This window comes from Lissotriton helveticus, chromosome 1_1 (assembly GCF_964261635.1).
Source record: "Lissotriton helveticus chromosome 1_1, aLisHel1.1, whole genome shotgun sequence".
Lineage (NCBI taxonomy): Eukaryota > Metazoa > Chordata > Amphibia > Caudata > Salamandridae > Lissotriton > Lissotriton helveticus.
In genome coordinates, this window is record NC_136057.1 from 48,128,001 (window position 1) to 48,272,179 (window position 144,179).

A 144,179-nucleotide genomic window follows, 5' to 3' on the forward strand; every position below is an offset into this window, starting at 1 on the left:
GGTATCCCAAAATGTGCGGAGAATCTGGTCAGAAATTGTATGGTGTGTTTGAAGCACAATCCCGGTAGGGGAACCCCAACCCCAGCTGGTCATTTTGCACCTCCAACGTATCCGTTCGAGGTCTTGCAACTCGATTTCATTCACATGGAGAGGGCAATAACCTGAAATATGTCCTTGTTGTCGTTTGCGCCTTCTCCAGGTGGGTAGAAGCGTACCCCCTTAAGAACAACACTGCATTGTCAACTGCCAAAGCCCTTGTCAAGGAATTCTTCCCTAGATTTGGCATGCCTAGAATTGTCTGGAGTGATAATGGAAGTGAATTCGTGGGACGAGTGATGAAGAGAGTGTGTGAGTGTCTAGACATCCACCAGAAGTTCCATGCTGCAAATCATCCCCAATCGGAAGGATTGGTAGAGTGCTATAATGGCACGTTAAAATTGAAACTGGCCAAGATCCAAGCCAGCACAGGTCTCAAGTGGCCAGACGCCCTGCCTTTAGCACTCCTGTCTACCAGGATGATTGTCCATTCCAGATTAGGACTTAGCCCACACGAGATCGTGTTCGGACGCCCAGCAAATATATGGGGAGTACCGAGACCCAGGAGGCTCAGTGAGATAGAGTACCCTGCACTGTTTGACTATTTGCACGAACTGACAACTAAACTGCATGCTTTACATCAACAGGTCCACAGCTCCTCTCCACCGGCATCTGACGATCCAAGCCACGTCATCAAACCCGGCTCCTGGATCCTGATTCGGAATTTCAGACGAACCAAGAACGAGGAGCCTCGCTGGACCGGACCTTTCCAGGTTTTGCTGTCCACCTGCTCTGCAGTACGTGTCCTCGGGAAGAAACACTGGGTGCACGGCGCCCATTGCAAAAGGGTCCCGCTCCCCCTTCCATATGACCGATGGGTCCGGCAAGGAGTCGCTGACTCCGAAACTGAGTTTACACCTCGTTTTGTCCCCTTCAGCGATGCCCGATTAAAAGGAACTGGTACCGACAAAGAGAGCGATTGTATTTTGCAAGGATCTGTGCCTCCGTCGATGCAGTTGGACACTACAGAACCTGAAACATTGTTTGAAGATCACACCGTGCCTGGAAAGGAACGATATAATCTGAGGTCAAGACCAAGGAACTGACATAACCGAATTTGTGCGATTTTCCCCCTTTTTCCCCATGAACTATTTTTGATTTCACAGCTCTCTCGCCCAGGGAACTAGCTCATTTTTGATTTTCGAACCGCCATCCGGTTCTGCTGCTAGGGCCGCGGTTGAAGTCTGAGGAGTGCAGCCTGGGACGCCTAGGTCAACGGTTCTGGTCAGTCTGAGGGAATTACCCCGGACTGGACAGAGCGCACATCTTGGCAGAAGCAACCTCCCACCGCGGGCAGCAACCAGAGGATGGAGTTTCCAGGGGTTGAGAGACCTGCTAGACACATGACCTTTGGAAAGAAAATATGTACTGTAATGGCAAAAAGGCGAACTCTAGTGTTAAGCATCTCAATGTTGTGTAGTATAATAATGTTTTTAACTGGCTATGCTCTGTCCATTTTTCAAGTTCCATTCATACACAACACACAGCTCGCACCTCCTCCTACTGTTCCCGCACACTCCTTTCACCCTCTACCTGAACACGAGTCTGCCAGAAGACTAGAATTCGTAAATAACTCCTTTATCCAGCTCCTACACCAGCACCAGTCTATAATGAACACATCGAATTGTTGGATATGCGGACTCATGCCACACACTACAGATAAGGGCATCCCTTACTTTGTCCTGCCATTTAGTTATTTCGGTTCTCTGTGGGCTTTCCAGACCATGTTCCTGTTTTCCCTTGAACCATACGTTCGAGGGGAGAACTCAAACAATAAGGCACTAGTGGCAGGGATCCTAAATATGAGTAGAGATATTGACACGGGTAGAGCAACTCCCAAAGATGAGTTTACCCCATACAGCAGGTGGAACATCACCAAGTATGGGATTTCCTTAAGTGAGAGCCAGAAATCAAAGAAATCCTCCCCAGTCTGGATAGTGCCCCACCGAGGTCACTTATGTCTGCAAGGTATTGGCAGGGATCCCAAAGCACAGTTGGGGAAGAGCATATGCACGGAGACGTATGTGTTTGCCTCCCGATCTTCCCCTCCATTCTTGGCGGCTAAAGGCACCTATTTCATCTGCCATGACAAAGCCTACACATGGTTGCCCCCTGACTTCTCGGGCACATGTTTTATCTCGTTTCTGCTGCCACCCACCTACACGGCCGGGGCAGATTACCATCGGAACAGGACAGTTAGGGGTGTCGTGAGTCAAGACGGCACTGCGGGTCAGGAGTTTGGAGACTTCGCAAAGGGTTTTCTGCCATTTTGGGGGCCCATGGTAAACAGCAGGAACATTCGACAATTGACGAGCATAGTTGAATCCGCCGTGACTGAAACGGCCGGTGCCCTTAGCAACTTGACAGCTGAGCTTCAGTCGGATCGACTTATGACCCTTCAGAACAGGGTTGCCCTAGATGTCATACTTGCAGACCGTGGTGGTGTATGTAGAGTGATCCAATCTAGTTGCTGCATTTTCATCCCCGATAATGCTCCGACGGTATACCAGGCCATCTCCAAATTACACAAAATCTCTGACTCCCTTCACATGGAGAAAGGAGACTGGTCTCTGCTAGGGTGGTTCTGGGAACTGATCTCTGCCTGGGGATGGAAAACTCTGATCTTCATCGGGATGATCTTAGCCGTTCTGTTTATGTTCTGCCTGTTTGTGCAGTGCGTTCCTGCAATATGTGGCCTCTGCACCACTTCATGTGTAAGAAAGCCTGTGTCAAGGGACGAATTGAGCAACAGAATGATGCTACAGCAGCATCTCCATGAATTCATCAATACAGATTTGGACTCAGATTAGCGTGAGTTATTGCCTAATATGAGGGCAAAAGGAGGTCTGTGGTACTGCAAATCCGGACCCTGCTGTTTCACAGATATCGAGGTCCAACACTCGTGTCGCAAAATATCGTCGTACCATGACGAATTTGGTATCTACGGACCGGTAATGATTAGGACATTATCCCTATGCATTTGCGTCATGATTGAGTGATGCTAACACCCTTAAATCGTAGTTTCCGTCCCGAACCCTCAGACTCCATTTTGTAAACGGCATCCATCTTATGACTTGCCCTCATATAAGTCAATTGATTAAAGCCGAGCTTGATCTAAAAGGACACGTCCGCCATGGCTGACTTTCCCATGACCTGGCTGAAGCTGTCTCCACTGCCTCCAGCCAAGCCTGTTTGGGCAGCTCCTCGCCCAGTGGCCGAGCAAGATATCATCAAGGCACATCATGTCATAAACCATCCACTACATACAGACCCTGTTTTCCATACACATACACCTGTCCATGATTCTTGTTTATGACCCGTTTTATGATGGGAGGGTGCCCGACCTTATTGGTGTTTCATCGATATCTGATGGGAGTTCTGGATCTGGCGGTGTAATCCATCACAAACTGGACATCTAAAATATGTGCTGACCAGCATGACTTCGCTCTTTGTATTATTGTAGAAATATTTGTATAGCCATATCATAAACTCAAGAATTCTTGCCTGCAGCTGTTATTTATGTATATAAGGAGAAGGCTGGTTCTGTAAAAACGAACAGTCTCCTGAGAACTTACGGCCCGTGTTGTCGTACTTCTAGGACGCATGTTACTTGGTTGCAGCCAATAAAACTCGATCACTGACTTCAACTAGAAGACTCTGTGTTTCTGTAAGTCCAGAACAGGGAGAACTCAGAGGTCTTCGGGTGTGGTCCCCTGGCACCACCGGGTCTCTAAAAACCCGGCACCTCAGTGGGGGGTGAGGGTTTGTTTGCAATGTGAAGTTATTTCCTAAATGTAAAACAGCTTGTGCGAGGTGTGCTGACACTGTAGGAATTGCTACCCCCCCCTTGTTGGGGGCTTGGATTGATATATTCAACAAGAAACTCAATAAACATACTTTAAAAAAATGTTAATAAAAAAGAATTCAAAAAACAAAAAACAGCAGCAAGGGAGTTGGGCAAGAAAAGAATGGAATCTCCTGAGTGTGAAAGATTTTTCTGAACTGTACAGCCATTTCTGATATTTCAGGAATTGCCTTAAATAAATGGAAGCTCCAAACTACCTGCTTGTGGAACGGTGGAGGATGAGTGGAGTCTGCAACCTGCTGTGATACTTTGACAACTGAACAAGCTATTAACAATGTTCTCTACAATTTGTTTCCTCTGTGTGCGGCAGTGCAAGATCTCTGTGCGCTGCAGCCAAGGCTATGTGTGCCAAGGAACTGCCCACGCATGCGAGTGCAGCTGCAAAGACCTGTGGCAAACACTATTCTAAGCATTTATTTACGATGAGAGTGAAAAATACCCATTTCCACACATGCGGCTCCACGTAGCAGGGTCTTGCGACAGGGCTGCATTGTAGATTCATACACAGTGACATGAATTGTTCACACAGGTACGTACACTCCAGGTTTACCAAAAGACAGGGCTCTGAAGGTCGTGCCATTATATGATTTTACTGAACGTTCTCAATTGGAATACTGTTCATTCGACTTTCCCAACATCAGTATGTACAGAGAGTTTGAATGCACGTGTATGTGTGGAGGAGCTGAAAAGATGTGTAAACACTTTGATCTTGGCCCTTCGGTGAGGCTACAGACATCATGCGGTACCATTCTCAGCCGTGACAGTACTTCAATGGACTGAAATTGGTGCATAGCCAAAGCAGCGTAACTAAGAATCCTTTGAAAGGTGCAGCTGGAAACATGCAAACAAGAATCCTGTTCTTCACTGAGAACCCTACCAGTATTTGGGCGCCTCTGAGTTTTCTTTTACTACATCCGGACATAACAACAATAGACCAATGCCTAAACAAGCCAGACTTATTGGCTTTGTCAATGCTTGTTACCTGTATCAAATAGATGAGTAACAACGATTTTGTTCTGATAACAATAACTGAAAAGTTCTGCCATTCACACCACATTCATCTGCAGTCTCTCACTCTGTTAGAGGCACCTTGACCCCTTTTTTCCCCACATCTTTTTTAAATCCTTCATATCACGAGCATCGTCTCTTTCCTCCTCTTCAGCACCATCCTTTCATCTGATTTACTGCAACATTCCCCCACACAAACACCACCGCCTGCAGTAAGCACTGCATTTTGTTACCCAGTGGCACTGTTGTGTAACTCCTCCAAACACGTTCCCACAGGTACAATTTGCACACGTGTGACCATCACTCTCTGTGGTGTGTGGAGAGGACAAAGAGTGGAGGTGTGTGCAGTCTGTACAGCAAAAGGAGCCACTGACGGGAACTGTGAGAAGCCGACACTGCACTCTGCCTCAAATCCAGAGCGGCCAATCACATCCCATCATAATCACACACCCACAATTTCTACTCAATAACACACCTGGATGCAGCACAGTTTACAGTATACACTGCACAAGTGCCATGTGTTGCATACTAAACTACTACACAACATTTGGAAACACAAATCTTCTTAGGTAAAGCAGGGTGAAATAACGTGTCACACATCCAGTGCATTTTGTTTTTGGTGGACTGGTAATGCTGAGTGGCAGCACAGTGAACATGAAATGCAAAGTGCTACAGAAAGAAAGTACTTGTAGCTACTAAACAAAAAGGTTTAGGTGATCCTCTAAACCAAAACGTTTGTTGAGCCTCAGTTACAATTTACACACATACACCATTGTTCCTGTGTCGTAGTAAGCATGTAAGGTAGCGCAGATGGTTAACGCATCCACGCCGGACATCTGCAGCACGCAGAGCACAGGCCACTTGTACAAAGCATTTTTGCAGTCGGAAACGTCCAACCGCAAAAATGCTTTAACAAATGTACCAAATACAAGTTGTGATTCGGTAACACGCTACCTACTCGTAATTAGTGTTTGTGATTTGGTATTTAAAAGGGGCGTGTTTACGGCATTTCTTCCAATTACTGAATCTGAATGGGCTGTATGAATGTTTTGCGACCAAATTAAGGTCAAATTTTACTGACTCCCTTAAGGAGGTGGAAACCCATTTGCAAATAGGTTGGGGTCCTTTGAAGAATGGAAATAAAAATATTTTTAAGTGCAGGCATCTGTCCCACGGACCCCAATGTCTACTCTTAAAAATGTTAACAATAAAGTTTATTTTTTTCTTTTTAAATGCATCCCATTATCCTTTAAGGAAAATAAGCTGCATTAAAAAAATTAAAAAAACAGACTGCTTTATTAAAAATCAATCATAGACATGGTGGTCTGCTGACCTCAGCAGGCTGCCATCTCTGTGATGGCTGTGATTCCTAATGGGTCTCAAATTGCGACCTACCACACTAAAATGCATGAGGTAGGTCTATTTGTCACTCAATAGCAATCGCTAATGAAACTCAAGAGTTTCATACATTAGGAATTCCAATTTCCAAATTGCGACTCAGAGAGAATCACAATTAGGAAATCGGTGCCCCTGATGCTAGAACATCCTGCCCTGCCCTAAGTCTTGTTTTATTTTGCATTCTTCGAATGAGGAAAGCAAAAAAGGGCTGGGATGAAAAAAAGAAATTAAAAAACAGTCTGGACACAGTACTCACTCCTTAAAAGAAGTGAATCAAGTTATACCTGGCGGCACTCATAGATACGGGCTGCTTGGTGGGTTCACTGCTTTCCAGTTGGTTGCGGTAGCACTCTTCACTACCGAAGCCTGAGGGCGGTAGAGCTTACAGAGCGACTCAAAAATAAATGTGCGCCCTATAGGAGGGGATCTTAAATGCACAGAATGCTGACTCGAACCCATTGCAATGCAAGATACAGCAGGATTTATTTAGGAAAAGATGTCTACATACATTTGGAATAAACACAGTTCAACTACTAGCTCCTAAACATATGTGGTAAAAGGTATGATGGGAAGGGAAAAGAGCCCACGTTTCTTTCTGCAGCTCCAACGGTATTCACGCACCACAAAGAGCGAGCAGCACCTGGGCTGAAGATGGAAGCAAGTCCGTTCCGAGAGGCGAGTACCTCTGTGCGCTGCAGAGGGGTACGGTCTTTGATTTGTTGGGACTTTGGCATCTGTGAATAGGGGGCTGTGCTGAGAGCCCTAGCTGTGAGCTCAAAGTTGTTGTGACGTGTAAGTAGTAGTTTAGTGTGTGTTTTGTAAGACGGCGTGATAGCGTTGCCGCTGTGCCCTCATGTAATGCATGAGAGAGGTGTTAATGAATCCTATATTCGGTTGGTACAATAGAATCAACTAGCAGTGAGAAATGCTCAGCACATTTATAAAGAAATAACACGAGGATGCGATTGGTTACCGATCATAGTCTCTTTACATTCTTGTACTGCTGCTCACAATCACGCTTCACAGGTGACCAGAGCTGCAATTACAGAGCCCAGGTCTAGGTCGAGAAAATGACACATCTTAATGATGCTGCCTCACTGGGGGCACATATGCCTTAGCATGCTTGCGGAAGGGTCAGAAATGACTTCTCTAAATAAGTTTAGCTCAGGCATACCATTATGCACGTGCTTGCCTTTGAACACTTTTAGCTGGGACTTAAACATCAGTATGCCGCACATTATGCCCTTAAATACCGAACAATGCTAATTAGTGCTTAGCCTTTTAAAATAAATTAATCTGCAAGGCGCGGATCACGCCCAGAGAGGCACAGCTGCCTGTAAAGTCCTGCAGCCTCTCTCAGAAACTAGTGCAGCAAACAGCATGCGAAGAAGAAAGATGCTGCACAACTTGTGACCCTCGGCAACCCGATAAACTGTGGTTTAAGAGGCACGCTGCTCGTTCTCCCCTCTTCCACCGTGGTATGTTGCTAGGCCCAAGATCTGCTCTCTGTGCTCCTTCACGAAAGAGATCTTTTTTCCACGCTGCTCGCTTTATAAAAGCAAGAGCTGCAAATGATGCCTCAGTGATGTGTGAAGTTTATGCGCTTTGCAACGGAGTTTGTGCACTCGTGGTTATTACACTAAATGCACGTACCCTACAGGGAACACTGGCCATTAGGCATTTTTTACTATAAGCCCTCGCTAAGTTACAACATTCCAGTAAATCTTACTTTGGGGTAAGCAGGACATAAGATTGTTACAGTGAAAATGGATCTATCTTGTTTGTATTAATGGTGTTGTAGAAAAGTTCGTTTTGAGTGAAGTTCCTGGCATAAACTGTGCAGTGATAGGGTTCAATTTAGTGGGTATTATTTCGTGCCGTTGCATATGTGTCTTTCGAGTAAAACTCTTCTCACACCCAGTGCAGCGATGAGGCCTCTCACTGGAGTGTAAACTTCGGAGCCGTAGAAGATGTGCCTTACCAGAAAAGCTCTTCTCACACACAGTCCAGTGATAAGGCTTCTTTCCTGTGTGTGCACTTTGATGCCGTACATGGCCTTTCTTTCTGAGAATAGCGCTTGGACGACAATTTGCAGTGATAAGGTTTCTCTCCTGTGTGTTTGGTGTTACGAGACTTGACTTTTGAGTTAAGCTCTTCTCGCACACAGTGCAGTGAAAAAGCTTCTCTCATGTGTGTACGCTTTGATGCCGTACAAGGGATCCCTTATAAGCAAAGCGCTGGGAACACTCAGTGCAGTGATAAAGCTTCTCTCCTGTGTGTACGATTTGATGCCGTACAAGGGATCCCTTATCAGCAAAGCGCTTGGAACACAGAGTGCAGTGATAAGGCCGCTCTCCTGTGTGTGCTCTTTGATGTAGTACAAGGGTTGCCTTCTGAGAAAAGGTTTTGGAACACACAGTGCAGTGATGAGGTCTCTCTCCGGTGTGTGTTCTTTGATGCAGTACAAGGGTCGACTTACGGGAAAAGCTCTTTGAACACACAGTGCAATGATGAAGTCTCTCTCCTGTGTGTACACTTTGATGCCGTACGAGGTCTCCCTTTTGAGAAAAGTGCTTTGAACACACAGTGCAATGATAAGGTCTCTCTCCGGTATGTATTAGTTGGTGCTTTAGTAGATTTGCCTTTTGATTGAAGCTCTTCTCACATATGGTGCAGTGAAAAGGTCTCTCTCCGGTGTGTATTAGTTGGTGCTTTAGTAGAGTTGTCTTTTGATTGAAACTCTTCTCACACATGGTGCAGTGATAAGGCTTTTCTCCTGTGTGTATGTGTTGATGATCATGAAGAATTTTCTTTCGAGTGGAGCTCTTGGCACATACAGTGCAGTGATAAGGCCTCTCTCCAGTGTGTACGCTTTGATGAGGCCTCTCTCCTGTGTGTACGCTTTGATGAGGCCTCTCTCCTGTGTGTACGCTTTCATGAGGTTTCTCTCCTGTGTGTACGCTTTGATGAGGCCTCTCTCCTGTGTGTACGCTTTGATGAGGCCTCTCTCCTGTGTGTACGCTTTCATGAGGTTTCTCTCCTATGTGTACGCTTTGATGAGGGCTCTCTCCTGTGGGTACGCTTTGATGAGGCCTCTCTCCTGTGTGTACACTTTGATGAGGCCTCTCTCCTGTGTGTACGCTTTGATGCCGTACAAGGCCTTTCTTATTAGCAAAGCGCTTGGAACACACTGTGCAGTGAAACGGCCGCTCTCCAGTGTGTGTTCTTTGATGCTGTAAAAAAGTTGCCTTTGAGTGAAACACTTTTTACACGTTTCGCAGGGATATGGCCTGAGGCTGGTGTGTCCTTTTTTGTGCCTCACAAGAAGTGTCTCATTGATAAATCCTTTCTCACACACATTACAAGCAAAGCTTCTCTCCCTCACTTGCATTCCGCGCCGTTTTTTTAAGTAGATATTTTCAGTAAAATTTATCTTGCCTCCGGAACCTTTATGGCTTTCTTTCCCATTCATACTTTCTAGATGTGATTGTTGTACTGCAAAATAGAAAAATAATTGAAAATCACATGAAGAAAATATTTCTTGAAAAAGCTGCATTGTTATAATATGGAGAAGTGAACAGTTACAATTCAGGGAAAAATCGTATGTTCTAAGAAAAAGAGTCACACTTCCCTTTGAGACACAAATGGAGGCTAGTCCTCCTACACAAAGTGTGTTTACCTAGTCCTGCAGCAGGAGCATGCTGGGAAATCAAGTGATTCACAAGAACCACTGTTGGGCATGGGGTTTCTGGTTGGCTAGGGTAGGCACGTAAGCCAGGTAGAATCCACCACTCTAGTCAGGGTAAGCCACAAACACACCTGAGATAATCTGCGCTCACCCTCTGGTAGCTTGGCACGAAGCAGTCAGGCTAGTTTAAAGAAGAAATGTGCAGAGCATTTGTGAAACACGCTAGTGCAGCAACACAGTGAGTAAACCACAAAAGGGAATCGACGCAGGATTATGTAAAAATAAATTATATATTGTACATCAAACAAGACCAAAATGACTTAAATCACACCGTTAATGCAAATAATGCAGGTTTGACAGAGAAAAACACAAATTACTATGAAAACATACGTCACAGCGCACCTACGCTCCTATTACACTTCATATGGTAACTGTAGTGAACGTGGTTGAAGTGATTGCATTTAGAAACCAAACGTACGGCGCAGGAGCACCTACTAAAAGCTAAACAGTAATTTAGCTTGAGTCTTCCAGCAGTTCTCCTCTATGGACGGCCCTGCACCATTCTTGCGGTCATCTCCAGAGCAGAGACAATGCTGAACAAGAAATGCCCCTCACGCTCTGGCGAGTCCGGAGCCCGCCGGGGCCGCTTGAATCGCGTCTCTTTGCCCAAGGGAAACCAAGCCACCTGTGAAGGAGAGTGGGGCGGCTTTACCACTCTTCTGGACCCAACCCGCCTCACAGTACCTTTGTGGGTGCAGGGTCACTGTCCTCAGGGCATCTGTAACTTGCTAACAATGTTGTCATGTCTCGGGAGAGGGACCCGACATTGAGACCTTCGGGCAGTATACACGTTAAAACCCGAGGGCGAGGCTGGCTGGAATGAGCCTCAGAATGCTGGCCCGCCGCATGTTACAGAACAACGTGTCATCGAAAGGCCTGCCTTGAAGGCTTTGTGCAGCTCCTATAGCTCTGCAGCCTTAGACGCTGGACTGTACCACCTCAGAGCACTACAAGTCTTCATGGGGCTGTTCCTCGAGTCTCACGACCAGAGGGGCCACACTAGTTTGTTCTTGGTGGCATCTGACTGTGGTGATATCTTGCCTAACTCCGGGGGTGAGGTTCACAATACAATTCAGCTGCAGTTCAAGGATGTGTTTGTTTCTCTGGTAATGCCTCCAGGTGAAACAACGCTGTTCTCACTAGTGAGGAATACAGGCATTTTTACCACTGTTGACAATTTCTCAACTTCCTTTTTAAGGAGATTTAAACCGATATAGCTCGAGAATATATGGACGGCGTCAGCACTATACAAGCCACATCTAGGGCAGTGTGTGCTTGTTCCGCTCATCCATTTAGCCATTCTATCCGGGGTGTAATATAGTCCAAAACATGTTTTATAAAATTGCGCTTGCACTTTGGTGAACATGAGAATTGAGCATCTGTAATCCCCACTTTCTCTTGCCGTTTCAGTGACGCTTTTGTCATATCATCTGGAAGATAATCTGTTATTTGTGAATAGATCCCTCCAATCTTGTCTTTTTTCTTTTCGTGAATCAAGGTCTCGACTAGTTCATTGCTTCTGAGGCCCACCCGTTCCCCACTTTATGTATCAGAAAATCTCTCATTTGCAAATATTTAAAAAAACCTTGCCAGGCTAAATCAAATTTATTCTTTACCACTTCGAATGACAGAATCCCAGCAGGAGAGACAAGACACCCAATTTGAATAACCCCTGCCTCGAGCCATCTATTCATGTAGTTATCCCTAAAGATTTCTGGAAGGCTTGAATTATTACCTAAGGGAGAGTAGAAGGACCATCTTCCTAGCCCAATTAGTTTTTTAACAATTTTCCATACTTTTAAGCTGCTAAGGAGTGCTTTAAATTTTTCTTTCTTGTGGTAACTATCGGATTGATGCTTCCAAAGGTACCCTCTGTTTTCATACCCAATAAGTAGTTGAAAGATAGAAGGCATGCGGTGCCGTGTTTCCTCAGGTTCTCAGGTGTTCTGCAGCAATTCGCTACTATATAGTAGTACAGCCGCCCAATAATACGCTTTCAGGTTTGGGAGGGCAAGTCCTCCTCTATCCTTCGGTAGTGTGAGAAATTTCGCTGCCCGCCTGGGTTGTGAATAGGCCCAGATAAAATTTAGAAAGATTCGTTCAAGAGTTTTAAGCCAAGCGGGTAAGAATTTCAAGCATCCTAAATAAATATAAGATTTTAGGAAAGAAAATCATTTTAATAACATTAGATCTACCAATAAGGGAAAGATGTAGATTATTTAATCGTTGCAATTCCTTTTGAATAATTGGTATCAAGGGTTTCATGTCAACCAGTTTGTCTAAGTCTGCGGTAATATTAATTCCCAGATAGGTAGCTTGGTCCATAACTCTGGGATCCCCCATGGTGCTATTTTTGTTCAGGACAATCTGCGTTTTCCCCTGGTTAAGGGCATACCCGGATACTAGGCCAAACAGGCACGCCTCTTCCTCAATGATCCTTATGGCATTGCTATGTCATCTGCATAGGCCAATGATTTTGTGACAAAATTTGAGAGATTATGGGTTGAATTCTCCCATTCCCTTCTAACCTACGAATAAAAGGGTCAATATAAATGGCAAAAAGCAATGGTGAACAAGGGCAGCCTTGCCGAGTTCCCCGTGAGATGTTCAATTCCTTAGTTAGGTAACCATAACTGAGGCCCTAGGGTTCAACGGTGCCTGGGCACAGCAGGGGATTCCCTGAAGGGCCTGGCTTATGTTTCTTTATTTTTTATTTTAAAGGGTTCCCGGACACTTTCTTGGGGTTCTCGGACCCTTGCAAACTTGTGTATCCTTATTGGACATCGATAGGGTTTCAGACCGAGCAGCAGGTCTCCCAACATCACAAATGTCCACCAGGGTACAAGGCCAATAACTGTGCCTGCTCAGACACCTGCCTAAGGTTTGCGGACCTCAACGGTCATGATGTGGAATCCAACCTCTGTTCAAAATCAGCAATTTCTTTCTACATTTTAACATTAGGCAGCCCCTGTGCCAGGGAGAGACAGGATGGCACCACAGCTCTTTATGGCTTCTTTAGTATTTTTACAGGATGCGGGGAACAAGTCTCGTCATCATGTAATGGTTCAAGATGCAGCCAGCCAATCAGGGAGCTTCAGGTCCGTAGACCCAACTTTGGGTTCACGTATCCGGAATGGATGGGCGAACAAGCTCCCTCATCCAATCGGATCCAATATATTTTTACATTTGGGTCCGTGAGTGCAGATGCACGGACCATTCGTCGGCTAAAGGTCCAGCTAGCTCTATCTTAAATGACTAGTGGCTTAATTTGAGGACCACAAAAAAACACTGCATGAAACTAGCCATGCCAATCCCAAATAGTTTTGTGCAGATTCATTGAACTGTGCCAAAGTTATTATATGTGTATAGATATAATTATATCACATGGGATTCTGTAATCCCTGTATTAATGGCAGTCTCTAATTTCTTCATAATCAGGAATTTGTGATGCACCAAGTCAGTGATTATGAAAAAAAAGACATCAGAACTCTGCTTTTATATGTTACTAGCAGCCCGCCCCAGCGTTGCCTGGGGCAGAAAGGGGCTGGGGCAGTACACCCGCTCCCGCCCGACCCCCTCCTGCACCGACTCCCTCCTGCCCGAACTCACTCGCGCCCCCCTCCCGCCCCGACTCACTCGCGCCCCCCTCCCGCCCGACTCACTCGCGCTCCGACATTTGCATCACACAGTCTCACTTTCCCTTTCTTTACCTGTGCCGCCGCTCCTCACTGCACAGTCGCTCGTCACTGCACCGCCCTCCTCCTTCGTCATCACGCACGTCGTGTAGCGGCCAGCGCTATGTCCCGGCCGGCGCTACTTTCAGGGGACTACTTTGTTTACAAACTTAATTTTTTTTAATTTACTTTTTTTATATTATTTATATAGCCTATGTCCATCTACACACCCTGACATTTTCATAGTTGTATCGGGTGTGTAGATTGGTGCTGTGGTTCCCGAGTTTACCTGGCCAAAAGGTGCAAGTTCTCTCTTTATAATAGTAGTATAGATGACAGTCGAGTTCTGAGGGCACAATGCCTGCTGCCAGCGCCAGCAGCTGATGTGAAAAGAAGGTATTTCCAGTTCCTCAGCCTGGAATGGGGACGAACAAGGAACAACAAGAGCTACTGGCCTATTTGTCTCATGCAGAGTCCCATTACCAGGCCTGTTTCTGTACAGTCCTGTGTGGAAAAGAGGAGGAGAATGCAGGGAAACATCTGCACCCTGTGTACTCGTACTCTGGGGGTCAGTATCGCTCAGTGGGTTCCATCCAAACCCTAATCCTCCCCTCAGAGACTTTCTAAAATCTCCAATACGCATTTTGAAGAGGTTACATGTGTTAGTTGCACTCCGAGAGTCCAATTATAGTAAAACACATACCTGGGGTAGCTTCGAACAGCAATAAATGTGATTTTGTATTTCCTCTCTCCATTGAGTCTTCATCTGCAGTATTTGTATCCAGTCCTAGGAATGATTGAGACACACACTGACCCCGCTCATCAGGACAGAGCAGTTCTGCCTTGCAGTTCTGATGTTGATGCTGTGATTCAGGGTGCAGTGGTTCGAGTATGTAGTTCTGATCTGAACCCTCTGCATCAGTACAGGGAGGTTCTAGCTTGTACTTTTGATCTGAACCATGTGCATCTGCACAGGTCTGCTCGAGCTCGTCGTTCTGATCTGGTTTCTGTGATTCAGGAAGCACTGACTCTAGCTCTCGGTCCTGTGCCACAGTGTGCAGTGTTTCTAGCTTGTACTTCTGATCTGAACCAAGTGCATCAATACAGGCCGGTTCTAGATTATCATTTTGATCTGGTTCCTGTGCTTCAGGCCGCATAGATTCTAGCTCGTAGTTCACGTTTGGATCCTGCACATAAGGAAGTTCCTGCTTCAAGCATAGGTGTTGCTGTCGGCATTGGGTTTGTTGTGACCCCAACTCATCAAAGGACAACAGCCCAGACTCTAAGTGTTCGTCTGATGACATCCCATCAGGTGTCACGGGTTGTAGGCACTGGTTCTCCTGAGGATCTTGGAAATCAGAACACATCAATTCTTCCTCCAAGGGATCATCATGTCCATTCCCATCTGGTAGTGCAGGTTGTACACAGAGCTTTTCCTGTGGTTCGTGTCCTTCAGGAAATAGCGGGTGTGGGCAGAGGTTCTGTTGCTGCTCCCAGCTTTTTGGTTCTTGCTTCAGGGGTTCATCTGGTTCCCTCTTTTCTGGGAAGGCTGACTGTACTCTCTGGTCTTGCTCTGGTGCCTGGCCTGTCTGAGGGCACCTGGATAAAGGACAATCCTGCTGTACTCCATTTCTATCTGGAAAACCAGGTTGCATGCACTGGTCTTGCATCAACTCGTGTACATCTGGAAACCAAGGTTGCAAGCACTGGTCCTCCCTTGGGTCACATCGATGTAGCCACATTGGCTGTAGACAAAGGTTTGGCTCCTCTGGACGCCCTTGAACATTGGTTGGAGAGGAGAGCGTACAGTCCTGCTTTGGTGCATGCCCATCAGAGAACACTGTCTGAAGACACAAGCTCTGTTCACCTAGACTATCAGGTTGAGGTGTCGCAGGAGACCGACTAACAGCACAATCTCTAACGCTCGCTGGACAGATCACCTCCAAAGACACTCCAGCATTATCTAGGAAGCCTTGATCCTTTTCTATCCAGATTTTCTTAATCAGCCCAGCGACTCTAGAAGGTACGTCCTCCACAGTATTCATCAAGTTCTCCAGTTTGGCTTCCAACTCCTCCAGCATGGATAGAAGGATAATGTGCGGCAGGTTCTCCAAAAGCGGTTCCAGCTCATTGTCCCTCTGAGTATCTTTTCGAGATCTTGAAGCTGAGATGTCATGAAGAGGTAAAGATGGGACTGTGGCTCTTACGGATTCACGTGAACACTGCGCTGTCACTTTCTTTCCTGGAGCCCGTCTTCTCCCCATTCTGGTACTTTGATTTCCAAGTCTCAAGTGTCTGCAGAGAGAAGGAAAAGAGAAAAGACAACACGTTATCACAGGACAGTTCGGTCAAAATACTCCTTCCTCTCTCACCAACCCCAGTGTGATTAGAGAACATCGCTCATTTCTTAACACGCTGAAGAGGAATACTTGTGGCCCTGGCATCGTTTGTGGGAAACCGGCGAAATGATTGTTGTTGAGATTTGGGGTTTGCGACCCAGCCAAGGCCCGCCCCTGAAAGTGGTTTGGGGTTCTGCGCGAACATTTAGCTGTAGGTTTACACATATATAGAAGTTTAGATGGACAAGGTAGGGGAAGAGAAATAAAGAGAAAGTTATGCGATTTTCACAAATGGGATGGATAAAATCCTGAGATCAGTGCTTTGAATTTCGCTGCTGCAGCAGGATTGCCCATGGTCAAAAGGGGATTTATTTGTTATTACAAATATTCAGAAACTAAAGCTACACGTTCAAGTGCTATGTGCATAAGTCTTTTTATTGTAATATTATGCACTAGTCCACTAAACTTAGAAAACGTAACCCATAACAGGATTTCCTGCAATAGGAGTAACAAGCTGACTGAACAGCCACATAAAACCTTTTTGCAAGAAAAAATATAGACTCAATCACAAAAAGAAATATATTTATCAATGTCTGTTCAAGCTTCTTTGATAGTATTTGGCTGGTGGACTCTAGTCAGCTTGGGCTTTTAGATGCTTCTGCCGGCCCTGGGTTCTGAAGGCTTAACACGATTAAATATTTTTGGGCATCACACAGACTTCAATGACCCTAAAAGCAGTAATAAATTAAAATGTATTCCAAATAGGGAGCCCCAAATATGTGTTGCCCGGGCCCCACAAATCATTAGTATATCAATGAACTCGAAGTCGGCTTCATATGCTAGTTATGAATAAAAAAACACCTTACTTTATGGAACAAAGTCCGGATAACAAAGGGTTCAATGTACAGAACTGTGGACAAAGGTGCTTAATAAAGACATGTATTCTGAGAGAAGAAACTAATATTGTTCTGTAAAAATATGCTTTTGTTTCCTCCTAGCATACCTCTCAATCATTGCAGAGACAACCTCCCACTGAATACAAACATCAAAGAACAAGGTCTGAGCAGGTATTGGTGAAAATGAGTAACAACTCCAAACGGACCCATTCTGGACAAATGTCTGACGTTACAACGCATACATTTACAACGCATGCACTTACAATGCAGTTTTTAGATCGCAACATCCACTACAACGCATTTGATTATATCGCATGACACTACATCGCATTTTAAAAACTACCTTTACATCGCATTCCATTACATCGCATACTACCTTTACAACGCATACCATTACAACGCATACCATTACATTGCAGTTAAGGTACGTATTGGATAGTATGGGGATACAAGTTACTATTCTAACTCCTGGGGGTGCAACAGTAGGGTAAGTGTTGGATAGTGTAGGGGTAAAAATTACTATTCTAACTCCAATGGTATGCGTTGTAATGGTATGCGTTGTAATGCCTGCGTAGTAGTGAATTGCAATGTAGTATCACGCGTTGTAATGCCTGCATTGTAGTGTCATGCCTTGTAAAGGATGTTGCGATGTAATGCCTACGTTGTAAGTGTAGTGCAACGTAATGGTTGCGTTGTAAAGGTTGTTTCCCATTTTCCAGATATAAAGGAGTTAAGACTACACACTAAGGCCACACTAAATCTTTGATGTATTATAACAAGGTCACAAAGTGACCCCCTTGCACAGTACACCTCAAGTCCTGAATTTCACCAAGGATACATAGAATTCTGGCACATGTAGCTTGGATCTAAACACTGTTAATATGGGTGTTTAAATTTCATAATGCAACGTTCTTTAAAGAGCCATGACTAAATGAAAGGATTCATATATAACAGTGGGCCAGGTAGTCTCACAATTATTAAACATTACACATACACCTGCAGGCTGCATCCCCTGATGATAGTGTGAGACCTGTAGGCAACGGTGGTCAGGAGAGCACAATCCTACAATGTAAATATATATTGGACTAATACAGTGTAGAGTCCAGACAACAACAAATCCAAATGATGTCAGTAATTCCAAATAGGATGCAGGACAAATAGTTAAGTAGAGTTCATATTTTGTTTCATCTTTTCCTTTATTAATTTCTTAAAAGTGATTATCCAATTGATAAAACGACAGCCGACACGTGTTTCGTCCGTACTCTGAATTAGTACAAGGACTTTTTCAAGGCTAATGGGGTAAGGTATTACGTCATGTGCATTGTCAAATCACGTGGAAAATATAGTCAACTCGATGCTCCTGAATGCATGAGTAATCACAGTCCGAGTGGCCCGATTAGATAGGTTGAAAAGTATGCTGCTGGATGAATATCAAAATGGGGATTCTTAAACATCAGTTCAGTAGTTAGCTAAGTTTAGTCCACAGTCGGGCAAGAGGATTGAGTGGATAAAAAGTAGACTGCCGCACACGTCCTGGTCAAAGCATTCCAAGTAGCGGCGGTAACACCAATATTAGGTTACAATGTAGTTAAACGGTGTAATATAACACCAACGTGCTACAAAACACCTCGAAGTTGCATGAGGCGTAATGTGTACTCCGGCACCACTTGGTAATGGCACTCCGTTTACATTTACATTTACATTTACATTTACATTTACATCCGTAGTGTGAGACCTGCAGGCTGCATCCCCTGATGATGGTGTGAGGTCAGTACACCTGCAGGCTGCATCCCCTGATGATGGTGTGAGGTCAGTACACCTGCAGGCTGCATCCCCTGATGATGGTGTGAAGTCAGTACACCTGCCCCTGCACCCCCTGATGATGGTGTGAGGTAAGTACACCAGCAGGCTGCATCCCCTGATGATGGTGTGATGTCAGTACACCTGCCCCCTGCATCCCCTGATGATGGTTTGAGGTCAGTGCACCTCAGGCTGCACCCCCTGATGATAGTGTGAGGCTAGTACACCTGCCCCCTGCACACCTTGATGATGGTGTGAGGTCAGTACACCTGCCCCCTCTTCCCTGATGGTGTGAGGTCATTACACCTACCCCCTGCACCCCCTGATGATGGTGTGAGGCCAGTACACCTGCCCCCTGCACCCCCTGATGACGGTGTGAGTACACCTGCCCCCTGCACCCCCTGATGATGGTGTGAGGTCAGTACACCTGCCCTTCAAATGATTGTGTGAGGTCAGTACACCTGCCCTTGCACCCCCTGGTGATGGTGTGAGTCCAGTACGCCTGCCCCCTGCATCCCCTGATGATGATGTGAGGTCAGAACACCTGCAGGCTGCATCCCCTGATGATGGCTTTGCAATCTCCTGAGGCACAGCCGGGAGCAGCAGTAAGATCGAGCATTTTTCATTGTTTAAAACTTCTGATAATACTCCCTCTGAGGCGGAAAGCCGGAGGTTAGCATGCTGCATCAAAAAAATTGTATTTTAACTCTGTCACCACTATTTTTCACTTACTGTTGTTTTTAATTTCGGTAACTGACCACGAAGCTCCCCTGAGCAGAAGCGCTGCAGTCAAGCGCTCAGCCTGCCCTCCTAGACCCTCCAAAACACAGCGAGCCCACGCTGCCTGAGAGGAAAACGCCCACACCGCCAGCGCGGTCGAAGGCGAAGCCACGCCCACTGCGAGGCCACGCCCACCGGACTACTTAAACGCTCCCGAGAGCGCAACACCCACTTCTGATTATACTCCCTCTGAGGCGGAAAGCCGGAGGTTAGCACGCTGCATCAAAAAATTGTATTTTAACTCTGTCACCACTATTTTTCACTTACTGTTGTTTTTAATTTCGGTAACTGACCACGAAGCTCCCCTGAGCAGAAGCGCTGCAGTCAAGCGCTCACCCTGCCCTCCTAGACCCTCCAAAACACAGCGAGCCCACGCTGCCTGAGAGGAAAACGCCCACACCGCCAGCGCGGTCGAAGGCGTAGCCACGCCCACTGCGAGGCCACGCCCACCGGACTACTTAAACGCTCCCGAGAGCGCAACACCCACTTCTGATTATACTCCCTCTGAGGCGGAAAGCCGGAGGTTAGCACGCTGCATCAAAAAATTGTATTTTAACTCTGTCACCACTATTTTTCACTTACTGTTGTTTTTAATTTCGGTAACTGACCACGAAGCTCCCCTGAGCAGAAGCGCTGCAGTCAAGCGCTCAGCCTGCCCTCCTAGACCCTCCAAAACACAGCGAGCCCACGCTGCCTGAGAGGAAAACGCCCACACCGCCAGCGCGGTCGAAGGCGAAGCCACGCCCACTGCGAGGCCACGCCCACCGGACTACTTAAACGCTCCCGAGAGCGCAACACCCACTTCTGATTATACTCCCTCTGAGGCGGAAAGCCGGAGGTTAGCACGCTGCATCAAAAAATTGTATTTTAACTCTGTCACCACTATTTTTCACTTACTGTTGTTTTTAATTTCGGTAACTGACCACGAAGCTCCCCTGAGCAGAAGCGCTGCAGTCAAGCGCTCACCCTGCCCTCCTAGACCCTCCAAAACACAGCGAGCCCACGCTGCCTGAGAGGAAAACGCCCACACCGCCAGCGCGGTCGAAGGCGTAGCCACGCCCACTGCGAGGCCACGCCCACCGGACTACTTAAACGCTCCCGAGAGCGCAACACCCACTTCTGATTATACTCCCTCTGAGGCGGAAAGCCGGAGGTTAGCACGCTGCATCAAAAAATTGTATTTTAACTCTGTCACCACTATTTTTCACTTACTGTTGTTTTTAATTTCGGTAACTGACCACGAAGCTCCCCTGAGCAGAAGCGCTGCAGTCAAGCGCTCAGCCTGCCCTCCTAGACCCTCCAAAACACAGCGAGCCCACGCTGCCTGAGAGGAAAACGCCCACACCGCCAGCGCGGTCGAAGGCGAAGCCACGCCCACTGCGAGGCCACGCCCTTAACATCTACTACAAATGTGTCGGCCATTCCAGCGCAGCGGACGAGCGCAGCGGGAGCGCCGTTTGCGCGCCGAAGGCGCGCCTAAGGCAAGCCCGTCTGCGCCCGTCCGCGCACGACCGGGCCTAGGGCCAGACTATATGCCTGTCCCAGCCGCCTCTAAGGTAAGCTATTCCCGCAGAGAGCTCCTCAGCCTTAGACCCACTAAAAACAGCTCATGCCTGGCACTACACGACCCCACTGTCCCTTTTCGCCGCTGTGACAAATGCAAACCAGGCAATCTCTCCCTTCCAAAACCCCCCGTCCCTCCCCCTGTCCTTAAAATCTCGACCCTTAACTGCAGATCACTTCCCAAACATGCCCTGCTTATCAACCATCTTATTGTCGACCTTAAACTGGACATACTTTTCCTCACAGAAACCTGGATTACGGAGCATTCCAACGCTGACGTCATCCTAGCTCTCCCCCCGGGCTTCCTCATCATGTCTCAACCCCGTCCCCTAGGTAGAGGAGGTGGATTAGCCATTATCCACAGGGACCACTTTATCTGTCGATCCAAAGACTGCGCGATCCAAGACTCAGAGAGCTGCCTCTTCACGATTCAGCTGTCTTCGACGAACTCCCTGTCAGGCCTTCTGGTGTATCGGCCGCCCGGCCACTCTGGCCCCTTCACAGCCGCCCTCCTGGAAACCGTTTCCTCCGCGGCACACCTGACACCTAACTTCCTTATAACAGGCGACCTAAACATCCATCTCGAGGATCCCCTTGACACTGGGGCAACCGACTTTATTGACGACCTAGCGGCCTTGGGTCTGCTTCTCGCCAACTCTGAACCAACTCACACGAAAGGGCACCTTCTCGACCCGGTGTTTTCCAACATCCCTTCCCTCCTTTTCATTAACTCTCAACCCCTCCCGTGGACGGACCACTTTCTAGTCACGACCCATCTCCCTGGAGCTTTCAAAAAGCCTCAAAAACCCCCCACCTTCACCAGAGACAGAGCGTGGGCCAGACTCTCGGTGGAGGATTGGTCCACAGCCCTGGACGCTTCGACCCCCAGTCTTTCTGAGGACCCCTCCACCGCCGACTCCCAAGTCAGAGACTGGATATCCTCCACTCTCGATAATCTTATCCCCATAAAAAATCGGGAGATCAAAAACAGGATAAAAGGCCAGGCCCCCTGGTATACTCCTGACCTCAGGGATCTACGCAAAGAGTGCAAAAAGGCCGAGAGGCAGTGGAGAAAGGACTGGCTCCACAGTAACAAAGACCTCTACAATAGTGCAGTTAGACGCTACAAATCAGCTCTCAAACTTGCTAAGGCAGGATTCTATGACAACAGAATACAAAACGCCACCAATTCCACAAAAGAAGCGTACCTGATTGTCAAAGAACTCCTCAACATTCCATCAGCACCCACCGTTTCCCATGCCCCCCCAGACAGAAGTAATGACTTTGCCTCCTTCTTCGACTCTAAAATCTCGCGAATATTGGACTCTCTCCCCAGCATCACCCCCCACATCTCCACTGATACTGAGGTCTGTATCAACAGCCCACGGCTGTCCTCCTTTAGAGCAACCTCCCTCATTGAGGTCTCCGCCACGTTAGCCAAAATGAAAAGCGGCTCTCCTCTTGACCCAGCCCCGGCCAGACTATTAAAAGCTGCCGCCCCCAGCATAGCCTCCACCATCAGGGATCTCATTAACATCTCCTTGCGCCAAGGCACAGTGCCGCCCAACTTGAAAAATGCGGTTGTCAAAGCCCTGCTAAAGAAACCCCATCTGAATCCTGACAATATGTCTAACTATAGACCCATATCACTCCTTCCCTGCATCAGCAAGATGGCGGAGAAACTAGTTAATTCCCAACTCTCCCAATTCCTTGAGACCAACAAAATCCTGCGCCCATCTCAAACTGGCTTTAGGCCCGGCCAGGGCACGGACACAGCCCTCCTCTCCGTCATTGAGGAATCAAGGCGCATTCTGGATTCAGGAGGATCAGTGGCAGTGATCCTCCTGGACCTCAGTGCCGCCTTTGACACGGTGGATCACCGTGTCCTTCTACATCGCCTGGCCAGGGCAGGAATTGTGGGCTCAGCACACGCCTGGATTAACTCCTTCCTATCAGGCCGTTCATTTCAGGTGTGGGACGGCAACTCTCGCTCAGACCCTTTTCCACTCACATGTGGAGTCCCGCAGGGGTCCTCGCTTAGTCCCACCCTGTTTAATGTTTACATGGCCCCCCTGGAAGACGTTGTGACCCCCTATGGGATCAAAATTGTCAACTACGCTGACGACACCCAACTTGTCGTCTCCCTCTCCCAGCTGGACAAACACCCAGACAGCCTGCGGAACTGCCTCCAAGACATCTACTCCTGGATGTGCGAATCTTCCCTAAAATTGAACGGTTCTAAAACCGAAATTATGCTCCTGGGCAACAAATGGTCATCAATCCCCGCTTCGGTGTGGCCGGACACCTTTGGTGAGATACCCACTCCAAAGTCAGAAGTCAAAACGCTAGGCGTTTGGCTGGAACCAAGCCTCACCATGAAGACCCAGGCAACCAAGACCGCTGGATCATGCTTTGGCCTCCTGCGGTCAACCCGAAAAATTCTCCCTCTCCTTCCTCCAATATCCAGGAAACTGCTGGTTCAAGGGCTCATCCTAGCCAGACTCGACTATAGCAACGCCGTCTACCTCGGTGCACCGGAGTTTACCTTAGCCAAACTCCAACGGGCACAAAACGCCGCGGCAAGGATTATAATGGACCTCCCCCCCAGAGCCTCTGCCAAATCAGCCCTCAAGGCCCTGCACTGGCTCCCTGTCCGCCAACGAGTTGAGTTTAAGGCAATGTGCACCAGTCACAAACTCATTAATGGTGCCGGCCCTGCCGCCCTGAAAGACCTTGTCGCCCCCTACAAAGCCCCTAGGGCACTGCGCTCGGACGACGAGCATTTGGCCATCGTCCCTAAATTTAAGAAGGCTCGGACCGGTGGCCGTCGCTTTTCGGTCAAAGCCTCCTCAGGCTGGAACGCACTGCCTCGCCACTTGCGTCTGGAACCCTGCCACGCCCTCTTCCGGAAAAAACTAAAAACTTTCTTATTCCCCAAATAATCCTCCGGTCCCCCCTCCTCTTGGGATATCACAGCTCTATAGCGCGGGGATGCCTCCGGGTCACCAGGCGCTTTATAAATTTATAAATAAATAAATAAATAAATAAATGGTGTGAGGTCAGTACACCCGCAGGCTGCATCCCCTGATGATGGTGTGAGGCCAGTACACCTGCAGGCTGCCTCCCCTGATGATGGTGTGAGGTCAGAACACCTGCCCCCTGCACCCCCTGATGATGGTGTGAGGTCAGTACACCTGCCCCCTGCACCCCCTGATGATGATGGTGTGAGGCCAGTACACCTGCCCTCCCCGATGATGGTGTGAGGTCAGTACACCTGCAGGCTGTATTCACACCTCTTAGGTTGCACGATGGTTGTGAGAGGCCTAACTTACCCCTGATGTGTCTACGATTGAAACTGAAGGTAACAGCAGCCTCCTCCTTCCACTGGACAGACAGTCAGACCGATCCTCAGAGCTCCTCCTTCCCCTGGACAGACAGACCCTCAGGGCTCCTCCTTCCACTGGACAGACAGACCCTCAGGGCTCCTCCTTCCACTGGACAGACCCTCAGGGCTCCTCCTTCCACTGGACAGACCCTCAGGGCTCCTCCTTCCACTGGACAGACAGGTCCTCAGGGCTCCTCCCCCTGGACAGACAGACAGACAGATCCTCAGGGCTCCTCCTTCCACTGGACAGACAGACAAACAGACCCTCAGGGCTCCTCCTTCCTCTGGACAGACAGACAGACAGACCCTCAGGGGCTCCTCTCCTCTGCAGGAGGCCGGGGCTCGCTGCTGGTGCTGACTCTGCCCCCCGTGACCCAGACACTATCACACTCACAAGCCTGAGGAGAGCTCGGCAACATCTGGTACTGACGCTGACTCTGCCGACCCGGAAGCAGACTTTACTGAAAGGGCGGGGGGCGGGGCTTATGCTATCCTGAAAGGAGGCTTCATGCTGCCCCCGGTGACCCAAACACTACACTGTTCGCCTCTCAGGCCCGAGGAGAGCTCCATCGGCTTCGCTGCTTCTGCCCCGGGTGACCCGGAAGTGAAACTGTTCACAACATTGAAAGAGAAGAGACCCTGAGAGAGGAGAGAGGGTGAGAGAGAGGGGGGACACAGAGGAGGGAAGGGGAGGGGGGGAGGGGAGACACAGAGGAGGGAGGGGGAGGGGGACACAGAGGAGAGGGGACAGAGGAGGGAGGGGGAGGAGGAGGGGCAAAGGGTGAGACTGAGGAGGGAGAGAGGAGGGGGGAGCGAGGGGGAGAGGAGGGTGGGAGAGGAGGGTGGAAGGGAGGGGGAGGGAGGATAGAAGGGGGAGGGGGAGAGGAGGGATTGTAGTGGTTGCATGTTTCTTTAATGAGCAATGGAATTATACTATGTAATAGAACTTTATTGAAGGGTGTTCTGGGATTGTAGAATGTCATGATTCAATTTACTGTTACCTGTATGATCTGCTGCATGCACTTTTATCTCCTGAACTACGAGTCAAATAAATACGTTGTACCAATTCCTGGATGTCATATTATTGATGAAGAGGTCACTACAGATTGGCAACGAGATGGGCACAACTTGTAATCAACCTCCACTACGATTTCTTCTATTTTGAAAATTCACCGTTTCATCTACGTGTTCACTCTCAACTCTAATCGTGAGTAATTCAAAGAATTGTGAATTTTGAAGCACCCTTGACCCTTGAGACTTTATTTTCCTAATTCGTTGGTGGATAATTACAATGTTGTAGCTCCAACGTTATCGTTTTGATCTTCTGAACTCAATTTGAAGCCCTCGCGTGTATTTCTACAATTAACTGTTTTGAAAGAGGAGAGGTGGAAGAACTACAGCATACTTTGATGAAAGCCTCATCATTTTGGGGAAATATTTCCTGGCTTTACTTTCCAGCGTGCGATTCGGCTTATTAGCGTTGTGCGTTTTTTAAAAAAAAAAAAGCATTTAACGCTTACCGAGTGCCGCGTTCTCACCCTCGCTCTTCACAGCTTCATGCGCGCAGCAACGTCATTTTGGACAATTGAATCCTACTCGCGCATCCATCCATCGCATCAAAGCGCGCCTACGTGTGTTTCTTCAACGTCGCAAACGTCATCACGCTCTTCACCGCCATCTTGTGGTTACTAGGACAACAAAACCACGGAAACGAAGAGCGCTTTCTCCAGTCTTCAAGTGGGTATTCATGACTATCTTTTATTCAATTTTCAAGCGCTTTCCACAGCAATCAAATTGGATAGCACATTTTTCATGAAGCATATCATTAAGTTTAAAAAGTGCATGCAGCGTGAAATTTATTCTTGAAGTCCATTCTTTTCGTTCGCTTTTTAGATTAAAAGAGAACAATTATATTTCCAGTACTTCCACAAATACTCCATTCTTTTATTTTATTTTTGCATTCTTGAGGACAATTGTGTGTATTTTCAGCTTGTCAGCAAATATTTCTCGACATACTTTTTACGCTTTCAGTAACATTAATCTTGACAATCTTCAAGTTACTGAACTTACAGTTTAATGAACTCGACGCTGACAACTATTTACAAGAATATTCATACAATTTCTTGGAGTAATATTGTGCACGCTGATGCACACAGCTTTTACTTCTTAATCTGGCAATTCTCATAATTACACCAGTGAACTACTTGTTTCGACTTCAAGTTTGGAATTACAACACGTCAGCTAGCCGGTCAACATCATCTCACATCTCGCTTTCCAACGCGATAGCATCATCACGATTAAATCTACAGTTGTTGACTATCTTAAAAAAAAAAAAAAAGAATAAATTCTGCAGGTCTTTGAAGGGTTATATGTTCCACTACTCACGTTGTGGAAATATCAAGAAAGGCAGAAGCACTGATGGAAACAAGTCATTTTTACGTGTAACAGAAATTTCGTGAAGCATCAGTTTAATATTGGACCACCGTGTATGTATGTATTACTAACCCAATTTGTTTTGCAGGTTGTACTTAAAAGAGTTATATGTTCCACTACTTGCGTTGTGGAAATTTCAGGAAAGGCAGAAGCACTGACGGGAACAAGTCATTTTTACTTGTAACAGTAATTTCTTGAAGCATCAGTCTGATATTAGGCCACTTTGTAACTCGTGTTTGAAAGAAGTTTTTTTTTTTATGAAGATATAATTAGTATCCCTTTTACATGAAGACATTTTTCAGTTAGTGGTTGCTTTCATTTTTCAACGAATACAAGAATTGTTTGGTATCTGCGGTTTCCCTTTATATGAAAATATTATTCACGAAGTGGTTTGTTCGAATTTAATTGGAACCATTATTCACGTAGTGATTTATTCAAATTTATTTGACAATATTATTCACGAAGTGGTTTATTCAAATTTATATGAACACATTATTAACTAAGTGTTTTTTTTTTTCGAATTTCAATTGTTGTTTCACGAAGATATCACGCATGAAGTGGTATTTCAAATAATTGTCTAGATATTGTGTTAGACATCAGTTGCGGAAAAGTCATTTCTAATAACTAACCACTTTTCTTTCAGGTTTTCGTTTTCTGTAAAACGATCAATAATGTCTCTGACAGCAAATGGATCAAAAACGGTTACCACCAGGAACAAAAATTCAGAATTAGACAGGGTTCCATGGAAAGGTTATAATGCAGCTGGTGTGTTTGATAGTGTTCCTGGCCTTTCTGAACAAGTGTGGCTGAAGGAATACCAGGATGACACAATTTTGCATGCAGTCAAGGACAAAATCGTTAATGGTTGGTCAACCAAAGCTAAGGGTGATCCAAAATTGAGGCCATTTTGGAAAGTGCGAGATGAACTGAGTATGAAAATGGAATTTGTTTGCAGGGGAAGAAGGATTGTGCCTCATTCAGGTATTAGAGACAGGATTATGGATATAGGCCATGCAGAGCTCCCAGAAATCTCTCGCACCAAGAGAAACATAAAGGTCTTGTATTGGAGGCCTAAGATTGAGGTTGATATAGAGAGAAAAGTTCGTGAATGTTTCAATTGTGATAGTGCAAACAAAACCCAGAAGACTTTAGATCCTCCTTTGGCGTTAGTGAAGGATTGTGAATTTGCTCTATGTTACAAGGAATTAACTTCTGACCGGGTTGTTGGGCATACCAGGAACAGGTCTTTACAGGACAAGTTAGGGGTTAACTGTCTTACAGATACTATTGCCTTTGTTGGAAAGGCAGGATTGGCTAATCCTCGTTCTAAAGCGATGTTATCGCAAGGTAACAAGACGTCAGTAGAAACGGCAGGAGAAGTGGTAGAAGAGGGAACAAGGTATAAGAATCTTGAAACCGATATGTTTGAGGAAGGGAAAACAGGTTTCCATGTTAGAAGAAGATTTAGAAGTAATGAGATAGAGAAGTGTACCAACGTAAATTGTGTTGGAGGTGGAGGTTATTCACATGTGGCTCACGTTGAAAAATTTCCTGTTAGTTCTACCTTGTGCTGGGAGTGTGCAATGAGTGGACATTTTTCGCGAAGATGTAACAGAAAGAACAAAAAAGAGGTGCGTGTTCGACATAAGAGTAATTGTTCTGCATCAAGGTGGAACAAAGTGGATTCAGGAGCCTCTAATGTCTCATCATTTAATCCTTTTTGCGATATTTCTGTGAGTGGAATTATATTACGATTGGTGGTAGATTCGAGTTCACCGTTCACTGTGGTGCCGCAAGAGATGTGGAAAAGTCACTTTGTGGATAAAATAGGAGGGTGGTTAGAAACTGATGATGTTATTGCCGAAAGTTTTACAGGAGGAAGAGTTGATATTCTAGGGTTTAGGACCCTTATGTTTCGTTTTAAGGGAAGGCATGCTATGGGAAAACTGTATGTTACAAGAAATGATCCACCGGTATTAGGGTGGAGGGACTTAAAGTTATTGAACATCAGCCCCTGAAAGTTCTCAGAGATTAGGGTCAAACATTTGTGGCCACTTTTCTCCTTTTCTTCAAATATCCTGGGTATGGGTATTCTGGTTATGAGTATGGATACATTCAGCATTATATCCCTTTGCGGGAAGTTTCGTCCTTTTCTCGTTGTTTTGGTTGCTGGAAGTAGCTCACCTAATTATAATACTAAATAGGGGAAGTTTTATCTTGATCTTCAGCTAGAATAAATAAGATGTCTACAAGTCTACAAGTTTTCGTTCATAATATACAGTGTGTTCCTTGCTTAACAGTAGGCATTCTATGCTGCTTTAGGGATTTACCCAGGACCCAAACTTATGTAGTGTATTGATTCGGTATTTTAAGATATTATGCCTGTTTAATTTTTTTTTTTGCAAATATTATATGTTGTGTACTGTTTCTAGCAAATTTCCTGGGGTGGTATTAAAAGAAGATGACATAGAGATTATCTTCTGGGGTTAAAATGTTGAACTAAGTTCCAAAAGTAAAATGTTCCAGAAATCTTTTGGACCGATAGAAGTATTAAAACATATTGATATGAGCATAGTTTGACAAGTAAGTATGTTAAAAAAAAAAAATGGAATCCACTGTTACTTTCGTATTAGGCTGCCTTAACAGTGGTGTTCCATTTTGAAGCAGATGTGTTGTAGAATTTTGCAACTAGTTCAGGTAGAATTCATTGCTTTACACCACCCCTGGAAGAAGTATAAAAAAAAAAAAAAAAAATGTATATATTCATAGCAGTACTAAAGCTTAGGCATCGCAAAAGTTATAGTGAACACTTTTCTTAGCTTAGTTGTATAACCAGAGGCTAATTTTGATTCAGAAGACGTGGTAGATAGTGGTAGAGAGTATAATATTTAATTGTTTTTTTTTGTTTGCAAATCTTAAGGAAGGGGATGTGCAGGGTGTAGCAATTAGTCTTGCCTATCGCTTCTTTTACTTCCACGCATGTTTTAGATATCCTCGCAGATCAAATTATCCAGGTTCCTTCTGCAGATGAGATACGCTATTCTGGAGTGACAAACTCAGGCAGTTCAGCGTTTGTGAATATTTATTTATTTGTTTATGTTTAGTTTTATAAAGAAGGGGGATGTGTAGTGGTTGCATGTTTCTTTAATGAGCAATGGAATTATACTATGTAATAGAACTTTATTGAAGGGTGTTCTGGGATTGTAGAATGTCATGATTCAATTTACTGTTACCTGTATGATCTGCTGCATGCACTTTTATCTCCTGAACTACGAGTCAAATAAATACGTTGTACCAATTCCTGGATGTCATATTATTGATGAAGAGGTCACTACAGGGATGGAGGAGCAGAGGGGGGAGGAGCAGAGGAGGGGGCGGAGGAGGTGAGTCCAGGGGTGTAGAGAGGAGGTGAGTCCAGTTGTGTAGAGAGGAGGTGAGTCCAGGGGAGGGGCGAGGTGAGTCCAGGGGGTGTAGAGAGGAGGTGAGTCCAGGGGTGTAGAGAGGAGGTGAGTCAAGGGGTGTAGAGGGGGGAGGCGAGTCCAGGGGTGTAGAGGGGGGAGGCGAGTCCAGGGGTGCAGAGAGGAGGTGAGTCAAGGGGTGTAGAGAGGAGGTGAGTCCAGGGGTGTAGAAGGGTGGTGAGCCCAGGGGTGTAGAGGGGAGGTGAGTCTAGGGGTGTAGAGGGGAGGTGAGTCCAGAGGGTGTAGAAGGGAGGTGAGTCCAGGGGGGAGAGGGGAGGTCAGTCCAGAGGGTGGAGAGGGGAAGTGAGTCCAGGGGGAGGAGAGGGGAGTTGAGGCTAGAGGGGAGCTCTATTGACTTAATTAACTAAAAGGCAGAGGGGCTGAGAGCAGCCACGTCTCCTGACTGTTGTCCAGACTGACGATGCTTTTATGCCGGATGTCCTGTAGCAGATCTTTGGTTATAAGAGCTTTAGATCTAAGAGGTATCTTCGCCTGAAGGGATGTCTTTCCACATTTCCGGACAGAATATCACCTCTTCTAACTGATTCATATTTAGGTTTTCCTAATGAGGATACATTTTGTGTTGTACAATGTTTGAAAGCGTTTGAGCTTTGCTCTGTGGGATTCAAGCAAGATGCCGAAGGCCATTTGTTGATTGCCAAAAGCCATTTGGTCCTGTCAGATCAGCTGATCTGGTCTGATGTGTTGGGCATTTTATGGCAGAAGACGGGGTTGACAAGAGTAAATGTAGGCACACTCAATCAGGGGCTCAATGGCACAGAATTTTTTTTATTATGCGCCAGGTTAGATAATCTAATGATTGTATAGATTGGTCATCTGATTTTACTTTCAAGACATTTTATTATAAACCAATATCCAATGTGCCATCTGTGCTCGTTGACCAGCTTTAAACAAGCATAATCCCAGCCTCGGGTCCTGACATAGAATAAAGAATTATCTAGCTCCTGCATCAAGAATTATTTTCAATTCTATTAAGGGCACAGGGTGAGGATTATCCCAATGTTAGTCAACATGTGCATTAGATGTGAATTAGGTCCTGAATATTATGTTGGTGTTGGGTATACTCCATCTCAACAGTGACAGAATATACATACCGCCAACATGAGGGTCCATCTGCTTGATTTAAATGCAGGTGGGCCTTCAGTGTGTCCATAATGAGACTACTTTGTCTCCACGTGGCATAACTTCTCCAACAGCCCTCAGGAGTAAGGGCCATTGCAGAAATGGCTACATGCCCGTCCAGTTTAGATCCTAGACATGTAGTAATTTTATGCTGTTTCTTAACGCCAGAAGGAACAATAAAAGCATTATAATGCTCCACTCACCATGGGAGAAGACTCTCATGGCGAAAGGAGCATTATATTTTTTGTTTACAAAAAGAAAATCTAGTTTCAGGAATTTTTATTTGTGCAAACGAAAACAATTACTCCATGTTACAGGACTGCGTCCTGCTGGCACTGCCCCGTAGAAGAGAGTAATACACATTGCCAGGAACCGCCGTCATTTTTTGATAAATGACTGCCTGCTTGGCGGTCATTTATAAATTAGGTGGACGGCTCTCCACCATGGGTATGAAGTAATATATTCCGTTCCCTTAGCAAAACTGCAGGCCATCCACCAAGTAATAAACCAAGCCCATAATATTATATTCAATAATTGTGTCTGGTTTGAATATGTTCATTTGAAGTCCCTCTCTGTTATTTGAATGTTCTGTTTTGGGTTGGACGTTACCTTGTTTGATGTACTGAGCAGAAGTGCAGGAAAGGCCTCTTTAGGAAGTGGCCAGGTCTTATGGGCATTGCGCCATTAACAGGTTGGATCTGTGATTCATCTGGAGTTTCTGTCTTTAGTGACAAAAGTTTCACTTCCATGACCTCCTGGAGGGTTCTACTCTTTAGTGGAATTCCGGATCGTTACAATTCCGTTTGATCACAGTGACTTTTCGTTCTTCTGGAAGTGAAGTTCCAAGTTGTTGATCTTTTGGTCGATTGAGCAAAGAGAGAAGAGTAGTTTTGGTGCCTCTGATTGATGAAGGGACATGTATGCGCTGATTAGTCACTGAGTTGATGGTAAATGTAGTTTTTGTGTTTGACTGTTTTAATGGCCGCTGCAAATATTGCAGCAAAGATTGAGGAGCATAATCCTCACCTTCGTATAGTTAGTAGAATTGATAGTTCTTGGCACAAAACTTGCTAAACCTTTTATCCATCTAAATCTTCTGTTACGTTGTACACTCCATTGCACATGAAAAGGATCCAGCTCTAGAAAGCCCTTTAAATGTTCAATGATGGCATACACTCCAGTGTGCGTGAAAAGCTTCCTGTTTAAGATGCATGTATGATACCCCTCCAACCCTAGGACTCTCTGAGGCCACATATCATGTGTCGCTATGTACTGCAGGAGAGGGATTAGTTTATAACATTCTTCAGCCAGACAACCGTCCTCGCAAATGTACTATCAAAAGTTCCCATGCTTCTCTGTTTTAAAAAAACATATTTTATAGATTTTTATGCTTAACAATCCAGCGAGACAGCGAATCATATGTAACAAAATGCATATCACAGTTTCCTACTGTAATCAGAGGGCGATCATTACAACTTACTTATATCCTGTAAAGAGGTGTTACCACCATAGACGATGCAGTGACAGTGTTTTAACTCGTAGTAGCAGTGCTGGTGTCACTGGTATATTCATTCGTTCTACATCAACTTAACATACCCCCGCCTTCCTATAACTTACAACATAAACCTTACCACACCCTCCTGTCCTCCCATGAGCCAATAAATAATTGGTTTGGTCCCTGTTCGTATGTATATTTCAAATTAATTGGTTTACAGCTGTGCGTGTATCTGGTTTGTTAATGTCTGGGGGGGTCTGCTTTTGGTTTTCTAGGTTTTGTATTGGTGAGTGAGTATCTAAACTACAGCGTCTGAATGTAATAAAGCTTCAGAGGATATAAAGAGTTCACGCACTGCGGCCCATTCTAGTGAAATAGGGGTCTTTTTAATCCCCAGGTTTCCTCCCTCCTTATAGCCATGCTCTCGGCCCTTCCCCATCTGACTCCTTCTCCATGCCAGGTGAGCACTGCAGGGGGCAATGCGGATTTCCACCTCATAGTAATTGAGGGTTTTTCCAATATTAGGGCTAAGTTCGCAAATCGGGTTGCACTGTTGTTTTCTTGCGTTTACGGCGCAGTCCTTGTATACAGTATTCTGCGGTGTGTACCCCTATTATGTTCATAACAGTTCCTTAGACCTTCATCACATTTGCCCAGAAGGGAACCGATCGAGGACAAGCCCATAACCTATGTAGCAGATCAGCAGTCTGTGCAAAGCATTGGGGACAGCGATCTCCCACCTCCGGTTACATCTTTTTTTAATCGGAGTGGTGTAAGGTAGGCCCTATGTAACACCAAGTGTTGAATAAGTTTTAATTTGGCATTGCAGGATACCTCTTTGGAGTATTCTAATGTGATGCCCCATTCTTTGTCAATTGTTTCTTTACCTATATCAGTGCTCCACTTTTCTCTAAGTGCCTCCAGTGAAACTGCGTGTGGGAGTGAATTCCCTTGTACAGCCATGGGGTTAAATGCCTTCCATTGCCCATAAGGCGTAATGTATGTACTAAATTGTGTGTGGGGGGCTCCCTGCTATCTGATGTCCAGTTCCGTCTAATGTACCTTCTGATGCCGCATGTAGAATGTAAAGGGAATTTGGTACCCCTTGCTTTCTAACAAAGTTCTCATGGTCTAAAAAAACACTGTCAGTGGAACAGCATCCCAACAGTGTTTACACCTTCTCCTGTCCATCTGGAGATGCTTCTAGTTGTTATTACTCTTATTTGTGTGGGGATCCCTAACCATGGAACATTAGGGGCGTAGGGGAGTAACCTCTTAGTGTATTGGATTGTCTTTTTTTCAATACCTGAAGGCTGTTTTCAGCAAAGGAGGAGCCGCTATTGGGGTCCTTCCTCCAGGCAATAACAGGGTATGGAGGGTACTCTGCTCTGGTGTCTGTTGCGTCATCCCTGTCTCATGGAGGGTCCTCTGCTCTGGTGTCTGTTGCGTCATCCCTGTCTCATGGAGGGTCATCCCCGTCTCATGGAGGGTCCTCTGCTCTGGTGTCTGTTGCGTCATCCCTGCCTCATGGAGGGTCCTCTGCTCTGGTGTCTGTTGCGTCGTCCCTGTCTCATGGAGGGTCCTCTGCTCTGGTGTCTGTTGCGTCATCCCTGTCTCATGGAGGGCCCTCTGGTCTGGTGTCTGTTGCGTCATCCCTGTCTCATGGAGGGTCCTCTGCTCTGGTGTCTGTTGCGTCATCCCTGTCTCATGGAGGGTCCTCTGGTCTGGTGTCTGTTGCATCATCCCTGTCTCATGGAGGGTCCTCTGCTCTGGTGTCTGTTGCGTCATCCCTGTCTCATGGAGGGCCCTCTGATCTGGTGTCTGTTGCGTGGTCCCTGTCTCATGGAGGGTCCCCTGCTCTGGTGTCTGTTGCGTCGTCCCTGTCTCATGGAGGGTCCTCTGCTCTGGTGTCTGTTGCGTCATCCCTGTCTCATGGAGGGTCCTCTGCTCTGGTGTCTGTTGCGTCATCCCTGTCTCATGGAGGGTCCTCTGCTCTGGTGTCTGTTGCGTCATCCCTGTCTCATGAAGGGTCCTCTGCTCTGGTGTCTGTTGCGTCGTCCCTGTCTCATGGAGGGTCCTCTGCTCTGGTGTCTGTTGCGTCATCCCTGTCTCATGGAGGGTCCTCTGCTCTGGTGTCTGTTGCGTCGTCCCTGTCTCATGGAGGGTCCTCTGGTGTCTGTTGCGTCATCCCTGTCTCATGGCGGGTTCTCTGGTCTGGTGTCTGGTGCGTCATACCTGTCTCATGGAGGTTATGACCTGCAGTCCAGTGTGATAGCCATTGAAGTTGACTCGCAAAGCAGTGTGCCTTAAAGTCCGGGACCCCCAAGCCTCCCTGGTCAGTACTCAGCTGAATTTTCAAGAGCCCCACTCTCCTGCGGCTCCACCCCATTTTAATTCTGAAAGCAGCATGTTCAAGGTCTTGAAGATGGTTTTTGGTACTACTACTATGGCAGATTTGTGAAATAATATAGCAGTCTTGGGAGCATAACCGTTTTTGAAATGGCAACTCTCCCCGCCACCGAAAGTGGTAATGAGGTCCAGAATGCGATCTGATTTTAAGTGCCTTGGTTGCATGTAATAGGTTACCGTCCAGTAGTTCCTGCGTTCCACTATATATTTGTATGCCGAGGTATTTGAAAGTAGTAGGCTCAACTGGGAATGCCCAGGGGCCAAAGCGGGTCGGCTCTACCCTTGCTGTGTTATTGAAATAGTAGGCATACGATTTGGACTCATTCATGGAAAGGCCTGAAAGACTTTGGAATGGAACAAATATACTTGGGATGAGCTTGAGATCACCCTGTAGGTTGTTTAAATAAAGAATAATGTCATCTGCATATCATGAGAGAATATGGGTGGTGTTTCCGATCTTAATACCCTTTTCTGTTGCAACGGAATGTAGTTTGATGGTTAATTGTTCGAGTGCTAATATGAATAAAAGCAGAGACAGCGGGCATCCCTGACACGTGCCACAGGCTACCGCATAGGGCTGTGAAATGTTGGCACCCGTGCGGGCCCGTGCAGTAGGTGCGTCTATAATAAGTTAACCCATCTCACAAACTCCCGCTGGATAACAAATTTTGAAAGGGCAATTAGCATGTATTTCCAGCTTTGTGTGTCAAAAGCTTGCCTCAGTTATGGGGAGATGCAAACAACTCCAGCGTTATCTGTAGTTGTAGAAGTCCCAACTCGGTATAGTCGCCTAGTACTGAGGGAGGTGTTATGGGCAGGCATGAAACAGCATTGATCTATGTTTATTAGTTTTGGCAAATATTGAAGTAGTCTACGGGATGATATTTTGCTTAATATTTTATATTCAGTGTTTAATAAAGAGAGAGGTCGGTATCCGGACATGTCCCTGGGGTTCCTGCCTGGTTTTGGGAGGGAAGTGACCAGTGCCTGCCGTGTAGTTGGAGGGAGGGACCCTGTGTCTAGTGATTCCTGGTACAGGCGCCCTAATTGGGGCACCAATGCCACTGAGAAGATCTCATAAAGCTCCACCGGGAGGCCGCCCAGGCCCAGGGCTTTGTTTCTTGAGATGTTCTTTCATCGCTACTGTCATTGAAATTTTTGAAATGGGTTCTGCTAACTCTTTTTGGTGCGCTTCTAGTAATTGGGGTAATACGAGACCTTCTAGGAACACCTTCAAAGCATCTTCCTCTGGATCGCTAGGTGATGCATATAATTTCATGGTTTCACAATACTTCATAAATGCTGTGTTTGTGTCCGATTGCGTGTTTACTGTGATTCCCTCAATCATATTGCTCTCTTGTACGGGGGTGAAGGTTGGAGTATCTTTCAAAGTCCTGGCCAGGAGAGAGCCATCCTTATTAGCCTCATGTTGTTTTTGTGTATATGTTCGATTAATCTATGACTCTTGGTCACTTTAGGAGTTCTAATGAATGTGTTCTGAGCACACCTATTCTTCTCTAGGTTTTTAGAAACGTATTTTGTAAGATTTTTTGATCTGCGTGCTACAATTAATAGAGTATACCCAATACTCTGAATTACAATGAAACAAGTGGCTGGTCAACTAACGTTGACACAGACTTAATTGTGCACAGCCTAATTAAATTTGTTGATCTGACAATTTTTTCACACCATCAACTTATTTTATTTATATTCCTTTAACAGTTGTAGTCAACGTCATTACTGTTACATTGTTTAACATTCGACATTATTCATGTTTGAAGTACATCAAAACAATACAGAGTTCAAAATTTCACCAAAAACAAAACAATCTATATAATGTTGGTTAGATTGGCATTCGCCCAATGCATTTCGGGACGTTAGAAGAGTCCCTTCGTCAGGGGCACCACTGTAAAAAAAACATAATATACGGGCACATCAGTTTTACGTTAAACATTTCGAATGTACAAGAAAAAGGTTATCTTATTACGAACAAAAAAGTACCTTCACCATTATCACCCATGTGAAGTTTGTGTTAAGAAAAAGACTTTTTAACTCACATCAAGGACCCTCACTTCCACACAATAGCCGGGTGGCTGGAGTCAAATAACTAAACAACTTATATCTGTGAACAAAATTCAAACCAGAAGTAAGAAACACTGTGTTATCCTCATATTCATCTAGCATGTATCTCCGGTATCAAACCACCAATCTGCATACCTAACGACTTGGTTCCACGAGTAGATATAAGTTTCACCAAATGAACTCAATTCACCATTCGGATTTTACTCGGACCAATATCGACCTGTAGCGAGTTGTCAAAAAAAGCCATTACCTCCTTGTAATCTAATTCTACCCTTCAAGTAGACACAACGTTGTTATATACGTACCTCGTTAAGCTTCAAAAAGGCTCTAGTTCTAATAATCAAGCTACATCCACTCGACACCACAAATGGTCGACAAACCTGTAAAATAATTACAAAAAAGCCATCACTCTACTATCACAGATAGTTTCTGAAAAGGTGAGAATTTGGAGTATTCTCTGACAGTTTGGCAAGGTTCATTCGTGACCAGTAGAGAGATGGCCTTTTTGTCATTATTTTACAGGTTTGTCGACCATTTGTGGTGTCGAGTGGATGTAGCTTGATTATTAGAACTAGAGCCTTTTTGAAGCTTAACGAGGTACGTATATAACAACGTTGTGTCTACTTGAAGGGTAGAATTAGATTACAAGGAGGTAATGGCTTTTTTTGTCAACTCGCTACAGGTCGACATTGGTCCGAGTAAAATCCGAATGGTGAATTGAGTTCATTTGGTGAAACTTATATCTACTCGTGGAACCAAGTCGTTAGGTATGCACATTGGTGGTTTGATACCGGAGATACATGCTAGATGAATATGAGGATAACACAGTGTTTCTTACTTCTGGTTTGAATTTTGTTCACAGATATAAGTTGTTTAGTTATTTGACTCCAGCCACCCGGCTATTGTGTGGAAGTGAGGGTCCTTGATGTGAGTTAAAAAGTCTTTTTTTTAACACAAACTTCACATGGGTGATAATGGTGAAGGTACTTTTTTGTTCGTAATAAGATAACCTTTTTCTTGTGCATTCGAAATGTTTAACGTAAAACTGATGTGCCTGTATATTATGTTTTTTTTACAGTGGTGCTCCTGACGAAGGGACTCTTCTAACGTCCCGAAATGCATTGGGCGAATGCCAATCTAACCAACATTATATTGATTGTTTTGTTTTTGGTGAAATTTTGAACTCTGTATTGTTTTGATGTACTTCAAACATGAATAATGTCGAATGGTAAACAATGTAACAGTAATGACGTTGACTACAACTGTTAAAGGAATATAAATAAAATAAGTTGATGATGTGAAAAAATTGTCAGATCAACAAATTTAATTAGGCTGTGCACAATTAAGTCTGTGTCAACGTTAGTTGACCAGCCACTTGTTTCACTTTAGGAGTTCGGCATGTGTGATGCGAGACTCTTGTGGGGCCGGTTCCTTTGAGGTCTCAGTGATTGTTGTCTGCTCCAGTCTACTTTCTATTTCTTTCAGCTCTCTATTAATCGTTTTTCGGGCTCCCACTATTGTGCTGATAGCTACCCCTCTAATAACTGTCTCAAATGCCTTCCCATTCTACTTGTCGTGATTCTGTAGTATCTGTATTTTCAGAGAAATAATTTGAAATAGCTGTGGCTAGGGTGTTGCGAAATACAGAGTCTTCTAGTGTTTGGGGCTGCAGTCTCCATGTTGGGATTGGAGTTGGAATCTTCCTCCAGGAAAATGTTACCTCTAGGGGGTTGTGGTCCGACAGCATTTTCCTGAGGTATTTGGTTTGGGAAATTTGTGCAACCAGGGGCTAAGAGCAAAACACCCTATCTATTCGTGTATGTAACAAATGTTGGGAAGAGTAAAATGAACACTCCCAGCCGCTCTGATTTTTAGTGCGCCAAGCATCAGTTAGTGCCCAACCCTTTGCCCTTCTATGCAGAGAGGCTGCTTGTTTCTTGGCACCTGTTCCCTGCAATGGAGGGTGAGAGCGATCGAAGTCTATATCAAGGACTGCATTGTAATCCCCTCCCAGAAGCCAGGGGGATTCTACCCTATCAGCTAGGATATTGTTACGGGTACCTAAGAATGTATCCTGCTCTGCATTTGGGGCGCATATGCTGCCAATCACTATATGCATATCATCTAGTGTACCGTGGATCAATATATAAATACCGGTCACATCCACTCTTTGGTCTAATGCAACAAAGGGAGTGCCGTTTCTGATTCATACAGCAGCTCCCCTTGTAAAGGCAGAGTCTGTTGTATGGTATATTTGAAGGGAGTGCCGTTTCTGATCCCTATAGCAGCTCCCCTTGCAAAGGCAGAGTCTGTTGTATGGTATATTTGAAGGGAGTGCTGTTTCTGATCCATATTGCAGTTCCCCTTGCAAAGGCAGAGTATGTTGTATGGTATATTTCACCCCTCCATTTTCTATGTAGCTTGGTGGCCTCTGAGTTAGTGAGTTGTGTCTCCTGCATTAAAACAATATGTGACTTCCACCTATTCAATGGGGCATATATTCTGTGACGCTTTTGCACAGATCCCATTCAGCTAACATTTCAGGTTGTTATTGTGTACTTTCCTACCGTAGCCATAAGTTTGTGTATGTTTTCTCTTACGACTTGTCATTCCTTGACCGCTTGTATACATGGTGGACTTACCTAGGAGTGAGCTAACTGTTTAAGTACCCTTAACATTACCCCATACAAGCTCTGTCCGAAGAACTATGGTGGACCAAACTACAAAACAAGGTTGATTATAATACAACTTGAACTTTGGTGCAGTCACAGTGGGGGAGATGGGTACCAAAGTCTGCTGTGTTTCTATGGGCGGAGTACTCTCAGCTGCCATACAGCTGGCCGGACGCAGGCCTTTTGTAATGTTGTGAATGTATTGCAAGGCCAAGAGGGCATATAGCTCAATGTCTCGTCTACCTTAGGGTATTTTTCTAAGGCCTGATTTGACCTCGAGTCAAGGTATTCATCCAAGGTAATCGTTTACTAATTGTGGGGTGATGGACGGGAAAAGAGCCATACTGTTCTCAGAGTCTGAATGCAGGTTAGTATCTACGGATGATTCGATTGACACAGCCAGGGAGAGAGTATCTTGGTCGTCAAGTTAGTTAGTGCTGATTTTTGGCTTTTTGTTACTTGTTCTGGAGTTAGGCTTGTCTTTTGTCTGTACGGAATGGTTTTCTGCGGCCTGATCTTTCTTAACGTGATTTATGCGACTTTTGTGATTTCTGGTTGGGGGACTGTGCCGACCCCTGCAATGTGTCGGGAGCCTGTGTGACCTACGTCCATTCCAAATCCTCCTCTGGGTTTTCAAAGAAATAAGAATTCTGTTTGTATATATCACTTTTAGTCGGGCCAGGAATAGGAGGGCATTTTTGAGATTGTGAGCTCTGAGCGTCATTTAGACCTCCTGGAAGGAGGCTCTTTGGTGCTGAACTGCCAACGTAAAGTCCAGGTATAGCGAGATTTGGCAGAACTCTAATGCTACTACGTGGAGAGGGCGCTAGAGAGCTGAGCTGAGCAGCCGTTCCCGTTCCTGTTCCTGAGAGGTGCTGCCGGGCGAGGTGCGGCTTTTGCTGTTTGCGGGCTGTCGTTCCGGAGTCTTTCCGAAAGCCGTTCAGTGAGCCCGAGCCCGAAAACCATGTTGGTAAGGAGTCGCTGGGCGAGAAGGCGAGAAGGGCGAGCGGGCGGGTGGTGTGAGCGCTGTGACAGCCGCGCTGCAAAAACAACACCGCTGCCTCCGCTGCCTCCTTCACCGGCTTTAGAAGGAGAAGGAGAAGCAACTTTGTGGAGGAGCAGAGGAGCATGTGCGTGAGCGGGCAAGCGATCAAGTGAGGGGGCGGAGGGGCGGCGTGAGCGCTGTGCGAGCGCTGCAATAACATCACCGCTCCCACCATCACTACAACCACCGTCAAGGAGGGGGGAGAGCCCTCCAAGTACCGGGACCGGGGCCGGGTAGGGCCAAGACAACGTCAACGTCAGGACAGCGTTGGACATATTTGTCCCCTTTACAGCTCAGACGCAGCATCTAAGAGCTCACCTAAGAGCTCACTAGCAGACACCGCCAATACCAACAAGGAGGAGGAGAAGAGCCCCTCTAAGCACCAGAGCCTGTGCTGGGAATACGCTGCGGGACGCACGCGAGGATTTGAGTGCAGGTACTAGCCTGTGAGGAGCCGCGAACGGACGGGCGGGCAGGTGTGAGCACTGTGAGAGCGCTGTGACAACAACACCGCTGCCGCATTCGCCATCACTGCCATCACCGCTGACAAGGAGGGGGAGGGCCCCCAGGCACCAAGCACCAAGCCCTGCAAACAGTTGGTCAGGTCAGGACTGCAACGGCCACACTCAACACTCAACACCCGCAGACGTCGTCAGAAGCCAGCGGGCAGTTCCCCTAAGCCGACGAGCTGTGAGTACCAATCTTACCCACATGATTCTCTTCTGCGGGCACAACCAAACGCTTCTTATATAGCACCTAAAGTCAATAAGCCCTGTCTCTAAGGCGACCGGAGGTACATACAAATCCAGATTTTCCAAACAACTAGACAAATAGACATAAAAAATAAACAAAACCCAGAATGAGATCCGGCACAAAAAGGCAAACCACTCTCAGCAAAAAGCAAAAAAAACCCAACCTAAAATCAATCCCTAAAGAGCCCTCAACTTCGCAATCAGATGGAGAGTCCGAGGGATCAAGGGAGAGGCAAGATACGGGAAAGTTGGTGGCAATACCGGAGAATCCCGGTTCAGCGACACGTAACCACGGGCAACAAAAACATGGGCAACAAAAAATTAACACATTTTTTTTTCTGAAAGATCCGGTTTCAGCGATTTTTGCCGTAACAACAGAGTCACAAAACCTCCCGAGCCCAATACTCCCAGATATATCCAAATCGTTACCTGCATCAAGGGTTCCAAACAAGGAAATAAAGCAAAATAACCAATGTACAGGAAACTTACAAAGCAATTTTGCTCATACAGTGAAAACCAACACTACGAAAAAACAGATAGAAACAGTCCAGGCCCAAGTGCACAATACATTTAGTCCCTCTGAGAAAATTGACTTCAATCAAGAAGTGGACAGTAAACCCGCAACTCACTCATGTACTCAAGAAATAAAGGACACAAATAACCCAAAAACGTATCTGTCATCAACACAAGGCCCGCTAGACTCGCTTGAAAATCTCTTCGCTAAATCAAGTTTACAAAACACAAGTTATAAAGAGAATACTAATAGCAAGAAACCAGCAGACGAGGTGGACTTGGGAGGTTCATTAAGCCAGAAACTCGATGGGGAGACAGAGACAGAAAAGCCCGCCTCAATCACAAACACCCCAATGCAGATTATAACAACTAAGAAAAAAACAAAAAGAGCATTAGACTTTGAGCAATCCACAACTAAATCCCCCTCCACAAAGGGGTGTACCCACGAGCAGAACGCCTCAACACCGCGAAACTCAAAGGATCACAACAGTAGCCAAAGAATTCTGATTGATGACACCAGTGGTGTCAGCAACGAGGCAATAAAGCAAGCCCAGTCGGACCCCATTCTAATTTCATCGACAAGCAGGATTGAACAGTCCAGCGCAATCTCAGGAAATGGAGTCGGTCCTCAACACAACCCAAATTGGGGGAAATCCCTAATTAGTACATTGGATCAAGCAATAAAAGCATTAAACTTCCAATCGGACAAAACGGAAGTACAAATAGACCTAATAAACATCATCGCTGAGCACATTTCCAACTTAAGCTCTAAAGTCGACACAATATTAACCTTATTACCCAAGAAGGAAAACGAGGTTAAAAACACAAATAAAAGTAGAGACCGCACAAATTCAGGAAACAGATCCCAACCCAAAAATTATGCAAAATTTAGCCGCTGCAACTGCGGCAGTATAATTGAAAAACTGGCCACCCTTCCAGAGATTCTAACTGACATCCTGGGAGTAGTCAAATCAACCGGTGAACAAAATAGAAATCGGGAACACACGGAAGCCATCCAAAAGGAAGGAATCCCAAATGGTCAATCCGGAAGCCAACTCCAGGACCGACCCCCTAGAGGGGCCGAGAAGAAAACAACTAAAGGTCAAGACGCAAGGGTGCTGGAAAGCCAAGAAGAGCAAATCTACTATGGTTCGCCTACCGTTCCGACTGAGCAACAGGATAAACTAACAAAACGTCAAAGAAAAAGAGCAAGGAAAGCACGGCCTAAACAAAATAAAAAACTCATTGGTGCCCCAGAACACATGTTCCCAATGTTTACAAATAAAGTAAGCCAAGACCTCGATGTAAAAAAGGACAGGCTTAAAACTCCAGACAGTAGTCAGGTCCAACAAAACCTGGAAAGGGTAAGCTTTTCTCTTGAGAACTCCGTAAAGGCGGAAGCAATACAAAAACTAGAACTAAAAACCCTCAATGGGCCAACTGGACTCAAACAACCAACTGAAGACACAATTAATCCTAGACGTAACACAAAGGAAACTCCTCGAATAAGAACTTACGCAGACAACGGCCCAAACGACCGTGACAAAGACATGGACATCCACATTGACGCTGGCAGCACACAGCCCAATTTGACCCTTTTGCAAAGAAAAGAAGAAGAGGAAATATGCAAACCCGATAAAAAGTACCAGACCAAAAATTTAGGTACGCCCGTAAGGGAAGAAAAAACCGCTCAACGCGAACATGATCAGAGAGCTTTAAAGATTACGACTAACGCAACAGGTAGGAGTGTCATAACAAAGAGAGACCTCCCCGAACAAGAGCAACCAGCTCAATGTACAGGAAATAGACTTATGAAGCAAACAGAAACCAGTAGGGAGACACCATCAGCCCACGAAAAAGAAATCAATTTTACAATAGAGCCTTTAACAACAAAAAATAATGCAATACCGCAGGTGGACAATTTAACACTAACATCAGACGAAATTGAACCAGTCGTAACTTTTATTCCAGAATTTGAAACAAAAGGAAGGCATGATATCCTCAATAGAGGAAACATCTTAAAACTGCTTAATGAAATTGTGGACCTTAAAGGAATAGTTTCACAAGACATGGAAGCAGTAGAGTTCCAGCAAAATAGAGCAAGGCCAGGAACAGAAAATTCAGTTACTACTTGGAAATCAAAAGATCTTGCAGCACAAATCTATGCACATAAAGAAACATTCGAGAACTGAGGAATCAAAATACTACAACATTAGCAACCGAAATACCCTCACCCCCTTCAAAATAGCCCAGATTACCACAAGGACAAGGAGCCCCAAAGGCCCCAAACAAAATCATGTTTACACTCAGCCCGAGCAATCTCTCTAGAGAAAGGAACAGAAACAAAAACCATCTTAAAAAATCAGACAATTACATACCGGTTCCACTGCAGTAATCAAGACTGGTCATGGATCCCGACAGTACTTAGCGAAAAGGGCTCCTAGAACTGACAAAACAACCATAACCAGAAAACGATTAATCGGCAGGCAGAAGGAAAAAACAACTGCGGATTTAATCAACTTATGCTCTTGGAACGTGTACGGTTTTAGCTCCATGGATCAGGATCATGAAACTCAATTTTTTTTTGACAATCTGGACATAATACTCCTACAAGAAACCTGGAATCTGACACAACTAGGATTTCCAGGCTTCACTGACCATCACATACTCGCAGAAAAGCACGCAAAATACGGTCATCCCCGGGGTGGCCTAACAATCCTTGTTTCTCAGAAGTATAACTGGAACCTGGAAATATTGGATGTTGGACTAAACTGGGTTCAAGAAATAAAAATTGCAATACAGCCCCTGCAACAATTGCTAATCTTAAACATTTATATACACCCAGACCGTAAAGCAAAAAAAGAAAAATTGGAAACATTGTTAATTCTTATTAAAACCTTACAAAAAACCAATAAACAAAGCCCCATGATAATCTCAGGAGACTTTAAATTTAATTTACTTAGCATTAATAGGGGCAAACGAACAGAGAAAAAAGGGTAGCAGTTGCGTCCACTCTAACGGAACGGGGGAAGATAGCAACAATGGGCCTAACAATACTAAACAGTAATAAAAAAGAAGGTCTGACTCAACCGTGCCCTACCTATGTGAGAGGCAACGTCAAATCGACTCTAGATTTCACACTCGTATCAACGACCCTGATAAACTCAATCGTGGAATACTTAATAGTCCAGCGCTTGGAAAGCGATCATTATCCACAAATCCTTAGGTTGGACATCGCCGCACCCAGAGCAGAGAGAATGAGTTCATTAAATCAAGAAACAGAAAAAGTTAACCTGCGAAAAATAAAATGGAGGGGCGGAGATACACAAAAAATCATGACTAGGGCCACCAACTTTATGTTGAAACATGGGAGCCTTGACAACGGAGACCCTATAAACAACTGGGAAAACCTGTTGGAGGAAATAAAGGAAAACCACTCAGCTCAGTCGAGAGTAATCAGAGACCCAATAAGAAAACCAGCGCCCTGGTTCAACGCAGATCTAAAACAAGAAAAAAGAAAATTAGCCTGGGCTCAACGATCGGCTGCAAAGGGCCAACGAACAAATACTGCAGACCTCAGAAATATGAGAAAGGCATACCGAAAAAAACTATGGGAAGCAAAAGGCCAATACCAAGAATGGGAATGGACAAAGCTACTGATCTCCAGCAAAAAAGCATCCTCTAGAGAGGTCTGGGTAATCATTAACGAACTAAATCTGGGTCAGGCACTGCAACAGGATCCCGGGATCAGCAACACGGAATGGGAGACATACGTGAAGAACCTTTACTTAACAAAGGATCCCAAAAGAATTGAAAAAAACCAACAAGGGAGACCAACGGAGTTCAAGGCCCACAGTTTAAAACAGAAAGACAGCGTTATCGCAGAACCAAACTTCAAATATGAAGAATTATCGATCACACAGGCCCAAATAAAAAGGCTAATCCTAAAATTAAAATCTGAAGGGGCTCCGGGGCCGAACGGCATTCCAACTGCAGTCTATAAAACAAACATGGACTTCTGGGCTGATCTTTTAACTACACTCTTCAATTACATCTTAAAAAAAGGAACTCTTCCGCAAACATGGGTAGGAAACATCATCCACCCAATTTATAAGAAAGGGGACCGGAAAGAGCCAGGAAATTATCGATTAATTTCCTTAATAGATGTTGAAGCCAAGCTGTACGCCTCGTGCCTGCTGAAAGAGCTGCAGGACTGGGAAACATCAACAAAAATAATCCCCAGGTTTCAAATCGGTTTCAGACTGGGGATGGGGACTACTACCAACCTGGCCACCCTGGGCCTGCTAACTGATAACGCCAAAAAAAGAAAACATCAACTATATTCTTGTTTCGTCGACATTAAATCAGCTTTCGACCATGTAAGCAGGCCCAGGCTGTGGAGCAAACTAAGAGAGTGGGGGATGCCGGAATACCTAATAAATGCAATTATCAGCCTATACAGTGAGACATGGGCGAAGGTCAAACAAGGGAACGGTAGAAGCCTTACTCACAAAATCGAGACACAGGATGGTTTAAAACAAGGCTGCGTCCTAGCCCCCAGTCTTTTTAACTTATATCTTGCCGACATCGGACGAAAAATAGACTTAACTGAAAGTCATGCCCCGAAACTTGATAACCTTCCCGTGCCCATAATGCAGTACGCTGACAACATAGTCTTACTAAGTAAAACACCCGTCGGACTGCAACGCTTAGTGAATACGTTAGTTTCGTATCTAGCAGAGGAAAATCTGGAGTTGAATAAAAACAAAACCAAAGTGCTCCGAATCTCGGAGTGTAAGAAATTGAAATATACATGGTCAATCAACAAATCTCTTCTCGAAGAGCAGGACCCGTACAAATATCTGGGGATGACCATCGAGCGGGGCAATACAAAAAAAAGGCACATACAGGTACTAAGAGGGAAGGCGCAATCATTAATATATGCATATAGGCAATTGCAAAAGACAGTGGGAGGTCCAAACTATACGCATCTACTCAAAGTCATGGCTGCTCAAATCATTCCAACTTTGTCTTACGGACTAATCGGATGGCTCGGAAGTGAATCAGCAATCCTAAACAACCTACAAAACAAAATATACAAAGTGGTGTTTGGGTTGCCACACGCAGCATCGCCAGCCCAAGTTCGATTAGAATTCGGCTTACAAAACCAAGATATTAGGTCAAAGTCCACATTTGTAAAATTCTGCCATAAGATCCGAACAGCACCCAGAGAGTCCCTGGATAACTTATGCTGGGAGGAAATAAACTTTTTGGTAGGCAGGCCGAATACCAATCAATGGGGAGAATTTCTCAATCAGAGTTTGACGACATTGGGCCTCCACAAAGTGTGGGAAAAAAATATCGATCACAAGCAATTCTGCAAAATAGCAAATGGTTCGGCAAAAAAGATTTCCTTGCTCAAAGACAAAAGAACTCTAAGTAAACGGAGACACGCTTGGACAGTAGTTAACTCTTACACCACCCAAAAACCGCAAGTTTTCCTAACCCAACACTATTGCCAACAGTTTAAAAAAAACGCTTATAGCGTATCGTCTGGGCATGCATTTTTCTAAAGATCTAATGCCTTCCTGGAAACAACAATCAGACAGTGCGAACTGCAGACTATGCGGATATAAGAACGAAACCGTGTCACACATACTATGTGTATTCCCAGCGCTGCAGGTCTTAAGAAGAAGATATCTTCGGGCAATCTTCAACACATTGAAAATCCGCACCTGCAGGCAGGCGGTGATACGGTGGCTAAGTGGCGTCTCACCCATCCTTTCATGTCGGGGAATCAAATTCATGGCTAAGGCAACAAAGCTATTACAAGAAAAGGATCAGGCACAAGGAATTTTCCCGTCCAGAACAAAAAAAAAATGAAGTACAGGGACAGAATCCAAAAGACAAAAGTGATACAAACGGACCTAGGACGCTTTTCACCGAGTAATTTTGATAACTGAAATCATTTTTGATACACAATAATCCGACTCCATTTCAATTTTTACTTGCATTTTATAATTGTCGTTGCACTGTTTTTATCGCTTGTAAATATTGTAATGATTTTAATTAATCACACAATAAAATAAAATGAATGAAATGAATGAATGAGATTTGTTTGTTCTCAAATTGAATTGTGGCCTTCTCCCTGGCAGCTCTAAGTAAAGTGTCCCGATGTTTATAATTAAGTATTCGCACTATTATTGGCCTTGGTGGCGCCCCAGCTATCGGTGGTCTCTTGGGGATTCTGTGTGCCCTTTCCACGCTAAAGGATTCGGTTAGTCGCTCCGGGCGATCGTGTCTTGTAGCCACTGTTCCACGAATTGCATTGGGTTTGTTCCTTCACTTCGTTCTGGAAGCCCCACTATTCTCACATTGTTCTGCCGTGAACAGCCTTCGGCGTCGTCCACCCTATCTTGTAGGCTGGACATCAGGCACCATAGTTATTCTATCTGTTCTGCGCGGGCTTTGTGTTGTGGTACCATTTCAGTGTGGAGCATTTTATTGTTTTTCACAGTCGTAGCTGTTTTGTCATGATCCGCCATTAGGAGCGCGAAGCCTGTTGTTAGTGTGCTCATTTGTTGCTCAATCACCTTCCTTGATTCCCTGACTTCCTGTAGGATAATATCTAGTTTATCTTGACGGTCTTCAGCGGCTGTTGGGGGAAGGCAGTCTGGATCAGGTACTTGGACTGCGCCGTCCTGCTCGTTATGTTCCGCTCCCCCCGATGCGGGTGGGTCTGGTGGTTTCTCCCTTGTACGGCCCATTTTTGGTTATGCAAGGGCGTGATTGAAGCAGTGATTATCTTTTAGGTCAGTGTCACCTTCTTTCACATGTAATTCTCAGCATCTTTGCACCTTGCAAGCAGTGTGAGGTAACTTGCCGGATAGTCCCCAGAAAAAAACAACAAGGTCGCTATAGGGTGGTGAGGCCTTACTCATGAGCCACCACTACTTTTGGAGTGCGCTGGTGCCAGTTCTGTGGTGTATGCCCAGGGAGTTCCTTCTATTTGTACCCGTATTTTATTGGGCAGATGCAGTTCTAGGTATGGGCTCCCGGCGCAATACACAGCCTTACAGACTCGCTGCTCTCACTGCTTATCGGGGGTCTGATGAGGGGCAGGTGATTAGTGGCACTCGTTGCTAGTTCAGAGCCCGCTGGTAGTCAGACTTCAGGGCTCGCCCAGGTATCTAGAGATCGGGTCTGCATGCTTGTTTGAGTTCAGTCTGCCCACCTGGTACCTGAGCGGAGAGGCCCGGAGCCCGGGGTACATTCCACACTCACAGTTCTCTTATTTGCTCCTACTGTAAAGGGGCTCCAGTGGATTTGGGCCTACGTTAGATCGCAGCACAGCCAGGGCCCGATGAGCCCAGCACACCCGTTTTTGATCGAGGCCCCTTTGTTTTTCGATCACTTGATAATGACCTGGTGGAGACCATGCCACATAGACCTGTTTACATCGAGACTGGATCACCTGTCCCTCGGTTTTTAAGCTGCAGACCGGACCCTCTAGCAGAGGTAACTGATGTGTTCTGTCAAGACTGGAGGCAGGCGCTCAATTATGCATGTCCCCTGTTCTCCATGATCGTGAAGCTTATGGCACAGGTCAGGAGACAGAAGATGAAGCTGTTGTTATGGACACTGGTTTGGAGATTGCAAGCTTGGTTTCCAGTTCTTCTTGACCTTTCTTTGGATTCTCCAATTCGTGTTCCCCAGAATCAAAATATTCTAAGGAATGTACAAGGAAACTGCCACCTCTTGGTAGAGAAGGTCATTCGCCACTTCATGGCAAGGAAGGTTACAGGGAACTCATCCTCCGGTATGTAGACTTCTCAGAGAAATCAGACTTTCACTTCCTCCCCTAACCTAGATATTCACAGTTGTAGGACATGAATGTGGTTCTGCACTTCTTGGAATCTTGGCAGGACAACCAATTTCTTTCCAGAAAGTAATAGTTGAGTAAAATAGCTACTTTGTCATGTCTTATATTAGGTAAATGGGTCTCTGATGTCAGAGCCCTGGATATTTTTTTCAGAGTGTACACACTGGAAGTAGTTACCTTCACAGTGTCAAGAAATTCCAAATCGCACACTATGATAGTTGAATATCTGGCATTGCCAGGCATTCCTAAATTGTGCATAACTTGTGCATAGTAAATTGTTTACGAGGTTTTGAGACCATAACAGTGGAGGTGAGACTCCCTGGGACAAATCAGCTGCTCACTGCAATCAAGAAACCATTGAAGCCGGTTCCCCCAGCAACAAATGCACAATGGTTTCGGTGGAATATGGCCAAGGATGGAATCGGTGTCTCTAGCTTTTAGTTGCACTCGGTGAGGGGTTCGATGGCATCAAAGGCCTATACCTTGGGTAGCCGTCTTGAGGATAGTTTGAGGGCGACAGCCTGGTCCTTGGACTCCACCTTAAAGAAATTCTACTTAAAACCAGTGATGGTGGTGGCACCACTGGTGGCTAAAAACTTTAAACTTGCATAATCAGAGTCTACGGTCCTAAGAAGGAATGTCATTATTGCTCGCAGCATTTAACTGACGTGTAGGACTGCCTGGTTGCAGGAAGCTGTTCTGTTTTAACTTGTGTGTGTGTGTGTGTGTGTGTGTGCGTGTGTGTGTGTGTGTGTGTGTGTGTGAGAGACCTTGAGTGCTTTTTAAATCTTTGGCATCAGAGTCTGTGCTTGACCTGTATTTTCTCGCTGCCATAATCTGTCTTTTAAAAACTTATGCAAATTGCACAAATTACTCGCTGCTTTCTCCCTATCTGCACTCACCGTATCTGGGACTTAAAATCTGCCAATCCTTCCCCGGTCCACCACCAGCCATGAGCGGGCTGTTTGTGTGGAGGGAGTTGAGAATGGCGGAGACCCACTTCCTGTGTGCCACGCTCCTCTGCCATTTTGGGTGAGGAGACGGTCTAGTTGCTCAAAACTCGGCACAAGCCCAGTAAAAAGGGGCCGATGTCGCTGAAGCACGCAGCTGGCACACCAATGGCGCGCCAAGCCAACTCGACGGCAGACATGCTGCCTCCCCCACTAGAGATAGGCTCTTCTACGCTCGGAATGACCTCCTAAAAATCAGGAACTCGGTGAGCAATTGTAGACACTCCTATGGGGATGCCATTGAGGGCCCATTCTGCTGTATACAGTGCCGCTTCAGTACTGTACTAGCCCAGTCCCCACGCTGCTACCTCCCCATCCCAGTAATCATCTTAGCATCCTCAATCTGAACTGTCGCTCCTTAGCCAAACACTTCGCTGATGTCCATGACCTATTAGAGGACACCTCCCCTGACCTGCTCTTCCTTGCCGACAGGTGGCTCTCTGATGCCATGATAGCCGAGCCAGGCCTTGCGCTCCCTTCTGGCTACTGCATCCTTACTTTAAATAGGGAGTACAGAGGTGGGGGCATCGAGATTATTTTTAAATCTTGCTACACTTGTACTTTTGTAAAACAGGTGTCACCGGATGCAAATGTGCACACTTTAAGATCTCACTGAACCCCAACTACATGATGTCGGGGCTCCTGGAATACCGGCCCCCAGGGCCATCCACTGACTTCAGGTCTGCCCTCATGGTGACGGTCAGCGTATTAGTAGTTAACGCCACTAACTTTACCATCACTGGGGAGTTGAACCTCCATCTGGATAATTATGATGACATAGACACAGCTAACTTTGTAGCTGATCTTGCGGCTTGTCAGCTTGTGCAATTGGTATCGGGTCTGACGCACATTGCCGGACACCTGTTAGACCCAGTCTTTACGAACATACCCTCACTTACAGTGCACACGCCCATCCCCATGGTATGGTCAGACCACTACCTAGTCCATATGTCACTCCAGGGTATAACCCCGGCTCGTTCAGTCTCCCTCAAACGTCCATGGCACAAATTGAACTGGGAACAACACCTCTCGGTTACCTGGCCGAGGCTGCCGGTTGACGCCAACAAGGCATACAGGGTATTCTCGGACTGGATCAGGTAACCGTTAGACAGCCTAATCCCTGAGAAAGGGTCTATTAACCACAAAACTAAAACTAGACCATGGGACCAAGGCGACTTGGCCAATGTGCGCAAGAGCTGCAAGCGCCTGGAGCGTATATAGAGAAGGGATTTCAATCCAGCCGTGAAGGGCATTTACCGGGTGGCGATTAAGAGGTACCTCAAGGCCATTCAATTGGCCCGAGCGGCATTTTATGCCAATAAAATCTGCGAAAGTGATAACCCTGCAAAGAGCGTGTTCTCAATACTCTCTAGCCTTCAATCCCAGCAGACTGCCGCTGGGCCAACCATCAAGTCCAATGAGCAGTGTGAGGACCTTGCCACCTTCGTTGTTAGGAAGGTGGATAACATCTATAGGTCCTTCCCAACAACACATAGTAGCAAGCAAGCAGCACGGGGGTCTAAAAAGGCGAATACCTTAGACATCTTTCCGCCTATCCCCGCCGACCAGCTGCCAACACTGTGTAATAAAGTCAAGTCTGGACCTCCAGCAGACCAGCTCAAACCAGACCAATTCAGGAAAGTGCTTCCTACTATCTTATCCTCCATGGGTCAGGTGATAAACGGGTCACGTGCCACGGCCACTGTGCCAAGGGAATGGAAACAGGCCAAAGTGATACCCCTGCTTAAAAAACCTTCACTCGACCCTGCCAAGCCAGAGAACTATCGTCCTATTTCCTTGCTCCCCTGGGTGGCAAAGATCACTGAGGCCTTTGTTAACTCCATCCTATCTGACTTTCTGACCAGGAATAACATGCTGGACCTCTCCCAGAACAGCTGCCGACCAGGTCAGAGCACGGAGTCTGCTCTGCTGGCTGTGACAGAACAACTCTGGTCCGCACTAGATGCTGGTCAAACGTCGGTGCTGTTCCTGCTGGATCTGAGCGCCGCGTTTGACGCGGTGTCCCATGCCATACTGCTGTGCGGCCTGGAGGAGGCAGGAATCACTGGTCCGGCACTGGAGTGGCTTGCCTCTTTTCTTCATGAGAAGTCGTTCGTGGTAACAGTCCCTGCATATGCGTCAGGTGAACACCTCATCAAACAAGGGCTGCCATTGTGAAAAGCAACAATTTCTCTTAAGGTTACCAATGCTGCTCGGCGGAAACACCTCTGATTCACTTTCTTTTATCTACTCAAATAACGAGGCAGGCGATGGAAACTGGAAGGCAAGAAACAGGTTTATTTCTCCAGAGGAGAACACATCAACTCGGACACCGGAATGTCTTCGGGAGGTGCTCTAACTGCATCTCCGTGGCTCGGTCTTTTATACACATTTGCATCAGTTTATTGGTTGGTTAAACATCCTCGGAATTCCTGCCCCAAGCAGGTTTCCACTCAAACCCAGCAGCAGGCGTCCCCCACCCAGATCTAACAGGTGATCGCTATCTCGCAGCTGGGTATTTCGGCAGGATCAAAAGGCATGTGGGATCGGTCAGGTCTAATGGTTCGCGCCATTGATTAAATCTCTGGCAGTGAAACAAGTCCTGCTGTGTGTTGGTAATAAACTTATGTCCGCAAGGGCCGGTTAGCAACTGGGACCGGATTGAGCAGCCAGGTGCAGTGAGTGAGGTTATCAGTAGGGCTTGCCCGTGTACGGAGGATGAAAGGACGAGCGGGTTTAGGGCGGAAAGTGACTCCGGGGCTTTGTCATGATGACAAGCTTTTATTTTTTTTGGATTTTTGGATTTTTTATTTACAGCGTTTTTATATAGCGCAAACTTGACCCTAATCGGGTATCAGAGCGCTTTACATAGCACCAGTTGCATTACATGAGGACACATTCATTTTTGTTAGGCACGGGGAGATTAAGTGATTTGCCCAGAATCACAGGATGTCCAGCGTCATTGCCGATACTCAAACCCAGTTGTCCAGATTCGAGGTTGACCACCCTAGCCGTTAGGCCAACCCCAGTACATCTATCCGTGCTTCGTCAGGGCGCTGGGGAGGACAGCGGGGTCAGGGTGAAACATAGGTGACCAGCAGAGTATGAAATGGCTGCGATGTCTAAGATGGTTGCCGCTTACGCGCACGCAGAGGCTCTCGCTAAGCAAGATGGCGCCGGTAATGTTCATGTATGTCGCTTTACATTTTTACACCACAGGGTTCCTCCCTCAGCCCCCTGCTATTCCATCTTTACGTCCAACCCCTGGGAGCAGAGGACTGACCATGGTCTCCTACGCCGACGATACACAGTTGGTGGTGGCGTTCTCGAATAACACCGAGCGGGACGCCCTCAAGTTTCAGGACGACCTAGCAGCAGTTGCTGAATGGGTGACCACCAACAGTCTCCAGTCGAATGCCAGCAAGTCGGAGGTGCTGCTGGTGGGCAAGGACCATGGTCAGTAGTGTGAATGCTGGTAGTGCTTCCCCCCCACCCCCCAAGCAGGTTGTGAAAAATGTAGGGGTGTGGATAGACTCATCTCTCAACTTCCGAGCCCAAACCAAAAAGTGCCAGGGACCTGCTTTGGACTACTTCGGGGGCTTCGACCCCTATTAGGTTTCTCCGATGCACCCACACAACAGATCATCATTCAGGCGTCTGTAAAGTTAAGACTGGCCTATGCCTGCTCTCTGTATCTAGGGTCCAATAAGGCTGAAATTCTGAGGCTACAAAGGGCACAGAACGCGGCTGCAAGGACCCTGCTAGGTCTACACAGGTCCTGCCCGGTTTCCAACGCCTTCCTGCACCTTCACTGGTTGCCTATAGCCAGGCAAATTGAATTCAAGTTTTTATGCATCGCCTTTAAAGCCTTGAAACTGTCGTCCACTAACATCTTGGCCAGCCTCCTCTTGCCTTATGTTCCCTCATGCCATTTTTTCTCACAGTCAACACTTGGGAGTGGTCTCCTGAACACAGAAAGTCTGCGCTGGAGGCCGCCCTTTTCGCAGCAGAGCAGCCCTCCTTTGGAATGCACTTCCAGCTCACATCCGGGAAGAGGTGACTTTTAATGGCCTTCCTGAATTCTACAGGAAGGCCATTAAAACTCACCTCTTCCCGGCACCATAGTCCTTACCTCAGTTCCACCCTTCCATCCTTACATGTCAGTTGCTCTGCTGTCAGCGCCGGGACGCCCTGTCGCTGGGGCAGCTGTTGCACTTCACAAGATGTGGTAACATAACATAACCATATTTCTGACCTGTCAAGAAAGAAAATTAAACTCTATTAATGTCGCGGAGGCTAGGATTTTCCGACCCTACGTACAACTAATACTGCACCCACTAAAGAAGGAGAATGAAAGCTTGTTGAGGATAGGCCTTCTTTAGTATTGAACGATCTTGACAAATCTGCTCCCATTCGATTGAAGATTGTAAGAAATACTTTGAGTAATGTGGACAATTCTACAGTGGCACAGGGTCAACGAATTACGTGACTCTAAAGGGGTTTTTCTTTCAAGCTGACCAGAAACATTATTACCAGTGTAGGAATGACAAAGAAGAAGGGATTTTGCACAAATAAAGAGGAAGTGCTTCGCCTTGTGCCTGTTTTACGTGGAAAGCAGGTGCTGTTTTTTTCAGAGCATGGCACTCATTGGATAATACGAAGAGAGAAATGCGTACTCCTTACATCTGTGCTCTTAATAGGATAGAAACCTTTATGCACAATAGCTAAGAAATCTCAGCTCTTTCTGTTAGGGCTCCATTAAAAGGGCCTTTCCCCATGATGATAAGCAGTTGTTTCCAGTCGTTCATAGTGTCATAGCCTCGTCATTCCCAGGATTTTTCATCTTTAGTCGAGGATTGTATGCAACATTTCTCTAACAGGTTTACTTGTCTTCCCCGTCTTCGAACATATATACTCCTCGATCCTGATATTATTCCTTCAGGACCTCTTCTCAAGTCCTCCTCCTTTACTGAAATATTATATTTATTTTCCCCAACTAAGTTATGTGGCGGGGTTATTGCTCTAGCTCAGAGAATCTGTTTGTCGCCTCCTACAATGACTTCATCTTGTCATCCAACTCATCCGTGTCCCTTTGTATGTCAGCTTCACATAAACGTTCAATTTATAATTCACTCTCACACTGTTGCACCAACTGTGTGACACAACAAAATTAAAACCTTAATGGGGAGATTGATTCACGTACCTTTCCCTGGTAGAGACCACTTCAGCACCTAGTATTATTTGACACAGGGAGCTCTCCACTTTCTTCCCTGAGACTTCTGCAACTTCCTTTTGAGGTGACTAGATCTGGTTAGCTGAACAACGTCAATCCTGTAACAAATTTCAAACAACTGAATCTCTAAGTTGGTCCAGTACCTCTGCCGTAACTCCCCACTTAGTTGTTAATGGTATGGTTCCTGCCACTCTTAAAGTCACCACAGCAAATCCAGATTCCTTGGTTTTAAAAAGTTATTACTGATATTGTTACTTTCTTTTGCTCTTAGCTGGTGGAAAGGTTTGTAGAAAAACCACTTTCTCAAGGACACTAGGGCATGATTTTGGCCATCACACAATACAAAGACAGTGCCTCTACCGATTATGGATGAGCTGAAATGGGAGCAGGAGCAGACGCTTTGTTCTCATTAGATCTCGCTGCTGTCTTCGCACAGTTGAGTACTCCATCTTGGTGAAGCATGTTGAGGCTTTGGGCATCGGGTGCTAGGCCCTAAAGAGGTTCATATCATTCTTTACAGGTTGAACATGTGTCGCCAGATTGGGCAACTTTCCGTCCAACACATTGCATGCAATTTCAGAGTGACCCGTGGGTCCTCAATCTCGCCCCATTTGTTCACCAGCTATGTAATCCCACTTGCTGAAGCTTTACTTGAGAAAGGTGTTCAAGCATTTATGTGTTCTGACGACCCCCAGATCTTGCTGTGTCTAGACAGTTAACTCTCTTCTCGACGCACATTCCACCAAACAATGCCTGTCCTATGGCAGTGGCTGGGTTGCAATAAACTAAAGTGAAATGTAGCGAAGACAGAAGTTCTGCTTGTTAATGGCCATACTGACTTATGGCTTGATGCCTACTTGCCTTCGGAGATGGGCGCTCTTCCACTTTTTGCTCAAAATGTGTAGAGCTTGAAAGTAAAGATCAACAGTTCTTTCTCGGTCTGGCAAGTTCTGTCAGTTGTGCCATTGTGCATGCATCACATTAAAAACCTGAAAGAGATTGCCTCTTATTTGACACTAGAAAGCAGGTACCTTGTAGCAGCTGCATAGATTGGGTCCAGTTTGGACTAGTCGAACATCCTCTACTTACAGTTTCCTACACTCCACAAGAATGTTTATTTTGAGAGCCCAAAACATGGCCAATGCCTCCTTCTCAGTAGTGGAATGTCTACATTCAGGCTCCGGCAAAGCCCTACATGCAAAGGCAATAATGGCTTGCTTTCAGATCATGCCGCTGTTTCAGTTCCACTCCTGGGCCCTTGTCTCTGGCGTCCGTAACAACGCAATGGGGCAAAGCTATGTAGATTGTGAGCATTCACAAGACTCTCCTTAACATCTGCACATTCTTCTCGCATTCCCTACTCCACACATAGTCTGCACCCTTCCTCAGCAGGGCTCACATGGCACATGTAAATTAGGTACAAACTGCGAATAGAAAGTTTCTCACCAAAAACGTGAGTGCCTCTTCTTTCTTTATGGGTCTAGGTATTTCTTGTGTGGCTTTAATTGATTCATCTTTGGGGCAGACCCCATTAGCAGAGATTACGTGACCTAGGTAGCACAATTCCTGACCAGAAAATGTGTATTTTTATCTGGGAGTTTAAATCTATTATTTCTCAAGGCTCAATATCATAGGGAATATCTATTATGGTAATGCTTACCACATTTTAATTTAAAAAAAATAAAGAATTACAAAAACGTAATAAGTCCATTAAATTATAGGGTTAGATTTGATGAGGTCATGCTGATAAATTTTGAAGCTTAACAGATCAGCTCTGGATAGGGAGTCCTCTCTGGCAGGGCAGAGCGGACCTGCATGAAATCTCACCATATCACGTAAGGGCAGCACTGAGCGGGTTTAGATGTGTAGGAGGGTAACCCCTGATGTCCTCAAGGACCGCCTGACCTTGAGACAATTTAGTTCTTTCGAGCCATTAGCTGGACTGAATAATTTTTACTTAAAGCTTAAACAACGTGTGGTGAGACAGGAAGGAGTATTTTGACCTAATTGTCCTGTGATAATGTGTTGTCTTTTCTATTTTCTTCCCTTCACAGACACCTGAGGACTTGAACATCAGAATTTCAGAATGGAGAAAAGGCAGGTTCGAAGACAAAAAGAAGAAGTGCAGAGTTCACCTGAACCCGTAAGATCCACGCTCCCATCTTCTCCTATCCATAATGGGCCGTCTTCAAGATCCCAAACTGATGCTCAGAGGGACTGTGAGATGGAACCGCTATCGGGAAACCTGCCTAACATGATCCTTTTATCTATGTTGGAGCAGTTGGAAGCCAAACTGGACAAATTGCAGAATACCCTAGAGGACATGCCGTCAAGAGTCGCTGGGCTCATGGAGCAAATCTGGAAAGAAAAGAGTCTAGATCACCTTGAAAATGGGGCAGTGTCTTTGGAGGGGGTCAGTCCGTTGATGGTTGGAGATTGTCCTCTCAGCAGGTCCCCTCCGATCAATCTTTCAGTCAGGGCCAAGGAGGTGAACCAGTACCCTCAATCTACATCTTCACCTGGTCGTGATCCACAGCCGAATCAGTGTCTTCAACCTCTGTCTCCTCATGGGCATGAACCACAGCAGAGCCAGTGCCTCCAACCTCTGTCTCTGGATGGCCCTGGACCACAGCAGGACTATACTGGCTTCAGGTGCCCTCCTCCAGATGCTCAAGTTATCCCAGGTCTTCCACCAGTGTTTGATGGCCATGAACCACAGCAAGACCACTGCATGCAACAAGAACCAGAGGAACACATGAAGAAAGAACCATTGTATGCAGATAGTTGGGGCGCACAACAGAACGTCTGCCCTCAGCCACTGTTTCACAAGGGACATGAGCTACAGCAAAACCAGTTCAGACAACCAGTGCTCCCAGATGGGGAGGGACCAAGTGAACTCCTAAAGCAAGAGTTGTTGTGGTTTGAGGGTGACGGTCAACGGCAAAACCTCTGCAGACAACCAGCATTTCAAGAAGACCAGAGTCTGCAGCTCAACACATGCCTGCAGGTGCTCTCTGGTGCACATGAACCACATCAGAACTGCAAGACCGAACCAATGCACCTTGAGGCACTCAGTCCAGATCGCGGCTATAAGCTAGAACCACTGAGTCCTGAGGACTACGATCAGAACTACAAGCAAGAACCACTGGCCCCTGAGAACCGACATGAGAACTCTGACCTACAACCAACATGTGCTGATGCGCAGGGCCCATCTGGAGCCTCATCATTCCTGCCACAGAATGCTCCTGATACTGATGGAGCTATCGCTAGAGACCCATTTGAGAGAGGAAATACAGACGCAGATGGATTGCTGCTCAAAGCCATCCCAGGTATTTGTTTCGTACTAAATGAACATGCAGAATGGCGAGTAACTTGTACAGTTCTGAGGGAATGTAACATAAAATATCTCCAAAGTGGATCTTTCCAGATTTTTAGTAAGACCTGCAGGGGGGCCAAATCTGAGTTGTGTGGAGTGGTATCTTTGGGGGCCTTGAGTACACCAGAAGCGGTTATGTACCTGGTATCTCCTTTATTTTCGCAAAGGAGTTTCGCCTTCCCGTTCAGTGATAGGCTAGAATTGGGACTCTGCACATGAAAAATGACCTGAAATATGGTACGCGCATGAGACGCCCCATTCCGGGCTCAGGACCTCTGAGGAATTATGTGGCAGAATCTGTGATTTCAATCCAAGCTCCGCGATACTCACCATCCCCTAAGTGTGAGATGAAAGTGAGGTGTTATTCACCAAGAGTAAAATTGCCCTTTTTTGTTGCTAGTGCAGACTAAAGCACTTTAGAGATGGGACTGGATCTATGTGATGTGTGAGTGCACAGATTGTAGGAGGATTTCTGGGTCAGTCAGGGTCTGCCGCATAAAAGGGGAAGAAGGCAGTGTGAAGAGGAAAGGTGATCTGTAAGTCAGGTCTGTAGTGGTGGGATGGGTGGGGTAAGGTCCGCTGCACCCCAGAGCCTTCGGTAAGAAGTGGTCTATTTCTGTGGTGTGTAGGTACATGTACATAGAACTGGGGGGCCTGCAGGTCAGAGAGGGCCAGTTGTATTATATCATACTTCATCGTGTAGAACAACGTACAAGGTCAAAGAGGTTTCAAGATTAAGTGTGGTCTGTAGGGTTAGGTGCACAGTACAAGGTGTTCTGAATATCAAGCCGGGTTAGTTGTATTACAGTATACATGATAGGGTGATAGATTTTATTATGTTTATTTTATCTAATATGGGCCCCATTATAAGGCCTCAGCTGTGTCTCCATAATGTCTCCTATTACATTACCCTCACTTTTAACTCTCTCTAAGTCGGCAATATCAGCAATAAAAGAAACTCTGCTGAAGGGTGGGTGAAGTAAATGGTGATTACTCTGAGATATGTGGAATTACTGTGGAAATTTGGCTCTGAGATTTGTGGAATTACTCTGGAAATTCGGCATCTGATTCCCCCAGTCATTCCAGAGTAATATGATTGCATACGTTTATTATTGCCTCTGTGATCATGTTTATGCGAACAATAGCTTTACAATATTACATGCATCTTTTGAAGGTCAATTCATCTTTCTTCCTTCTTTAGATAGCTATTGTGTCTTAGCCCCTCTTTAGACACTTCAGTGCATAGTACGAAGTCCAAATCATGCAAGTTTCTGCCTCTCTGCACAAGATGGTGCCGTGCAGTGTGTTGCGATAAGCTGTAAGCATAGCCTGACAGCATCTTCCACTTTGATACCGGCCATGAAAAAGCCCTGATTGACCAATCTGTTCATCCTCTCTGCTTGGTCATTACTCTGTGGGTGATGACGACTAGCACATTTATGCTTGATACCAGTTCCATTCAAATACTGCTTCATCTCCCTCCACCATTATCCGAAACCAATTCACCCAGAAAACTCTCTCTTACTCGTACAAACCGTACTTGCAACCAATTTGACGTACTCCACAAGCACAATGGCAAATTTCTGATGCACAGGAACCATCTGAAACAGACCTAAAAAAATCCTTACATTCATGGTCCCGTACTGTCAGGGAAACCCACTTCTGTCATAAGCAGAACTGTGTATATCAGTGTTTTATCATTTTGAAAACAACTGGTAACTCTCTCTAATGAATTTTTCCACATCCCTGTCGATGGCAGGCGACCAGTATTGCATTGTCAGTCGTTTGTTTTTCGATATCACAGCTAAATGTCTCACCTCTGACAGTATGACATTTGCTATTGGTCTGCAGTTTTCACAACAAATCGTTTTTCTTTTGGCCATTCTTTCCTCATGAAATGAATCACTTTCAATAAAATAGAATCTTCATCCCACACACACACACAGACAGTTTTTACCCGGCCAACAAATACTTGCTGCAGTACATTCCTTATCCTCACAGTCATTCTCTTTGTTCTCATGTTCCACATCTTCCTGCCCTCAGGGCAGTCGGGGCCAGCAATCAGTATTTTTGTTCCTCTCTCCTGCAGTGTGTTCAACCTCAAAATGATGTTTCAAAAGTTTCAAACTTAACCTCACCTACCTGGCAGTAGCCTGCTGGTGTTCACATTAATACCATTCAAAAGAGGTTTATTATCTGTTCATATTCTGAACTTGGCCCCACATAAGGATGACTTGAACTTTTAAGTTGCCCTCATGCAGTCCTACATCCCACCCTCAATGGTCGAGTATTTACGTTCACATGGTTGCAGTGTGTGTGATGCCATTGCACATTCCTCATTTTCTTTACCTTGAGTCACTACAGCGCCATTGCCAATGCTACCAGTATCATCAGTGATAGAGCACTCATTGCCTGGTAGATATGGACTCAGAAGTGCTGCATTGAGCAGTTTCCCCTAATCTCGGCAAATGCACCTTCCTGTCCCCAAATCCCTAAATCATTCTTTTTGAAAAGGTTGTGAAGTGGTTCCGCAATCACCGGAACATTTTCAGTACATTTTGAATAAAATGCATACATTCCCGTGAGGAGGACCCCGAGAGTAGGGCCCTGAACCCCCGTTACCGGTCCTGAAAACCAGAGATACCACGGAAAGCCAGGGGACCGCAAGGGTTCACCCGTTGCTCCCGACCTCCTCCTTGCATGAAGAAGGAGGTGGCTTTATGGAGAAGGACCAATCAGGAAGGCTGACAAGAAAAGAAAAGGCGGAGACGGAAGACGCGGAGTGTGCATCGAGTTGTATTAGCAGGATCCCAGAGGAGAGAAGAGGGAAGAAACGTTGAGAAAACGGGATGACGACGGCAATGATAACCCGGACGAAGAAGAGGAGTGGAGCGAGGATTGGTGGATCCCCACCTCCCCAAGGAGAGCTGCAGCTAGGACGGTGAGTGAACCGGGCGAAGTGAGGGCATCAAGCTAGCAGCGGAGAGCATATTGAGGTACAGGGAGGAAGTCAAGGGGTGGTTGTACTGCGCCAAAGTAAGCCACATATTTTCTTTTCTTTCATGAGGATATTTCCTTGGGGTCTGCCTTTATTTTTCTTTCACCGTTTACAGATGTCTTTGGCTAATACTCGTCTCTGGTGATTCTCTTCCTATAACTCCTGAGTGACTCGGCTTGAATTACCTACACGGGGGAGGGCCACGTTAATTAGGCGTTAACCCCCTCTTCATGAACAACGTGGCGTGGTGACGGACACGATCCCATCTCCTGACCTAAGACTTTTCTGAGAATCCGAGTCTCACCATCCTTTTTTGTTCTTATCCTTTCAAGCCATCTGGGGGACGGACAGTCAAAGGGGATATCAGGAATCACCAGGATACAGGAACACACACCAGAAGAGACTCTCCGATCACCCGCCAGGACAGCAGCTCAAGAAGAACTCATGATTTTCTCTACAAACTACAAATAAACCAGAACAATTGATAAACTCCTAAAGCCTCCTAGCTTCTATTTCCGCCCATCCCTCCCGCAATTCCCTTAAACTCAAGTTGTTGGTCACAGTGTTTTGGAGCAAGTATTTCAGTTACTGTCAACGGTCTGGCCATAGTGAAATCTCTTTAGCTGAAACCACATGCCCAACATTTTCAACCAATCATACATTTATCTTTTTTTTTTTTAAATCTCAAACCTCTTTTCAGGAAGGCTCTCAAGATATTCTAAGTGTACGCATATGCTTATCTAAATCTTTGCCGAAAATCAAAGCATTGTTTTGGAAAACCAAAACTTCAGAGAAACCATTCACCTCCTCTGCCATCCTCCTTTGGAATATGGCTGTTGCAGGGGCGAGACCAGATGGCATCGTGTGAAACTGATCTACTCCATCAGGAGCCACAAATGTCCTCATATGTCTTGACTCCTTCCTCAATAGCCCTTGATGATACCCTGAGGCCATATCCAATTTTGAGAAGATTTTTGCTCCAGCAAGTGTTACCATTTCATCTATTATGGGTAAAGGATGATATATGACAGTGCCCTTTTTGTATGGTCACCCCCGCGCCCCCACATTTTTTTCCCAATGCTGATGGCTTTGATTTGCTAACCAGACCCATGAGCCTGTGCTCTCTCCCAAAAACTGTTACATGTGAATTGGTAACCCCAGTTGGCAAGGACTTTAACCTGCTTATATGTCACTGGTATGTGGTACCTGTGGTACCCAGGCAGGGCCATTAAAGGGATCATTAGGGCCTGAAGCTCTGTTTGTGCCACCCCGATGTTAGCAGATCTGCCATTACAGACTGCGAAAGCAGTGCAAACCTCTCAGACTCGACTTTGTTTTCCATGGCATCTTTCTTTCCCCGTCTCTGTTGGTCTTTTCTGCTGTCTGTCTCTATGTTTTCCTCTAATTTTCATCTCTATCTTTCCATACCTTGTCTCTGCCTCTCTCTGTGCCCCAGAATCTCTGTCTTTTTCACTGCGCCTGTGTCTGCCTCTTTTCTGCTTTTCCGCTCTCTCTCTTCCACTGATGGTGTCTGCCTCTTTCAATGCCCCAGTCTCTGCCTCTCTCTTTATCTTTCATTTATGGCTGTGGCGTGCCAGAACCAAAAACAAACCACAGAAATATTTCATTGCAGTTAAACCGCACTCCCATGCAGCAACTTCATGTCGCACAAACAAAAATACGCTGGGGTTATGTTAGAAACGGGTAGTGTGGTGCAGAGCGGGTCAAACTCCGGAGGAAATGTGTATAGCATCATCGCAGCACACACAGGCGACACACAAGGCACACTACAAAAAGAGACTCCACACCAGGTTAGGTGAAAAACAGTATGTGTATTGTAAAATAAACACATCAGAAGGGAATCACAGGTGCAGATAAACTGTGCCAGCCTGCACCGGGGAATAATTCACAGGGGGACTATATACAGGGCAGCGCCAATCGGGCCGCTGCCAGACCATCACAAGTCCAAGGATAGCTGAAAGTCCATAAGCAATAACGTCTCACCGGCTGTACCTCCTGGTAAGTAGACATGCACTTGGCATAAATCACTTTAAGCATTTGTCAAGGTAGGCCTAAACATGAAACCAGCCACGTAGGCATTAGGGAAAAACAGTAGCATAAAGGCATTAATCATGAAAACACATTACACATAACTTCAGGCATAAATCATCGTTGCCGTAGCCTGGAATGGTAACCTCATGTTAGGCATAGTATGCAGAACACCAGCATTGCAGCCTTAGGGGAAAAGAAACCCTTAGCACTAGGCATAAAATACACAGTGGTCCGGCATAAAGCCTGAATCAACACCTTAGGCCTACCGTCACAGTGGACCTGAAAACACGAATACATTAGGCATAACGGGTGAGCATATTCTGCATATCATTAGGCACACCATACTCAGCTGGGGCCTAAACCATGGGAGCATTAAATCACCATAGATTTGGCACTTTACGCAGGACCCCCACAAGGTAGCATTAGGGTAAAAGCATTGCCAGCATTAATGCATTAGGCATACAAACAGTATGAATAACCTATTAGGTGGGAAAAGCATGCATTAGGCATCAACCTGTGGGCATAAACATAGTAGGCATGAAGCATTCTCATTAGGGTAAAAACGCTAGGCAACATCACCTTAAGCATTAGCAGATGCATAAGGCACCTCCTGCGGTACATGGGGCCTAATCATATTAGAATGGGGCATACACATGAAGCATTTCATCATGGCGCACATTAGGATAGAACATTAGCATAATGGTGCATCCCTAGTAACCCCCAAACATCCTGTAAGCATTAGGGGGGAAAGAAACCATTAGCAATATAACCACATGCATTAGGCATGAGCAACATTAACCCCTTCGGTGCTCATGACGAGCTCAGCTCGTCATGACCACACCCGTTTTTATTATGGCCCAGCACAGGAGAAGGATATCATCAGCAGCGATGGTGTTAACAGTACACTTTATGTAAATACACCTGGAATACCTGCCCCAAAGTTTCAGATTCGCTTCTGGCACTACTGCGCCTGGGGAGCCCCTACTCGGGGGCTCTCAAATTACCAGTGGCCCAAAATCAGCACTGCAAACCGGAGGGAAAAGCATTTGTTATCATCCTAGGTACAAATGCATTATGCAACAATAGTATGCAAGAAATCATATGGGGCAATAGGCTTCGCCACCATAAACACAGTTCGCCCCAATCAGGGGCACAACACTCTGAAACTGGCCCCAGGCCAACTGGCCTCTCTCCGGGGCTCAAATGCCCTATATCCCGCAAAGTCAGGGCTGGCTGCAAAAACAGCAAAAGCAAAGTGCGCAAAGCACTGGGGCAGGGCAGGAGTGTCTCCCACTCCTCTCTCTCTTTTCCTGAGGAGTACAATGCCCCCTAATATGTTGCAGCTGCCCACTGTCAACCAAGCAGGCAGGGGGGAATCCAACACAGTGAGATCCCCTCGTAGCGCTTTAGAATCCCGGCGCTGCAGACGTCCGCTCCTCTTCTCCTGAGCACAGTTGTAGCGCCTTGGCAGCAAGCAGAGCACAGTCAATGCGAAGGGGAATTGAAATATAGCACTCTGACAGCACAGCACTGCAGGCGTCAGCTCCTCTTCACCTGGCACCTTGAATATAGCGCTTGCAAGGCACTAGGCCCCACTAGAAGCTTCAGTGACAGAAGATCGCGTAACTCTTCTGGTAGTCAGGAAAACAGTCCCCACCAGACACTGGAGTGCAGGCAGAGCAGTACAGTCACTTCGAATATGGCACTCACCAGGCGCTAGGTGACTCACAGTATGGGGTCCCACCCGTGGGAGTAGCGCCCACGCTCCTCACCTCCTTGAGTGCAGGCAGTCAAAGTATAGCGCTCATGAGGCGCTAGGACAGCAGAGCAGGCAGGCCAGGCTGGGCAAGATCAGCAGACAGTGGGCACTCATCCGTACAGGACAGCAGCTCCTCGAAGCAATCCTCTCCCATAAAGTGGCACTCCTCCTGACTTAGCAGTCTTCACTCCAGCAAAGGCTCTCACTGGCCTTGTGGACAGCAGAGCGGTACAGATGGGTTCAGGGGCCAGCACACAGGCTCTTGCGGCGGTACATCCTGGCAGAGTGTCCCCTCTCATTCCAGTCCACCCTCAGTCTGAGCACATGGCATCTCTACTGCTCTACATATATCTTCCCATCTACCAGAAAGAGCTGGAAGCTTATAGAAGGTCCCTGGCAGTTCCAGCCTCCTCTTCCACTGTGGAGAAAGTGTAGAGCACCTTGTCACTTCAAACACTAGACAGCCAACCCAACTCAGGCAGGCGGCACAAGCAGACAGAAATTGCATCCATTACTATTACCACCAGGTCTGAGGTAAAGGATTACTCCATGTTTCTGCTCAACCGTAGGTCTCTTCCTAAGCATTGCTTAGAAATCTCCCTGCTCTTAGATGAACATACTCCGGATGTGATCTTTTTGACCGAAACATGGCTGAGTCAAGACTCTCAGCCGGATCTGGTGCAGGCCATTATTCCTGGTTACCAGATAGTGCGGTCAGATCGACCTCAGGGTAAAGGCGGTGGGCTTGCGATTATTTATAAAGACAGCTTTGTTTGCCGCTGCCTGACGGAGGAGATTGAGGATTGCGAAAGTCTGCCTTTCGTGATCGAGTTTTCCCCTAACACCAGTTTCACTGGCATTCTTATTTATCGCACCCCTGGAACCATCGGACAATTTAACACATCTCTCTTGTCGGTGACCTCAGATTTGGTTACCTCTCCCTCAAATTTTACTTTACTTGGAGATTTTAATGTTCATTTTGATAGTCTTTCGGACCCCACGGCTCTAGAGATGATGTCAAGTTTAGCCGCCATCCAATTAGAGCAATTAGTTCCCTCTCCAACGCATGAAAAAGGCCATCTATTAGACCCGATCTTTAGTAACTGCGATCAACTTAAAGTGGGCACTATGAGCTGCCTACCATGGTCGGACCACTTTTTGATAGCCTTCACTTGGACCACAAGTAAACCTCCACCATCAATGTTCACATCCTGGAAAATCCGAAAGTGGTCCAAACTCTCGGAAGACAGTTGGACGAAGGTCCTTAGTACCACTAGACCTCTACTCTCCCATGACCCATCGGCTAATAATAACGAATACAATAACTGGATCACCTCCTCATTAGATTTGATTCTTCCTTCGTACTTATCTGGGTCAAAGAGACAGAGTAAATCAGCACCGTGGTGCACAGAAGTACTTAGGGATAAAAAGCGCTCCTGCAAAAGATTAGAGAGGAGATGGCGCATGACCTATGACCCCACTGATAAAGCCACTTACAGGGATGCTATTAGGAACTATAAACTTGCAATAAAAACCTCACAAGCAGCCTATTATAATGATAAAATAATAATGGCTAAATCTAAGCCCAAAGAAATATATCGGATAGTTAATTCTCTGACAAACCACCCACCCTCCCACCCCCACCCCCCGCTCGCGGCAGACAACAGTAACTCCTCTTCTAGATGCAACGAGCTGGTGGACTTTTTCCTTCAGAAAGTTAATAAAATTTACCTCTCCTTTCCAGACCAAGTCATTGAACTACCCCACCCCCCATGCTCTGATTCGGCCCTGGATATAGTAATTCCCCCTCAAAATAAGCTAGATTCCTTCCCCTTGTTGAATTTGGAAACTCTGGAGTCTCTAGCACAACAAATAAAATCTGGTTCTCCGTGCGACCCTGCTCCTCCGGGCCCACTGGTGTTGGCCAGCAAAACTATTCTCCCTACTCTCATGGAGTTGTTGAACTCCTCCATTCTGAGTGGGACGGTACCTGTGGCATGGAAGCATGCAATGGTACGGGCCTTGCTGAAAAAACCTGCCCTTGACCCAGCTAACCCCAGTAACTGCCGCTCGATCTCTCTGCTCCCATAGGCAACTAAGATCTTGGAGAAGCACATTAATACCATCTTGACGAAGTTCCTCGAGGAAAATCATCTCCTCAATGCTTCCCAGACGGGCTTTCGCCCCAAACATGGGACAGAGCCTGCTATATTGGCTGTGACAGAGGAGGCGAGGCGGATCTTGGATCGGGGGGGGGGGGGGTCAGTGGCAGTGATCCTCCTCCATCTGAGTGCCGCTTTTGACACGGTACATCATAAAATTCTGATGAACCGTCTCGCCGACCTAGGAGTGTCCGGAGAAGCCCTGGTTTGGTTCAAGTCTTTTCTAACTGATAGAACCTTCCAGGTTCTTGACGGCACATCCGTCTCGTCGAGCAGGCCTCTGGGGTGTGGAGTTCCTCAGGGTTCGTCACTGAGCCCTACGCTCTTCAATGCATATATGAGGCTGCTGGCTGGGATTGTTCGTCCGCATGGTATTAAAATCATTTCCTATGCGGACGACACCCAGCTGGTGGTTTCCCTTGTGCAGAAGAGTGGCCTCCAGTCGCCGCCTAATCTAGCAGTGTGTCTGGAGGAGGTGAGGAGCTGGATGATGAGCTCCTGTTTGAAGCTCAATGACGACAAGACCAAGCTCATGCTCTTGGGCACGGCAGCCCCTTCCACTTTGGGGCTGTTATGGCCCGTGAGCATGGGTGCGGTCCCTGCCCCAGATATAAAATCAAAAGTCTGGGGGTATGGCTAGACAAGTCGCTGAACTTCAATATACAGGCTACCAAGGTGGCGGCCATCTGCTTTGGCCTCCTTAGAGTGATATAAAAAATCTTTCCCCTTCTTCCGTTTGAGGCCAGGCAGATACTTATACAGGGCCTCGTTCAATCTCGCCTGGATTTTAGTAACGCCCTTTATCTTGGAGCACCGGACTACACCCTACAAAAACTTCAGCGCACTCAAAATTGTGCAGCTCGTGCATTAATTGAAGTCCCACGAAGAACTTCAATAAAAGCTGGGCTAAGAACATTGCACTGGCTGCCAGTCAGGGACAGAGTAAAGTTTAAATCTCTGTGCGTTGCTCATCAGGCTCTCTGGAAAATGGGCCCAGAAATCAATCGTTCCCTGATCTCCCCTTATTTGCCCAATAAAGTGCTTCGCTCCTCGTCTGCATTTCTGGCTAAGACTCCTAGAATCTTCAGAGCCAGAGCAGGAGGCCGTTCCTTTTCTTATAATGTATCAAAGCTATGGAACACCCTCCCTCTGCACATGAGAAACAGCCCTAATCTATCCAGCTTCCGGAAGCAGCTTAAAACTTTTTTGTTTCAGTAACTAGAACCCTTGCTTTTTCATCTGATGGCACTCTTTTAGTCTTAGCGCCTGGACGCCTGAGGGCAGCTGTAGCGCTTTACAAATCTTATTTTCATTTTCATTTCATTTTAAAAGTGACATTTCTGCAATGGTGAAAATAAAGGTGCGTACGCTATTACACAGCATTTATTATTTTCCTCTCACACCATGCATGGCATATACATTTCCTACCATGGGGGAGGAGGAGGAGTTCCTAATATAACTATGTAAGGCAGAAAGCACACACACTTTGCACTGGTAACCAGCGCCAAAGTGGCCAACATCCTGAACCCACCAATTCCATCACAGCGAAAGGGCTAGGGGAAAGGCAAAAAAAATTCGGGATGACCAAGCAGGGCCAAGTCCAACAGGTTAGTTCCAGCAAACGAGAAGAATATCCTCCTGTCAAAATAAAGGCTTATTTATAATTCTTGGTTTGTGGATTTAGCACTTTATTTTAAAATAATTAGGAAAGTAGCAATTTAGTGAAAATGCAATAAAAGCAGGGGTTGCAAAGTCTGATTTGCTTGCCTGAAAATGAATTATTTTTAATACCCCAAACAGCTGTTTCTAAGCTTTTCCTGTTGAGCGAAGAGAAAATAAAATGTGAAGATCCATTTTTTTAAGTAACTTTTTTTAGTCTATGCTGCCCAGCATTAGTAAAGCCTATTGGTCCAAACAGCAATGCCTATTGTCTGTGCCAACGCTTGTTTTAATTAGGCTCTGGATCCGCGGATCTCCCCCAATTCACGCGAGGTGCGCGCTGAGCGGCGTGGTGGATCCTCCTGCGGCAAAAATACAATGTTTTTGGGTAATTTCTTTCCCAAGAGGGGTCCCCCACAGACCCCTTCTTCAGTCCCATGGGATCAGGATACCTCTATCCTGATCCCTCATATCCTATTTACACTTTATTGCTCCACCCCGAAACCCATGTCCCAATTCACAAAATGGCGGCTGCAACTTTTCTCACGGTTTCCAGCCAGACAATCACAGCTTTGCTGTTGGCGCGTGGATCCGCTCCCAAGATATACATGAATCGTTTTTCTTAAAGAACTCCAAAACTACTCAACAGATTTACACCAAATTAGAAAGAACTCTTTCTGGACCAAGATCTAGATTTTTGCCAAATGTGGTGTAATTCCGTTCAGCGGTTTGGGCTGTAGTCCTGTCGAAAATCCTATGGGAATTTGCATGGGGAAAACGTGTTTTGGGAGCCCCCTCCCCCAGTCACCTTTTCTTGGTCCCTACTTGACGAATCACCCCGAACCTATCTCTCTCTTTCTCTCTGTCTTAGTTAGGTGTCGAAACAAGGTAAAAAGGAACGAAAAACAAACCTGAAGTTCGCCAGGTATAATTTTCTGAGCTAACTGTTATCTGTACCTCCACCATACTCTGCTTATACCGTCACATATTACATCAATCATGATATGTTAAATTACATCATTGATGAGATCACTTTTGAGCTCTCAAACAGCATTACTGATGACATCACTGATGACATCATAGTCATATGCAGCATAACATTACTGAATGTACATGTGGAAGTCAATAGCATGAAAATAGTGTAAGCCCAGGAGACAAGTGTAAATACGAATTTTAAAAACTATATTGTGCATGCTTTTCAAATCACTAAAGTTCAGATGGAAGAATTAATCCATGTTGAAAAAGGTAATAGCTGAGTGCACCTGAAGTGGGTTACAGAGGTATATTTGAAAGTAGGTTGTGGCTTAACGCCCATTCAAAAGAAAATCTGTGAAAAAGGCCAAAGTAGCTGTTGACAATTCATTAACAACCTGGATTTCTGGCCCAAGTTAAGTAGTTGTGATACAGTGTTCCAGAGACCTTTTATAAGCTGTGCATATTTATTTGTAGAACTTAACTAAAGATTTTCAGGCATTACAGATTATTGAATAATATAACATGTACGGGTGTCCCACTTAGAGGAGTTTTATCTCATTCTAGTGCTGTAGGCATGGCCCTTAGGTTGCAGCTGTGATGCCGATCTCCAGAACGTGTGCAGTGTATTTGACTAATCTTCTTAGCGCTGAGCCCAAGGAGCCCTACAGAAGCAAACGTATACTTGTCAACCTCTGGACTTAAAATCTGGATCCATCCGAAGTCTTTAAGTTGATAATAGAAAATTGTCAAGCATGTTGAATTACTTAAAGTCAACACACTCAATAGTACGGTGTTATAATGTCTGTATGGTGTCATCAGTGATGTCATCAATATTGTCAGTTGTGATGTAATATATGAGGTCATAAGCAGTGCATGGCGGGGGCTCAAGTTCTAGTTTGGGTTATAGTTGGTAAATATTAGTGTTTTGGTTATTTAACATTAGTTTTTGTAGTATTTCAACACATAACTATAATGTTACTTTTAGCCTTGAGTCAAATGGGTCTTAAGTTTTTAGTGATACGAAAACACTCTTCCTATGGAAACTCTGACCTAACTATAACTACTTCCACTGCGCTGTGTGTGTGCAGACTCGTAACTTGTATTTCCTCAACTCCCCACAGAAGAGGTCCAAGACAGTACTCCTGGATGCTTAATTTGTGTTCAGCAAGTGTCGGAGTGATGCGTTGTGGCTTAACAACAAGCCTTTGTCTACCTCAAGTGAACTGCCCTAATCTCCATAGATCTGCATCTATTGGTCCGCGATAAACAATCAATACTCATTGCCTGCTCCTTTTTACATCATCAGTCGCAATCATTTTTAGGATGCATTTTTTGTGCACCAATGCACCATACTAAAAACAGGTTCATTATAATCCTCTTTGTTCATTCATACAGTGTTTAGAGCTTTACATTCATTTTCATGGTATTCGGTATCAGCTTTGGTTCTGTCATTAGTTAACATAGCAATGGGACTTAAACTCGACCTGTCACAAATGTATAATTAAATTATTGTTTCTATAGCATCCAGCAGTTTGTTACTACTATGTAAATGCATGTGGGTCCATCAGATGATGTCATTCTTTTGTGGTGGATCATAATGAGTCCAAGCAATAGAGCCTGGCCCTTAGCAGCTTAGCAAACTAGAGGGGAGCGGGTGAAATGAGAACTATGGCAGCAAGTATCGCAATGTATTATTCGATGCTCTGTTCCATTGCAGAAGAGTAGAACCCTATCTATGAATATATCGCTTGGGACTCGACAGTGAGGGTATAATTATACAATGCAAGTCATTGCGGTAATACCAGAGTGAGAACCCCAGTGGGCATATGATTTCCTACAATCACATATTCGCCCACGTGTACACAGCATTCATACTGGATCAGATCCTCTGATATATTCAGTTTCACAGACCCAGTGGGCTCTATTCTCAAAAGCAGGCATCGCTCAATTAATCCGGAGTTTGTATAATGCAGCTCTTCACCCCTGAGGGTCTTAAGGCGCAGAGGGGGGGAGGGGTACTGATCCCTCTGGGCGTGGAGGTTCCGTTGAAAAGCCGGGTCCTGAAGTCCTTCCTGAATTGGATCAGCGACAGGGATTGCCTGAGGTAGGAGAAGGCTCTTCCTCTGGCTTTGGTCTTGTGGATCCGTGGGACGGTGGCCAGGGCAGGTTGAACGGAGTGAAGTCGTCTGGCGGGTATGTGTAATGTGAGGCAGTGGTTCAGGTATGCTGGTCCTATGTCGTGGAGAGCTTTGTAGGCATGTGTGAGGAGCTTGAAGGTGATTCTCTTGATGATTAGGAGCCAGTGGCGTTGTCTGAGGTGCTGATATGTGGCTGCAGCAGGGGATGTCTAGGACTAGTCTGGCTGTGGCGTTTTGGATGTTCTGTATTTTCGTGAACTGTTTCTAGGTGACGCCTACGTACAGTGCGTTGCAGTAGTCAAATCTGCTGGTGATGAGTGCATGTGTGACGGTCTTTCTAGGTTCTGTGGGGATCCAGCTGAATGTCTTTTGAAGCAGGATGAGGATACAGCGTTGATATGGTGGTTCTTTGTGAGCGAGGAATCCAGTATGACGCCGAGGTTGTGTGCACAGCCTGTAGGGGTGGGAGGGGTTCCTAGTGCGACGGACCACCAGGAGTCGTCCCAGGCTGAGGGGCGGGTCACAGGATGAGTACTTCGGTCTTGTCTGAGATGAGCTTGAGGCAGCTGTCTTTCATCAAGGTAGCAACGACCTTCGTTCCGCTATGAAAGTTGAATCAGGCGGCTGTAGATTAGTTGGTGAGGGAGAGGATCAGCTGGATTGGTTGTTTGCTTAGGAGACGATGTTGAGTCTGTGGTTTCTGACGATGGCCGTGAGGGGGGCCATGGAGACGTTGAAGAGGGTGGGGCTCAGGGAGGAGCCCAGGGGCATTCCACGGCTGATCTTTGTAGGTTCTGAGAGGAACAGGATAGTCTGACACTGTGTTCGGCCGGTCAGGAAGGAGTGGATCCAGTCCAGTGCCTTGTCGTTGATACCGGACTGTTCCCATTGGGCGCAGGGTCAAGACTAATTTACATATGGCTGGGTCCAAACTGAAATGGCATGGTGAGCAAAAACTATGGATTTAGGCCCAGATCTCTGAACTGGGGTGAATGTATGACTTTGTTATGGATTCTGTCCATCAATTGTTCTTTTTCCATTTGTCACCCTGACTGGGATGGGTATGCCCAGACGTGGGTCCCGTGCTCTCCATGCCACTGGAGTCAAGCTATCCTGGCTGTTGAGGGGTGAAACCCCCAAACCAGTCCTAGGATGCTTGTTTCCAGTCTAGGGAGGACCTGGCCTGGCAGTTCGGGCTGGACTGTTCCCATTGGGCGCAGGGTCAAGGCTGATTTGCATATGGCTGGGTCCAAACTGGAATCGCATGGTGAACAAAAAAACGATGGATTTAGGCCCAGATCTCTGAACTGTGGTGAATGTATGACATTGTTCTGCATTCTGTCCATCAATTGTTCTTTCTGCATTTGCCGTGGATACCACCGTCCTGAAATCTTGTGATTAGGTGCGGTGGGAGATGTTGTCGAAGGTGGCCGAGAGGTCCAGTAGGATGAGGGTGGCGGTTTCGCCCCAGTCGCGGAGGGAGTGGATGTCGTCGATGGCTGCAAGGAGTCCGGTCTCGGCGCTATAATTGCTTTGGAAGCCGGATTGGGAGTTGTTCAGGACATAGTTCACTTCAATGAACTTGGAGAGTTGGGCATTGATGTCCTTTTCAATGACCTTGGCAAGGGGGGGACTAGGGAGATAGGTCTGAGGTACTTGAGGTCTGTCGGTCGGCAGACTGCTTCTTCAGCAGGGGTTGATCTTGGCATGTTTTCAGGCAGCAGGGAAGGTGTCAGTTTTGATGGAGCAGCTGATGATGCTGCGACTGCTCAATGTAAGATGTGGTACGGGAAAGGATCCGGTGGGGCTCTAGAGTGGATGCTCTTTATGGTCTTGAGTGTGTCATCTGTGGTGAGTGGAGTCCAGTTGAGCATTATATGTTGAGGTAAGGCCTTGTTGTGTGCGGTGGTGGCAGGCGTTGTAGCAGGGTCTTGGATGTCAAAGCTGTCGTAGATCTGCCTGATCTTGTGGTGGAAGAATGTGCTAAGTTTGTTGCAGAGGTCTTAAGGAGGGTGAGACGTCTATGGTCTCGCTGTTGGGCCTAGCGAACTCCTTCACGATGGCAAAGACTTCTGTGCTGTTGTGTGCGTAGGCGTTGATTCTGTCTTTGATGGCCGTTTTTTTTGTGGTTTTAAGGAGAAGGTGGTGTGCGTTGACAGCGGTTTTGAAGGTTGCTTGGGTTTCTGGGATTTTGTTGTTCCTCTATCTCTTCTTGAGTTGTCTGCTGGTATGTTTGGACTTGTCGAGGGCTGAAGTGAACCAGAAGGCTTTCTTGAAGTTTTGCCTGCCTGGTGTCTTCTTGAGGGGTGCTGGTGTGTCGGCTCAGTTGGAGATCCATTGGTGACGGTTGTGTGCTGCAATGTTGGCGTCTGCTGGTGGTGTGGTCATGCTGAGAAAGTTGACGAGAAGTTATTCCGTGGCCTTGTTCCAGCTACAACAGATGGGGCAGAGTGGGAGGAGGGTGGTGGTGAACGGTGGGAATGGCTACGTGCACACAGTGCAGGTTGGTCCAGAGAAGTTTGGTGGTGTGGCTGTAGGCGATGTTCTCGCTGACGGAGAAGACGAGGACTAGCGTGTGTCTGGTTGTATGGGTCGATGTGGTGACTAGCTGCTTGAGTCTGATATTGGCGAGGTTCTCCAGTCAGGAGTCAGTGTTTTGGTCACTGGGGTTGTCCAAGTGGAAGTTGAGGTCTCCGAGTAGGATGTAATCGGTGGATGGTAGAGCCTGGGGAGGGATGAGGTCTTCGATGGCATCACTGAAGGGTGGGGGCTGGGGGTCTTGTAGACTAGGACGCCATATAGTGTGGTGTTGGGGTTGCTCTGGATCTGGAAGGTGAGGTGTTCCATGGTAGTCGTTGAGTCATTCGAGTAAGTGGTCAGTTGGTGGTTGTTCTTGCGGATGATGGCTTTGCCTTCTCCTGGTCGGTCGACGCTGTATTTGCGGGTGATTTTGTAGCCACTGGGGATCGCGGTGGTATCACTGATTTTAAGTCCAACTTCTTGCGCCTTCTTGGTGGGCATTATCAATCTAGTATGATTGTGAGGTATACCCCCCTTACCCTAAATAGAGCACTGAGAAATGTAAAGAAATTCTTTATTTTTAATCTTGCATGGAAATGGTGGCTTTTTTTAACATGTGTTCCAGAGAGTGTCAGTAGTGGGAAAGTGTGCAGATTCGACATCAGTAAGCATCCTATGTGCCCGTGTAATTTCTCATCTTTATTCAGGCCCTTGACTTCCTTGATACCCAACTCTGTATTATATCTTAAATCGATTCTTTTCAATTACTTCTCTTGATCACTTCCTCTGATATAAGGCCAAAGAAACCGAGCGCGTCTACAATGCTATCATGGCATTTTACAAAATCTCCAGACATTGGTGAATTTAAGTCTGCCTGTTTGATGCCTCTCCTGTGCTCCATCACTTGCCAATGAGGAACATCCAGTTGGCCACATATTGTTTTCTGTGTGTGCATTCTTTCACGTATATATACACCTAAATCTTTGCTACAGGTTAGGAATTGATTGCTTTTCCTTCCTGTTCTGCAGAATAACCTCCTTTATTTTGACACCAGATTTGCAAGCCATACATTTCCCTAATTTTTTGAAACCTTTTAGGTTAGATGGACCCTTTCTCTCATTGGACTATCTGTATAGCTATGGGCTTGTTTGTCCTTTAAGGATAGGGCTTAACGATACTTGGAGGGATGTGAGGTAATATTGTGTCTAATCACCTGATCAGCTTTTAATATTTTCCTTTTTTTTTTTTTTTTTTTTTTTAAAGTTTTATTGTTTTATTGCAAGGAAATACAGCAGGGCGTTATACTAAGCAACATAGACAGAAAAAGACCATGTAAATAAAAAGGCAAAATATTTCAAGAAAAAAAAGCAAGTTATATGGCAAAGTTTTGGCAGAAAACAAAATTAGAATAACAACTGTAGAGTACATAGATTTAAATTAAATCCAATCAGCAATTGGTGCCCAAATTGTTTCTCCCATGGTTCTTTTTTTAACCCCCTTGAGCTTGTAAATAGCCGATTCCATATTAAACATAAATAATAATTTTTCCTTCCACATAAAAAACGTAGGGGGATCCTGGCTAATCCATTCTTTGGTGATACAAGATCTAATTGCAGCCATACACAGAAAAAGAAAATAAGAGATTGGTCTAGGCCAAGTTACAGTATGATCTATACCTAGCAGTACTAATTCATTAGTTATCTTTATGTTACATTTCAGAATAGTAAATAAAAAAAATTCAATTTCTTGAAACAATAATGATAACTTAGGACAAAAGAAAAACATATGTAATTCATCAGCTGCATACAGTCCGCATCGGCTACAGTTCGTACCTGCTATCGTACTCCATTTAACTACTTTTTTGGGAGTATAATAAAGGTTGTGGATACACATGAAGTGTTGGGATTTCATCATCCCGGTTATGAGACATTCTGCAGCCATTCTAATTGACAGTAAGACATCAACATTTGCTATACCTAGACTATTGGACCATTTAGTCTGGCATTGGCCTAGATCATCACCAAATTCCTGCATTAAACTTAAATATATAGGACCAATTCGAGGTTTCCTTTGTAAAAGCTCTAATAAAGAATTTATCGGTGGCATAAGAGGATGGCCCTGTAGAAAACTGCAAAGTTGTAAGTATTTAAAGAAATCATTTCTACCCAAGGAAAAATTGGTTATTAATTCCTGAAACGAGATCATTTGCCCATTACAAAATAAGTCCCCCAAGTGCTTTATTCCTTTCTGCTGCCACCTGTGCATAATTAAATCAAAGAAAACTTCTGGGAATAACTCAGATGATATAAGAGGAGTATAGAAATTTAATTTCGCTAGTTTAATATGTTTTCGAATTTTCTGCCAGATTCCAAAAGCAGATTTCAAAGTCTTATATTTAGTTTTTTTATAGTAACTGGGTTCTACTATTCTCAAGAAGCTGCCCTTGACTTTCTCACCCAAAAGCAATTGATAAATTGATGGGGTCTGGCATTCCGCAAGTTCAATTCTTTCACCCAAAATGAGGGGACCAATATATTGTAAAACAGCAGAAAAGTAATAAAACAGAAAATACGGTACATTCCAACCGCCACATTCCTTACTAAGAATCATTTTTTTAGCTGCTTTTCTATGGCGTTTATAGCCCCAAAGGAAACGAAATGTGGTTCTTTCTAAAGTTTTAAGAGAATGTAATGAGAAATCCAGAGGAATTGTGCGAAATAAATATAGAACCTTCGGTAGGACCAGCATTTTTAAAATGTTAGAACGGCCGAAGAGGGACAATCGCAGATGATCAAGACGCTGTAATAGGGTGTTAATTTGAGCAATAATAGGGTTTAGGTTACGCTCTGGAATTTTTTCTATAGGAAGCGAGATTTTAATACCTAAATAAGTGACTTCAGAAGAAGTGGGAATATTAGCAGGTAAGTTTTCTCCAGTGCACAAAACTTGGGTCTTATCTAGATTGAGTCTGTAGCCCGAAAAGTATCCAAATTGTTTGGCAATTTGATCAATAATGGGTATAGCTGTTTGAACATCTGTAGTAGAAATCACGATGTCATCGGCGTAAGCAAGGACTCGGTAATTAGTGTTGGCTAAATGTATGGGTTTAATATTCGATTCAAAAAAAAAACGATTAATCAAGGGATCAATATAAAAAGCAAAAAGTAAAGGAGAACAGGGACATCCTTGACGTGTACCTCTAGAAATTAATAAGGGTGAAGATAATTGTCCATTAATACGAATATATGCTTTAGGGGTAATATATAAAGTTTGCAAGGCTTTAACAATCCCCTGACCTAGTCCCTTCTTAAGCAAAATTTCCCAAAGATAATCCCAAGCAACCCGGTCAAAAGCTTTTTCAGCATCTAAAAATACTAATCCAATATTAGACCGAGTTGCTTGGGACCAATCCAAGAAAGAAATCACCCGTCGAATATGATCAGCGGTATCTCTAGCTGGGATAAACCCATGCTGGTATTTAGAGACTAAAGGGGAAATAATATTGGAAAGTCTACCTGCTAGGATTTTAGAAAAGATTTTACTGTCAGAGTTTATAAGTGAAATGGGGCGAAAAGAAGAAGGCGATAAAGGAGGTTTACCTTTTTTAAGGAACACCGTGATGATGGAATCATGCCACGATTGTGGGGAGTTACCTTGCTGTGCATTTAAACATAGCTCTAATAATTCTGTTTTTAATGCATTCCTGAAGTGTTTGTAAAATTCTAGCGGAATGGCGTCGGGTCCTGCAGCTTTTCCTGAGGCTAGGGACATTAAAGAGAGTTCTATCTCCTCCCAAGTAAATGGCAAATCAAGTTTCTCCTTCTCTTCAATAGAAAGAATAGTATTCAATACTGGATTAACAAATCGATTAATCTGGTCTGAGCACTCAGGACGAGCTTCATCCGTATACAACTGAGAATAAAAATCTCTAAAAACTCCCAGAATGTCTTCAGCTCTGCTGACTGTTATCCCTAAATGATTATCTATTTTATTGATACAAGCATAAGCTGCCTTCTGCCTTGCCCTCTTTGCCAAAATTTTGCCTGAATTTTCACCCACTTCGTATAGTTCTGTCCTATATACAGAGATCTGTTGAGCAAGTTTCGTAGCATGTCGTTGATAAATAGTATTTTTTAGAGTTACTAATTTCTTTGTAGTATTTTCCGTAGGTAACCCTTGCTTACATAGTTGCATAAGTTTAATTTCTAAAACTCTAAGATTTTTAAGTTCAGAAGTTACCTGGTTTCGTGTCTCTTTTTGTTTACTCAAAGAATAACTGAGTGTTTCACCCCGAACCCCACATTTAAAAGTATCCCAAACTATTTCTGATGATGTAGTATCTTTATTGTTAAGAAAAAATTCTGGGATCCAAACGTTCATACGCTCAACATAGCCTGGGTCGCAGAGTAATTTACGGTCAAAGGACCATGCGCGTATAGTATTAACCATATTTAGGGCAAGCTTAATTATTAGAGGATTGTGGTCTGAGATGACTTTTGGGAGAACCTCAAATTCAATTTGTGCTGGATCATCGTATAGTCCCTTATAAACAAAAAAGTAGTCTAATCTAAAAAATCTTTGATGCGGTGCAGAAAAAAAAGTATACCCAAATATGTTTCCTCGCTTCTCATGCCCTACATCAATTAATCTATACTCTTCGATGATCCCTTTAAGTGCTAAAAATACCTTCTTCTTCCTCCCCTTGTACGAAGCCCTACTATTAATGTCAAAATTTTCTTCCAGATGCAGATTAAAGTCTCCACAAAAGATAATATTGGGTGACCATTGTGCCAGCTCTATATTTAAAAAATCCAATGCACCCGAATCGTCCAATATAGCTCCATACAAGGAGCATATAGTAACTAACAAACCTCCAACTTTAAGTTCTGCAATTACCCACCGTCCAGTTGGGTCCTCTTTAACTCTTTTAACTTCGCCTATTTCACGTCTCTTAAGTATTGCAACCCCACGTGTATTGGAGCCTTGGCGAGTGCATCCTACCACTTCCAACCCAAGATCTTTTAGGGTCCCTCTATTGGGCCAGGCAATATGGGTCTCTTGAATGCAAACTACATCCACCCGCATAGTTGATAACATCTGGGCAAATATCCCTCTTTTTCTTTTATCATTTAAACCACATATGTTAATGGAATATATTAATAATTTAGCCATTATAAAGTGTATTTGAGTAAACTAAGCTGAGCATACACAAATAAGCATCCCCTGCCAAAATTCGATATCTGCCAAAACTAAGCCTTGCACAAAAGTCACCTAGACATTCCAACTGTATAACCTTGCACCCCAAAAAAAACAAATCTTCCCACCCTCCCACCCCGTTGTTCCCCCCCACCCCTCCCTTCCCACACCACCCCCCCACCAGAAGCGTAAGGGCTAGTGCCCTCATTGATGGAATGTGAGTATCAGCTGTGAGCCCCCCCCGGATCTGACCCTCCTAGAAAAAAAATAGCCAAAGAAAATGCAGTAAAGAGAGAAAAAACGAAAGAAGCAACTAAGCCCAATACTGCTAAGAGGATCTACCTATTCGGGGTAGCTAGATCATAACCAATTGAACATAGCTTGTTCCTGTAGAATTTTACTACATAGTCTCTAGGTATTGTTGGGCTTTCATCTCTGATACAAAAAATATAGTTCTTCCTTTATGCACAACTTTGAGTTTAGCAGGATTAAGTAAGAAGGTTTGACCCCCCTTAGCTTGCATTGGCGCCATCAACTGTTTTAATCTCCAACGTTGTTGGACAGTTGCAGCACAAAAATCTGGTCTCACAAAAAATTCATGCCCCAAACCTTTTCTGGGTTTCGAAGGTCTTGCCAAGTCATACAGAATCTCACGGAGAAGATAATTCTGCACACAGATGAGGATAGCTCGTGGATATTTGTTCCTGCCTTCCTGATCAGTCTTTTGGTTGAATGGGAACCGGTGAGCTCTTATAATCTCCTTATCCCAGTCCCATCCAGTGAGATCCTGAAAGGCATCCGCAAACAAGTCTATTACAAAACGTCGAATGTCTTTCCCTTCAGATTTTTCTCCAATTCCCAGGACACGCAGGTTATTACGTCAAGCGCGATTCTCTAAGTCAGTTAACTTCCAATCCACGTCTTGCCTGGTGCTATCCAAATCTTTGATTGAATTCTTATGTAGCGTTAGCTCGTCTTCTACTGCTGAAATACGCGTCTCCGTCTCTTGCACTCTTGCATTAGTATCCGTGCTAGACTTGGCCAGACGCCGTTCTACATTTTGAAGTTTTCGAACTGCTCCCTGAGTCCGAAGACCTTCCGCCTTGGTTTCTTCTCTATGAGTTAATATCATGCGATACATCGAGGCCTGTAGCTTGTATATAGATTTTAAGGTAACCTCCTCAGACTCTTCTAGTAGCTCAGGAGTCTCAGAGTTTTCGTCGTCAGCTTCATTGTTATTAGCACCGGCCCCGTCCCATTGAGGTTGGTCCATAACTGTTGTTGTATTCTCCTTGGTTTTTCCCTCAAAGACCTTGCGGACTGTGTTTGAAGCTCCTTCATTGGTTAGAAAGTCAGGGCCTAAGATATCTTCCTCTGTGACTTGATTACATTCCTCCGCCCAATCTTTGAACTGAGAATGTTCTTCGCTGAGGAGTTCCTCCACCATATCGCCTTCCGAAGCAACAGATAGATCAGACATAGAGAAGAATTGACCCCCAGACTCTACCGATTCTGCGTCATGTTGTTGTTGCGAGTCATTTGGTCTAGGTGAGACTCTAACTCCCTCTACCGCAAGACAAAGCTCTGAAACAGCATCATCGTTGTTTCCTTCCCCCCTTACACCATCTTCATTGCCATTTAAGTTAGCTCCAGCTGAACCAGTGTCATTTTTGGAAAGTTGGTTCAAATTGGATTTATCAGGGTTAGAGCGTCCAGTATCCCTTGCTGGGGTCGCTTCAATTGTAGAGCTTTTATTAAGGGTAGTCGTAAGAGTAGATGTAGGTTTTTTCTTGAATAGGTCAGGTATTATGGGCTCTTTTAAAACCCCATTACGAGGTTCCAGATCTATTGCTGTGGTGCTGTTTGCAGCATTTGCAGAGCTTGCAGAACTTGAAGCATTTGTAGGATTGGCTAAATTAGAGGCGTTCTTTTTTGTAGCTCTGCCTTTGGGAGCCATGTTGAATATTTTTATACAAAAGGAATCTTTTTCTCAAAGCTCTCTAGAAAGTACAGCTTTTATCTAGGCTTTGCTAACTGCAAAAACTGCCAAAGGAAAGTACTTTTGCTAGGTGCAGCTGGTTCCGCAGTACACACAATGTAACAAGTTCAAAAAAAGATGATGCGTTCCTCACTCACCGAAAATTAAGCATACAGCAGAAGGAAGAAAGTTGCTACATTTTATGAGCAGCTACAGCCAAAGTTGCTTGAGCTAGTCACGTCTGTACGGTAACCAAAGCACCTTCAAATCCTCCTTAAAAGTAGTATTGGCAACAAGTAGCCTTGAAATATCCACAATTGTCCGCGGTGCAACAGTGTAGCAACCGGCGTCCCTAGTTGTTGCCTCCAAACACTCCACACCAGCTCCGCAGCGGTTCTGCAGTTCGATCCACCCGGTCCCACAGCTGACTCTGATCTCCGGGCGCCGTGGCTGAGAACGCCGCGGGCGCTCGAAAAACGCTCAGGCTCCCCACCAGCCGGCAGGGAAGGCGGTCAGCGCAATCCGGTAACCGGGACCGGCGTAGCGTGCAGGAGAGTCAGCCGAACCTTCTTCTTTCTCCTCGGCGCCGCGGAAGAAAGCCTCTCAGCTCCACGAATCCAGTCGCCAGCAGAGAAACGCCTCTCTCACGCCAGGACAGGACAGACCTCCAGGGGGAACACGCGCAGCTCCTCACACGGCTGCAGTAGCGGCCGCCATCTTGCTTCGCGAGCTTTTAATATTTTCCAATGTTTAGAATTTGTCTTGCTGCTGTGTACCTCGTATTGTTTGTAGTGATGAACCTTACGGTAATATCAGGTCTCTCCTTTGGTGTCTCTAATTTGAAAGTAGTTTATTCATGTTCTGGGTGCTCGCTTGGCTGCTGGCCGCATACTTTTTTCTTCCTTCTCATACACTTATTGGCTATCACAGTTTCTACGGGTCAGTAGCATTTCACCATAGGGGGTACTTTCTATCAGTTTCTGTGGATGCACGCTATTCACAGTGCCCTGCTTTTTCCTTTTTAGGTAGGCTTGTGACCATGTGTGCTTCTCTAGCTCAGTATGGATAGCCGGATCATTTATAGATTTATTTCTTATCTAATGAGTGAATTTTAGGTTGAGATCAGTTTTTGTCTCTGGATTAATCTTTTAGACATTTCCCTACTTCCGTCCCACAGCAGGGAAAGGTCATCTATATCCCCGATCCAAATCAGCGCATGTTTTGTCATGTTTTCATTTTGTGATGTCCAGACCACCTGTTATGTGCCCGGGCTAGGTCCATGTAGTAAAGTGGCTCATTTCATATATTGTCCTATTTTTTACAGTAACATTTCTTCTGTGACCTTTTGCACATATTTGCATGCACGGCAATGTTGGATTAGTTTCTCTGAGACTTCTTTGTTTACACATCTAGCTTCGCAAAACATTATCACGATGCCTCGAACACTAAGTATAAGGCCTCTTGACGCACTATGTTCAAATGTCGTATCTTCAACCACAGGGTGACAGGGCTATCTACATATCTAGAACATAGACTAATTTATACGTACATCACAAAGATGGTTTCTATTATAAATAATGAGCATCCCAATAGATTAGTAGAAGAGGCGCTACAGCTGACACCCAGAGTCCGTGCAGGCTGAGACTTCACTATGCAGCGGGCTGGCATCTCCGTGAGGGGGAGTTCAGTGCATTCTTCCCTGTCAGGTAATGGGGTGGAATCGTCCCTTAGTGGGGATTCTTGGCTTCCCACCCTCACACACTCTAGATGCACGCAGAGTAGGGAGTGCATAGTAGGCGTACGCCTGATTACTGCCTTGTTTATATGCCTGCATATATACACTGTTTTAGCACCATGGTAGAACTATATCCACTATTTACGTGCTTGTAATCACTGTCAGCTGCTTCGGTCTACTGATTATTGCAGCTTATGTATTCTATACAAGAATAACGTTGGTTCAATAAATATACTGAAAACGTCCCCCTGTGTATTCTCTGTATATTTCTCTGAGAGCAAGTAAGCTTGAGTGACTGAGAGAAAGGTTCTGTACTGTTTCCAAGATCCCTGAGGGGTCAGGGTTGTCACGTTCAGAGGTTGCCAGAAACCATTGGCTTCCTGGTAAGGTTAGGGAGGCTTATGGTGGCACTGTGAGCTAGCTGGTCTCTAGGCCAACTCATCCTGCGGAGGTGCCCGGAGCCAGTCTAGGCACCTCATCCAAAGTTTATGTTGTCCAACAAACGTGCAGGTCTTACGGATTAGTGGGAACTACACGACACACCTGTTCCTTCCACCCGACCACAAATACATTTGCATAGCTGGGAGAGCAGGTGCCCATTGCTGTTCCTGAGATTTGTCTGTAATATCTATCTTTAAATATGAAAATATTGTTATTTAGGCAAAAGTCATGGTCATAAGCATCCATGTATAGTCATATAGAGATATTGGTCTATTGCAAAAAGCGTGTTTGTATGCTCTTAGTCCTTGCGTGTGTTGTGTACATAATTAGTAGGATCACATCCTAGGTAATTGTCAAATATGATTGTCTCCTGTGTATATCTTTTGTAGAAAATTCTCTCTTTCTATACAATATGATGGGAGGCTCTCCACAAGAATCAGCAATAAATGGTTTTAGTTTGTTGCTCTGTTTTCCAGTAAGCTATTGTTGGAGGGCACTATACGCCACCCGTGTTCTTGCATACATTTGTTAGAAGGTAAAAGCATGGTACAGTAGAGGGTAGTGTTTTACACAAATGAAAATGTTGCCATTCCCATTTCACAACAATCCGTATTTAATAATTATTGAAAAGCCTTTTGTTCATAATTGCAAACCATCATTAAAACCACATTCTTATCGGATGACATTGGTACTTATGTTGTCATTACGTAATGTGCTAATGGCCTCCCTTTGTCCATTACTCAAGTTGGATCTGATTCTTCCCTTCTTGCCTTGACTGGTGAACAATTTATTTGAACAAGTCTTTGGCGACCAAGTCACTAAAGACATCCAGATTATCATGAGGCAAGAAGGAGTTATATGTAGCTTGCTTTTTGAAGCAAGTTAGGCTTCCCTGATCTATCTGTGCCTCATTTCCAAGTAACGCTTCCCGCTCTTTCGTTGCACATATATTTCCTTCATCCAGACCAGCCAATGTCATGAAGTATCAGCGTCTCTTGAACACAAGTCATGTTTTCTGTATTGGGCCCCCTATTCTCATGTTCATTGGCTTGGGTCGGATTTTATGTTGATATCTTTGAAACGGAAATATGTCAATTCTACATGAACTGTAATCTAAGTCCCTACTGGGGCAGAAATATAAGCCAAGGTTCTGGATATTTAGTTCATCCATTGTCAGTTAATGTTGTTATGATTTAATAATCATATCTCGCCTTGCTCTATCACCTTTCTCTTCCTATGGGGTGAGTTATCTTTTTGTCTTCCATTTGCTATTTCCTGTCTTTCTCTTCCTCTGTTTGTGCCTCTTGCTTTTGTTTTTCCTTTTTGTATGATATTCCATTGTTCGTCCTTGTCTCAGTAACCCGTACTCAGCGAAAAAAGTGGCAAGTTGGTTTCTTCCTAGGTAGTTGCTAGCAGAGTCGTCTAAGTCACCTTCTTAGCTTGATTCCTCTGTCAGAAGTTCATGTTGTCTTTGTGTCAATGGAATTTTGACTGCTCTCCTTACTTATTCGTATCATCTGACAAAGTTTAAGACTCTTCCAGTACAGTAGTCTTGCTTTTCCTTTTAAAAGGTCCTCTTTTGTAGCTATTACCTCTTTCTTATCACTTGTTCATCATTCTCGTTGTCCTTAAGTTCAGCTCTTAGTTTCAAGTGCAACAAATGCGAGGTTGGAAAACTCCACCAGACTGCAGACTTAGAACTGTAACAAAAAAAAACAAGTTAGCAGGCCTTTCCATCTATGAACTCATGATCTGGAACAACATCCCTGTATCAGGACCGCCCCGACATTGCTCCCGTTTAGGAAAGAGTTGAGGACTCCCTTCTTTAAAAATAATTTATGCTCATCTTTGGCCCTAGCTTTAGGCTAGGTTTGCAGTATAGAAATAACATATAGATACGTACATAAAGAAGCTGGCCTAGCCTACACTAACGTTTGAATACTTTTGAAAAAACTCTTGTGAAAATGTTCATGGGAGAGTTGAGAATGGTTATCCCACCAGAGCACCCCTGGCATCCAGTTAAGATGTTAATGTTGTCTTATCAAGAGTAACAAGTCCACCTTTTAAGCCGCTACATCACTGCAAGCCTTAATTTAGATAGTTGTCTACCTAGTAGCAGTCACTTCCTCAAACAGTTAGCAAACTACACGCCCCATCAGTAGATGAACAGTTCCTGCAAGTTTACAAAGACAAAGTTAAATATGCACCCAGAGTTAAACATGCACTCATGCTCTGCATTATCAGAATTGAAAATGTATGAAAAATAAGACGTTTTTTTACCAGCACAATTTGGCAAATGATTTTCTACTCGTGCGGAGACTAGTGGTGGGCGGAATTTGTGTAGTTTTACAAATGTTACACAAAACTCAGCAAATAAAATCTCTGTGAGCACACAGAAATCTGCGAACACGCAGAGTTGCTTCTTCTGCCCGTTCACAATGCTTTTTTCCTGTTCGCGAATGCTGATTGCGTGCTTGCGAACACACATTTTGAAAGCGTGAACAAGCAAAAAATACCACGAAGCAGCGGATCGCGGAAGTTTTGGCAATTCCACGTTCTACACGGAACGCGAAATTACCCAAATTCCACAAATTCCGCAAGCGGAACTGAATTTCCCGCCCAGGCCTAGCGGAGGCACCACAGAGAAATACCACAGGCTGAGTCCACGTGTGATAAAGATGCACCCATGGCTTTTCTACCCAACATAGCCGTAGTAGATATTTGTAAAGCAGAAACATGTGGTTCTCTGCATCCTTTCATAAAATATTTCTCTGGTGACATCAATGCAAGGAAGAAGCCCAGAAGTGCTTAATTGTTCTAAGCATATTAGTAACTCAATTAGCAATTCTTTCCTATCAATCAATCAGCTGTTTATAGAGCGTGCTACTCACCCGCAAGGGTCTCAAGGCGCTGGGGGGAGGAGCAGATCCGGGTCAGTCAAAAAGCCAGGTCTTGAGGTCCTTCCTGAACATGTGGAGGGTTGGGGAGCGTCTGATATTGACCGGGAGCTCATTCCAGGATTTGGCTGCGATGTAGGAGAAGGCTCTCCCGCCGGTTCTGTTTCTTCGGATGCGGGGACCTCTGCCAGGGCGAGGTCAGTGGAGCAGAGGTTCCTCTTGGGTACGTGGACATCATACTCAGTCGTTGAGGTATGTGGGTCCGATGTTGTTGAGGGATTTGTAGGCGTGGGTGAGGAGTTTGAAGGTGATCCTCTTCTCGCAGGGGAGCCAGTGGAGGGCTCGTAGGTGTTGGGTCATATGTTGTGGCGTGGAGTCCCTAGAAAGAGCCTGGCTGCGGCGTTCTGGACCTTACCGATTCTTTTAAGTTATTGCGCAACCTGTGATGTGCCACAGCTGCTGCAAATGGAAAATGTTACTCTCTTGCAAATACTGTCAGTTTGTCATGTTGCAGGCTCACATGCATTGCCCACTTGCTGTATGGTTGGAAAGTGTATAGGTTGCTCAGATTAAGCAGTTTATTTTTTTTATTTTACACATATAAGCAGTCGTACTCCGATGGAGAAAACAACACAATGATTTTAATTGGAGTCTGCGCGCTGATGCATTATGCCTTTCTGGTATAGTATTACGAGTTGTTCTCCAGATGAAAACTCAATCTTTAAATTATTTTCTTTTAGTAGTCAGAACCCAACCCATGAGAGGTCACCATATGGGAACCGTAGAACTACAAGCAACGAATGATTGTTTACAGGTAGTAACATTTTCCTTCCTTCCTAGATATTACTGTCCACCTTTCTCATATTATAACCGTGCATTTCTTTCAAGAAATATTTCCCATGTATAATTCTCAGTGTTCATTTCATTCTGCAGCACAGCAGTCGCAGACAGAAAGTATGAATGGGAAAGAGAAACTTAAAGCTTCTGGAGGAAGGAAGAATTTTGCTTATAAAATGAATGAAAGAAACCACCAAGGAATACAGAGGAGGGAGAATTTTAACAATAAAAGACTACTTGCAAGGCAGAAAAGAATAAGCACCAGCCTAAGAGCTTATGCCTGTGCTGAGTGTAAGAAGGCATTTACTGGAAAGACGCGTCTTTTACTGCATGAACAAACACACACAGATCGGTATCCCTACACTGAGCATGAAATGAGGTTTGCTGATAAGGCAACACATGAAAAAACTCACAAAGGAGAGAGGCCCTTTCACTGCAATGTCTGTGAGAAAAGTTTTACTCAGGAGGGAAATCTTCTAAAACATCAAAGAATACACACAGGAGAGAGACCTTATCACTGCACTCTGTGTTCCAAGAGTTTTTCTCGGAAGTGGACCCTTGTACGTCATCAAAGCGTACACACAGGAGAGAGGCCTTATCACTGCACTGTGTGTTCCAAGGGCTTTACTCTTAAGGCAAGCCTTGTACTACATCAAAGAACTCACACAGGAGAAAGGCCTTATCACTGCACAGTGTGTTCCAAGAGCTTTGCTCATCAGACAAACCTTGTGCTGCATCAAAGAACTCACACAGGAGAGCGGCCTTATCAATGCACTGTGTGTTCCAAGAGGTTTTCTCGAAAGGCGACCCTTGTACAACATCAAAGCGTACACACAGGAGAGAGGCCTTATCACTGCACTGTGTGTTCCAAGGGCTTTACTCTTAAGGCAGCCCTTGTACGCCATCAAAGCATACACACAGGAGAGGGGCCTTATCACTGCACTGTGTGTTCCAAGGGCTTTACTCTTAAGGCAAGCCTTGTACTACATCAAAGAACTCACACAGGAGAGAGGCCTTATCACTGCACAGTGTGTTCCAAGTGCTTTGCTCATCAGACAAACCTTGTGCTGCATCAAAGAACTCACACAGGAGAGAGGCCTTATCACTGCACTGTGTGTTCCAAGAGGTTTTCTCGGAAGGCGACCCTTGTACGGCATCAAAGCGTACACACGGACCAGAGGCTTCATCACTGCACTGTGTGTCGCAAGGGCTTTAATCTTAAGGCAAGCCTTGTACGCCATCAAAGAACACACAGGCGACGGCCGTGACGCCGCACGGGATATGGAAACTGCTGTAAACAAAAGGTGGTGCTCAGCAACCTCAAGTAACACATACAATATGGAAGCCTTCTCCAAGCACTGCCAAAAAACCTTCATTTAAAAAAAGAAACCTGATCTTTTACATCATCTAAGAATCTACAGCTGAAGTTAAACCTCCCATGACATCTAACAATCCTTCCGGGCTGAGATCCTCCCTTTCCTCTGAATGTCAGAAGAGCTTTGAGTTAAAGGACGAACTCTAACGTTCGCAACGTCTCCAAACAGAATGTAGGTTCTTCAACGTCACTAACGTCACTTCACCAAGCAACAAACTTCACAGAGGCTGATTCACTGCGAATTAAACCTGTCAGACTCCCATGAAATGTGTGCAGTGTTGAGGACATGTTACCAAGAGTGGATCATAAACTATCCTGATAGACATAACTTCTAGTATTCAACAAAAAATTATTGAAAGACCTGAGCACATGGGAAAAAGAAACTAGGAGAAGAAATAGGAATCAAAAACCACTTGAGGACAAAAAATATAAACTCCTTTCATCACTAAAGCAGGAACATCTACTCCCTGTCAGTATCTTCAGACCGGCTGTGTAAATATTCTGTACAACCCATCCAGGCTGAGAGATCAAAAGAGGATTCATGGCTGTCCAGATTCTAACAACTTACAAAGGAGGCACCAACCATGTAATTCTGCAGTTTCAACTGCCGAGACTGTTACACAATTCATATTGTTTTGAGATGGTTTAATCTGGTGAGAATTATTATTTTTTGATAGTCAATGTTATTATCATTTTGAAAAACAAACAAAAAGACAGCATACATCATACACAGTAAAGCCAATTCCACCTCCAACAGACAGTAAACAACTCCACTGTTAGGGCAGGAGTATTTATGCAAGCCACCCAAGCTGGAAAGCATGGGACAGCCAAAGCTGGCAATTTAAAACAGTAGGTTCAGCCATTTGCTCCAAACCTAATGGAACCTTGCGGGAGAACCATGTGTCTCAAAGAGGGGTTACTCCTGGGCCGCGCACCAATCCACTCTCCGAGTATGAGTTCAAAAAGGGGGGAGCCCTCAAAACTCATGGACCTGGGTCAATATGTAAGTACAGAAAGGGAGTGGTCCGAGTTCAATTAGAAGTAGTTTAGCAATTATTTTGTATTAGTGTATATACAAGAAACACCACATTTTATAGTTCACCTTAAATACGGTTGACGTAATAAGAGTAGGGTATGCAGTATTAAGAAATCAATTGTATTTATTCCACATACAAGTTTGCTTGTTGGTTTTTCTAACTGCATATATTTACTTCAAGGTCAACTGTATTCCATCAATGTAATTATAAAATCATTGCATTGTAGGTGCTCTCAGTGCAAAGAGAAAGGGAAGTGAAGGGTTTGTGAGGGACAGGGTAAAGGTGGTGTGACAATGTTGCATCACATTTAAATCATAACGCCTTTACAATTAAAGTAATAACAAAGTTCCCAAAATACATCACACAATCTTTCTTTTTTTCTATGGTGTGTAGAATTTAGGCGTAGTCTACGTTTCGACCTACATTCAAGAGCCCATCCACCACATAGACCACTAATACCAGTTAATGCTATGTTTTCCAGGCTCTCTCTCCTGTCCTGATGAAGACCCCAACATGAGGGATAATTAACCCTTTCATGCTTACGGGGTCGAAACGTAGACTACGCCTAAATTCTACACACCATAGAAAAAAAGAAAGATTGAATCTTACCTATGTGTGATGTATTTTGGGAACATTGTTATTACTTTAATTGTAAAGGTGTTATGATTTAAATGTGACGCTGTTTTTTGTTTAAGCTGCTGAAGCGGCTACCTGCCTGGACCTGGTGCGATTGGATTCCTTCCTCTTCCCACACCTCGCGGCACCCGCTGCGCGGGTCCCGCTTCGCTTAGTGGGAGGTCCTTCTGCACGGCTGACTGAAAGAATTGCTGGAGGCAATCCGAGGGAGTGCTGCATGAGCAAGCAGGGCTGCGAGTGACCAGCGGGCCCTGGACTACGAATCCCAGGAGTACCCGCCAGACCTCATCATCGGCACCTGGGCCACTCTCCCTGTCTGCTCCGCCCCTGAAATCTTCAAAAACTCTTCGCCCCTGGACATCACTTGGGACGCTGTTTTTTGTTTAAGCTGCTGAAGCGGCTACCTGCCTGGACCTGGTGCGATTGGATTCCTTCCTCTTCCCACACCTTGCGGCACCCGCTGCGCGGGTCCCGCTTCGCTTAGTGGGAGGTCCTTCTGCACGGCTGACTGAAAGAATTGCTGGAGGCAATCCGAGGGAGTGCTGCAAGAGCAAGCAGGGCTGCGAGTGACCAGCGGGCCCTGGACTACGAATCCCAGGAGCACCCGCCAGCCCTCATCATCGGCACCTGGGCCACTCTCCCTTCCTGCTCCGCCCCTGAAATCTTCAAAAACTCTTCGCCCCTGGACATCACTTGGGACGCTGTTTTTTGTTTAAGCTGCTGAAGCGGCTACCTGCCTGGACCTGGTGCGATTGGATTCCTTCCTCTTCCCACACCTCGCGGCACCCGCTGCGCGGGTCCCGCTTCGCTTAGTGGGAGGTCCTTCTGCACGGCTGACTGAAAGAATTGCTGGAGGCAATCTGAGGGAGTGCTGCAAGAGCAAGCAGGGCTGCGAGTGACCAGCGGGCCCTGGACTACGAATCCCCGGAGCACCCGCCAGCCCTCATCATCGGCACCTGGGCCACTCTCCCTGCCTGCTCCGCCCCTGAAATCTTCAAAAACTCTTCGCCCCTGGACATCACTTGGGACGCTGTTTTTTGTTTAAGCTGCTAAGCTGCTGAAGCGGCTACCTTCCTGGACCTGGTGCGATTGGATTCCTTCCTCTTCCCACACCTCGCGGCACCTGCTGCGCGGGTCCCGCTTCACTTAGTGGGAGGTCCTTCTGCACGGCTGACTGAAAGAATTGCTGGAGGCAATCCGAGGGAGTGCTGCAAGAGCAAGCAGGGCTGCGAGTGACCAGCGGGCCCTGGACTACGAATCCCAGGAGCACCCGCCAGCCCTCATCATCGGCACCTGGGCCACTCTCCCTGCCTGCTCCGCCCCCTAACTTCACTCAATCCCTATATCTGCAAGACCGCACTCTCGCTGCGCGAGAGCGCACCCGGGAGAAGCCCGGGACAAGGGCGGGGCCGTCTGTGGCCGTCTGTGGCCGTCTGTGGCCGTCCGTGGTCAGCCACGGTTGGGTTGGCCCACCCCCCTTGGTCCTTGGTCACGGTTCTCTTCTTCCTTCGTCCCATATGTTACTAGGTATAGTGGGTTGGTGATCTATTTACTCTTTTTAGTCTTTCAGTGTTGTTATTTTTACCTTGCTATACCTGTTGTATTTACTAATTGTTGTACAGCCTGATCCACTTAAAACATGCCCCTACGCTCGGGAAAAGACCGCTCTGTTACCCTGCAGACATCCAAAGGGCCTTTCTCTGGTCCTTTGGATGCTTTTATTACCAAGGCTACGGGAATTCTGGAGAAAGAGATAGCCTTTGTAGAGAAAAGGCTATCAATAGACCTCATTAGTGGGAAACGTTGGTCTTTGGGGCCTATTGCTTCTGTAACCAGTCCATTACCCCCACCTTTACCTTCCACAAGTTCTAATGTTTATCCTGTTTTAGTGGATGTTCACCGCGAAGCTGAAGGTCCCTCTTTGCTGCATTGTAGTATCGACTCTGATAATGTCGACACATTAGGGAGTGGGGTGGAAGGTAGTGTGCTGTCAAATAGCCCTTCCCTATTATTTCGTCCTCTGAAGAGGAATCCCCGTATAGTAATCTCCCTGGCAAAAGGAAGCGAAATAAGAGACGACAGAGAGGGGGTGTGTCAAAAATACCAAAAACGGCTTGTCAATCCCTGCCAACTAACAACCATGATATAATTAATAGCTCCCAACACCCCCGCCTTCCAGTGATCATGTTACTTTTCCCATTGCTCCATCAGGGGTCTTGAATCCTTGCCCAATAAGTATGTTTAGTAGTAGTGATAATGACTTACTTGTAAAAATTGAAGTTTTATTTAAGACACTCCTGTTGCCGGTGTTAGAAAGAACTAGGTTGATGAACTTGAAATTAGACGGTCTTGAAAATATTGTAACCACCAACTCCTGTTTACTTAAAAAATTGGTGAATGACCAAGCAGCACCACGGGCCCCTGTCGTTACTGGTAATACTAAGCCCCAGGGAAAAAAACTTAGCTCCACTCAGGCTCCTTCATCTGTCAGGCAGTCCCATAGTAATCCTATTGGGGAGAATCTTAATGGCAGTAATGTATTATCAAATATTGCTCCCAAACCATCTTCGACCACTGTGGTTCATTTGCCAGTACATAAGAAGGCTAGCTCTAAATCCAATGGTCTGCCACAGCCAAGTTCCTCTAAACTAGCATCCAACACACTGGCCCAGACCTCCAAGAAGGGAGTGCCTAATTCTTCCTCCCAGCCCACAGGGATTCTGGTGTTGCTGCCGGGCGTGTAAATGTATGAAAAGGGGACCACCACCAGCGGACCTACCAATAGATGCTACGCCTTATACTATTGTTCTTACAGGTGTTGCACCCCTAAGGGAGGGTCATTCGGAATCTCATGGCGACCTTATGAACAAGGTCGCCTTCTGGTTAAATAAAAATCGTCCTCTCCCACCTTCCTCTTCAACCAAGATCCTGACTGTTCGCAGAGTTGATTGGGTGGGTTATTGCACGAAGGATCTAGAAGGCAACTGTATTCTTATAAATTTTCGGGACCCCTGGGTGGTAGAATATATTCGCAGGGAGGTTGGGGGATGTGCAATCCTTGGGCTTGAACTACTTTTACCCCAAAAGACCTGGTGTACCTCGTCTCAACTGTTTTCCAATGCACAGACCTGCAGGGAGGAACATGGTAGGGAGGATACCCCACTCCCCCTTCTATCCCTGTCTGTCAAACCGGTTTGAATCCCTGTCTGGTCTAGAGGGCATTTTACATAGTGAAGCTAAAAGTATCAACTTGGTGGCCCACAACCCAGAACAGTGTATTAATGAGGGCGTTTCAGGGAGAGAAAGTGATACTGCTAGTCCAATTGCACTTAATCAGACATCTAGCATCCCACTGAGATTGGTTGTAACCACAGAGGAGGAACTGTGTGTATTGGAGTCCATCCCACCTTCTAGTCAGGTTGGGTCGCTTAAGGTTGTTTCCTGGAATATAGCGGGACTAAAGGGTTGTAACGACTCCGAGGATTGGGCAGATTTTACAGACACTTTTGATATTGTCATCCTCTAGGAGAGTTGGGCCCCCGACCCTATTTATCGAGCAGGGTATCTAAATTTTTTCAAGCCAGCGATCCAGGGCCCTAAGGGCAGAGCCTCAGGAGGTCTAGTGGTCTGGGTAAGGCAGTTTATTGGATATAGACCGACCGAAATTACAGTGGCAAACCCTGACCTTTTAGGAATTAAGCTTAGTAGGGCTGACGAACAGGATATAGTAATCATAAATATTGATGCCTGTGGACGCCCAGATGGTCGTAGGCCGATCATCATGGATGATTTAGATCTGCTCCTTCAGGCAATAGGAAGGGACAAATTCATCCTTGTAGCCTGGGATTTAAATTGCTCATTTGAACCTCTGCTTAGTGTGGGTAAGGATTTGGGGGCAGCGGAAGACGCTGTCTGGGATATCCCGCCTTTATTACTAAATAAGGGTGTAAAGGATACTGAAGCAGCACTTCTCTGGCTAGGGCTGTGTTTGGAGAAAGGTTTGCGAGCAGCAAATGGGCGCACGACCTCCGACAAGGCAGGGCATCCCACTTTCAACAACGGGGTCCGCATGAGCCGAATAGATTATTTCTTGATTAAAATAGAATTCTGGTCAATGGTGATTGACATGGAGGTTGTGGTTCGCCCAGAGAGCGATCACACCCCCCTTTCGTTAGGGTTGAAGTTTCAAGGTGATAGTGGCGGGTCCCCCATAATCCCCCGTCTAACGTCCGAAGCCATTCTGACAAATGATAGAAGAAGAGTTAGGTGTTCCAGGGTAATCGAAGATCCCTCCGTAATAAATGACATAGAGAAGGAAGTCTCGGCTACAATGAACAACATGAAAGCCCCCCCACCTCCATCGGGGGGCATTTCTCTGATTAGTGACCTCCATGACCAGTGCTTCTCGAAACTTAAAACTCTTTTAACAAAACCATTTAACCCAAAGAAAGATAAGGCATCAGGTTCACAAAATAAATGGTATAATAAGAGCTGCAGGGAAGCGCACTGTAGTTTGATCAAGGCGATCAAATCCCGAGTTACTGGTGACATCAAAACTGCGCGGCAATCATATAAAAGAGCTCAATGGGCCGCTAAGAAAGAGTGGGATGAGCATCACTGGTCCGAGCTACTCTTGGCGTGCCAATCTTCTAACCAAATTAAGTTTTGGGAAACAGTAAAGTGGGGTACGAACCCAGACTCCAGAATCCCTGTTAATCATGTTCTTCCTGTCGAGTGGGTGGCCTTTTATTCTTCCCAGTTTAGGGCTTCAAACACAGATCACCACACTGAGCAGATGAAGGGAGTACATTCACCATCTAACTCTTGCCCTACCTTAGTCTTTACCTCTTCTGAGGCAGAGCAGGCCCTCAGTGCAGTGAAATTAGGTAAGGCCCCAGGAATGGATGCAATACCGGCAGACCTTTTTAAAATTAACTTACACATTTGGGTTCCCTATATAACCATGCTCATTAATACCATCGCCAAAGGGGCAAGGATCCCGGATTCTTGGAAAGGGGCGGAAATTTTACCAATTTTTAAAAAAGGGGACCGATAGGCCCCGGGTAATTACCGCCCGATCAGCTTAATTGACTCAATCCAAAAAATAGCTGCTAGGATGGTCCTCACAAGAATCCAGGGGTGGATGGAACAGGATAACATTTTATCACCAATGCAAGCTGGATTTAGATCTGGCACCAGTACAATAGATCAGGTCTTTAGATTAACTATGTTGTACTGGAAGGTGGTCCTGTTAGGAGGAGGAGCAATCTACGCCGTCTTTGTGGACCTCAAGTCGGCTTTCGACCTTGTGCCCAGGGAGAAAATGTGGAATGCTTTTAAATCTATGGCCATGCCGCCAGAACTCCTGAATTTAGTAATTAGGTTACACGAGGACAATTTTGCCAGGGTGAGATGGGGGAAACAAGGGCAGGTGACGGACAGCTTTCCAGTAACACGCGGCGTCCGTCAGGGGTGTGTGCTGGACCCTACCCTCTTCCTCCTGTTTATTAATCAGGTAGTTAAGTTTTTTGTTGACACCCCGACAGACGCCCCAACTCTGGGAGGAACAAAGTACCCGTTGTTAATTTTTGCGGATGATACTTTGCTTCTCTCAAAAACTCGGAGGGGGCTACAGATAGCACTCAACAGATTCGATGCGTTTTGCAGGGTAAACGATCTGCAAATCAATATTGGTAAGACTAAATTTATGGTCTTTAGCAAAAACCGCTCCATTAAAAGCTCGGTTAGTTTAAATGGTGCCTGTATTGAACAGGTAGAGGTAATGACTTATTTGGGTGTGACATTGGACTATCGCCTCTGCTGGAAACCCCAGGTTGAGGCATTATACCTCAAATTTGCACGCCTCACGGGTTGTTTAATCCAGGAGCACAAGAAGTCCTTCACCAAACGTATTGCCCCAGTACTTAAGATCTACGAAGCAAAAATTAATGCAGCCACTCTGTATGGTGCTGACCTTTGGGGTTTTAAAGACCTAGCCTCTTTGGTCAAAGCCCAAAATAAATTCTTGAGGAATTTGATAGGTCTCCCCCAATCTACACCTATCAAACCTCTGTTTTAGATTTGGGCTGCAAGCCCGTCAATGAGTTGGCTCGGTATCGTTTGGTGGCGCTGTGGGGCGCTGTGGCGACGGATCTGGACTTCTCCAGAGCTCAGCCTCTTTGCCAGTGAACTAGCCGAGGTAAAATCATTATGGGGCGCCTCAAATATTGCATGGTTGAGGGAAGTGAAACTGGTGTTGGAAGAGATGGGTTTAACCCAGCTTTGGGTCTCCCCGGGTACCTCTTTGTTTCCTTTTAAACAGGATTTTAAAGATCTGTATTGGGCCTCTGTCAAGCACTCAGCTATTGTTCAGTCAGATGATACCACTAGTCTAAGAGGTCTTTTTCTGGCCCATAAAGTGACCCCCTCCCTGGAGATCTACTGGGACGTGATCACTAAGACTCTCGACCGGAAATTATACCACTAGTTCCGAGTCGGGTCTCTACCCATTAACTCTTTTACAAAAAAGTGGTCTGCTAATTCAAAAGATACTTGCCCCTTTTGTTTAGTCCATCCGGAGAGTGTGGGTCATTTTCTTTTCGCCTGTCCTGCATACCATGCCCCAAGATTGAAATGGATTAGGCCTATTTGTTGTAGGCTAGGAATCAAAGGGAGCACCGAAGCCATGAAGATTTTTCGCACCAATACCTCTGAGCTGGTAGTGGTTGGTGTTGCTAAATTCCTTGGGTGGGCATGGGTTATTCGCTCCAGGAACTCAAATGTATTTTAATATTGAAATGATATATGTGGTATCATACTTTCAAAGTCTTTTTATACTGTTTAATATCCTTTTAATGATGATTGTAATGATGGTTTTTATCAAGTTTTCATCTTTCTATGTTCCTGATATTCTTGTCTTTTATGATTTTATTATCGAAATAAAGACTTATGAACTGAACTGAACTGAGTCGTGAAGTATCCTTGTGATTGCTGTGTCCCCCACAAGATCACCTAGTGGTCAGCAGTGACCATGTGTGATGAGTTTCCTTTAGGGCCCACTGAGCTCTCCCTCATTTAAGCCACACTGCATGTGACCATGGAGCAAGAGACAGACTGATGCCTGGTGCTAGGCTTTGTGCGAGGCTCCTATGGAGTCACTCAGATTCCAGTGCCCAGGTTGCAACCCACATTTGGGTGAGTGCACGGAGCTTGCTGTGGTTGGTAGCAAGCCCTGGATCTGCAGTGACGTGTGTGGGTCTCCAGGAATGAACAAAGTGGTAACGGTGGCATGTATGTATGTGTCTGCAATGATCGCCCTGGGTGCAAAGTGAATGATGAGACTAGGAATTGGGGGCCTCAGCTAAAGCTGTGATACCGGATTATTGTCAAGAGCAAGTCAGTGGTCACAATATTGTTACAGCTGCGTTGGCACAATTACGGCATATCAGCCAGACATAACATTTTATTCGGATTACATAGGCCATAAAAGTACAAGTTACAAGCATATTAGACTCAAATTTAATTTATTAAAACACATAGATAAACACATTCAGGAAATATAAACATGGTATAAAATCTCGATAACTTAAATCCCAAGACCAAAGCCCAACCCATTAGCAGTATATTTTCCTAATTATAAGTGACCCTTTAATGAAAGTGATCACATCAATGCAAATCTCAGGTGGGTCAAGGTGCTGCAGAAATCTAAAACCTCCCTGAAAAGAAGTAAAACTATGAGGAAATAAAACAATGCGTTCTCACTGATTTATAAAGTTCTCAGAAAAGCAGAAAGGGCAATGTGCGTTGCCGTAACTAAGGGCAGGAGGAAGGTTCTCAAACCAAACCCCTTGATGTGGGAAAGCAAAAAGAAAACGCAGGGACCACAATCAAAGCCTGCTCATATAAAAGCTATTGTGGGCACTTTAAATACAAGAGAATTAAAATTCCAGCTCGTTGCCAGATGTCGAAGCAAGGTCATTTGCCAGAGAGGGAAGCTGAGCGGCTTGTTGCTGTGCATACGCTGCGCCTGCTCCTAAAATGGCGGCTTTATCTGATCTCTAGCTGAGCGGGCAAAATGGTTGGGGTTATTAAAAAGCTCTAAAGCTCCCAGCCTACTAAAAGTGTGCTTAAAACACCCTAGTTAAGGAATAACAAGAATTATCCAAGGTCAGGCATTCCTGAAGAATGCATTTAGAGAACCCTAGCGCCAGAGTTTGCTAAATTTTTAACCATAATAACAGTGTGGCCAGACCCAGGATATGCCACATAAAATGAAAGCCCACTCCCTAGTGACAGAATAAAATTGGCGTGCCCTGTGGCATCATCAAGAGCCTTCGCAGAAAACTGTTCTGCTGTTTGGAGTCTAGAGCTATCACACATCCCCCAAACACCGGCCCCATACGAGGCTATCGAAAGACACTTTGCTTTATATAAAGTGATCATTTCCCTCACTGGCCTATGACCTAACTGTGCTGGTGAGTGAAACATTGCTTCCAGGGTACTGTTAGTTTGTTGTACCGTCAACTCCTTCAAGAACTCCCAGTTGTCGATTGAAAGGCAACCCCAAATAACAACAAGCATTTGCAATGCAATATGTCTCATATTCGCGAGAGTTTAAGCTATTGGCATTGTAAATGACAATACCTTTTATTTATTTGTTTTCTAATTAACACATAAATAAAAGGCATTGTCATTTATGATGCCAATAGCTCAAACTTTTGTAAATGCGAGACCTATTCAAAGAAGCGTCCGCCGCTGTTCTGGGCTACTCGGATGGTTAAAGCGCGTATGGCATGCTGAATGTTGCAGGAAGCAACAGAAACACAGTGTCCTGAAAGGTAGGAGTCGGTAGACAATTATAAATAGCATGCACATAGCATTACTTTGGAAGAAAAGAAGGAGAGTACTCGTTTTTATATCAAAAGATAGTTATTCATCTTTATATAGTATCATTAGTTCCAAGGTCGGAGGTATACAGTTAAGAACAGCACTGCATAATTTGAATTAGTGACAACCACATGGAACTTGGTGCAAAAACGTGTACAAAGTGCAAGTGGCGACGCAAGTGAAAAGTGAACAGCGTTGGTGGCGCACTGTGCATAAGGTGCAAATAATTTACAGTGAGTGGCTTATAGGCGCATGTGACATTGTGATATCACAGCAGGCACGGGTAATATTATTAAATGTAGGGCCACATGTTACAGGAAAACATGTTGTGCTTGCAGTTGGAAAAACGGATTAAAGAAAATCGTGCTTGCAGGATAAAAAAAGGCATACCGTGTAACAACTGAAGTAAAAGGGCAAGTTCTCCTGGGAGGTTACAAATGAAGAAAAAGGTCGTACTAAGGAGGGACTAACAAGCCTATTAACGAATCATAAACCAGCATTTACGAAGTGCAATGACACAAGCCAATGACAAATATGGGCAGGGCTTCAATTCCATGCCCCAGTATGGGATGCCGCAGAGAAGCGCATGTGCTGCCCAGGCTCGATCTAAAAATGAGGAAACAATGATGCACCATAATTTGCCTTTTCTTGCTGCATAATTTACTCAACACCGCCGCATAGCTTGGTGCTCTCCTGCCACATAATTCCATCGCCCCTGCATATCAGCCACAGGCTCCAATCATAGAGAGACAGATTAGTTGGGCTTTTCACAAAGAGCAGAGATGTTTGCCTTGCCACTATGTCACAAATTCCAATCCTGCTACGATATCTCTCACAGCAGAGACCCGACAGCCGAACAAACTGTGACAGGTGAACGAAAATGACCACCTTCACCCATATTGAGGATGCCTTTCAACATCAACAATCTATTCTTTAGCAATCACCTAAAATATTCTCTTTCAATGTCAACTGTCTATTCTTTAGAAATCACATAAGATATGATCTTTAAGTGTGTAGTTGGAAGAAATATTTTATCTCCAGTTACCTGTAGATGAGAGGTCTACACAATATTTACAGGATGTTGTGATGTTTGTAGCCATGCCCTTGACACTGCCCCATTACACTCATGATCGCAGTTAGTATATTAACTTTTAAACACTGCAACCATGAGTTGGCAGCCCTGTGCACGTATTTCTACTGTCATATAGAAGGTGAGAATGTTCCATGCAAACATTTATGAATACCAACAAGCAATCAGTTTTGTAGGTTTTCAGCAACTTTGCTTACTTCTTGTCTCCGATAATCCACTGCTTGCCAGTGTGGGCAGATTAACTGGCAGATAATGTGCACGTGTATATTCGAAGCATAAATTTATAAATGTACTGGGATCCTGTATCGCGTTGCATATGTGCTCTACGGGAAAAATAAATTACCATTCTTCTAAAGTCTTATCAATTACTGATCAACAGTATAGGCCTTTTATTGTGTGTTTTCTTTGACCTCTATCATAAAGAAACCATTGTGGGGGCTTCCAAGCGCCCCGGCCTCTCCTTGAATACCAGGACAGCAGCAGTGAGCATGTCCTGGGGCTTCGCTGCCCACCCCGGAGTGATCTGCCAACCCTCTCCCTCCCCTGGCAGCTCCATGTTGTACTCCCCAGCGCTCCTGGACTCACCTTAGCAATGACCTTCCTCTAATGGGTCACCGCTTGCTGGATGATGCTGGAGACCTGTAAGTTACCATCCCCGCAGGGCACCACCCCCCAGGTCCTCCCGAAGCACACAGTCACTTTTATGCCACAGCTTATCATTGCACGCAACCCGGGCACCGGCCTGCGAGGCTAGCCCGAGCCAGGGAAAGAAAACAGGAGAGATCCGGGCAAAGCATTGCAGCAGTGCAGACTGATCCTGCCGGCCTGCAGTCGCGACTCCTACCCATCTCCAGAGGCTACAGCTTCGGCTCCAAGCCCAGGAAGGAGCGGCGGGCCAGGCTGGCTGCTGCAAAAGTGAAAGTGGGCATGGCCCGCTGAATGTAAGCAAGCAGGTTGTGGCGCCTAATGTATAAGAAAAACAATAAATAAAAAAGTACACATACCATGTAACAACCATGTAAAGGGACCAGTAGCCATGGGAGGTTACAAATGACGACATGGCCGTACTAAGGAGGGACTAACAAGCCTCATAATGAATCAGAAGACAGCATTTAAAAAGGACAAAGACACAAGCCAATGACAAATATGGGCGGGGCTTCTCTTCTGTACTGAACTACCACAGATCATCCCCAGAGCTGCGCTTATGCGCTGACTCTAGTCTCGACCTAAAACTCTCTACTTTGGCAACTGGAGGTCCCTGAATGATAACAGTTTTAGATTTACATTTCCTTGTCAAACAGAGCATTACAAATGACTTCTGCTGATTAATATGCAAATCTAGGGATGACAAACTCCACAAAGGTATCCAGGGCTTTTTGAAGGCTCATTGATGTCCTATTTAATAACATTCATAATATTTCTCAGATTTGCAGAGCACGGCTTCTCACCAGTGAGGGTATCCAGGGGCTGGTAATAGGACTGCGTCATCTGCATAAAGAAGTGTCGGGATAGTGCAAGTGCATCCCCTTGGGAAATCCAATTTCTTTGAAGCAAATTAACTTCTAGGCCTATATATATATATATATATATATATATATATTTTTTTTTTTTTTTTGTAGGCACAACTTATTTACACAGTGGTGGTAGCTGTGGTGCATATAGGGATTGGCGGCCGCTTTAGTTATTTACTTTTATTGTGCTGATATAAGTGAGGATTTCATTGCAGATCATCCCAGGGATGTCCGTGTCTACATTTTACATTTTTATTGTATTGCCTAATGTACATTTGACCTGGGCTGAGTTCAGCGAGTTTTGCTAAGCAGCACTCTGAGAAGTGACAAAATCTCCACCGCGCTATGCGGAGTTCCGCAAGGGGTGAATTAGAATACGTTGTGCCTTTGGCACTGATTTTTTTGCGCCAGATGTTTGTCCCGCACTTTAAAATCAGTGTGAACGGCACCACGCACAGTTCAAGAGGGCGCTGCTTCTTACCGCCACTTGAGTAGAAGTTCTCCTAGAGCGTCAGCTTCCTCAATGCGAAAGGAAGGTTTCTCAACATGAGTGCGAGTGCCCATCCCCGGGCACCCGCGTTGAGAAATCTGGCTGGGAGATGGTCTATTGCTGGATTTTCCTTGCTTGCGCCAGCCAATTTAATGTTGGTGAGCACGAGCAAGGAAATGTTTTTCAGCACTCCGAGTGCTCTGCAGAGTGCGGAAAACTCCACAAAGTCCATGAACGGAGCAGAGTTCACCGCCCAGACCTAATGTTTATGTATCTGTATATCATTGTTGAGACTACATTTTTTTTTTAGCTATCTCATCAAGAATTAAACATTTTATTAAGCACATATGGGTGGGAAAAATGCTTCTTTTTCTTTTACTAGATTTGCACAGCAACCAATCAAAAGAAAACTTAAAAACTAAATGTCCCATGATGTCAGTAACCACAATCCAGCAATCACTGCCCATTATGCTTCTCAAGTATGGCCAGCACCATCTTACTGCCTCGTCTTTGAGTATGCTCAGTTTCAAACAGTTCAACCACAGTATTCGGGTCCTACATGGGATTGCCTTCTTTGTCTAACCTGGAACACTGCATTAGTTGTATAAAACGTCACTCAGATGAACAGAATTGCATTCCAGAAAATCCGAATCCACCAGAAGAAGGACTGCTCACTCTTGCTTCTGTTCTCCAGATAGAAAAGAAAAACCTTTGGTAAACTCTGTTTCCGGAAGACAAAGCAAGGGAGTAAAATATTACTAAGCGTCAACAGCAAGTGTGCAAACACAATCAAGAGGGCAAAATACACTACATATTCAACATAATGTATGAAATGTACCTTATCAAGTCAATCAATCAATCAATCATCGTATTTATATAGCGCACTACTTACCCAGAGGGTCTCAAGGCGCTGGGGGGGGGGGGGCCGCTACTGCTCGAACAACCAGGTCTTGAGTTGCTTCCTGAAGGCGAGGTGGTCCTGGGTCAGGCGGAGGTGGGTGGGGAGGGAGTTCCATGTTGGATAATCCTTGCCTCCTTGTCCTTAATAGAATTTAACGCAATAGTTAAAAGATTTTTCATTCAATGTCGGGACAAGAGGCTGAGATTATGCTTGCTCAAAGCTGTCCCACTGTTTCAGAAGCCACATCAACAACATGCTCATGATAAAAGGTACAAAAAGTAGACTCCGTAGACAAATCTGCCTCTTTTGTGATCTCTTCCAGTCGTAAACCTAAAGAAGCTGCACCTCCTGGCACTGCAGGAGCTCCAAATACAGAAACATCCATTCCAGAGTCCAAATGTAGCCACTTCTGCCATCTGGCCAACCTGGTGGAAGAGACGGGTCAAACGGGATTCTGAAATGCAATCAGCAGCTGCCCTGCAGAATCCTGTCTATTCGTTCTGGTAATATCTTCAAATATTACTTGAAACAACCAACCAAACACAACATCTAGTTGTTAGGAAATGCAGGATAATTTATAGTTCAGTCGTGTGCATCACCTGATATCCATATATGCAGATGATATTTTACTATATTTCCGGGACCTTGAAGAGGACCCCACGGACATGGCTGAAGTTTTTAGCCGATTCGAAGCGGTGTCCGGCTTAGCCATAAACCCAGGGAAGTCCACTGGTTTCTACTTTCAAGACCTACCACACCCTCCCCTTCTCCAATTTGGAGATATCAGATCCCAGTGGCCCGAATACGTTCAGATACCTGGGCATACAGGTGTATAGAACCCCAGTGGACCAGATTGAAGGTAACGCCAGAAGGGCCATCACTAGCCTCCGTAGCAGTGTGGGGTTTTGGACGTGCTTACCCCTATCCGTTATGGGTAGAATCGCCATATCTAAGATGGTCCGGCTCCCCCGCATGCTATACTATTTTGTCAACCTGCCAGTCATTCTCCCACAGCAGATATTTAACACACTGAATACGATATTGATAAGCCTCATCTGGGGGGCGGGACGCAGACGGATCAGTCTCCGAAAGCTCCAATTGGGGACTAGACTGGGAGGACTAGGAGTGCCTGATCTTAGGGGGTATTACTACGCAAGTCAACTCCAGTGGCTTGCACGATGGGTAGCGGGAAGGAACCTGCACGAAATCGAGTTCACGGCTGACCGGCTGGCGCGGGGAGAATTGCATTCCTCGTTGTTGCCTGGGGGCTGCCTCCCCCCGGATTGCCACCTCCTCTTGCGCACGGCCCTGACGTGTTAGAGGAAGGCGCTGGCATACACTTCGACCACCGTGCCATTTGCGGAGAACATTCCCCTGTTAGGCATCCCTACAACTCAGGGCAGACTCACACAGTGTAGATTACGACCTTGGGCGGAGACTGGGGTGGAGGACGTGGGCGTCTTCTTTGGGGATGAAACTCTGTTGGACCATGACTCCTTTCTGCAGGCCACGGGTGCTCCCCAGAGATTGTATCTGCTACACGCTGCGGTGTCCCATTATATACGACGTACCTGGGCTCCACAGAGACTTCGCCCTGCGAGACATGAATTGGTCCACCTGGTATACTACATGGGAACGGGCTGCCACCTGGTGCGATGGCTGTACATGGGGATCAGAGAGCACGCAGCAATCCCACTCACCGCACTCAGAGACGGGTGGGCACAGGACACGGGAGAGGTGATACCAGATAAGGCTTGACAGACCGTTCTTGAACATCCCAGGAGGGTGTCGAGGAATGTTAAATTAGAATTCATACAGGTCATGGTGCTTCATAGGGCGTACCTTACCCCTCAGAGATTACACAGAATGTTTCCTGATTCCCCTCACTGCTGCCCACGCTGCAAAGAGGAGGAAGCTGGCTTTCTCCATATGTTGTGGGCGTGCCCGCAGTTGGGTGGTTACTGGAGGAGGGTCGGCCAGACACTGCATACAGTGACCTCCATACCGGTCCTGGAGGAGGCTCTAATCTGTTTGTTGGGACTCTGTAAACGCTCTAAGAATCAAAAGGCTAGGTTGAAGTTTTTAGATCTGGCCCTGTTATTAGCGATTAGAGTTATAACGATGAAGTGGAAGTCACCCAGACCACCCAGTGTATCCTTGTGGCAGTCAGATATGCTGAAGCCAAAAAAACTGCATTCAAGGATCGACTCGACAACAACGCCCACAACAGCAAGGAACTTTTCAACATCGTCAAGGAATTTTCCAACCCCTCGGCCAACTCCAACGACATCACCCCCTCTCAAACCCTCTGCGACTCCCTAGCCTCTTTTTTCCACAACAAGATTGCTGACATCCACAACAGCTTTGACAACCAACCCGGAAGCCAACCCACCCTACCATCAGCTGACTATCTTCCCCCCGTTAACACCCTTAACGCCTGGAACCCAATCACCACTGAGGACACCATCCGCCTGATGAATTCCATCCACTCTGGATCCCCCACAGACCCATGCCCTCACCACATCTTCAACAAAGTAGACTCCGTCATAGCTCCGCACCTCCGAGACGTCATCAACTGCTCCTTCAACTCCGCTACCTTCCCAGAAGACTGGAAACACGCTGAACTCACCGCCCTTCTGAAAAAACCAACAGCAGACCCCACCGAACTCAAAAACTACCGCCCCATCTCTCTTCTTCCTTTCCCGGCCAAAGTCATCGAGAAAGCTGTCAACAACCAGCTCGCCGCCTTCCTCGAAGCCAACAAATCCCTCGACTCTTCACAATCTGGCTTCCGAGCAAAACACAGCACTGAGACCGCCCTCATCGCAGCAACAGACGACATTCGAACTCTACTGGACAATGGAGACACAGTCGCCCTCATCCTCCTCGACCTCTCTGCAGCCTTCGACACAGTCTGCCACAGCACCCTTTTACAGCGCCTCAGAAACATCGGAATCCAAGGAAAGGCACTGGAATGGATCACCTCGTTCCTCTCCGGAAGAACCCAGAGAGTCCGCCTCCCACCATTCAAGTCCGAGGCCTCTGAAATCATCTGCGGCGTACCACAAGGATCCTCACTTAGCCCCACCCTCTTCAACGTATACATGAGCCCCCTCGCGACCATCGCCCGCCAACACAACCTCAACATCATCTCTTACGCGGATGACACTCAACTGATCCTTTCTCTCACCAAGGACCCCAGCACCGCCAAAACTAACCTACACGAAGGAATGAAAGAAGTCGCCGAATGGATGAAACAAAGCCGTCTGAAACTGAACTCAGACAAAACAGAAGTCCTCATCTTAGGTAAATCCCCCTCTGCATGGGACGACTCCTGGTGGCCGAAAGCCCTCGGAAAAGCACCCATCCCGACAGACCACGCACGGAACCTTGGCGTCATCCTGGACTCTTCACTTTCAATGAACAGACAAGTCAGCGCCGTATCCTCATCCTGCTTCAACATCCTTCGCATGCTCAGAAAAACATTTCGCTGGATCCCCACCGAAACCAGGAAAACAGTCACCCATGCCCTGGTCACGAGCCGACTGGACTACGGAAACACCCTCTACGCAGGTACCACCGCCAAACTCCAGAAGAAACTACAACGAATCCAAAACGCCTCAGCCAGGCTCATACTAGACATCCCTCGCAATGAACACATCTCTGGCCACCTTAAAGACCTCCACTGGCTACCCGTCAATAAGAGGATTACTTTCCGACTGCTTACCCACGCACACAAATCACTCTACGACATCGGACCAGATTGCCTCAACTCTCGACTGTCCTTCTACACCCCCTCCTGCCAGCTTCGCTCTTCCAGCCAAGCACTCGCCACTGTCCCTCGCATCAACAAAACCACCATGGGAGGCAGATCCTTCTCATACCTGGCTGCCAAGACATGGAACTCACTCCCCGCTTACCTTCGCCTCACCCAGAATCACCTAGCGTTCAGAAAACAACTTAAAACGTGGATATTTGACAAATAATCCCCCTCCCTAAGGATATCTAGCCCCCCTCCCCTCCCCAAGCGCCTTGAAACCCTCCGGGTATGTAGTGCGCTATATAAATTTTATGACTTGACTGACTTGACTTGAAGTGGGGCAGAACAGAGGGCACAGTGTTGAGGCGAGAAGAGGAGAGGGGACACAGGAAACATCTCATAGCGCAGGATTGGGAGGTTATGATGTTAGACCTGGAGGGGGTGGAGGTGGCGGCACTGCAGGCAGACGGTATGTGAAAGGGAGGATGATCCACGGTTTATAGTCAAGTCAAGTCAAGTCAAGTAATTTGTATAGCGCGCTACATACCCGGAGGGTCTCAAGGCGCTTGAGGAGGGAGGGGAGTTTCAATTTATAAACTTTATTTCGGTTCTTAAAAAGACACCATAAAAGCACAGATTCAACATACACAAGTTAAAAAGCAATATTAAAAATATTTAGTCTAAAAAATATAAATGTTTCAGATTTTATGTACTTGATGGAAGGGCCAGGATAGTTTTAGGGAATTTAACTGTCCAATGCGATTTTAAGGGACAATATCTCTGGTAGTCCTCAGTCTTGTTGCGATCCGAATGAAGTTTATCGTGCAGAATAAAGTGTAAGCGTCCTCTGCTTCCTTTAAAAATCTCAACGCCAGTTTCGCTTGCTTAAATCTTTGCTCTTTCAGGATACCCACCAGGACCGTACGTCTTGGTATCGCGTAAAAGGGGCACAGTAGGACAAAATGAAGGGTATCCTGCGGAGATCTATGATCGCAGCCGCAGGTACCCTTCTCCTCCACTGTGCGGGTAAATCCAGATGGTACTGCAAGGATGTGGTGTAACATATTAATTCTAAATCGGGTTATGAGGTAGCGATCCTGCGCATTGTACATGACCCTTAGATAAGGTTCCATACCTTGCTTCGGTGTGAGATTGTTATAAGAGAGATTGGTGGGTTTGAGCCTCTCTTTTTCTGCCCTTGTCAGTTTCAGCTGTGCTAAAAAAAGTTTTTTGACCGAGGTTTTGCACTCCGGGGTTAAAGAGTCGGGGGCTAAGAAGTATTCAGAGCAGCCAATCTCTGTTAACGAATCTTTAACAAATTTCAACCAGGGGATTGCATGACCCTTGTCTCTTTTGAGGCAATCCTCGATAATTTGTCTGGTTAGGGCCGCCTCGGGGTTGGTCCATACCTTCACCCAAGCCAGAAGGGGTTTGATTTTAATTTTATCCTCCAGGAAGGGTTCTTCCAGCTCTTCATGTATGATGTGAGCCGAAACACTCTGTGGGACTTTCAGTATTCTTCGTAGAAATTTATTCTCTTCCGTCTGGAGTGGCTGGATTTTTTTTCCCAAAAAGCCCCACACTTCTGCTCCATAATTTACTTTTGCACAGCAAATGGATCTATATAAAGTCAAGATTTGTTCCGGGGACCATTTCCCTAGTCTCTGCCCATACCCCATGATTGCTCCTACTGCGGCCGCCAATTTGGTCGAGTGTTTTTCGATCAGGGGTTTAAACGATAGGTCGTGGTCAAATAATACCCCCAGATATGTAAAGGACTTGACCTGGTCTATTTTGTGTGGCCCGATGTTATAGGAGAAAGATCCTTTCGTTGGTTTCCCTGATGTCATGATGAAGGATTTTTCCAGGTTTGTTGCCAGGTCCAATTTGTCCATAAATTTGACGAACCCATCGATTAGTTTTTGTAGCCCCAGGGGTGTTCTTGAGAGCAAAACCGCGTCATCGGCGTAAAGTAGTACAGGTACTGCTCGATGACCGATTTGGGGTGAGTCAACTTTAAGTTTAAGAAGGTCCTGCTCCAATGCGTTGATGTAAATGGAGAAAAGGAATGGGGCGAGGATACACCCCTGTCTTACTCCACTGTTGCAACTAAAGGGGTCGGTCTTTTTTCCTTCCTGACTGTATCTCACGCTTGCTGAGGTGTTGCGATGTAGATTTTGTAGGGTCTCAACTAGGGAGTGGTCCACACCTAGATCCATTAGCAGAGCCCACAGCTTTTTCCTGTTTACGCGGTCGAAAGCCGCAGAGAGGTCCATGAACCCCATATGTATTGTCCCCCTCCCGGCGATGGTGTATTTTGCGATCAGGAGATATAAATTTAGGCATTGGTCGGTGGTAGATCTGCCTTTCCTGAAGCCATATTGTGTTTCGGAGAGGATTTGGTGCTCCTCTGCCCAATCTTGCAATCTTGCTAGGACGACTCTACCCAGTACCTTGGCAGTCACATCAATGAGTGAGATGGGTCGGTAGCATTGGGGGTCGTCCCGATTGCCTTTTTTGTAGATAGGGACTATGGTCGCCGTTGACCAGGACTGGGGGAGGCCTACCTCCGCTGCCTCATTTAGCACCCTCGTGAGTAGCGGAGCCCATAGCTCCGGTTTGCTTAGGAATAAATCTGGTGGTATTCCGTCCGGACCCGGCGCCTTATTTTTGCTTAGTCCGGTTATTCCCAATTCGACCTCCTTTAAGGTGAAATTTGGTTTAGTGGGCTGATGGGCCTTGGAAAGCTCCTCTTGGGGTGCATGATTTGAATGGTTGTATAAGCTGTGGAAGTGTTTTTGCCATTGCTCCGGCAAGATGGTATTCAGGATTTTTGGGGCTCCTTGGTCCTGAAAACATGGGGCATTGATCACTTTCCAGAAGGCAGTAGAGTCCTTTCTTTCTGCGGCGTCCCTTAGGTCTACCCAAGCCTGGTTTTGTATGCTCTGTTTTCGTGCCTTCACGGCTTTTTTGTATTCGGCTCTGTTCCTTGCCACCTTTATTTTGTCCCTTGGTTGGGCATGTAGACTGTCCTTCAGGTTTTTCAGCGCCTTTGTGCATTTGGAATCGAACCATCTGGGGTTTGTGGGCATGTTGTTATTCGGTCCCTTGGTTCGAAGGGCGTTATTTACTACCTGCGCGATTTCTTCAAATGCTTTCACCACCGCACCTCCAGTTACGCAGGGGTCGAGGCATTTGTCGATCGCTGCTGATGCTTCACATAAGAGTTTTTTATAAAAACAGCTCCCATCAATATTGGCCCATTTAATTCTTCTGCCCTGGTCTACCACTCTTTCCAATGTGACCTTTCCCTTTACCGCTGAAAAGACAAAACCTTCCATTTTGATGATCACCGGGTTGTGATCGCTGAAGCTACTGGCCTCTATGAAGTTTGTGCTAATAAGTCTTTTTAAATGAGCCGAAACTAGTGCAAAGTCAATATAAGAATGACAGCCCCTGCCTTTGAATGTTGGAGTAAGTTCTCCTCTCTCGTTTAGGATGGCAAGATCCATGGTGTGGGCGAGGTTGTACCTTTTCATTAGTCTCTCTAGGTCCCAGCCCTCCGGTGAGTGGGTGAAGTGTGGGCCTTTCATGATTGTGCATTTTGACCAGTCATTATTGGCAGGTAACAGGTTTTCGCAGAGATGACAATTAAAATCTCCCATTAAAATTAAATTCATGGGCTCTGGTGTCTTAGATATAAAGTTCAAACAAATCTCAAGTTCTTTTATAGCTACTCCCTTCTCCGTTATGGCCGGTGTATTATACCAATTCATTAACAGGAAGGTTAGGCTTGACGAAGTAAACCTTAGTACCTGAAGGTGACGTGTGACCCATTTGGTGTTGGACCAGGTGCCATCAATGTCTAGGTGGACATAAATCGCGAGCCCCCCACTCGCTCTCCCTGAGGTAGCCTTTTTTGCAGGAACGAAAAAGCTTTCATAGCCCTCCATGCTATATTCGTGCGGATCAGTAGCCCAGGTCTCTTGGAGGCATAGGATGTGGAATTTCCTTATGTAGCTGAGCCAGTCCTGAGATGTAAACTTTGTCGCTAGCCCTGCGATGTTCCAGGTAGCTATAAGTAAGTTATCATAAGTTATTGCCTTGGGAGTCCTTCTACCTTCGCCTTTCGGTGGACTTGGTTGTTTGTCCTTTGCGGGTACGACGGCCATGCTTAGTTGCGGCCCGGGGGGGTTAACAATTCTGTTCTCATAATGTGTCCCCTCCCCTGTCCCCTGGGTGCTGGTTGGTGGTGTACTCCTACCTTCTGTGGTGTACACAGGGTCCATGAAGTCAGGTAGTCCGTGGATTACTCCCACTTTGTCCCCTAATGGTGCAAGGCTTGGCTCGTTCCTGCTTTGGTTTAATGATGGGGAGCAAGCCATTCTCTGTCAGTCCACCCCTTCAAGTGTACTGAACCTGTTCCAATGGTTGTACTGCGTCAATGAAGAATCATAAGTAGGAAATACTGGGAATACAGAATTTGGCCTTTGCCATTGAGGGGGGCCATATTGGAAACCCGGGTGTGGTGTTCTGTTCTGAATGAAATTCTGCCTGGGCCTTTGAGGTGCCAGGGGATAGAAATAAGATAGGTGGACCGGGTGGATTTGTGAGCGGGTGTAACTCGGGGGGGCGTTGCAGATGAAGTTGACTGCTGTCATGTCTCTAAAATTCACCGTAATGATGTCTCCTGCGATGGTCTTAGTGCCTTTGCCAATCCACTCGCCCCTTCTCACTGAAAGGATTTCCCCATAGATGTTTGGGGGCAGGGGCCTATGTATTTGCAGCCACTGAGCGCATTTGTTTTTTAGTTCAATTTGTGATTCCCTTTGGCCCTCCTTAAGTGGGGGCACTCCTGTAAGGACAACCACAAATGGTAATGCCTCAGGGGGGAGATTAATTGTCCGGAAACGTGTGGCTGTTTTCTTATCGTTTTCGGTTGCCACGGTGGGAGTGCGGACGGTCTTGGAGTCTGCCTTCTGGGTTTGGGCCTTATTTTCTTCAAGTGTTAGTGAAGAGCTAGGTAAGGGTTTGTTGTTACCGATTAATGATTGATTTTTATTTTTACCTGCTTGTGGGGTGGAAGCAGCCTTCTGTTTTTCCTTGGCTCCTTTCTGCGAGACACTGGTATTATTAACATTGTTGGGTTTGGGGGCACTATTTTGCACTAAAGAGACCTTCTCTTTCGATAGATTTATTGTCCCCGGTGCCTTAGAATTTGTCACGTCTCGTTCCTGCACGGGATGAGATTTCGGGTTTATCCCCTTATTGTTGACCAATGATGTTAATCTGTCTATTTTTGCTATAAGGGGCTTTAACAGTACCGTGATGGAATGCTCTAGGTCAGATTTCAAATCCGCCACCATGTTGGTTATCCAGCATGGTATTCCCGGAGTAAGCGGGGTGATGGGTGTAACCAGGTTGTGATTGCTGGACTTTGCGTGACCCTTTTTCTTCCCTTGTTTGCGGCCATCCCTATGCAACGTTTTCTCCTCCGTAGGTGCATCTAAGTCCTTTATGGGTGTTTGACTGCTTAATTGTGCGCCAGGACTGTCCCTGCTGGCTTCAGCGACCGCCTGGGCGCAAGGAAGGTCGGCGAAAGATGGTGGGGTTATGGGCCGGCTGGTATAAGTCTCCTCTACCGAGTTCTCAGATGTTTCTGACAAATTGAAGAGTGATTCCTGAGTGTCTTGGATGACGGTTACGGGTGGTAATGACAATCTTCTCTCAGTGTTAGCTATAGCATCGGAAACCGCCCCAATGGTCTGCTTAAGCATTTTGTCAATGGCAGTTAGGGTCGGTAGGGAAGGTGGATTATCCGATTTAGCTTTTGTGCTCGATCTTAGAGTGGGCATCCTGGTCTTCTTCGCAGTTTTCCTCATTGCAGGGGGTACTGTGTCTAATAGTGGTGGCCGATTGTAAGGTGTTTGGGGGGGCAATTTTTAGGGGGCTGGCCCAGCACGGCCTCTTCCGGCCCCTGAGGGCCACAGAGGGCCCGCCCTTTGCCCGGGCTTCGCTCGGCGTCCCGCTCGCGTCCCGCTGAGCGGTAGACTGTTCCAAATAAGATGGTATTGCAAGCAGGGGGCGTGTCTTCCTGGGGGCGCGACCGTGCACACCTGTGCAGCGCAGGGACTCCTGGTCTTACGAGTCCCTGCGGCGCGCTCCCTCGCAGTATCCTCGGTGCTCCCTCCTCCTGGGACAGGCTCTTCAGTGCGACTACTCCCCCAGCCTCGACCCCACGCCACTCACCGCGCAGCAACGCCCGCGAAGTGGGTGCTGCAAGTTGTTTTAGCGGGAGGGCGGTCAATCCCTCCTGGGACACGGGGAGGCCGGGTGAAAGCAGAAGCGAGGCTCTGTGTTCAAACGGGCAGCAGCGGTCAGGTCGGTTCCACGGCAACGGTCCGGTCAGGTCAGTTTGAGGAATCCCACTAGGGGCTGCACAATTTCCTGCTTTATTCACCTTAACAAGCAGGGGGTGTGTCTTCCTGGGGGCGCGCCCGTGCACACCTGTGCAGCGCAGGGACTCCTGGTCTTACGAGTCCCTGCGGCGCGCTCCCTCGCAGTATCCTCGGTGCTCCCTCCTCCTGGGACAGGCTCTTCAGTGCGACTACTCCCCCAGCCTCGACCCCACGCCACTCACCGCGCAGCAACGCCCGCGAAGCGGGTGCTGCAAGTTGTTTTAGCGGGAGGGCGGTCAATCCCTCCTGGGACACGGGGAGGCCGGGTGAAAGCAGAAGCGAGGCTCTGTGTTCAAACGGGCAGCAGCGGTCAGATCGGTTCCACGGCAACGGTCCGGTCAGGTCAGTTTGGGGAATCCCACTAGGGGCTGCACAATTTCCTGCTTTATTCACCTTAACAAGCAGGGGGCGTGTCTTCCTGGGGGCGCGCCCGTGCACACCTGTGCAGCGCAGGGACTCCTGGTCTTACGAGTCCCTGCGGCGCGCTCCCTCGCAGTATCCTCGGTGCTCCCTCCTCCTGGGACAGGCTCTTCAGTGCGACTACTCCCCCAGCCTCGACCCCACGCCACTCACCGCGCAGCAACGCCCGCGAATCGGGTGCTGCAAGTTGTTTTAGCGGGAGGGCGGTCAATCCCTCCTGGGACACGGGGAGGCCGGGTGAAAGCAGAAGCGAGGCTCTGTGTTCAAACGGGCAGCAGCGGTCAGATCGGTTCCACGGCAACGGTCCGGTCAGGTCAGTTTGAGGAGGGAGGGGAGTTACTTGTCGAATATCCAAGTTTTAAGTTGCTTTCTGAATGCTAGGTGGTTTTGAGTGAGGCGGAGGTGAATGGGGAGAGAATTCCAGGTTTTAGCCGCCAGGTAGGAGAAGGATCTTCCTCCCATGGTGGTTTTGTTGATGCGTGGAAGAGCAGCAAGGGCTTGGTTGGAAGAGCGTAGCTGGCGTGGGGGGGGTGTAGAAGGAGACTCGCGTGTTGAGGCATTCGGGTCCAAGTTCGTAGAGTGCTTTGTGTGCGTGGGTGAGGAGGCGGAATGTTATCCTATTATTGACAGGGAGCCAATGGAGGTCTTTCAGGTGATTAGAAATGTGATCTTTACGCGGGATGTCTAGTATGAGTCTGGCTGATGCGTTCTGGATGCGTTGGAGTTTTTTCTGCTGTTTTGCGGTGGTGCCCGCGTAAAGGGTGTTTCCGTAGTCCAGGCGGCTTGTGACCAGTGCGTGGGTGACCGTTTTTCTAGTTTCGGTGGGGATCCAGCGAAATGTTTTTTTGAGCATGCGAAGAATGTTGAAGCAAGAAGATGAAACGGCGTTGACTTGTCTGGTCATCGAGAGTGAGGAGTCCAGGATGACGCCCAGGTTCTGTGCGTGGTCCGTCGGGATGGGTGCTTTTCCAAGGGCCGCTGGCCACCAAGAGTCGTCCCATGGTGAGGGGGAGGTACCTAAGATAAGGACTTCTGTTTTGTCAGAATTCAGTTTCAGACGGCTGAGCTTCATCCACTCTGCTACTTCTTTCATTCCTTGATGTAGGTTGGTTTTGGCGGTGTTAGGGTCATTGGTGAGTGAGAGGATCAGTTGAGTGTCGTCAGCGTAGGAGATGATGTTGAGGTTGTGTTGGCGAGCGATGGTCGCGAGGGGGCTCATGTATACGTTGAAGAGGGTGGGGCTGAGTGAGGATCCTTGTGGCACGCCACATATGACTTCAGAGGCTTCTGATTTGAACGGTGGAAGGCGGACTCTCTGAGTTCTTCCGGCAAGGAACGAGGTGATCCATTCCAGAGCTTTTCCTTGTATTCCGATGCTTCTGAGGCATTGTAACAGGGTGCTGTGACAGACTGTGTCGAAGGCTGCGGAGAGGTCGAGGAGGATGAGGGCGACTGTGTCTCCATTGTCCAGTAGTTTTTGAATATCATCTGTTGCTGCGATGAGTGCGGTCTCAGTGCTGTGCTTGGCTCGGAAGCCGGACTGTGAGGAGTCGAGGGAATTGTTGGTTTCGAGGAAGGCGGCGAGCTGGTTGTTGATTGCTTTCTCGATGACTTTGGCCGGGAAAGGAAGGAGCGAGATGGGGCGGTAGTTTTTGAGTTCGGTGGGGTCAGCTGTGGTTTTTTTTAGAAGGGCGCTGAGTTCGGCGTGTTTCCAACTTTCCGGGAAGGTGGCGGAGTTGAGGGAGCAGTTGATGACGTCTCGGAGGTGTGGTGCTATGATAGAGTCCGCTTTGTTGAAGATGTGGTGAGGGCATGGCTCTGTGGGGGATCCTGAAAGGATGGAGTTCATCAGGCGGATGGTGTCCTCGGTGGAGATTGGGTTCCAGTCATTAAGGATATTCAAGGGGGGTGAAGGTTCGGCAGAAGGTTGGGTGGGTTGGTCTTCGGGTTGGTTGTTGAAGCTGTTGTGGATGTCTGCTATTTTGTTGTAGAAGAACGAGGCTAAGGAGTCGCGAAGGGTTTGAGAGGGAGTGATGTCGTTGGAGTTGGCGGAGGGGTTAGTAAACTCTTTGACGATGTTGAATAATTCCTTGCTGTTGTGGGCGTTGTTGTCTAGTCGGTCTTTGAAAGCGGCTTTCTTGGTTGTCCGGATCAGTTGGTGGTGTATGCGGGTGGCGTTTTTGAAGGCGTCCCTGGTGCTGGTGTTTGGGTCTTTTTTCCAGGCCTTCTCGAGGGAGCGACAGAGTTTCTTGGATTTCTTAAGCTCATCATTGAACCAGGGGGCGTTTTTGTTTCCTAGTTTGATTTGGCGTTTTTTCAAGGGTGCTAGGTTGTCGGCGCTGTGGGTTAGCCATTGTGTGAGGTTGATGGCTGCTTGGTTAGGGTTCGACGAATAGGCTGGGGGGTTTTGAAGAAGCGATGTGGAGATCTGTTTGGTGGTGATTTTGTTCCAGTTTCTTCGCAGAGTGGGTTGAGTGTGGTTGTGGGTTGTGGTCTTTTTGTAGGTGAAGTGAACACAGCTGTGGTCCGTCCAATGGAGAGCTGTGGTGCGATTGAAGGAGATGTGCTTGCTGTAGGTGAAGATAGGGTCGAGTGTGTGTCCTGCGTAGTGGGTGGGGGTGTTAACTAGTTGTTTGAGTCCGAGGTTGGCGAGGTTGTCCAGAAGGGTGGTGGTGTTGCTGTCGTTGTTCTTTTCCAGGTGAAAGTTGAGGTCTCCCAGTAGGATGTAGTCCTCGGAGGGGAGGGCGTGGAGGGTGATGAAGTCAGTGATGTCTTCACAGAATTGTGCACGGGGTCCTGGTGGTCTGTAGAGGAGAGTGCCTCTGAGTGTGGTCTTGGGGTCGATGTGGATCTGGAAGTGAAGGTGTTCTGCGCTAGCGAGGTTGACGTCTGCGCTGGTTGAGATGCGGATGGAATTTTTATGGACGATGGCAATGCCTCCTCCTGTTTGCTTGGTGCGGTCCTTTCGGATGATCTTGTAGTCTTCCGGGATGGCTATGGTGATGTCTGGAGCTGATGAGGCGTTCATCCAAGTTTCTGTTAGGAAGGCGACGTCCGGAGAAATGGTGTCTAGTAGGTTCCAAAGGTCGATGGCGTGTTTGTGGACCAAGCGGGTGTTGAGCAGGATGCATTTAAGGTGGTTGGTGTCAGGTCTCTGTTTGGTGTTAGTAGATGTGGAGTTGGTCTTGGTGCCGTCATACTTGCAGGAGTTGCAAGTGAATGGTCCATGGGTGTGTCCAGGTGTGGCTTGGGCGCAGTTGGGGAGTCGGCCGGGGTTTAGTGCTAAGAGGGTAGAGGCGTTGTATGTAATGCGGGAGGGGTGGGTGCTACGGAAACCAGGGGGTCTGGCGCTGGGCGCGGTCCAGGCGCGGACGGGCGTAGACGGGCTTACCTTTGGCGCACCTTCGGCGCGGCCGCAGCGCGTGGATGCTGCGCGTTGGGTCATCAGCCTTAAATGTATAGTGGAGGGGGCGGAGCGTGGGAGGGGGAGCTGGGAGGCGGGAGCATAGGGGGAGGGACGGGCTGCAGGCACAACAAAATGGACGGGGAGATAACAACAGGACCGGGAAATGCGAGCTGGCGCTGGAACACGGGCACAATAACAGTTTCAATTAAGTGAAAGCAATGCACAGCTTTCCTCAATGCGATATGCAAATCAGGCTAAACAATGCGTATAAATCACAGTTCACGTAGAAATCACCGTTCAAGCAGAGTAATGCTGGGCGCTACGCAGACGGAGCGGGTGCAGATCCAATAAGTGAAATATCAATTATGCCAGAGGTGGGGGAGCAGCGCTACGATACCACAAGCAGCGCTATGGATCACTGAGGCTGGCTGATTTCTTTGCAACGGAGTGTTACATTTTTGACTCATCATGACCAGGAGACACACAGGGATAGGGTGGGAGTTGCAGGGTGGGAGGAAGGATCGGGGTTTGATCCTTTATTTGTTGGCAACCAGACTCGATGGTAAGACGTTGTACACCGTACAAATGCATGTGCAAGCGCTTTTCTAGATGCGCAGGTTGGGAAAGGATATGGTATTTTGTACTTCTGTTTTTTCTTTACCTATGACATTTATACTACGCTGTAATAGTAAATGACCGACATATTTGGTTGGGGAGAAAACGAGAAAATGACTGTAATGTATTATGAGTGAAAAAGATATGATGATAATATCACTGTACGGTCGTGAATAAAGTGTTTTTAAAAAAAAGTTCAGACGTGTGAAATATCACTCTACTTGTAATATCCAATTTTCGAACACTCTACCCCTTCTTGCATGAAATGAGACTTAACAACATGGTCAACTCGGCCAGTAATTGTTTGCCTGAAAGATGGGAAAGAGCCTACTGGGTCCTGGAGCAACAACTAGCGAGTCGTAGGACAGCTGTAGAAGGAATGGGAAAGATACCAAAGTCTTCCAAGCAGTTGTCACCAGAATTAACTCTGCCTCCGCAGAGAATACCCTCAGAATCCTCATCTATGGAAGGAAAGCATAACATTCCCCCCAATGTGGAAGAAATGCATCGGTCGCTAGGGCGTCTGGATCCAGCCTCCATCTGGAAAATTATTTCAGTTGTTGATTCAATCTTGATGCACGCATGTTCATGAGACATGGACCTCAATGAAAATGGAGCTCCAGGACAATTCGGGCATCCAACATCCAGTCGGTGCAGTCTGCCAGATGTCTGGAATGCCAATCACCCACTGCCTTCTGGTGGCGCGGCCAGATATTCCGCTATCACTTAAATGCTTTGCTGAAGGCAGAAGTGCAATAACACCATGGCTATCTCTACAAATGTTCACAATTGTGTGCCACCCAATGTGTTGATATAATAGAAAGCTGAAACGCCGTCCATCCTCAATAAAATGTAGCAACTCACTTTGTTAGGTGCAAATTCTTGATCGCAAAGGAGCCCGCCAACAGTACCAGGGAGCTGATCTGCATTTTCAATTCCTCGGTTGTCCACCAGCCCCCTGTGAATAGCGTCCCACATCGGGCTTCTCTTCCCCAGCGTCTGACATCAGACTCCTTCTTGACCTTTGGAAGGCATCCAAAGATCTCCCTGCCGTACCACGCTTCCATGTGCCCGCACAACTATGTCATTTCCGTCCTAGAGCCGATCAATAATGGGACACGATTGGAGTATGCCTGGCCGCTAGAGGCAGAGATATTGTCTGTCTGCTCAGTGCAAACTGAAGTTCCTTCTTAGTTTTTAGTTTGTGGGTGTGAAAGGGTAATTGGCCATCAGTGAATCCACATAAAAGCCCAAGAACTCTATGGATTGTACAGCAGACAGAATCAATTTCTCCGAGTTTCTGACAAACTACTGTACTGAAACAAGCGAATTGCCCAAGACAAATGTTGCATCACTGCGATTGGCAACCAAATCAGTATGATAATGTAATCTAGATATATAATAAGACACACTCTGTGTATCCCTAGACGTTCCACAAAGCCTTGTTATTTTGTGACGCACCAATGACCAAAATCACTCATTTCCCCATTGAAACTGAAGAAAACAATGGTGTGGGATGAAGATTGGAATAATCGGATATGCATCTTTAAATCCACTCCGACCATCAAATTACCGTCCTGAAGGCGATCTCGCAACAAGTGTATCCCTTCCATTTTGAAGTGCCTGTAGACTATGAAATAATTGAACTCCCAAAAGTTCAAGACTAAACAATAATCTGACCCTTCTTTTTCATCAAGAAAATGTAACTACAAAACCCTCTGGAGTGTGGGCCAAACTGAGATATCTTTTCCCAAAAGATGCTGAATTTCTACATCTCTAAAATTCGGCTCCGCTTGGGAAAAATGGGAAAAACCTAAAGGGTGAGGTCCGCTAACTTGAAGTTGGATGCTGTAAAACTCCAACTTGAAGTCTGTTACCTTGTCTAGTATCCAAGTGTCTTGAGACAACATGTCCCAGTTGTTAAAGAAAAATCTTACTCTGCCTCCCCCCAAATGTTTGACATGGAATGATCTATACCCCAAAAAATAAGCATGGAGGGATGCCTCGCTCTGGGTGGTCCCCCCTTAATTGAATTATTGTAGTCCTTCTCAGTGGTAAGGGCATCAGGGGCTGAGTACCCTAGTACTTGTCAGTAACCCTGGGCGTAGTGAGGCTTCGCGAAGCTACGCGAAGTGGCAAAAAACTACGCCCACCCACGCACTTCGCGTAGCCCCACTAGGCGCCACCCGCCTCCCTCCCGCCCTCCCTAAATGCTTTAAATAAATATATAAATTAATTATAAAACCACTTATCTTGTCCGCTGCGTCCCCGGGGCTCCCGCTCGTCATCGCGCCGCCGGTGCCGCCGTCTTAGATACTAATGCGCATGCGCGGCCGCCCGCGCATGCGCATTTCTCACGAGAAATGCACATACGCGGGCGGCCTTGCATGCGCATTAGTGACTAAGACGGCGGCGACGGTGGCGCGATGACGAGCGGGAGCCCCAGGGACGCGGCGGACAAGGTAAGTGGTTTTATAATTACTTTATATATTTATTTAAAGCATTTAGGGCGGGAGGGAGGGCGGGTGGCGGGCAACTTCGCTACGCCCACGAAGTGGGTGTAGTGTTGCCTGCTTCGCCTACTTTGCAAAGGGCGAAGTAGGCAACACTACGCCCACTTTGTGGGCGTAGCGAAGTTGCCCGCCCAGGGTTACTTGTCAGCTACTCTCTGTAGAGAAATAGTTTTGATCTTGCTGGTGCAAACTCCGGCCTCATTTACAAGAGGCCTGCCCAGATGGAGCTTCACTTTTCTTTTAAAGCTCGTGTGGTGCAGGCCTCTGAATCATATCTACAAGGCGACGCAAAACGCTTCATAGATATGGAGTAAGGCTAGGCAGCGCAAAGCGCTGCGTTGGCTTACTCTGCATCAAGGAGGTGTTCATGGGTGTTGATGTGGGTTCTCCCACGAAACACCCATTTATTTTGACACCGCCCAAGATTTAGACACTCACGTAAACCTAGGGCAGCGCCAAAACCTTTCACCTTACACCTCCCCAAAGCGGCATAATGAGGAGAAATGTTTTTATTTCTCCTCTTTCCATGTGTGCCGCATTCGTCAGCAGACATAGAACGAGGAAAATGCCTCTCGTGATTGCTTTAGTGCAGGAAAGTGCCTCTTCCTGCACAAAATCAATCCTGCCAACAACACAGGCTCCATGGTGCAAGTGTGTGCGTTGGCGCTCGGCTGCAAAATGTGTGCCTGAAAGGCCAGTAATGCACTGTGTCCTGTATGGTGCATTCCTGCTCTTTCGATTGGCGCAGAGCAGGGAAACAAACAGGACTTGCAATTCTGCTGTATGCCAATTCTTGGTAAATGAGGCCCTCAGTGTTCCCCGATCAGTGTATGAGGTGGTATTGAACGTGTCTTGTTGGTCTAATTATCACAGCTCGGCCATGGGCTTATCGCTCGTGCAAAGCGGAGTGGGCACACTGGGGCGCGTGCATCAAAGCAGGCAGTAGAGGGCCACGCTCCTCCGATCAGAGAGGGCACACTGGGGCGCGTGCATCAATGCAGGCAGTAGAAGACTGCGCTCCTCCGACCAGAGAGTGTGCAGTCTGACCCAAATCTACTGCTCCACAGATGAAAACGCTGTGGCAATTGCCCACCGATTGCATCACTCGGCAGACAAGCTTCTCTTTCAATTACATTAACAATCAAATAAAAGAATCAATCAAGAAGCAAATACACCGTACATAAGCGTATATAAGAAGATCTGACCACAAACAGATATATGAATGATAACTGTGGTAAACTGGCTCTTTATAAAGTATACCAATCTTCAAGGTGCTCTTCTAGGGAGTTGTATGGTCGAGCAGCCTTAGGCTTATCAGAGAGGAGTGTCAGACATCTGTGATACACACAGAGTCAATAAATGGTACACACGACTCAATAAGGAGAGCCACACCAATTTATAAAAAAACACATATCCTGATATATATTTAGGCACCAGAATCAATACGATCAGGTAACAGTGCAATTTTCATGAGCGTCAATGCTATCCTATGGAGGAAAAACAAAGGCTGCATACAAGTTCTTTACAGCGACTCACCTGAGCACTCTCTTGGACTTAAGGTGAGTATGGGGCAAGGTCCAAGGCAGCATCAACAGGTCACCCTCAGGGGCACTAGGGCGGCCGGGTGCAGTGGTGCAATTCAGCATCTGGTGCCCAATGTTAATCTACGGGGATTGGTCTGGTTGCAAAAAGGCTTTGGGTTTGGACTGGGAGGCCAGTCAGGCTGAATCAGCAGGTGGACTCGGCTCTTATGATACTCAGGGACACCTTTGGTCCTCTTCGCCAACGGTGCATGCCGTGTTGGGTTTTTGGTGTCCGGAGTCCTCTCAGTCCTGTTTGGGTGCCTACAGGATGCAGGGAAGCAGCTCTGCTGCTCCATGGGCGATCCTGGTTCGTGGGTGAAGTGCTGGCACTTCTCTCCGGCTTCTGCAGACACGGCAGCTGTAGGACAAGTGGTCTTTGTCGCAGTCGTCAAGGACAGCAATCCGGGTGGCACCAAGTCAATTAGTGTCTTATGTTCCTTCTTTCGAATCTTCACAACCGTCTTCTTGTTTCAGGTCATCAGGATCTGATTTCATGGTGCCAGGAACTCTCCTAAATACTAGATTTAGGGGAGTGATGGGTAGTAGCCAAAGAGTCCTGAGAGAAGTGGGCATAACTCTGTCCCAGAGTTCCTAATTCTGTCATCACAAAGATGACTCTGAGATTTCACGTTCACTCCGGTAGCCCATGTTAGGGACGGAACTATCCTGAAGGTGAACCCATCTGTCTGACTACTAATTTTCCCTCCTTGTCCAGGCGCCGAGCAGACCCTGGCCAAGGGGAATCCGCAGCCTCTCCTGTGAGCGAAGCCAGGTTCCCAAAGGTGGTGGGCTCTTTGAAGCTTCCTGCCTTGGAATGGTAATTCACAGGTCATCCTGTGGGAGGGGTTGTAAATACCCTCTGCCTGAGCGGGCTTTGTTTCCGACCTCCTGAGAGAAAGGGCGTCACTCTTGGGTGCCAGAACCTTGACTGTGGTGGAAGGCTGGCTAGGACCAGTCAGCATAGCACACTGGTAGTTGGTAGGTTTTCCAAGGTGCCCTTTGGGTGCATGTATTAATAAATCACCACTGGAATGAGCGTGGGCGTAATAATACGAGATGTTTGATACCATCATGTAGTTGGGGAACTCGTTTTCACCAGTGTTCTGCACATGCACTTAAAACGGCTTCCCTGTTCACTTTTACTGGCAGTAATTGAACTGACCAACACAGCGCCATATCTGCTCATGCAGATATGTCCACACATGGAGCATAGTGCTCCCTGCCTTAGGGCTGTAAGTCCCACGGTAGGGGTGACTTACCCACACTGCATGCAGGGTATGCTGGCATGGCACACAGGGAGGTGAGCGATGTGGTGTTTTCACTTTTGTCTGCACCAAGACATGCAGCCTGCAGTGGCAGTGTGTATGTTTTTGCTGAGGGGTCCCTTAGGGTGGCACAATATATGCTGCAGCCCTTAGGTACCCTCTTTAGCCTCCTTGCCCTAGGTACCTGGGGTACCATTTACTAAGGACTTACAGAGGGTGCTAAAGGTATTGCCATTTGTGGAAACAATTGAACAGTTTTGGGAAAGAGACCTGGCAATGGGAACCTGGTTAGCTGGAACCCAATGCACTTCCAGTCAAAATCGCATCCAATACTAGATAAAGTAGGGGTGACCATGTCAAAAAGGGGCGCATTCCTACAATAACGTCTGCACTCAAATACTTCCGCATTCATTTTGGCTGCTGAGCAGCAAAAAAGAGGAAGACAAGATGGTGCTGCCCATATTTGAGGAGAATAAAGGGCAGTGATTGGTAGGCAGTGGTTACTGATATATAGATAACTAGCAGCCCGTCCCAACGTTGTCCGGGTATGAATTGCTGCCGGCCAGTAGTATATTGTTTTGTAGGATTTTGTTTTGATAGCATTTCTTATCTGTGACAGGCCTGTGAAACGCTCCGATTCACTGTGCACTGCTGATGCACTTAAGAGTGCGCGTTCAGTAGTGTGTGAACTCGAGTTTCCCTACTTTATTTTTCCTTGCAATATTATATAGCGCGAACTCGACAACATGGCAGGAGCACAATTTACATTACAGAAGAACACATTAATTTGTGGTAGGCACGGGGAGACAAAGCGATTTGCCTGGAATCACAGGATGTTGAGCTGATGCCGAGATTTGAACATAGCTCCCCAGCTCTAAAGTTCGCAATTCTAGAACTTGTGGTGGGAGGTGTGTCTAAAAGTGTATGTCGGTCCTGGCCATCAATGAGAGAGACCTGTGCATTTTTCAAATGGGTGATGTTGCTGGAGATGTGGGTCGCCGTGCCACCAATGTACTTACCGGGGGAGGGTAAACACCCATTATTCCGCAACTTTCTTTCCGCATACCATCACTCCGCATACTTTCATTACGAAAGTACCATGACTCCGCAATGCCATTATAACGCATGGTATTACATTTTATATGCTTTTACCATGCATACATTTATCTCTCTCCTTCCCTTCGCAGCCAAAATCAGAGAGATCCATCAATGCCCAGCTGACCACCTTCATCGAAGAGAACGCCATCCTCGACCCCTCCCAGTCTGGAATCTGCAGCAACCACAGCACGAGATCACCCTCTTTGGCGCCAAAGGCAACATCCGCATGCTATTTGACCAAGGCCACAATGCGCCCCCATCCTACTAGACCTCTCTGCAGCATTCGACACCGTCTCTCACCGCACTCTCGCAACCAGACTCCACGACGCGGTATACAAAGAACCTCCCTCGACAGGATCCGCTCTTTTCTCTCTGGCAAAACCCGAAGGATCAAACTCCCACCCTTCCTCTCCGAACCCACAGAGGTCAGCTGCAGAGTACCCCAAGGATCCTCGCTCAGCCCTATGCTCTTCAACATCTACTTGGCCCCCTACGCCACCATTGTCAGACAGCATGGACTCAGCATAGTATCTTACGCCGACGACACCCAGCTCATCCTCTCCCTCATGAAGAACCCTTAAGACACCAGACTCTGCTTCCAGGAAGGAATGAAGGACGTCGCAGCCTGGATGAACAACAGCTGGTTGAAGCTCAACTCTGAGAAGACCGAGGTCCTCGTCCTTGGACCCTCTATCAGGAAATCCTGTCACACTATCCTTGGCTCGCCATGTGTTATTTGCCAACATACATGTGGTCAAAAGATTAATCATGTCGCAGTAATTCAACAATGAATTAACTGTGACCAGTGGTTTCTTTCATTATTCATTTGTTGCTGTTTTCTGTGACCAATGCTTATTTGTATATTGCCAGAACACGCCCAGACAAAGCCCAGCATCCAGGCTATAAATAGCCTTGCTCTTCAAAGCCCTGGTTGCTCGGCTCTTTTGATTCCTGGACGTCGTTCAAGGATTCCACAGAGCCCTGCGTCATTCAAGCCTTCAAGGAAGAATTCCCCAGAGCCTTCTCCTCTTCAGCAAGCACTGTGACTCAGCCTGCAGGCATTTCTCCCAACTTCAAGTTCAGACAGAATTCAAGGACATTGCAGAGCCCGCGAATCACTCAGAAGAGCTGCGTTTTCAATCATTGTTTATTTTAACTTCGTCTCCTTTCCGCTTCAGGTATATCTGTGTTAATTGCTTGGGGCTTTACATGCATTTTTGATGAGTGGACATTTTGGGACAATATTGATCTTGTTAATACTATCCTTTATGAGGACAATAATTATTTTGTTTGTATGACTATTGCCTAATGTAAAAGCACATGTTACTGAGCTGAGAATAGGCAATCATTATTATTTTTCTTGTAAAGTGTGTAACCCTGTTTGTACACGTATTTGGCAGCGTGTGCGCAGAGAACAGATCTTGTGCAGGTCGCCTGATTTAGGCATACATGTTTTAGGTTTGTTTTAAAAGTGACTTTATGTAAAGGCGCAAGTAACTCCCTCTAAAGGTGCGCCATCCCCAAGTTGTTGGAGAATCCTGGCAGCATATTAGGGACACTTTGGCCATAGCATTATATGATTGACATTAGGAAACTTCTTGCATACATTAGGTGAGATCATAGGGTGAAATAAATCTATTGCATAAAATCTCATGTAATGATCTAGATTACTCAGCCTAATACAATGCCTGTTTATGTTCTAGAAGCAAACTGTATATACCATAGTCTTTACTGAGAGACAAACTAGTTGACAAGGCATCACACAAAGAAAGGTAATGTGAACATTAACCCATGTGTATGTTTCACATGTAGTCCAACGAAATTGGGGAATGCAATGCTTATGCGCTTTGTGTATTTTTTTAGGATATATCTCAAGTAGCTTGCCGAGTAACCTTCCAGAACCTGGCTGGCCCAGACAGCACATCCTCCTTTTAGTGAAGCACGAAGCGTAGCAGTCTCTCTCTCTCTTTGTCTCTCATCCCAAATCCCCTTCCCTCTTTGGGCACCTGCTAGGCATTCTGTTTTTAGAAGCAGCACTGAGAAGTGCTCAGGGTGAGTTGAGGAATAGTCATCGCCCTTGCAGACGGACCTGGTTTTCAGGTGAGTTGCTGGACTCACATCTTACACCCTCCTCCACTGCCTGGGACAACACCTGGTGGCCTCCCGCCCTCAGAAACCCACCCACTCCATCAGACCATGCCCACAACCTATGCATCATTCTAGACTCCTACCTCTCCATGAGCCATCAGATCAACGCCGTCACCTCCACCTGCTTCAACTCCCTCCGCATACTCCCCAAGATCTTCAAGTGAATCCCCCCCGAATGCAGAAAGAACGTCACCCATGCACTTGTAACCAGCAGACTGAACTACGGCAATGCCCTCTACGCTGGAATAAATGGAAACCTGCTTCACAAGCTCCAATCCATCCAAAACACCTCAGCCAGACTCGTCCTCAGAACCCCTCGACACAAGCACATGACCCAGCACCAACGAGACCTCTACTGGCTCTGTGGGAGGAAGAGAGTAACCTTGAAACTACTTACCCACGCTTACAAATCCCTCCACATCGGACCAAATACTTCAACGAGAGAGCCACCTTCCACGTACCCAAAACTAACCTCCGCTCCGATGACCTTGCCCTAACAGTGACCCCACGCATCCGCTGAACTCGAGAAGGTAGAAGAGCCTTCTCCTACGTCGCTGCAATGACCTGGAACGAGCTCCTAGTCCACATCAGATGGTCCCCTACTCTGCACACTTTCAGGAAGAGCCTCAAGACCTGGCATTTCGACTGATCCGTAGCTGCACCCCTCCATCTCAGCACCTTGAGTCCTTCGCAGGTGAGTAGCACGCTTTACAAAACCCCGATTGATTGATTAACGCTAACTTACACTAACTATCTAACCCTAACCCTTACACTAACTATCTAACGCAAACTTACACTAATTATCTGACGCTAACACTTACAGTAACTATCTAACGTACACTCTTACACTAACTATCTGACCCTAACTCTTACACTAACTATCTGACCCTAACTCTTACACTAACTAACCCTAAATCTTACACTATCTGACCCTAACTCTTACACTACCTATCTAACCCTAACTCTTACACTAACTATCGAACACTAACTTACACTATCTAACCCTAACTCTTACACTAACTATCTAATCCTAACTCTTACACTAACTATCTAACGCTAACACACTATCTAACGACTTACAATAACTGTCTAACCCTAACTCTTACACTAACTATCTAACTCTAACCCTTTTACTATCTATCCCTAACTCTTCCACTAACTATCTAATGTTAAATCTTACACTATCTAACGGTAACTTACACTAACTATCTAACGCTAACTCTTACACGAACTATCTAATGCTAACTCTTTTGGAATGCTGTTATGGGATGCAATACAATTAACTCTTAATTCCATTGGAATACCTCAATACAGTATTATCTTGCCAAACTAATCATGAACAGAACATAAGGCAGGGCGCAGTGTATTTAAATAATTGGAGATGTACTTTTAAGTTTTACATTTCCTGGTAGTAAAAAACCCACAAATTCATGTTTTCACCACAGTGAGGCCTACCTCTCACAAAGGATAAGATTGGATTACCTTTTTATCTTTAATAAGAGATAAGGTTTGTTTGGGAGGGGGTAGTAATGGCATGTTTGGTGTGTGAATAATTGCATTTTAAAACCCTCTGTTGTGGTAAAGTCGATTATAAGACACAATTCTAGAAATGCCACTTTAAAAAAGTTGCTATGCAACAACAACTGGTTCTTTAGGGAAAAGAACAATTTATTTCAAGCTAGAGGATTCTGGTTGTGATTAACTAGGACGTGCCAAATAATGGTGTGACATAAAAAATGATTTTTAAACACAGCAAATTTAATTAATAAGCACCACAGGCTTAGAAAAAAGTATTCTCTCAATGGATCTGCCCTCATGCGATTTCTTCTTCAATGGTTCCTTTTTAGGACCCTTACAGAACTTGGAAAAACTTGATCCTTTGTCCACCTCTTCACTAAGTGGAGGGATACTTCCCAGTTCATACTTTGATGAGAACCTCAAGAAACACGATATTCGTACTTTGACCGGGCTGTATTCATATTTTCTAGTCCTGAGGATGACCAGTTGTGATGGATATGAACAAACCTATTTCAGGTGGTTGAAACGTCAATGATACAAATAGGTGTTCCATACCAAAACCTTACATATGTACTGCCAAGAAATTAGGATATGTTTGAACAGACTAAAGAGTTCTAAATGGACACCGCATTATCCCCCAGATGCATCAAGCACCAATTTTGCTATTCCTTATTAGCGAAAAATAAGGATTCGCTAATAAGGAATAGCAAAAGGCTATGCATGAAGAAATCACTTTAAAAATAGCGATTTCTTAAAATTCCTTGATTGCTACTTGCAATTTGCGAATCGCAATTAAGGAATACCTCCCCATTCATTCCTATGAGCCTAGAAGCCCATAGGAATGAATGGGAAGACATTCTCAATTTGCGATTCACAATTAGCGAATCGCAAATTGAGAATGCATTTTCAAGAGTTCAGGGGTGTCCAAAGGACACCCTGTTGCACCCCTGAAATTAATCTGTGCACATATGTTGCGCACACACATGCCCTAAGGGCATGTGTGTGTGCAACATGAAACTTTGAAAAATGCACAAAAGTGCATTTTTCTAAGTTTTTGCAAATTACCATGAAGTTCAACTTCATGGTAATTTGCTCCCCCTATTAGCAAAATCGATAATTTTTTTACTTTGTTGCATTGCATTTAAGGAATCTCAATTTGGGATTCCTTAAATGCAATTGCAATTTAAGCTGCCGGCACCTGACGGAGGAGGACGTCGTATTGCAAGCTGAAGTAGGAACCAGGGGATGCTCTAAACTTACTTTATCAAGAGTGCCCAAGTAGGAGGATTGAAACATATCTCACCTACAACAAGCAAACAATAATAGACAGAACTGTCATTCCATGCTTAATACCCTGGTTCCAGCATTTTCTGGACTATCTTCCTTTCTTTGATGAAACTTGTATGCACAATTTCGAAATTCCTTTCAATTCACCGCCTTTTAACAAGAACGGCTCTGCCACAACAGATTCCTCCATTGAGAATTGTTTGTCAAACAGGATGCCCCTTTCATTACAATAGAACGTCACGGACATACCTACGCACACAATTACCACGGGTTAAGACCTAAGAATATCACCTTATGATCAATTTTGCCCCGAAGAAGTCCCAAGAGGACGAAACGCGTCGGCTGTAGCTCCTGTATATACCTGTCACTTTCAACAGAACTGAATAAAAGAATTCTTAAAGAACACAAGTAATAGCTGATGTGATTATTGTTGTTAACTCTATCAAAGTTAACATCCTCTGCAAACATTGAAGTGGTGCACCTTGACCTAGTGTAAAATATTTCATAGTTCATGTTTTGAACCAACACTGTTACGGTGGGTGTTTTTTGAAGTGTGCACACACATTGTCCCATGTATTATAGTGTGGGTCTAAAGTAATTTTGGGAGAATACTTGACTAGGTGCTGTTCTGTTGGGAATCCTCCACCGTTGCCCTTTTTCTAATGCAATTTAAGGAATCTCAATTTAGAGATTCCTTAAATTGCAATTTTTGCATTTGGGATGATGCATCCCAAATGCAAAAATACCGGCCGCAAAGGGGCAGATTCTGAGAATCTGCCCCTTTGCGACCAGATTTTCCTTTAATGCATCTGGGCCTATGTGATTCTTGTTCTTGTATATTGTCAATTGTTTGTTAAGTGGTATTACTTTTTATGTGACCACATTTTTCGTATGGTACTGATTTATGTTTATTATTATTTTTGCTGAAAAACAATCCTGTGTCTGTGATGTGTAGCACTTTGCATTTCTGCATTATGTGAATGTTATGCGGAAAGAATCATTTTTTTCTTTGTCTATGGTGCTTATTAACTAAATTTATGTTTTCAAATCCTGCATATGCCATACCATTCATTGGCACATCCTAGTTAATCAGGACCCAAATGCTCTAGCTTAAAAGAAATTGTTCTCTTCACTACAGAACCAGTTGCTGTTGTGTAGCACTATTCTCCCAGGTTAAGCAGGCTACAGGCTTTACCCCTTAGAATTCATGGACTTTCAGAAAGTTGCCATGTTGTTGTCTCTTCTGGATCACTAGACTAAGTGTTGTTGGCAGTTGGCCTTCGTGTATTCCTCTCAGACAGCGACACAACAGAGGGCCTGGGTGTTGGCAGGTTGGGCCACCCAAGGCAGGATGGGGAGGCGGAGCTGTGAACAACCCTAATTACACTTCAAAGACACTGCATCAGCTCAAAACCAAGGAACTTTGCACTAGCCTATGTTGCCTGCAGACAGACTGGGGCCAGGGCAAGGGGCAATAACTTCCAGACACCTTCCAGTGGGGAAGGCTCAAGACGTTTCTCCCACTTTTAAGTGGATACCAGGTATAAACAGGGACCACCAAACCAACTCTTCAGTACACTCCTGGACCTGCCGATACTACAGAAGAAGGACTGCTGAGGCCTGCTCTGCTCTCTAGGAAGGAATATTGGACCTGCATCCTTCATCCCAGGCTACCTGAGTGACTCTAAGGGCTAGTTTGTTGGCTGCCTGTTCTGAGCTACAGGAACACAACAAGCTTTAGTGGTCTCCCTGCAACTGCCCATCTGTCCTGTTGCACTGAACCTGCGTACCCTGCCTGCCTCTGTTCGAGTGAGTTCCTTATCCCAAGAGGTGCCTCCCAGGTCCTGGCCAGTGGCGTGGGATCTGTTGAGGTCTTCCTAATTAAAAAGGAGAAATACTAGACCAAGATCTTGCTAACCACCAACATGAAGCTCCGGTGAACCAGACTCTTCACGCTATAGCGACCGCCATTGATGACTGGGTACGTGAGAGCTGTACTTCGGCTATAGCACCGGCAGCCCACAGTGACCACCAACGTGAAGATACAACAACTACCATCTGTGACGTCCAACTGCTACAGTGTCACCCGGCCTGCTTGTTTTTGCCTACAGTGACGACTGTGCGGAATGCTGTCCCTTATCCCTGTGGCCTTTACTAACACGACTCCTACTGCCTAACTTTAGAAGATAACCTTTCCAGTAGGTCTAATCTGGTCCCTCTATCCTGCCTGTGCTCCAATATGGTTGGCTTGAATTTGTGACTTTCCCCTGGTCTCTCACGACCAGATACCCACGAGTGGCGCTTTGTGCTTTGAGGCGCTGTACCTACCTTAAATCTTTGACATTGCATATCTCCAGTTCTTCCTGTTGGATTATTATCATTTTGGTGTTAAATCAATAGAAACATATTTCTCAATGTTTTTCTAAATTCAGGTGGGAGTGTTCTTGTGTTTGTGTTTTTACTTTATTACTGTGTGAGTGCTGTGTTGGACTTGGCCCTGTTTGCAGGGTCATCCCAAAACATTTTGCCCTCCTCTTGTTTGTTTTTTCTGACCTGTTGTTGGTGGTTTTATGATTCTGGGCACTTTATCTCTGCTGATCAGTGCTAAAGTGCCTGTGCTCTTTCTTTTAAACTTGGTAAGATTGGTCTACACATGTTTGGCATATTTAATTTACCTGTAAGTCACTTGCGCAGTGGTATCCCATATACCCAGGTCCTGTAAATTAAATGCAATTGGTGGGCTTGCAGCACTGCTTGCGCCACTGACCGAAGTAGTCTTTCAAACCTGTCTCAGGCCTCTGTGACTGCAGAGCCTGCGTGTGCAGTTTACTGCCGCCGTGACGTGGCATGTAAAGGGGTTGCCACGTCTGCAACTTCCCTTTTACTACTTGTAAGTCACCCCCTAAGGTAGGCCCTAGCTAGCCCTAAGGAAGGGTGCTGTGTAGGTAAAAGGTAGGACATGTGCCTTAACTGTGTGGCATGTCCTGGTAGTGACAAACAGCCTATTTGTTTTCTAGTCGGGTGCCCTCTCATAGGGATGCATTGGGGATTCCCTGATATGTGCTTCAGTGGTAATTTCTGATCTGAGAGGGGTAGCATGGCCATGTCTGGTATGTTTGGAACAGTAGAGATAAATCCTGCTTATTGGCAAAAGCAAATTTATTATTACTATTTTAGAAATGGTACTTTTAGAAGTAGGAAGTTCTGTGTGCTAGGTGTGTTTGTGCCCTGTTAGGGTGTATTGACCGTCTGGTTCTGAGTGACATGAGACAGGGGATGTTCATTCACTCCAGCTAGTCCCTGGTGGGTTGAGGTGTGTCCTGCCCTGCCTGGGAGACGCAGCTGTAGGCTGAATAGATGTTGGCTGAATTCATACTAGCAGGAGAAGTTTTCCCTTGCACCTTGAATTTGCCTGGTTTGCATTTGGAGTGGTGGGAGGAGTTGTAGCTGCACCTGAATAGGGCTGTGCCTGTCTTCCATAATGCTAGCTCAACCTTCTGTGGTGTGTATGGGGCTGGGGCTGAAAATGTGAAAGGGGGTGTTGTGCACTTCAATAGTGTTTGAAGTGCCCCCCAGAACAAACACATTGCACTATAAGTACAGGGGCTGTGATGCCATGATGAGAGAGAAGACACTGCGTTGACTGCTGCGCGCCAGAAGAAACCGCTGTTTGAGACTAAGCTCCTTCCCTCTGGGAGGCTGAAGGGACTGCCCTCAACTAAGGGGCCCCATGTGCCGGCCTGCCTGTGCCCTGTTCTCCGTGCCACACCCGAAGGAAGTTCCCTTCAAGCACTGAATACCCAAAGGAGCCTGCATGACTCTAGGCGGGCTTGTGGGTGACGCGCCACAGTTCTTGTCCGGACCTGAGGAGGCTGCTACGGGGCACCCATCATTGCTGATTTGTTTTTGTAGCAGCTTTGTGTGTTGGAGGCAGCTGCTCCTGGGCATTTCCCATGAGTGGGGGACAAGTGACATCTCCTCCCAGTGGTGGAAAGTGGGTGTGCCCCCTCCGGCCTCTTGGTGACATATCGCTTGAGGGCGGCACTTGTCCTGGTGTTAACCTTACGGTGAGAGCCCTGGACGAAAACCCCAGTTCACCGGCGAAGTAAGGCCCCGAGTATGGCATTAACGCATTCCCTGTGGTAGGTGGGTAGGTAGCCCAAGAGCCTATGCAGGGAAAGGCAATGCTGCAGTACAGGGTGCAGGAGCGCAGGTGCCGCTCTTAGTTGTGGTAACCCATTGTCAGGGTTGCACCCTACGTACAGTACAAGGATGGTGATTTGCAGCAATGGTGGTATGCCGAAGGTGGGCATGATGTGGTTATGATAAGTGCACTGTACAAGTGGCTGCTATGGTGCACTGGTGATGATGTTTATACCTAAAGCCTTACGAGAAGCGCAATCCTGCCAGTAGTTACTGGGTATCCTAACTGTAATGCTTATGATGGTGCCTGACGGCCAAGTGATTGATGTAATCCCTGTGAAGTCATGACAAGTGCCTGGTGACACAGTAATATATGTGATTGTGATCTTATGTGTTTTTATGGATAATACAAATAATATTTTTATATAACCTTGTGTGGAGTTTCTTTTGTGGTGTGCCTAGTGTGTTGCTGCTGTGTGTGTGTTGCACAAACACTTTACACATTGCCTCTGGGATAAGCCTGACTGCTCTGCCAAGCTACGAAGGGGGTGAGCCGGGGTTATCTTCAGTGTGTAACTCCCTTGCCCTGACTACAGTGATGGAGTCTGCCTGGCCAACCAGAAACACCATTTCTATCATGCTGCACAAATACTTTTCATTTTGCCTCTACCTAAAGCCTGACTGCTTTTGTGCAAAGCTCCCTGAAGGCTAAGCACAGGTTCATTTAGGGACTGTGTGTGGTTCACCCTGAGAAGGATTGTGGCTGTTGATCGAATAGAGTTTCACCCCCTCAACCAACAACCCAATTTGTTACACAAGATATACCATGCAATCCAACTTAAGAACCTCAAGAAATAGGCTTGCTGGTTAATGCGTTAGCCAAAACTTAGCACTGTTTTGATACATCTTTAGGGTCTTAGATGTTAGAAACTTGCTAATCATGTCAAAGTTCCTTTTGTTCTGACCATTACAGGCCTTGGTGCATTTATTTTTTTCATTGTTTGTGGTTACTGTTTGTATTTTATACACTGGAATAAGATTTTAAAATATCGTAATGCTATTTTTTTAAGTGTGTTATTCATTTATGAAAAGAGTTTTGGGAGTTGTACTGTGTTTCTCATCTCGTCTAGTGGGGCTGGTAGTTACCAAAAAACACTCCCTACGCAGTGCTGCTCAGCGAGCGGTGTTTGAGCCAAAAACCAGTTGGATTTTGACTCAGTTTTTGGTGCATTAAACTGAGTCCTTGTTCTAGGGAGTTATAAATCCGGGCCCAACACCTCTGGGGGGGGGGAGGGGGTGCACCCTAGACTGTATCAAGAGTCCAGTTCACTTTCACTTTTCTGTCTGATATACTTGTCCTTTCTGCGATACTCAGTCCTCTTGCAGAACATTCATCATGATCCACCCTTAATGGACTCCTGCAGTGGAAGAGAGTCAGTCTTTCTTTTGTGTTTAGCCTGCTGCTTCTTAGTTTCCAGGGCAGCCTTTTCTTTACCAGAAACCTCCTATTCGGTTTTTGCTTTGAGTTGCAGTTTTGCGGATTGAGAACCTAAAATATTTCGGCCACAAAGGAGCATATTTCTGATTGATTCATTATAGGATGCTCCCTATTCATAATCCTAAACAGGAACTGCAGCCAAGCGCTAGCTCACTCCCAGAGCAGACCCTTCTCCTTGAATACTGCGATAAACGATCAGGAGGAATGTTTTAATATTCCATATTGACCTCATAGCTAAATCAACGCCTGGTGCGGCTTGATAGGATTGGATTGGATATTATTTAAAGAGCGTACTTATACCCAAAGGTGTCAAGGCGCTAGAGCAGACAAACGAGGAGAGAGAGAAAAACTTGGGATTGGCTTTTCCAGAATCTTGCCACGGCCATTTGCACTGATCCATTTTTCCATTCTTTTACCAGCAGGTTCGCTGAGTAATAGCGTCCAGGGCAGGCCTAAACTTAGTAGGCAATGGTCTCGGCTATTGAAGGGCTCTAACTTACCCACGTTACTGCCTGGGGTCTTTTCCTTGGGTCAGAATGTGGAGGAAAGCTACTCCACTCTCTGCCAGCACATCCTTGAGTCGCTTGACAAGGTGATTCCAATGCGCAGGGTGAAAGACAAGCCGTTAAAAGCCACTCCTTGGTTCCCTAGTGATCTGTTCCAGCAACGACTTCGCTGTAAACAGGCAGAGCGGGTCTGGAGAAGGCACTATCTGGAAGCAGATATGCTGCTCTATAAAAAATCCCTCCAGGACTATAAAGTACAGATTAGGGTGGCTAAAGCCAAGTTCCTAGAGGACACCTTGGCTAAAGCAGATAATAAGTCCCAAACCCTATTTAAATTAGTCAAGAACCTCTCTAATCCAGCCTGCGCTTCATCCACCATCCCGGCTTCTAAGGAGCTATGTGACTCCCTAGCCTTGGCGTTTGAGGATAAAATAAAAATCATCCTGAACTGACTCTCGGCCTCCAATCTGACCAGCCCCCTCGCCCCATGTTCTGTGGAACCAGTCAGTATAACGTCTCAGGAGGCCCTTGACGTGGAAGCAGTACAGCCTCGGCTGACCTGCTTTCCCACTCCTTCTCTGGAGGATTTCTGCCTACTGGCCAATGGCGTCTCATCTGGCTCCCCTTTAGACCCATTGCCACATAAGTTCTGGAAGTTGTTTCAGGGGGAGCTCTTTCCGCCGCTCCATTCCATCTGCTGCCAGTCCCTTGCCACGGCCACGGTCCCTGATAGCTGGAAACTGGCAGTGGTTACTCCTCTGCTAAAGAAGGCCACCTTGGACCCATTGTGCCCGGCCAACTATAGGCCCATTTCGCTCTTGCCTTTCTCAATAAAAATCTTAGAGAAATTGGTCACTAGGGTCCTGTCCAGCTTCCTTGAAACTAACGATCTTTTGGACGTGGCCCAGTTTGGATTCAGGCCGGCCCACGGAACGGAGTCTGCCTTGGTGGCCGTTCTGGACGACCTGCGCTCACGTGTCGACATGGGAGGAGCAGCATTTCTGGTGCTGCTCGACATGTCGGCCGCGTTCGATACTCTTGACCATGCGGTGTTACTGGGCAGGCTCTGGGAGTCCGGGGTGACCGGCCTGGCCCTGGACTGGCTGGCTTCATACCTCTGTAACAGGCAGCAATCTGTGGCCCTGCTGCTTTGCCGATCAGCCGTAAAAGATGTAAATCACGGTGTGCCGCAGGGCTCCGCAATCAGCCCGATTCTTTTTAATTTATATCTTCACCCTCTAATAAGTTTGATTAAGTCATTTGGCATCTCTGTCATCAATTATGCTGATGAAACTCAACTTATTTTTTCCTTTGAGGGCAGGGAAGCGGTTTCTATGGAATCCTTTCATCGTTGCATGACTGTAACGGCGGACTGGTTGCGTCAGAATTCGCTCCAGTTCAACGGAGCAAAGTCCGAAGTTTTCCATTGCTCACTGGACCGAATGCCCCGTCCTCTACCCGAGGGGTTCTGGCCTTTTTCTACTCAATTTTCACAAGAGCAAGGGAACCCAAAAGGTATATCATAGGGACCTTGGGCAGTATCAATTTACAAAAGACAATGGTCCCTATATGTGGACCGGATAGCAAAAAATAATAATCATACACCTAATAAGTAGTATGTTTCTTTGTCCAGCCGGACAAGAATTTTATTTTAAATGATCAAGTTCATAGAGAGAGTTTTAAGACCAAGATAACAAGTGGGCACAGCCGTGACCCACAACATTTAGGACAAAACAACAAAGAAATGGCCAAAAAGGCAAAGCGAAAATCTGTCTGTATACTATTGTTCAGTGCTACAGACTCAATCTCTTAAACATAACCATACCATTGCGTCAAGCAATATAGCATTCATCATATTGCATATGGGGTTTTTTGTCGACGACGTTTCGATGCCTTTTTAAATTATGACACAATCATCATCAGGACAAGAATTAGCAGCATTATTGTTTTGTTCAACAATTATTAACACAATGCCTATTATCGCATTACTTTCAAAACAATTCCGGGGCTTCCATCAAGGTTGTATGGAAAAGCCAGGAGCGTGATGGCTCAATTTGTATTGGCAGGAGCAATGTGGCTAATACGGGAGTCCCGTATTAGCCACAGTGCTCCGTGTGCCCACTTGTTATCTTGGTCTTAAAACTCTCTCTATGAACTTGATCATTTAAAATAAAATTCTTGTCCGGCTGGACAAAGAAACATACTACTTATTAGGTGTATGATTATTATTTTTTGCTATCCTGTCCACATATAGGGACCATTGTCTTTTGTAAACTTTTTCTACTCTAGGCACCGTAGCGGCGGCAGAATCCGCCCGCAACCTAGGCGTCCTGTTCGGGCCTAGCCTCCAGCTGGATGCCTTCGTTAATAAAACCATGGCGACTTGCATGCTACTACTCCGCATGTTACGGAAAATTCTTCCGTTATTTCCCCCCGCGGCAAGGACGGAAGCAGTGCGTAGTATCATCCTCAGTAGATTAGACTACTGTAACTCACTGCTTCTGGGGGCCCCCAATACCCTGGTCGCGAAGTTGCAACGGGTGCAACGGGTGAAGAATATGGCAGCTAAATTGGCCCTTTCACGACCACGGTCTGCCTCCTCCTCTCTTGCGCTCTCGGATCTTCATTGGCTCCCTGTCCAAAAACGGATCTGCTATAAATCTTCTTGTCTGGTTTTCAGAGCTCTGCACGGGTTGGGTCCAGTGATGTTGCAAGATCTATTCTCCTGGTACTCTACCGCCAGACCTTTGAGATCTTCCTCGGCATTCCTGGCTACAGTCCCCAAGATAAAAAGGGTGAGGATGGGCGGCCGCTCTTTCAGCTTTGCGGCCGCCAAACTATGGGATTCCTTACCGATGTCCTTAAGGTGCAAACAGGATCTTTTGTCTTTTAAAAAGGATCTCAAAAGTCACCTCTTCCCGAGAGCAGCGTAGTGTTAACATCCTGTAGGTAATGTTTTTGGTCAAAGCGCCAGGATACCCTCTGGGTGACAGCTGCGCTCTAGAAGTGTGCTTACAATTACAATTTAGGATTGGGTATTCCATGCTATAGTTCCTGTCTCTAATCTAATTGCCTGTACCATAGCTGACTTAGGTAGGGACAGTAGCATTTTTAGGGCCTTGCCTTCCTCCCGGTCCCACCCACGTTTGCCACTGAAATGGAGAACTTCTACCCCATACAATATTTGGGGGGGGGGGATCATAGCTTCATAAGCATTTAACATAGGTTTGTGTGACATATCCCCATAGTCTTTATTACATTTTTTCCGACCACAGATGGAGGACGATGCTTTTTCATTTTGGGCTTCCACTTGTATACCCCATTTTAAGGAGCTTTCAAACCATAGGCCTAGGTATTTATATTCCATTACAGTTTCCAATTTTGTTTGACCTAGGTACCAGCTAAAACTTTTAGACCTTTTACCAAAGCACAGAATCTTCGTTTTGTCCCTATTTACCAGTAAGAGTTTGGCCTTACAATATTCACTGAAAGCATTTAATTTTCTCTGCAGCCCTAGCTCCGTTTGGTCAATTATCACTAGGTTGTCCGCATATAGCAGGCTGGCTACCTTCCTACCGCTCAGTCTGGGACTAGCACTTCTTTCAACCTCCAGTGCAGCAGGTAGGTCTGCTAAGAAGATAGAAAAGAGGAGCGGGCCAGGACGCAGCCCTGTCTGAGCCCATTTACTATGGCTATTTTCCTTGTCAGTGCCCCTTTAGTGTCTTTAATTACTTGGGCCCAGTTTCCTCTGTGCAATTCCTTTAGGATTGCTAGTAGCCTTCCTGGAATATCATATTTAGTCAGGCACTCCCATAGCCTCATGCGGTCCCCCAAATCAAAGGCCGCCCGGAAGTCGACGAAACAGCAAAACAGTTTCTCTGTTTGTTCTATCCACTTCCGGGCAAGTGCCAAAGGGCATAGTAATGGTCCACTGTAGAGTGCCCTTCTTTAAATCCCCCCTGTTCTACTGGGACAATTGAATTAGCTTTTACCCAATTTTTTAGTTTGCCTAGCACTATTTTTGCAAAAATCTTCTCCCCGATATCTAACAGATTGATTAATCTGTAGTTTTTTGGGGTCTGCATATCACCTTTCTTATGTATGGGACAAACGAGGAGAAATGAAAGAAGTACACCTGTAGCAACCTTACATGAGATAAGCCAGGTTTTCAGATGTTTTTTAAAAACCGGATAAGAGTCCACGCTGGAGGTAATAGTGGGTAGGGAATTCAATAGTTTGGCGGCCGCTACCGTAAAGGAGCGACCACCCCATCTGGTCCTGCAAAATCTGACACTCACAAGTTTTTTCGGTGAGGGGGATCTCAGGAGCCTCCCTGGGGTGTACCATTGAAAAGAGTTTTCGTAGATGTGGCGTACTGTTACTCTGCATGGCCTTGAAGACCATGTTCAGAGCCTTAAGGCAGATACGCTGCTTCCTGATGGGGGGCCAATGTAAGGAACAAATCCCATTCCTGGCTGACTGGCACTTGGGAATTTTAAGACTCAGCCACGCCGCTGCGTTCTGTACCACCTGTAGCTTGTTAAGGGAGACCGCATTGATGTTCAGGTACAGAGCGTTGCAATAGTCCAGCCGGGAGGTGAAAGGAGTTATGATGAGTAACTGGTGCAGTTCGGACAGAACAAAAGGCAAAATCTTTCTAAGAATCTTAGAATATAAGAGAAAGTGCTAACTGTGCTGCTGACCTGTGCGTCAAAGCTGAGACCATCGTCGAAGATGACCCCCAGATTTTTTCCTGTCCTAACCTGGGACAAGGCGGGACCACAAACTGCCGGCCACCAAGAGTTTCACCAGAAGGAATTCTGCGAGCCAAATACCAGCACTTCAGTCTTGTTTACATTGATCCTCAGTGAATTGTCCTTCATCCAGCAGATAATGCTGGACATCCACTAATGGAACCTCTCCGAAACAGATTGCAGGTCATTCGAGATGGAGATGATGATCTGCGTATCATCCACATAGGATAGTACCTGGAAGCCAAAGGACCGCACCAGGTCGACTAAAGGAGTCACATAAAGATTAAAAAGGGTGGGCTCAAGGCGAGCCTTGGGGCACCCCACAAGCAAGACTAAAGGCCTCGGCTCTAAAGCCTCCACAGCTGACGAGAAGGGCCTTATTTGACGTAAAAGAATGGAGAAGCTGCAAGACATTCCCAGCATTTTTCCCGCTTGACACATGCACTGAACTATACGCACCGGGGAAACGGTGTTGAATGTCACCGATAGGTCAAGCATTATCAAAACCACCGCCCCTCCCTGATCAACCTTGGCGGCGATACAGCCAGTAGCCACAATGAGGGCAGACTCAGTGCTGTGGCCAGCGTGGAACCCGTTCTAAGACAGATCCCAGATCTCCTGGGATTCAACATATTTCTTCAGTTCTTTATTGATGAATTTCTCCAGGGTTTTAGCAGGGGTGGGGAGAAGAGAAATTGGGCAAAAGATTTTCACATCCAGGGGGAGTCAGCATTAGTTTATTAATTTCTTTTAAACACCTTTTATTTGGTTATTTTGCAATATATTGGGCGTAGGCACTACTATGACCTGTGTGAGCATAAGGATAATAATCGCATCAGTAACCCTTGTGATGATAATGAACAATTCCTGCCGAACATGCAGGTAAAACAATAATACAACCAATATGAAGGCAGTTGTCAATCTCCGTAATACAGTACATGATTCATCAGATACGAAATATACATCATGCCAGAGTAGTAATATGACCAAATGATATACCATAGGGTGATACACGTCAGGGATCAAAGGGTGCCACTCATGGATCCTCCTCGGGCAGGGGGGCAGATTGATTCCATGATTTGACGCCCACCGTGTCCATTGAAAGCCTTAAGCAAACAAAAAGGTGCTATGAAAGAAGACAGTGGGTCATCAGTCACGTTATAAGACTAAAGCTGTGATGACTTACTACCATATAGCAAACAGGTTTGCATTCCTAATTGCAGGTGAGTCGGTGCAGTATAATCACCTGTCTCTCCCATGCCTTTCTTGTTCTGCTCGGCCAAGCTTCTTAGGTCATGCGCCGAGATTTACTAGGATTGCGCAAGCACTTGTGCGCGGATAAGCTTCTTAGGCCATGCGCCTAGATTTACTAGGATTGCGCAAGCACTTGTGCGCGGATAAGCTTCTTAGGCCATGCGCCTAGATTTACTAGGATTGCGCAAGCACTTGTGCGCTGATAAGCTTCTTAGGCCATGCGCCTAGATCTACTAGGATTGCGCAAGCACTTGTGCGCTGATAAGCTTCTTAGGCCATGCGCCTAGATTTACTAGGATTGCGCAAGCACTTTTGCGCTGATAAGCTTCTTAGGCCATGCGCCTAGATTTACTAGGATTGCGCAAGCACTGTGCGCTGATAAGCTTCTTAGGCCATGCGCCTAGATTTACTAGGATTGCGCAAGCACTTGTGCGCTGATAAGCTTCCTAGGCTATGCGCCTAGATTTACTAGGATTGCGCAAGCACTTGTGCGCTGATAAGCTTCTTAGGCCATGCGCCTAGATTTACTAGGATTGCGCAAGCACTTGTGCGCTGATAAGCTTCTTAGGCCATGCGCCTAGATTTACTAGGATTGCGCAAGCACTTGTGCGCTGATAAGCTTCTT

The 144,179-nt window shown here is 46.1% G+C and overlaps 1 protein-coding gene across 1 annotated transcript; it reads left to right on the forward strand.

Annotated features, from left to right (window-relative positions):
• Positions 1-25,179: 25,179 nt before the first annotated feature.
• LOC144758026 (uncharacterized) lies at positions 25,180-90,670 on the forward strand. Its single transcript, XM_078646407.1, has 3 exons — positions 25,180-25,208; positions 58,734-60,008; positions 89,499-90,670. The coding sequence occupies exons 2-3, from the start codon at positions 58,766-58,768 to the stop codon at positions 90,668-90,670; spliced, it is 2,415 nt and encodes an 804-aa protein (XP_078502533.1). The 5' UTR covers positions 25,180-25,208; positions 58,734-58,765.
• The last annotated feature ends 53,509 nt before the right edge of the window (positions 90,671-144,179 follow it).

Coding starts and splice junctions, on each gene's coding strand:
- LOC144758026 (XM_078646407.1), top strand. CDS start 58,766: ATGGAGAAAAGGCAGGTTCGAAGACAAAAAGAAGAAGTGCAGAGTTCA. Junction 60,009..89,498: donor GCTGCTCAAAGCCATCCCAG/GTATTTGTTTCG, acceptor TTCATTCTGCAG/CACAGCAGTCGCAGACAGAA.